Source organism: Sander vitreus, chromosome 7 (genome assembly GCF_031162955.1).
Source record: "Sander vitreus isolate 19-12246 chromosome 7, sanVit1, whole genome shotgun sequence".
NCBI classification, from domain to species: Eukaryota; Metazoa; Chordata; class Actinopteri; order Perciformes; family Percidae; genus Sander; species Sander vitreus.
Window position 1 is genome coordinate 17,625,333 of NC_135861.1, and position 144,179 is coordinate 17,769,511.

Sequence of the window (144,179 nt, forward strand, 5' to 3'; positions counted from 1 at the left end):
CGGCCCACTTCGAGCACTGGTGTTGGCAAAGCTACCGCTAAAATTACCCCCCGGGAAAACCACAACTTTTTGTTTTTACACTTGTGAATAGTGAGCTTTAGAGTGCTGGAGGCAAATTTTGTTACCTTTTCCCCATTTCCTGTCTTTGTGCTAAGCTTACCCTGCTTGCTGTAGCTTCATATTTACTTTTTGACCATTAGAGTGGCATAGAAATCGTCATCTAACTCTGTGCCAGAAAGCGAATAAGCTAATTCCAAAAAATCTTAAACTATACCTTCAATTATACCTTAACCCCACTGCAGTTGCCATGCATGGGTATTGTAAAGATTCAAAATGAAATTGTTTTTTGGCATTGAGTGTCAAAATCCAGGATTATGCCAAATTGTCCAATGTCCTTATCTCTACAAATAGGATTGCAATAAGACTATAGTCTGGGAAAGTTGCTTTGACGTGGCATGGCATTATGGTGAGTGGTAATCATCGGGCAGCATCACCAAACAACCCTCCCACATCCACAGCTCTCCCCAGCCAGGAGAAGGGAGATAAGGGCAGGCTTTGACCTGCCACCCGTACCCATGACACCTGCCACACAGGTCAATCAGCCAGGGGTGCCACGTCTGTTAGGGCCAGGGTGAGCCGGGTAGCTGGTCACAAAGCAGTTTAATCTCCAACAGATTCCCACCACCTGGCTCTACTGGCATCTCACCAAGCCCTGCAGCCCTCCAATCTGGCAACTCCTACTGTCATGTTGCAGAGGGTTCAACAGGAAATGAAGAGGAAATGGATGGATGGATAGAGGGATCACATAAGTGCAGGCAGGGCATGCAGCCTATATTTGAACCTCCATCTCTTAAAGAAAACGGTTTGAACTCATCATCTAATGTGCTCTAATGTGTTCCCTGATCAGTCTTGCTGTGTGTTGGGTACTGTTGGAGCCATGGGTGGCCTGCAGGCTATACTGCTGCATAAGTGTATGTGAATACATGAATGTTTGCCTCAGGGGAAGATTTGCTCTTGGGTCTTTTATTACCAGTTTGCAGTCAGGCTTTTCAAAACGACACAATTCTTAGATTCCCCTTTAGCAATATAGGATGTTGCTTGTACTTAAAACTCCCATCTGTTGGTTGAGGACTTAGCATTTTGGCTTGGCTGTCCACGTCTTTGTTGTACAGTAAATTTGAGCTGCTGTTTTATGCCTCTGAATGTAGTGGGAGGTTAACCATTTAGGGCTTAGCTCCAAAAGGAGGCTGATGAATTTCAAAGAAATGCATGTCTTAATGTTGTCTTAGAATAAGAAAGAGGATCATACAGCATTTAGCATCGAAGGGATAACTGGCTGCACTGGATTGCATAACCGACCAGAAACTGTAGACAAAATTTGGACACAGCAGCTTCACTTCCCAATCCTCCAAATCCTCCGCTGAGCACATTATCATCCTTTGTACATAAAGACATGCACACAGACCCACACTATGCCCCCATTTATTTACCAGGCAAAACTAGGCAAAATTTATTTAAATATATATATATATTAGGGCTGTCAATCGATTAAAACATGTAATCTAATTAATTACATACTCTGTGATTAATTAATCAAAATTAATCGCAAACATAATTAACGGTGCCTGAACCGATTTATAACAAAAACAATAATTTATTTCACTAGTAAATTGCTGTTGAACGACAAAAACAACAACCAGATAGGAAAAGGACATTTACAATAACTTCAAATGCACCACGAGGCTGTAGTTTACCAGTTTCATTGAACGCACCGTCTGTGTTGTTTTTCCGACGGCAGCTGCAGATTGTTACATCCCGGTGTTGAATCCTCTACAGTAAAACACAGTCAAACTTTACACCGTTTAGCGTTAGCTGTCAGCATTTTAACCGTGTTTAATCCAGCTACTAGCTAGCGGTAGGCTAACGTTAGCTGCTGTCGAGTATAGTGTTAACTAGCGTCACATGCAGCGGGGTTTGTGTTTCCTGTAACGTTTCAGAGCATCAGAGAGAAGGGCAGACATATCAGTGGCACCAGATTTTCGTCTGTATGCAAACGTCAATATGGAATGGATTAACATGCGTTAATTTTTTTAACGCGTTATTTTGACAGCCCTAATATATATATATATATATATATATATATATATATATATATATATATATATATATATATATATATATATATATATAGGCTAAATATATATATAGCCAAAAATGGCTATGATTCAGTGTTAAAAATGTAATTTCAATACATATCATCTATAATTACAATCTTATTTTGAAGCATTGGAAACACTCTTCATTCACATTCATGCCAATAAACCCCACTGACCTGAATTAAAGTAAATTGAGTTGATTTAAATTAAGACACATGCTGGCCAGAAACAGGAGAGACAGGCATGTCTTTCAGCACCCAGATCTCAAAGGAATAACACAAAACGCATCATCTGATCTAGTCACACTCTTGTGTTCCCACTGTAATGCTAGTCCACACAGTTCCATGAATCACAGTTATTAAGCACAGTAAGGGAAAATATTTTCCCCTATAGTAAGTCTCCTGGCTTCTTATTTTTCACAGTCTAATTACGCAGAGAGACACTGACACTGAGCACTCGCTCACAATACCAACAAAACAGCATGTCCATGACTCGACATTATAACGCAGTTATGCAAATGAAGAACTTATATTTGTGCTGCACTCAGCCCCTACTTGAAAACAGAAGGGCAGAGTCTGATAAATGGAGAACCCAGATTGAAATAGATGAGTGTAAGGCAAAAAAAAAAGAAGGCAAGAGGCACCGAGTCATGGAGAGAGAAAGACAGACAGAGAAAGAGAGAGGAATGGTTTGTAGGTGGGGACCTTGAAAAGCTTTTGTTCTCTGAACACAGAGGGTTAGTGAGGCAGCACTTGGCAGTTAGTTCAAACAACAAACTCTAAATCAATCTTTTACAGCTTGTCCAAACAGACTCACACAGACATGTACAACACAGGCACAAAAAAGGACATACACACAGTAGCAACCACAAACAAGTGGACACTTAGTAGTAGACCTGTGTCACTTCCTATGCATGGTATGCTTGAAATAGGAGGGACATAGGAGAGTCTGGCTTGATACTGAGACTGTGTGTGTGTGTGTGTGTGTGTGTGTGTGTGTGTGTGTGCGTGTGCGTGCGTGCGTGCGTGCGTGCGTGCGTGCGTGCGTGCGTGCGTGCGTGCGTGTGTGTGGCACCATGCTGTGTTTCTTTAATGAGGTCGGTTTACACACTTCGTTAATTGGCTGGCACAGAGAAGGACTGTCTAAGATCTACACGCCAGTCTGCACACACGCACAGATACACATCTCTATTTCACTGTGCTTATTTATTCATGTATTAGTTAGTTTGTTCCACTAGGTTCACTTGCAGGCTGCTGTAGTAATTGCCACTATATTCTCTGCATTGATTTCCACTCTGTGCCATGCACGTGAGCACACACACATACACACACACACACACACACACACACACACACACATACATGCATACACAGTCGCTTACTCCCTGTGCAAATCTGCCTTAGCAGGAAAAAAGCAACTGTAAATTGTATTCTCACTCAATTTATCCATCCATTTATCCATTTAAGTGTATCTTCCTAACATGTATTCATTTTTCTGGTAACAAAGAAACAGGTGAGACAGCAAGAACTGCAGCCATTCTAATTAAAGTACTGGGAGGAGAAGAGAGCCAAGCTTTCTTTCAGCACATCCCTCATCTCACTGGCTGTAAAAATAGCATCAACCCCACAATCTCGGGCAATGTTCTGTCTGCTTGCAGCTCAGGGCTTGTTTCTGGTGAGCAATAGGAGGTACAGTGGAGAGATTTTGCTGTTGCTGCACAACAAATACAGAGCAGCCAGACTCGGTCCACATACGCATTCAGTTTGAGCTGGATGTGATTGGGCATTTGGGCTGGACTGTGTATGTGTGTGAGAGAGCCATGCTAAACATGATTACAGATGGGAATGATGTATGTTTGTATGTATGTATGTATGTATGTATGTATGTTTGTGTCTGTGTATGTATGTGTGTTTGTGAATATGTGTGCAGGCAGGACAGGAGGCCTGCTGGGAGAGATAACTGCTCACATCTGTCTTCTCCTTCTCACTCACACCCTTCTGCTCAGACCTCTAAAAGCTTACCCTGCGCACACAAACAAGCCCACACCCACACACGTACGCACACACAGGATCCTTATATCAACCCTATCCCAACTCCCATTTCAGTCGTCACAGTTCTCCGAAGTCCATAGCAGCTGTGGTTGATTTGAGAGAGATGGACATGGAAAGACAAGAAAAAGAGGGATGAACAACAAGTGCATTAGCACAGCTCTTTCCAGCCGAGGTTATCATCTATTAATGACGTGCAAGTTGACACGTGCACGCACATATATGCACATATGCACTCACTTACACTAGCAAACACACATTCACAGATAGAGAGACAGAATTGGAGAGGGGTCATTTAATATTTAAACCGGATGCTTTAAAGATGAAATTGAACTAGGTTAGCACAAGGAGATGCTGAGTTCCTACCCCAAAAAACTATTTAAGTTTCATGCATTATACAGGTAAGTATACTGCATGACTGAAAGCACACAAAGCTTCCTTCACAAAACTCCATCTATTGTTTATCTATTATTATTTCCTTTGCAGCGACCCGCTGCCCTCCCCTCTCCTCTTTTTCCCCATGAACAAACAACTCCACATCAGATAGATTTTCTCAACACCATGCCTCATTGCATTAACTCCTCTTTTCCAAACACCTTCGGGGGTGAGAAGGACCAGGCAATGTCAAGGAGATTCTTAAGATCACCATCTCCCCGTGCTGGGAAGTCGTAACTGTGAACAAATCTGTCCAACAGAGCACCCCCACCTCTGCCTCGAACAGCACGGGGCAGCACTGTCATCAGCATGTGGGGGGCCAGAATTTTGAAGAGTTAGAGAAATAATTGTGATCTGATGAATTTATGTCCTGCATACCAAGTGGGTTACAGCGACCACTGTTAACATGTTCGTTTCCTCGTTGTTGTTCCTGCAAGGGGGTCCAAGGGCCTTTATGGGCCTCATTACTGTAGTCAGGGGAATCCAGATTGTGCAGAATATTCCCACCTTTAAGCAGACCATATGAAGAATACTGACAGCTCAGTCTGACTAATTCCTGCAGCATACAACATGGATGGTAAAATCTTACCTGATGTCTCACTGGTAGTCATCACGTGGCATGTTCGTGATGAGATTTAACTGATAAACATTTAATTATCATAATTATCTATCTCCCTAGCTTATCCACTTGTTACACCTTTCCTGTTTCGGGCTCCCAGACCGTAGTCGGGAAGCACGGGAGAATTTCCCTCCAGGGCCAATGCTTTCGGGGGTAACACCCTTCACTTTACCGGCAGAATAAAGATACCAGATACACAGAGACCCAAATGGGCCTCTGTGACGGTTTGAATGAGATACTACCATATCAGCGGAGCAATAACATGCACAGCAGACTATATTACAACTCTCCAAATCTCGGAGAACACAGATGGGAGGAGTTATATTTTGAATGTGCACAAAGTTGTAAATATGAGCAGAAATCTTGCTGAAACACATCTGAGCTATTGAAGTCCAGGGGTTTATAAATTAATTAAAATGAATTAATGTATGATTCACATGAATAAGTGCCACATGCACATTTAAAGATGTTACCCAACAAAAGACGCAAAAGAGTAGGGGAGGGTATATTAGGGCTACATGTGTGTTGCACTGTAGCAGAGATAACGTTAAATTATAAAAGGTTGATCTACAAGAGAACAGTTGAAAGTAATACATAATGCCTGAGGGCCTTATTTGTCTATATCTTCAATTGTTTGCAGCATAAATTGATGTAGAAAAGGGTAGAAATAGGTGCATAAAAATGCAGTGTTTATTGTTTAAAATTATATGTCTCCTCACAAAATCTGGAAACAAAACCTATGCCATTGGGTTGCCAGGCCATGCAGCTGTGACTGGTCCAGATGTTTGTGCCAGCTCACGAGGGGGGCAGATACTGGAAAACTTTGGGCCACTATTGTGCTTCTCTAACCTCTGTGCATCTCTAAATGTAACTGTAAATAATTCATTAAATGTTTCATAAAATGAACAAATAGACTCTCTTTTCCCAAAGAATTACATAAGTGGGGCACAGAGGATGGGCCTTGGCACAAAAAAAGTTTGAGAAAGGCTGTGATATAACACATACACAAAATGAGCCATGCTGTGTCTTTTGTCTTGCTGTTGGTATTTTTCAGTTTAGTTTCTGCTGGACCTTGTGGTGGGGAAAGGCCTTGATTGAAGAATGAATTTCCCTCACTGCCTAACCTAATGAGGTTTGGTCTTTGGCCACCAGTCCCCCTGGTGTCCAAAAATGGTTATTTCTATTTATTTAGTTTTGAAGGATTAGAATTTATGTAAATCAGTGGTTCTCATTCTTTAGAATGTCAGTGGTCCTAGTAGATCCCTTTGGTAGACCAATGTTAATTTACCCTGGTCCCTACACTGAGAACCACTGAGTGTGTGTGTGTGTGTGTGTGTGTGTGTGTGTGTGTGTGTGTGTGTGTGTGTGTGTGTGTATATATATATATATTTTTTTTGCTGTATGGTAACAATGCTAAATGAGCCAAAAACAATTGCTTTGTACGCGACAACATTTTGGTTGGCCCCACCAAATCTCACTCCAAGGTTTTTTGAAAAGTTGGCAGCCCTGGACACCGCTGACGCTCACTTTCGTTTCCTCGCTCAGACACTCACTCATATGACGCACCTGGCATTCTCGGTCTAAGCTACTCTCATAACACACTGCTGTAATCTCTTTTATGTAAAATGAATATCCCAGTCATCCATATTTTTCGTTGCTCCGTTAAAAGCAAAACAAAACATGCAGAGTTGGAATCAAATCATAGAAACGAGACTGGACACGACAGCAATACTTGCGGCTCTGTGAGGATGTACTCAGGCACAGCGGCACACACAGTTAAATCCTAATGCCACCATGCTAACATTAACAATGCTAACATGTTGATGTTTAGCAGGTATAATCCTTATCGTGTTCACCATCTTAGTTTAGCATTTTATCATGTTTTTGCTAATTAGTGCCAAACACGGTATAGCTGAGGCTAATGTCATTAGTTGTATAGGTCATAAATCAAAGTATAAGACAAATTAAATGCTTTACCTCCTGATGGTGCTAGATGAAAAGTAAGGAGATCAAGTTATTACAATTTATCCTGAGGGGGATATTAATGTATTTGCCAAATTTCATGGCAAGCTGTCTCATGGTTGTGAAGACATTTTTCTCAAAACCAACAATGTCAACATCATGGCAGTGCTAGAGTAGTGCTGGGCAATATGGAGAAAATCAGATATCACGATATTGTTGACCAAATACCTCAATGTCAATATTGCGACGATATTGTAGGGTTGACAATCGGTGCTTTTAAAAATATTAGATAAAAGAATTAGATAAATAACCATCAGTAATGTGGATATAACGACTAAGTGGGTTAAGGCCTACAGCTAGAACAGTTTGGTAAGTTAAGAAAATTTCTTACCATATTACGATATTACTTTATCCAAAATCTAAGACAATATCTGGTCTCATATTACGATATTGATATAATATCGATATATCGCCCAGCCCTATAGAAAAATTCAGGGGATCACAAAAGTCATTAGGATCATGAATGTCTTTACAAAATGTTGTGGCAATCAATCTTATAGTTGTGGGGATATTCCAGTCTAGACCAAAGTGGTGGACCAACAGACCGACCAACAGACCAACTCTACAATCTATAGAGCCATACTGCTAGTGTGGCTACGAATTGAACTTGTTGCTGTCTCATTTTTACATAGTGGTACAAACGTGTTTAATAGGTCAAAGCGAAATAATTTCTATGTGAGATAAGAGCAACAAAACATGTAGAAAACATATTGACAGAAAATAATTGACAATGTAATTCCTTGTGACCGAAAATCCTGAAGCCATCAACATCACAAATTAAGCTCCTCTTTGTGCTCTTCCCTGCCACAGCTGCAGCCCGGGCGAGGACACAAGGCCGGCTCAGCCTCATCACAGGCAGGCGGAATGCTAATAAAGTTGGAGTCAATCAAATTGAAAGCAGTCTTTTGGTAATTCATGGCTTAAAAATTAGAATTCTTATTCTGCATTCAGAGCCTACGGTGCCCAACAGGGGCAAACGCCCTGCAACTTAAGAAAACACATGCAAATAGACAAAACACAAGCAACTTAAGAAATCAACTTCATTAATTTGACAACACATGTGCATAAACGCACTGCAAATAAAGAACGATGCAAAAAGAAAAGCACACAAACCACGAAAAAAGAAGCGATGTAAAAAGAAAAACAACTTCATTAATTTGACAACACATGCGCAGCATTCAGCAAACGCGCTGCAAATACACACAACACAACCAAATACATAAACGCACTGCAAATATGAAACGATGCAAAAAGAAAAGCAACCCCAGAAAACAAATGCAACAAAAAAACGCAGCATCCAGGTTACACAAGAGGGAGCAGCTAGTGGAACAGCTTGATTTTCGACCATTAACCAATATTAAATTCATATTATGAGAAAACATATCTCAAACATAAACTTAATATTTACAGTCTATGCAGTTTCTCTCTCTCTCTCTCTCTCTCTCTCTCCCCATGGGGTCGAAAATCAAGCTGTTCCACTTAGCTGCTCCCTCTAGAGGTCTGGAGAACTTGATGCTGCGTTTTTTTGTTGCATTTGTTTTCTGGGTTTGTGTGCTTTTCTTTTTGCATCGTTTCATATTTGCAGCGCGTTTATGTATTTGGTTGTGTGCATTTGCAGTGCGTTTGCTATATGCTGCACTTGTGTTGTCAAATTAATAAAGTTGTTTTCTTAATTTGCTTGTGTTTTGTCTATTTGCGTGTATTTTCTTAAGTTGCAGGGCGTTTGCCCCTGTCGGCCACCGTAAGAGCCTCTCTCTGTCTCTCTAACACAGCCGGATATTTATCCTGACTCAAACTGATGGAATGTTGTGTTACCTACTGACTTTGTTACTTTAATTGTACAAAAACATAAACAGAAGAAAAAATAATACAATTCTAAATCATCTTAAAGTGGTTATGAGTAAAATCCTTTTTTTGTTGTAACATAATCTTTGGTGCTAAACAGACGTTGCTGATGTTCCATTTCCTACAGTAGATTTCATCATTTTGTAGTTGCTATTCTTTTTCATCACGCCATTTGTTGATTAAGTTTTGTTTTTTTGTCGGCACTGACACAAATGGTTTTCTCCAGAAACGACCAAACCAGCACTGGATGTTTAAGATTTCAAATGTAAAAGCTAGATAGATGCTGTCATAAACAGAGCATTAAAACAGATGTTTAATTGTATTAAACATTGCAGATCAATACCTAAGACCGACCCAAACGTTGCTGTTTGTGTGCATGCATATGTGCATGGCTATAGTTTTCTCCCTGTGTGTGCCCGCAGAGTGCTCTGGGTAACGGCAGTATCATAATATTAGTCATATTAGGAGGGGATTAGTAAGAGAAACCGTCTTAAGGATGTGATCCCTGGCAGGGGGTGTCAGATACTGCTTGTATTACTGTCTGCACAGTCTCTCACACACACACTGGGAGCATAGCAGCCTCGCCTGCCTTCCTCAATAGGAGCTGTAAAGAAACATGACACACTGAAGTGCACCACCTACTGTAGCTCATTTCCCTCTTTTTTTATCTCATCTATTGGAGTGCTGGTGTGAAACATGTCTCGTTGAAAAACAGAAACGCTCTAGCTGTTTTGAAAGGTTGAAGCATGTGAAAAAGGAGAACTAGAAGAAGTTTCCGCTTACTGGGCAGACTGTGTCATTTATAGTTGAAGCCAAAGTGATACATTTCTCAGTGACTAAAGTGCATGACTTACGTAATGTTGTGTTTCTGAAAATGCAGTGTTGATACCAGTGACAGCCGGCTAGTGGAGGAGGGCGCACATGCAGCGCCCCACCAGCCATAAAGCTTTATCAGTGTCAACAGCCTCTATTGAACCCACCTATATATAGCTATTACCACAGTATCATCCATTTCCAGCTCCACTAGTCCAGTCAGATGGCGGCAACGCAACAAGAAAAAGCTGCCAATGGCAAGATAGCATGGTAGGCTAAACTGTAGGCTGTTTAAGCATTAGGCTGCGTTCGGACAGCCTACATCGGCCGTCCAACTGACTGGCAAAAACGCAGGTCTTTCCATTCATTTTGAATGGGGGTAGTGCCTTTAGCCTGCAGCGGGGTTGCCGCAGGGGGGACAATCAAAAAGACGCAGCGGGCCTGCGGCGAAAAGTTGAGAACGACTCAACTTTTGGAGAAACGCAACCCCACGTCACGCTGCCATCATGTAACCGGCGATCAGACTTGTCGGTGTGTTTTGAGCTATAGTTTGAGGCAGTGTGAGAATCCCGTACAGTAAACAGGAAACATCACTGCCTTTATCGCTGCCACAAGAACTTTTTTAAAACTATGAGGGTGAAAAACGAAACACAAGCAATGAACTGCCTAGGCGTTTGTGTAATAGCCGAATGTTTCCTGCAACAACAAAGCACTCGCTATGTCTCGCTTGTCTCTTTTCTTTCTCTCATGTGAAATAAAGCTGCCTTCAAGTGCGGTCAGAAACGTTGTTATCTATAAACAATCTAATGGAAAACAGTAATTGAGAAATATAAAGTCTACTTGTGCTTTGTTGGGGGGTTTAAGAACACAACAGGACGTCACACAAATGGGCCATTTCATTGACACAACCCTGTGGCAAATCGCCGGATCGCTTTTTTTGGTCTGAATGCCGCGTTAAGCAGAATATGACAACCAAGTCAAGATAGAAAAACTGGAATTAAATAACATTGCTATTGTGTAAGCAGAAGCACCCAGGTACAGTAAATAAACACCATCCGCCACTGGTTGATAATGGACACAAAGTTTGTGTTCGCCAACACTGTATATTTCTCCATCACCTTCTTGGTCTCTGCCATTAGTGGGATTCAAGCTAGAGACCAGCTACTCACACAACCCACAAAACTGCAGTAATTACTGCTGTGTATGTGCGCCAGCTCAAACATACATGAATTCATAATTGCGTAATTAGATATAATTACATGTGCTGTGGGCTTGCCTGACAACCTAATGAGGCAGCTATAAAATAGCTAGTGGTTCCACTTATAAGAACATAATGAAAGACTACAAGATAAAAGGGCATACACAGACAAACACAGGCAGCCAGTAGCATAGGCCCTGAGCTGCACACAGACACAAAAAAGAGTAGAAATTATTAAAGGAAAGAAGTGAGTGAGTGAGTGAGTGAGTGAGTGAGTGAGTGAGTGAGTGAGTTTATGACTCTCATTATACACTGTCAACAGCGGCTCTGTTCATCAGTGACTGTGAGTGTCTGTGGTTCCCATGTTACAGCCTTTTGGGAGGTTATTTGTTTCCAACCTTTCCTTCACCATCGCTGAAGGAATGACTGAGGCAAGACAAACCCGCAAGGCCTGGCCAGGCCTAACTGTGCTGTCCTAATGACCACAGTGATTGCTGTGTCGTTGTTGTTGATGTAAAAAGCTGCCGGAGGGTTGTGTGTGTGTGGCGTAGCTCTGACTTCTGGCTAACGGCTCCTCTTTGCCGTCAGCCATAATGAGTCAGCCGTGACGCTGCCAAAGCTACAGTGTCTGTGTCGGTCCGTTTATTACCACTGCTGAAAGGGATAGTACATCCCCAACCCACACACTGGTGGAGACTCCTGTCACTGCAGACTCATTAGCAGAAGCTATAGCTGTGCCAAAATCAACAAATCAAATTGCTTTCTTAATAAGCTGCAACGTGTTGCAGCAAAGTTGGCTGCTACAATAGCAACCATAGTTAACCTGCATACCATAATTTTAACTGCCATGATACCGCAGCATCCATCACAATCTAAACTTCTGAACTATTTTCAATTATACCTCAATAAACCTGCAGATTTTACAGTTCTGCAACGCAAAACTGATGTCAAACAAATGCTTACAAGGCAAATTCTTTGCTTTGCAATCTAAAACACGGCTTCAACACAATGTAATTTATTGATATTTAGGAGGGGATTTCAATTATTCTGAGCGTCATCAAGGTAGAAAAGCATGAGGGTGTATTTAGTGTGACAAAGGTGCAGAGAGCATTGCCATAATACATGCATTCATGCTGTTATCCATATCTAAGTGTAGCTGAGTGTGAAAGAGAGACATTACATTCAATTAAGAAACTAAATACTATCTTTTTTGTTTTTTTGTGAATTGCTTTTAATGATTAGCTTTTCTTTTATTATAGTGCACTGTGTAGTAATGTGGAAACCACTTGTCTTCTTTTCAGAAAGATGTACGAATTGTTATACTTACATCATAAACATTGTACAACCTGCTTTAGCAGTACTGTTCTTGATTATAGTCATGACAATGAAGCAAACTTGACAACAGAGGAGTTCAGTACATGTACGAACAACTCAGTATACCTTACTTCCTGATGAAAATTTTAAAAGAAAAGAAGTGATGCATTCACTTACTGATGTACACACTGAAGTGCATTTGATTACGTAGCTTTGGGGGGGGGAAAGTGTACAAACTACATAGTCAGTGACTATGAATCTTTTTAACTAAACTGAACTAATCCACCTCTATCCTAAAATGAAAATTTGAGAGTGAGAGACCGAAAGTGAGACAGCCCAGCAGAGAGTTTGGTCAAGAGGGATGGCCATTAACAGTGTAAATGAAGGGAAACATGTAATGACAGGACCCCAGAGTCACTGATGAGGTTGATGGATGGCTTTCAACTCAAATACATGGCAGATCATCACTCACTGCAGACATAAACACACACACACACACACACACACACACACACACACACACACACACACACACACACACACACACACACACACAGAATCACATACTCACTCATCCTCTCTCTCATTCTCTCCCTTATTAACCTTCTGCACACCCACTTACACTATTCAGCATTGTATTGCTGGCACTGCAATCATATACAGCTTTGGAAAACACTCATGTATAGTATACACACGCACACACACACACACACACACACACACACACACAGCATCACTCACCGTTGCCTTATTTATTACATACCCTCATTAGTTAAAGAAGGAAAGCACTGTCACAGTATTCCCCTGTCTACTCTGTCTCTTTGTCACAAATAATTATCATTATCTATTACCAACTTATCTTTTCTGTAAATGTATAAATTTATTAGCATAGCATTTTGTCCAACCCTCAAAATAAATCCCAAACACATTCAAATAAATTAGGGCTGTCAGCATTAACGCGTTAATCGCGATGCGATTAAAGGCCGAGCATAATGCGTTATTAATTAATCGTATTAATCGCATGCCGCCATTTATTAATTTATTTTCACTTCACTCGGCTTTGCGTCATGCCTAACAGGCTACTATTTCGCCGTTCTTCCTTGTAAAACATCCTGCTGCTGCAGGAATAGCAACGCGGAGGTTGTGCAGGTTGTGGTTAAAGTCATGGGATAAGTGTGTAGACTTTTGAAAACTGTGTTCAAGCAATGAAAAACAAACTAGAGTTTGGTCCACATGAACTGCTGCTGTTGTGTAGACTGTGGTTAAAGTTTTGCACATGTGGCTCAGCTGTGATGTTACAGTAAGTATAGAAAAGCAGCACCTTCTCATATTTGAGAAGCAAGAACCAGACATTTTTAAGCATTTTTTGTTTAACAATGGACTATACATTTTAAATTATTGCAATGAGTCTGTCTGGTCTTTTGCTCTTTTATTGGTTTGGCTTGTTGTCCTTTTCCACCTTATGTTGACTTTATGTTTACGCTCCCTAAATGTTAAATTTAGCACCATTGGCCCCAGAGAAACAGAATGTTCTCCCTACTGTGTACTTGTATATGTATGGGTTGAAAATAAAAATAGTTGCCATTAATTTTTTGACAAACAAATAAAAACAAATTATTAATAATTAATTTTCTCTCATTTCACTACTGAATAAACCAACTACAGCTCTACACTGGCTGCCCTGGCTTTGACAAAAACAGTCCCTGAAAGATAAGCTTCTCTCTTCTCTTTCTTCCTCTCCCTCTGGTCTTCACCCCTTCCTTGCTCTGCAGTCAAGGGAAACAGTGTGTGGGGCACAGAGGGGCTGGGTAAACAGTGGTTCTGCAAAGTGCTTTTTCCTGGGCTGTGTATACCTGGGTAATAGAGGCAGTAATGGAGTTTGTTCAGGCTAAGGTAATCCTGGAGCTGTGAGCGCAGCATCTGCTGCTGTTTCCCTCTGACGCTGTTCTGTTCCACAGCAGGTACTGATGCTGTTGTAGCTGTCACCGTTACTGTCCCACACAAGCCATTTGAGAGCAAAGCAATGTGGATACGCGTTTGTATGAATGTGTATTTTCCCACAAAAAAAAAGTGTGTCACAAAAACATGTGTGTATTGCATACAGATAAAGTTGTGAAAGAGGGAAAATGTGTGTGTGTGTGTGTGTGTGTGTGTGCGTGCGGAGAGAGAAAGAATCTAAAAAATATGTGTTTGGATGTAATAGCTCACCTTTGGGAGGTGGGATAAAAACAGGGCTGGCGGCTAGGAATGAATTTACGGGGCCGATCTCCCAGAAACAATTTCTTTATGTGGTTACACACATTTAGAGTGGCTACTCGTCCCCCCTGGGCCTCGGAATACCTCACACAGCTACTGGAGATGGCCAATGAAATACAGAACACCTTTTATAGGACACATGCTTTTTATTTCTTTTTATTTATCCCCTGTAGCTTTCTTTCCAATTTCCCCTCTCTCTTTCTCTTTCTCTAGGTCTTCGTCACTCATTCTGTTTCTCATTCTTGTTCTTTTTTGTTCTAATCATGCACAGCTACAGGAGGTGGCAAAACAAGATCACCTTTTACACATACTAAACCTTTTATAGCCTTCCTGGTTGCTCTTCTTGTCTTCTCTCTCTCTCTCTCTCTCTCTCTCTCTCTCTCTCTCTCTCTCTCTCTTTCTCTCTCTCTGGACATCAGCTTTGACATTATTCACATGCCCCAGAGGGGGTGTGTGTGTGTGTGTGTGTGTGTGTGTGTGTGTGTGTGTGTGTGTGTGTGTGTGTGTGTGTGTGTGTGTGTGTGTGTGTGCGCTTTTGGTCATGTTGCCATAGGGAGGCAGGGTAAATGGTCCAATTTGAACAGGTCCTGTGCCCTAAATGGTAAGGGTGCACTGTGTGTGTGTGTGTGTGTGTGTGTGTGTGTGTGATAACAACAATCAAATTTAAAAATGTAATAACATTACAATTGGTAAAAAGGTCATTTAAGTACTCTGCTGGCTTGCAAAGTCGTGTATTATCACATGCAGCCATTGATTTTCAAAAAGCAAACACATACTGGGATGTCCCTGTGGTCCAGGGATTAAGATGCCCACCATGACATTTGTTGCATCTCTCTCTTCCTCATTTCCTGTCACCTTTCCACTATTCACTATGTAATAAAGGCATAAAACAAACCCAAAAAAGTTGAAAAAAAGCAAAGATACACATTTATATACACACAGTATGACTTTTTGCATGTTTTTTGCTCGCAGACATCAGTACACACATGATCAATCAAGTATACACACATACCTTTGTATTTTTATTCTTGTGGAGAGTCGAGACCACCTCCTTTGACAAAATGCAGCCCATTACGTAAACCTTAACCAAAACTTAATTTAACCTAAACCAACCCTCAAACTCAATTTCAAAAATGTCCTTAATCTAAAAGTCTAAAATCTCACAAAGGTAGATCTTCTTTACCACATCACCCTCTCCATCTCTCATATTATTACAAATTACTTTTCATTTTCATTAACATGCGAGATACAGTAGGACATGGCCTTGGCGGAGGTCTGCGCTCTCCGAGTGCCTTTCTAGTTTCAGTTCAGTTGTTTGCCTGGTTTTGAAAGAGATATAATGTGATTCAGCCAACACGGTAATACAAATTTAAGAAGTAACACATGAAGGATACGCACTATACTGTTGTGTTTTATTTATTACAGTGGGAGTGCAGCCTGTCACAAAAAAGAGGCTGCAACACTAACTGTTTCCTAAATGACATGGCACAAAAGTAAATTTGATATAAATGCAACATGTTTCAGCTTTATTACTGTAAAAAAGAAGATCTACACAACATTATCTCCTGCTCACTTGAACGCCATTCTTAGTCTTCCTTCCTCTGTCATTCTCTCCATTTCTAACTCTCCATCTCCTCCCTTTGTCACATCTATGTACCTGGGATTAGTAATGTGAGCAGAAAAACGTGTTTATTGAATGAACTGGTGATGTAACATTTCATGATGGTATTCATCATCCTTTACAGTTTTTTACGATCGCTATGACACTTTTTTCAATACTTTTAACAACTTTCCTACACACACAGCACAGCATCCGCCTGTGTAAGCTATACAATTAACACATTTCTTGTTTTTTTGACACAAAATGCATACAGTTAACACAAATTTAAAATGCTTGAACTTCTTTTACACACAAGCTCCACCAAGACCAAAACAATGGATTTTTATTTACAAATTTACAAATGCTTATACTCTGTATGTCAGAACAGATAACATCATGTTCTAAACCTAACTTATAGGCTAAAGCCAAAGTGAACAGCTGATCATATTGTAAATTGAAACACAAATATATCTCCTGCATTTTATATATGCATTTATTGAGAAACAGCTGATTTAAGTTATGCAAATAGATCAATCACAGCTGATTCCCTTCTAGGAAACACACTCAGGTGTTGAGGTTCTTTCAATCGCATGATCATATGGTAGTACAGTAAAAGAAGACCTAATTGAACAACATACTGTAGATGAACACAGAAAATAAGAAAAATGCCTTCACGAGGGAGAGGAAGAGGAGTACCAGGATAATTCTGTCTCTGTCTCCTTTTTTTCATAAACCGTACATTCTATAAAGCTACTCTGAGATGGGTCATTCATTTTTTGTATTGAATCTCTGCAGCAAAAGAAACAGGAGGAGGAGGAGAGAAAAAAGCGACTATAGCAAATGTGACAAGCAGGATGTGAACCCCACTCTCCTGGGTGAAAGTCTTGTGTTTGTTTGACCCATCCACCACACCTCCGTATGGGGAAATTCACCCTTACATACTACTCGCTAAATCCTATCTAACTGCTGCTCTCCCCAGTGCGTTACACAAACACGCTGAAAGACGCCTTTTTCGTCGCATCAGACGCTGACAGCCACTGTCCAAACGTCCTTATTTTACGAGTTCAGAATGAGAACGGGTTGGCCTCGACGCAGAGGGTTCGAATCTGACCTGTGACGATTTCCTGCATGTCTTCCCCCCTCTCTCTCTCCCCTTTCTCAACTAGCTGTCCTGTCAAATAAAGCCCAAAAAATTATCTTTATTTAATTTTAAAAAAACTTTATTTGACAGGACAGCTAGTTGAGAAAGGGGAGAGAGAGAGGGGGAAGACATGCAGGAAATATAAATATATTTATATATATGCATGCATTTACTAAGCCCAACAAAACAAAAATGTAGAGAGGCTTCAAGAGAAACTGCAGTGCAAAACACAATCTATGGTAAATACAATATGTTATTGTCTATTGTATAAGGGCAGACCTGACACATATAAAATAATGCAGTTTCTGTAATTCCATGTGAGGTTAGTGTTTTGTATGACATTGTGCAGTGATTGACTAAATGTTCATGTTGGGAGAGAACATGTGTTAGTGTTTTGGAAGAATTACTTGATTTTGAGACATGTTTGCATTGTTTTGGTAAACACAGTGTATTGTGTTAGTGAATTACTGTATTTTGAAAATCAGTGTTGGAGTTTAGTTTACAATGTGTGATTTTGAGCATGAAATTAACTGTTTTGCCAATTCTGTGTTGTAGGTGTGTTGGTGCGTTAAGAGTTTAGGAAAGTTGTTAAAAGTATTGAAAAAATTGTCATAGCGATCATGAAAAACTGTAATACATTTGAGAACCATTCTAGGAGCAACTAGTCAGTGGCCGCACATTTATTTGTTTCTTTTTACATATTTCCCCATGAACCCCAACACAGAATCTTTGACCCTGCATCTTTACTTTCCTGTCAATCATGCCTCAGTGTCCGATGCTTCCTCTTTATTTTGTAACTCCCTCACTCCACTCCTCTGCCTCGTCTCTTACAGTATGTTCCTCACAGAGTCGCATTAAACAGAGGGAGAGTAAGAGACAGATGGATGAGTAGGATGTCAAAAATATGTTCACAGTTGGGATGACCATATTTGTTTAAATCAAACCAGCTTGAATGCATACATAAGGATCAATAAACAACTCAAGGTCATGAAAAGGCCAGAAACAGCCATAAGATTAGATTATCAGGAGACACAAATGTTCCCTTGTTACCTCTAACAGTGTGTGTTAACATATCCAGAGCTAAAAGTAGCCACTACAACAACTTCAACACCTCACAGACTCTCTAGCCTGCTACCAAATGGATGCACTATAGCTACTGTCACCAATAAAGGTCATCTTATGAATCACCATCTACAGTACATCAGGTGATCCATGGTGCTGAGCTGCGCTGAAGACTGCCCACCACTAATTTCAGGGTGATGAGTTTCCCTACATGCTACACACACATCTTCATGTTTTTAATGTGTAAAAGCAGTATGTTGCTGTTATATAAAGACTGAGTGTAACTATTTCTGAAACAAGTAATAGTCTGAAGCAGCTACAGGAAACGTTGCGCTTCCTTATGTGTTCTTTCTCCATGAAATAAGGTGACAACATATTTATCATATAGCACCTCTGGACAAACCACAGCTTATATAATCAGTCAACACCAGCTCTGCATTAAATAGAGCGCTGGACCCAGCATCATATGCCCCAATACGCACAGCTAAGACCCCTGTGTGTGTGTGTGTGTGTGTGTGTGTGTGTGTGTGTGTGTGTGTGTGTGTGTGTGTGTGTGTGTGTGTCTGTGTGTGTGTGTGTGTGTGTCTGTCTGTGTGTGTGTGTGTGTGTGTGTGTGTGTGTGTGTGTGTGTGTGTGTGTGTGTGGCTGGATGGGTGGGTGTGTGTGTCAGAGAGAGAGAGAGAGAGAGAGAGAGAGAGAGAGAGAGAGAGAGACAACCCTATATGGGCTGTGCAACACCTGAAACAACCGCAATCATTTGTCTTTGCTATAAAATCACTCCCGTGATAATGAAACTGATAGCATACCAGAGCAGGCTGATGGTATAGTACCACGAGAAAATCTTTTTGCATAACTCTTATGCCTTCATGAAATCAAATCATTGTATATTCCCTAAAGGGGAAGAGATGCAGCGTAATCCATTCTGTGCGTAAATGGGTTTCAAAGACGAGATAACCACTGTTATACACACATATGCGTGGCAGGTGTGCCACTATTTACTTTTTATCACGCACACTTTGCATATAGTTAACAGAAAGCACATTATTGCACCAGGCTGTTCTGTGCACGTGTAAAGTCAGTGATCATTACCTGTTAGTGCGGTGTGGTCTTGTTCCGTTAGCCCAGCAGGTGATCCTCTCTCCTCATAGCCGCTCCGCTATCCGAGACGGAGGAGAGGCTCGCATCCCCACTCCGGTAGGCCTACTATAAAACGGCTCCTCTCTCACACTGGCCGCTCAGGTTCGACTGGAGCGTAAAAGTTATACCATACCATCCACCTCCGCAGCCAGGCTAGAGAGAAACGGAGCCGATGGCAGATGTGACCTCCTAGGTTAAAACCAGCGGTTACTCCGGTGCAAGAAAAGGTCCCCTGAAAGTTCCGCTCCTCTCCTCCTCTTTTTCACAGGGTAAGACAGGAAACTTTGTTATTAAGCCATACCAACATGGAGGAAACATCCAACTTAAACCTCCCCAATTGGGCTTTTGCTTTGCACCGAGAATTCCCTTTTTATCCTCTTTAGGTGGAAGCGACGAGAAAGTAGCCGAGTGGGGCGGGACAGAGGTGCGATGCGGTCGGGGAGTCAGGCAGACTGCTGGTGCGCTCCCGTCTGTCCGCCTGGAAGATGGAGCGCTGCTTCACTGTCAGCTGTGAAGTGGAGCAGCGCTCCCTAGCGGCCTGAGGAGGGAACAGCTGACTAGAGAGGCGCATGCAATAAATGTAAATGATACTGTACAGTAATATGAAGAAGACCATATGGGCTACGCCAAGACCTGTTGGATATATGATATTTGCCCTCTCTTGTCAGCATAGACTGGCAGACAAACGTGGCATGTACTAATGTATCAGCACAATAACACACAAGCACACACTCAGTCACACAACTCCAAGTGCGTCAGCCATGGCTCTCAGGGGGTTGGATGCTGGACATGGGGCAAGTTTGAAATGTTCATGTCACTTCCAGAAGGACAAAACATTGTTGGATCTTTCACTCCCTTCTCCCTCATCTCTCTCTCTCTCTCTCTCTCTCTCTCTCTCCCTCATCTCTCTCTCTCTCTCTCTCTCTCTCTCTCTCTCTCCCTCATCTCTCTCTCCCTCATCTCTCTCTCCTCATCTCTCTCTCTCTATCTCTCTCTCTCTCTCTCTCTCTCTCACTCTCTCTCTCTCAGCTGTGTGAAGTTCAAATTAAATTGAACTCACTTTAGCTGAGCTATGGGCATTTCCCCGCAGACTAGACCAACAGGAGCAGAGGGGTGATCGACACCGTGCCCAACCAAACAGACCTGTTTGTGTGTGTGTGTGTGTGTGTGTGTGTGTGTGTGTGTGTGTGTGTGTGTGTGTGTGTGTGTGTGTGTGTGTGTGTGTGTGTGCATGAATGTGTGGTCTCAGTCTTCCACTACCTGAATTGACCCGAGCAGCCCAAAGAAGTTTACTCACAACAAATGACTTTGTCCACATTCTGTCACTCTGCAGTTCATTTTAAGGAAGCAGCCCCACTGGCTCTGGGGTGTAACTGTGTAACTGTGTGTGTATGTGTATGTGTGTGTGTGTGTGTGTGTGTGTGTGTGTGTGTGTGTGTGTGTGTGTGTGTGTGTGTGTGTGTGTGTATATATGTGTGTATTTGTGTGTGTGTGTGTGCATCCACGTGTATGTGTGTCTCCTCTGGCTGCAAGAGAAACAGGTAATAGGAATAGGTATTAAGGCCACAGAAGTCAGGCAATAGAGAAACTTGTCGTAAAACGCTATCCACACACACACACACACACACACACACACACACACACACATACACACACACTTTCACTCAATGCAACAAAGTACAGTTGAAGTTTTGGTGGTGTGTGTGTAGTATATATGTGAGTCAGCATGCAAGTGCCAGAGTTTGTGTGTGGGTGTGAGATGTAATCGAGGTGATGATGTATGGTTGCACACATGGATGACAGGGTAATTGATCCATAGTGGGGGTTGTGATTGGGCGCGTGTGCATGTGAGGAGGCCCAGTGCCAGTCATATATCATTTCACCCAGTGAGCTAATCTGTTACTCTGACAAAGAGTTCAGATTACTGATCTCTCCTCTCCTTTCCGTCCCCCTTCTCGAGCCTTCAACACTCTTCTCTTTTACACTTTTACTCTTTTTTTTCACCCTCTTTGTTTTCATTTGTCATTCTTTAATCTCTCCATATTATCTTCTTACTGTAATATCCTAAAGCATTCTCCTTCTTTCTTTGTTTGTCTCTCCATTGCCTTCTCTTTTTCTTCAAGTAATATGGGTGAATCATGCATAACCTAGCCATAGGATTTGTCTTTTGCACCGTTCTTTGGCAGCACAGTTAAACTCAGCATGTGGACTGCAAGATAACAAATAGGGACACATGCATGTAAGATCCCAGGGCTGCTTGGAAGCCCTCAAAAATCTACCTAATTACTTTGGGATCAGTGGCATTTGCACACATACGTACATCCTCACCCACACACATGCGCGCACTTCAGTTGGTGGCCTCCCAATGACACAGAAAAGGATTTAACATGTGCCAATCAGAGACCTTGGTGTATTTCTGTCACATAATAGATAGTCAATTCCCACAGAGAAGCTTTACAGATCACATAACAGCCTCTATGAGGCATGTTGTGTGTACATGGAGTAGCGCGCACACACACAAACACAGCCACACGGACATATTAATAGAGCAGCTCAAAATAATCTAATCATTAATTTGTCATACATTTCACTGAAGTGAAATCAGTTCAACGAAACAACTGAAATGGAGACAAATGGATGCCAAATGATGAGATAATCCTTACAGGCATGAGGAGTTTGCCACATGGCCCTGCGTGTACTTATAATAATCAATGCTGTTAATGAGTGTCAACATGGTCCAGCTGTCACATGCAAAACCTCATAGAGAAAAAAATACTTTTATAAGTTTCAAAGGATGAGCCACAAAGCCCATGAAAAGATCAAAACCAGCAGTGTGTTTGTTCATCTCTCAATATACTATAACTGTCTGTGGCTCTCAGCCCTGAGCCCATTGGTTTCTACTGAAGAAGTAAATCTTTAACGCAGCTATTATCAATATTTTTATAATAACAGACAGATAACAGTATTTACAGCCCCAGGACGGAATGTGTGGGATTGACTCAAAATAATCTGCAATGGCCATATCCATTGCAATGAAGGAACATGTAACCCAGTGCAATTTTGTGGCTAATTTAAGTTTTTTTTTAATAGTTTTTGGACAGCAATGAAGATCTAAGGTACAAAGAAATAAGCTACAGTATATCAGGCATTAGCTTCACAGGCAATACTTGTTAGTAGGATCAGTTAATTGTTAGTTTTGGTGTTTTCATAGGATTTGTTGCCAGTTTAAAGTGCTCATATTATGCTCATTTTCAGGTTCATAATTGTATTTAGAGGTTGTACCAGAATAGGTTTATATGGTTTAATAAAAAAAAAATTAAAAAAACATATTTTTGTTGTACTGCACATTGCTGCAGCTCCTCTTTTCACCCTGTGTGTTGAGCTCTCTGTTTTAGCTATAGAGTGAGACATCTCACTTCTGTTCAATCTTTGTTGGGAGTCGCACATGCGCAGTAGCTACGCAAGGACAACTAGCCATTAAGAAGCAGAGTATGAGGAGTGCCACGCTAGCAGCTAGGCGAGCATTATAACGTGTGTTACAAAGTGACGCACGTTTGTCACGGAAGTAAAGGCTGGACTACAATTGAGCTGTTTGGAGCAGTTTGTGAACAGAGTTTTCTCTGGAAGATGAAGAAGTCCCTTTGGGGTGGACTTTGGGCTTTTTCACTTTGTAAACCCATAACATGCACAAAAAAGATATATAACATAATAAAGGAAAGGGAAAAAGCCAAAAAGCATAATATGAGCACTTTAAGAAAAATGCCATTTTCCATGGCTGCCATCTGTTACTATATATTCTAACTGGCATCACAAACGTGCCCAGGACAATACTGTGTGACATTTCATTTTCATTTAAAAACATCAAAGTAAAGATGAAAGCTTTTTATACAGTATCATGTGTGCACATGTGCATGCATTTCAAAGCCTTGCCAGATGACTCTTATTACCAATACTAAAATATGTGGCACAGAGAGCTGAGTGCATCGCTTCATTTGGAATAAACACACACAAAAACACACACACACTTTGTGTTCTGTGTTGCATTGGCAGGCAGTAATACCACCATTAGCATATGAAAGACAGCAGCTGGAAGGTGTAGCTGTCACTGTTGCTGTTGCTTGTTGTGTTATCCACTTGGATGGCAGCTCCTCTGTTCTTGCTAACCCTTGCCTCACTAACGTTTCGCCTTTGCACTCCCTCCTGTCTTTCTGTGTGTCTCCTTCTGTCTGTCTGTCAGTCTTCATGCTTTTTTCCTCCTCCATGTATGACTAATCAAATCCCTCAGGGGAAGGGACATACAGTTAATGTATTTATGAAGCGTATACCCTCATTACAGACAGCTTGGACAAAAATGACGTAAACATGCATTGTTTATCATATTTTGTGTAAACTTTCTTGGTCAAAACTCAAACATATGCTGACTTTCTGGAAATCCTAAAACTTATTTCTGAAAAGTTCCCCTTAGAAATCTCTGCGTTTATTTGTAAAAATTTAAACCGCTGAAGAAGCTACATAAGCAGTGCTTCTTAGAAGAATGCGAGTTACGTTGTAGAAGTTACAGTAGATCACTTTTCACAAGCTGTAAATTGAGTTGAAAGAGCCGCCCTTGGCAAAGAACCCTTTATCTCAGATAGCAGCAGGGTGCAACGTACCAACTGAACTCTCTCCTCTTGTCTTTCTCTCTTTCTCTCACTCAAAGATGTAAATGTTCAAACAGACTAATTCCTTCAAAGCTCCGATGAGCATGAAAGACCAATCTCCACCCTCATTGCTAATTGATGGCCTTGCATCGCAGCTTGAAAGCTACATGAGCTTTGCTTGAGACTCTTATTAGCGGTAACTACACTAGAGTTAGCTGTATTAAAATTACATTACAGACATCCTAGACCCACCTTATAAGGATCCCCTTTCAGTTTAATTCTTTCACTTTAAATGTAATTTACAGTACATGGAAATAAGCTGAATTATCTCATTGCACCAAAGAAGAGACAGGATAGCCCCACTGTTATTCAGATGGTCAGACTAAAGGCCCTGACACACCAACCCGATTATCGGCCGTCGGACAGTCTGGCGAGGTCAGTGACTTGAGTCTCTTCGATGTGTTCCGTGCCGTCATCAGTCTGAGGAGCCATCGGCCTTCATTTGGGCCGATTTGACATGTTGAATCGGAAGGCGGGCAGTCGGACTCAATGGCAAATCTGATTGGTGGAGTGCTATCCCGGAAATGACGAGCGGGATGAGCCTGACTAACGCCTCTCAAAATCTGCCGAAAATCTTTTAAACTGACCTTTCTCAATCTGAAATGAAGACAGATTCAGCAACTGCATGGCCTGTTTCTTTTGTAATAGTCTTTTCGGTTGTAAAATCCGGGAGCAGCCAGACCCACGTGACGTGTTCGTCCAAATAGCTGCCGGTTTTCATTTTTTGGACGACAATACAGATTAGTGCCGCCTGCTGTTATGGAGACGTATTACGTCTCACGCACGCGCAGAACGTACACAACTTTTGAACGAGTACATGTTCCACCAAAACAAGTTCCTTCCTGAGGCTATTTTGCAGAGGCACCGTTTTTGCGTCCGGCGCTCAGACGATTGTGATTGGTTTAAAGAAATGCCAATAAACCAGAGCAAGTTTTTCTCCTATCCCGAAATACTGTGTGGACTAGCCAGACCCTCCTTTCACAGCACTGTGGAGGAAGGTCTGGCAATGCGAGACTGGCTTGGTCAGGACCCCTTGGCATCACTTTTTAACGCTCTGGCAGTCCCATTGTGAATTCAAACAAAAGTAATGTTACTTGGTTCAGTTTACGGAACAAAACTACTTGGTTAGGTTTAGGAAAATGTTGTGGTTTGGGTTAAAATACTTACGTTTGTGGCGTTAGTTAAGAACTCTACATATGGTATTAAAGTTGACTTTTGGTTTCACATGGGACACAAACAACGGTCTCTCAGGTGAAAGTCCTGTGTTTGTTTGTTTCCAGCTTACCAATAGATGATAACTGCCTACTGAGCTAACTAGGAGGTAGATTAGGGCAATTCCTCCACATATCTAAACAACTGATAATGCCCATTCAATTGACTGATAACATTCAAAGCCGGAGAATATTTACTCTCCTTTAGCTCTGTTTTGGCCTCTGGTTCTTTTGCTGCATTTGGTGCTGGGCAGGTAGTGTTTTAGTTATAGTCATCTGATCTATTAATAAAATCAAAATATCAATCTTGATAAGTGCAGCTTTAAACACACTTTGGATAACTACTGTGTCATGTTGTGGCTTAGTTAGCTCATTAAAAGTACAATCCTATACAATACAATTCATGTGATGATGTGATGATGTAATTACTTCCCTTATCTCCCCCTAGTATCCACACTAATGATGTCAAAGGACTAAGTAGTAACAACTCCACAAATCTTTTTTAAATATAAACTCAGTACCTCACACACGTAGGCTTGAGGACATGCTGGACAAGCTTCCTCACATCAGTTGACTTTGATAAGCACAGCAAGGAGGAAATGAAGAGCATTGTGTCACTACTTGATGTTCTGTTCTGCCGTGTTCCCAAAATGTCACTCCTTTACGCTTCGTCATTCTTTACACAAACTACTAGCTACAACAGTGCACAAGAGACACTAGCATAAACCTACATAGTTTCTTAGGTCCTTATAGGCTGTTTGACCAATGTTTGCATTCAGTGCCAAACCTGGAACTAGTGTGATGTGATACATACATATACGTAACTAGAATAGAAAATGCTCATACGTGTTGATTAGGAATGCAGTGATGCCGGTTTTGTCACACATGGGCCGCTCTGTAACAAGTAGAGGACCCAGAGTGATGATCTTTTAACTTATCAGATATCCATGTGTGATGGGAGTCAGTTATCCCATACATGGAGGATGATATGCACACCAGCTGGAGAGCTCTCTCAGTGCAACAAGATACTTGTTTCCATGGCTTTTTAAAATATTCAGTGGTGAAGTGGTGAAACAGGGTCACGAGGCAGTGTAAATAAGAGCTCTACTTCTTAATGGTTTTTACAATTACTGGAGAGAAATAGAAAGTAACAGAGAAAATATATGTAAGAGGAAAAAAAACAATCTCCTGTCCTTGCCTTGTGTATTGACCTCTCAGCTCGATTCATCTGAGCAGCAGGGTTTTGGGTCCCGTTTTATAATCTCTTGAGCACAATGAGATACAGGCGTTTTAATGCAACAGCCACTCATAATCCAAAGTCTTTTCAGGAAAAACAACAGCCATAAAAATCTAGGATTATGTTGTTCTGCGCTACCGGTTCAGGGACAGGAATATCTGTCTCTCCTTCTGTCTTTCTTCTTTTAATCCTCTGTCACTCTCAGTTGTTCTCTCTTTTGCTCTTTTAGCCTTTCTCTCTCTCTTTTTCTTTCTCTAAATCTGGTAAACAGCTTTAGTTCTTATCAGAATAGAATCAGACAGGAAAGGCTCTATTTGGAGGCTAAAGAGCAAAGTTTTCTGCAAATGCATTTGTCAGGTTTATACTGTACTATAGTACAGTTAAGAGAGAGAGAGGCAGAGAGCATATCGTTTCTTATGGTTTAGACACTGTTCTTCCACTTGCATTGAAAAGTATTAGTAGATATTGTGCCCTTAACCCATCCCTGCATCCACCACCCTGCTACACTGTGGCTCAGTGTACATAAACTGGATTAGAGGGTCTGACACAAACACAAGCACGTATGCACGCCTTTAGCTTTACATATTTGAACAGCACAGCTGAATATTTGGCCCAAGTGAAATGGGATTAAACTTTTACTGTCTCTTCAATTCCTGGTTTTTATGTGTGTGTGGCTTGCTCATCCCTGTAAAGCCTGACAAGAAGGAGGCAATTGTTTTTAAACTCCTTGTGAACATGGTCTGCTGAACAAAAGTCTGTCCAGCCTAGATTCACATTCATGTAGGTTTAAATCGCCTGATAGTAAGACAACATCCCATCCATACAGATGTGTGTCTATAACCCCATAGAGGCATTACTGTGCAAAGCACGGCCACTGAAAGCAATTCAGTCTGTTTGTAAACGCTGCCAGTGGGACTACACTGCATTCATTCATTCGTCTTTCCCCTCCCTCAACCCTCCTTTCCCACCTGCTTCCCCCTTTCCTCTTCACTTCTCTCCTCCGACCTCCTCATTTCCCCCTGATGACAACACCTACACATGATTAATGATAATCCATGCTGGCCATTGACTGCGATTCTGGAGCATTTTATATGAGAGGCAGCAGGGAGAATTTTCACTTACTCTTTCTGTATTCCCAGTTGTGTCTTTTACTCAACTGACTCCAGCTTACTGAGGAAAAAGACACCAGAGGGAGCCAAGATGAAAGACACTTTGGAGAGGAGAAAACCAGTGAGCCCACATTGACTGCTACTAACAGCACTATTTTGAAGAAAAATCAGCTCCGAGTAGGCATGAGTAGGAATAGGCAGACTAGGTTGGTGGTTATAAATGTCATCTTGTGGAGAAATATGATTCTTTTAATTTGGTTTTGGCCTAGTTTCAAAATCTTCTGAATGGGTGAACAAGCATGAACAGTAAGCAAGGGTGGTACATGGGATGTCAATGCTGGTAAAATTTGTCTTTTAAAACACCATATGTAAAGAAAGAAATTAGTATGCAACAATAAAGAAACAAAAGCATACAGAGGAGTTGCCTTAAGTGACAGTTTCTGACTATTTGTGTGATTTCAGGGCCCTCTAGTGGTCAGGTCTGTTTTCTTGCCAAAAGTTGTATGTTGATTGAAGAGTAATGAAAATGTTGCTCTCCTAAAACCCAGTTAATTTACATTTTCACAGATTATTATTATGATTATTTAAAGATTTTGTTATGATGAGTGTTATTTAAAGCATACCTGGTAGACAGGAAAATAGGAAAATAAAAAATAAAATCAAACTTTTGGTCATGAACCTTCGTCAACACATCTTTAATCTAAAGCCCAGGTTGTAACAATGACATTTCAAACACCTGAGACAGTTAACTCATCAATAATTAACTTTTTTTCTAGTTTGGTACGTTGATCATTTCTTGGCCTCAAATATTTGTTATGCTCTTTATTTTATATTTTCGAGAAACAATTATTTCAACTATTTTTACATCTGTCTTTACATCTGATTGTTTTCAGTATTGATTCATCTTTTGATTGTTTTCTTAAGTAACTGATTAATCGTTTGGTCTGAAATTGTCAGCGAATTCAGAAAATGCCCATGTTCCCAGAGCACACAGTGACACTTTCAAATATCTTGCTTTGTCAGATCAACAGTCCAAAACCCAAATATAATCAGTTTACTTTCATAAAAGACGAAGAAAATATTTACATTTGAGAAGCTGGAACCCGTAAGTCTTTGCCATTTTTAAAATAAAGTGCTGACAGTGTGCGGGACCTTTTGTTTCAAAGCATCTGAAATGCAAAAGAGTCCAGATGCCATCTCCATGTTTTTGTCCAAACGACATTAATTTTCTTCTGCTCCTTGTCATCAGTATTACTCACTATTCCTGCAAGATTATCTTGTCCAAACAGTGATAAGCATGCAGGTTGTACAATGTGTGTTACACCACTAAGTGTCGCTGTGTCCCACATTTTAGCTGTGTTAGTGCCGTAAGGGTGACGTGAGGACATCTTTGGTCCATCCTCTCTCTCATGAGTAAACTTCCTCAGGGACATGATGAGGGAGTCAGTAGTTCACCGCAGCCTCAAACTTGTTCTCTTGTTTTCTGTGTTCACTGATCCATAATGACCAGTGGGGGGAAAAGATGAGAAATGCCAGAAATGGGTTTCACAGAGACATAATTGATTTTTTGGTGTTGTGCCCTGAGCGCAAAGGTACAGTGTGACCCCAATACTGAATTATTTAAGTTTTGATAACTCAATGAAAGGCTTAAGTCATATATGTGCCACTTTTAATGCATAAGCAGTCCTATCAAAGTTAAACTTTTTGTGCAACTTTGTGTTGATCAACAGTTTATCATTTCTAAAGGTTTATATGCCACACTGGACACTGTGATACAATGTCGGCATAGTCTCTGACTGTGATACGGTATCCCCCATAATATATTTATAAAATCACAACAATTAAATATGAACAGATGTCCTGTACTCTATCCTCATACTACCATCTAAACCAGTGGTTCCCAACCTTTTTTCCTTGGCGCCCCCCCTACTTATGTCTAAGAAAAGCTGAGCACCTCCCCCCAAACAACCCAGAGCGTTTTTTTTTTCTCCTATCCCAAGATGTATCTGTGGTACAGCCATACTTTACTCCACAGAGTTGTGGAGATAGGTCTGGCAAAGCGAGACTAGTATGATGGTGATACCGGATACAGCAGATAAAGCTAATTTTGCTTTGTTTAAATGAGTTAGGATATCTGTCTCTTGACAGCTCATTGGTAGTCTTCTCTGTCTTGTATCCAGCAGTTGTAGTTTGACTTCTGAAGGCGCTGCTCAATACTAGTAGGCTACCTGACTTCTGTACTGAAATTTTGTCAGGCTCTGCCATGGTGCTAAATGCATCTCATCTTGGTCCTTGCTGCTAGGAGAATAGCTCAGGTACTGCAACCCAGAGTTTGATGTTAATGTTTACATGTTTTCTATAATGTTGAAAATAATACTTTAATTATCCTATTTCTTTTATTTCTGTGACTCTCGTGATAAAAAAAAACCAGAAGTGTTTCTAGAAAGTAGCACATTAAAATTCAATCACGCCTCCTTGTGAAATAGGTGGTGCTGGAAGCTTGGTGGTGTAGAAACTACTTTGGCTCTTGGTTGCTGACAGTTAATTCCATAGACTGTTTAATATTTACAGTCTATGGTTGATTCAAAGGATTGTATTTCTACCATCCACTCCTACAATTGACTATAAACCATGCCACGTCTCTTTTGTGTAGAAGAGCAAGGTGTTTTAGATTGGATGGTGCTAATATAATAGCTTTCTCTCTATACTGGACCAGGTCTCTCGGTTCCCTCGAAAACGTGCACTGCATCAATCAACAGCATGAATTTACATGTGGAAGTTTGTGAATTGATTTTAGCCTGAAATTTCAAGTTATAAATGTATGGTGCTCTTACACTTGAAACCTGAGAAACTCAAAAGTTTGATTAATTTAGACTCACAGCTGACTCTGTGTGCACTGACCCAAGTAAATATTAAAAGTTCCCAAATAGATCCAGTATCCAGTCCAAACAATCCAATCGAATCAGCTGATGGACCACGTAGCATATAGTATCAAAATAGCAGTTTAGGAAGGGGCAGAGGGAGAATAATGTAGAATAGGGGTATTGTAAATGCATGGCTATGTTCTCTCTGAACTGCAGCTGCATTTCAAACCCTCATCTTTCTCCAGTCTACACACATCAGCTAGCAGCTCCCCCTCACAGACAGCTTACAGAAATAGCATCAGCATTCTATCGGACTGGGAGGTGCCACTGTGCATCGTTTTATCTGAATATACAGTCTGTGGGTATTACCATGGAAACTGCAGAGAGCTGTCCAAATTACTGTCAAAGAGCCAGAATACAGAGAAGTCAGATAAATTCAGTTTATTGTTGAGGCTTGTGTTTTTTCCCCCCTCATGAGTAGGAAACCCGCTAGAAATAGAGTGTTTATAATAGGCTACTGTGGGTTAATAACATGCCTACTGTATGCCATGCATGTTCTTCTTACCCTGAAGCTGCTGGGGTTTTACTTGTTCTCGAGGGCGAATGAACTTACAGCCTCATGAGAGGTTAAAAAGCTCAAATGCCTGTTGTGTGATTTCCTGATGCACTGTGGGAGAAAAAAATCACTTGGGTCAAGGGTCAAAGTCCATCTCCTGTTCTCTTAATACATCCATGATCTCCTTACACAAGGAAGAAGAAGAAGAAGAAGAAGAAGAAGAAGAAGAAGAAGAAGAAGAAGAAGAAGAAGAAGATAATGATGATTTATCTCCGATTTTACAAAACACTGAATAACACTGAAACTTTGCTTGTGAGATAACGGAAAACGCAACTAATGGTGACAATATAAATGACAGACCACCTCTTTATATACATGATGTCATTATTCTCTAACCGTAAATGGGAGGGGACCTTGTAACGGTTAAATCCTTTAAGCCAATAGCGTGAAGGCTCTGGAATCTCAACTATTGAAGACACCGTGTTGCATTCATGTGCATACAGGAATCTTCTAATCACAAATGTAATGCTCTGAATGAGAATGTGGTATGCGTCTGACGCTCTATCCCACATTTATAAATTCTGTGTTTTTCAACAGGTATTTCAATGCTCTTTGTAAAATGACAGTAGAAAGTCATTCAATCTTTGAGTGTGGTGTTGATGGAGTATTTTTGTCATAGGATGCTACAATAAGCCGTTCACAGCTGAAACAGATGTTGATGGTGGTGTGCCAGGTCTGGAAACAGCTCACAAAAATATCATGTGCACAACAATTAGCTTACAGAAGTAGCCTATATTTACAAGAGCCCTATTTTGACATTATAGGCTATATACAAAACACATTCGGCCGATTAATCAACAATTAAAATAATAGTTACTTGCAACCATATTACCACTGAACTTCCGAGCCAAATGATACGCAAATGGGGAGTTTAAGTTTCCGGGGGACCCTGAATGCAGAATTATGGGAGGGTCTTATCGGTTTGGTCGCTTTACTTTGAGTGAGTACAGCTGCTTCAAGGGACGGAAGACGGCAGGAGGGAAGTACGGAGGTCTTTGATATTTGAAAGCACACTCTGGGAAATAGAAAGAGAATATTTGTTTCCTTTTGTTATACTCAGTTAATTTTGCAATTGCCGACTAGCACATTGAGTTAGTAAAGCGATTTTGAGGTTTGAAGGAAAAGTAGCTTCAGAAGACACGTTAGTGAACCGAGATACTAACGTTACCACCACCAGCAGCATCAGCTCGGTGAGTTGAAACCTGTTACTTGTTTCGAAGTTTTCCAGCGAAATGGCTGAAGTGTTTCGACGTTTAGCTAGTTGATAGGAATATAAATAAACATTATCATTATTACTAGGGGACACACCTGTTTGTTCCCTCAAGGCGGAGATATGGATCATATCAGCATTCCCACCACACAAACTGGCCCATATAACGTTACTTCATTACGTAATTTAACTACTTCAGATGTGGAGACAGATAAAGAGGATCATTTAAGTTAGCTACTCGCTGTAAAAACTTGATTGCCTCCTTGCCTTTTGTGAGTAAAGGCGAGTGGGTGGATCGTTTTCCCCCTGAACTGGAATTACTATTGGTAGGCAAAAACATAAATACTTTAAGTTACCGAGTGAGTGAACTTTTTCGTTTGGTTGTGTGGTCAAAAAGTCTCTCCTCCTCGCCTGTTTTAAATAACGTTCATGTTACAACATTGTGTCCGTCTCGAGGAAATTCCTCTCTCCTAGTCACCACACCCTTGTTGTGCTGCTCGGCTATTTTAGCGCAGATACTCATATCTCACACAGGCTTGTTACCTTGTCTCGGCATGTATACCATAACAAAAACGCACCCCCCCATATATCTGAGCCCTGCAAAACTCATGTCACGCATCAACTGGACTACTCCCATTTGTGTTTCTACAATGTCACACACAGTATGTTAAAGGGCAGACATACACAGCAGAAGAATGCTTAAAAATATCTTCATACATCTTACTACCATATGTGTGCATGTTTGTATGTCAAATTTGTGTGTGGCTACTACAGGAGAAATTATGATGTCATTGTAGCTGAACAGCTGACTGCTGACCAAGCTGTTTGCAGGTAGTGGTCAGAAGTGGAAGTGACACACACACACACACACACACACACACACACAACACAAATCAGTGCCAAGGCAGTTGATGGAAATGTTGGGGAAATCCCCAATGTAGACTACAATAATGTAAAAGCAGAAGGCATGATGTTGGCTGTTGTCATCACAGTGTGGTTTTGACTGTCATTCTAGCAAGTGATGTAATCCAGAACCGCTCTGTGTGAAGTGGGAGTTAAAAGTTGTAGTTTTAGTTAGAGATGTTCCGATACCGGTATCGGTATCAGCTCCGATACTGCCTAAAACGCTGGTATCGGGAAGTACTGGAGTTTATACACCGATCCGATACCACGTAATAAAGCCCTAAAGAAAATATACGTTAAAGTAGTTTATTTATGTTTTTCTGTTATAACTGATTGTCAAACTGTAGAATAAAAGAAGGTTCTGGGGCATTCATTGTTCATGTTTCACAAAGAGTTTAACCTGAGTCAGACCGACAACAAAGATAGAAATCATATCACATCCATACAGGGATAGTAGTATACAGTTGTTAAAACATAATAAAATATATGACACACTGGTATCGGATCGGTACTCGGTATCGGCCGATACGCAAGTTCAGGTATCGGGAAGCAAAAAATGGTGTCGGGCCGTCTCTAGTTTTAGTGGTATTATTTGCACCTACACATATATGTAAATTACAAATAGATGGTTGGATATACTAGTATGCTGAAAAGAATATGCCTACACACGGAGGAATCCTTGCAAAAATGTTATTAGAGAAATGATGAAGTTGAATATCTCAACATTGAGAAATTAAATGTTTTGCAAGGTTTTCTAGGCATGTAGGGCATTAACAAGAAAGCCCAAGTTAAATATATTTCATTCATATCATACCAATAATTTAAGCTTATAGTTTTGAATCAGAGCCCCTCAGTGTGTATCAAGTAGCTTGTGAAAAGTCAGATATGTCAGACACATGTTTAGTCAACATCTAGGGAAATATAAGTATTGGATCAAAGTGGTTATCGGCAGATACCCAATATTAAAGGATCGTGATCGGGCCAAAAACACTTGATCGGGACATCCCTACAAATGACCTATATTTCAAATTAAAATAACAAGCCATGGTGTGTCATGTTGACAGAATTGACATCTCCAGCATGTGAGCTCTTATTCTTGCCATACTGAGGTCATTTCAGAAGACAGCTGAATAGCTCAGTACAAAAGTATTCATGGAAAACTTATAGATCAAAAGCTCCATATATGCTAGGATCACAACACAGAGGCTATTTCACCCTGGCGCTGTACCCCATTTTGTTCCCCTTGGCATGCTCTCCACCACTGACCTACTATAAGTGTTTTACTTGTCGCCTATTGTATGTGCCAGCTGGAGCTTCAGAGATTGCGAACGTAGGATGTTCGCTTATACTAGTTCTTCCAAGCAAACCTCTGAAGCAAAGATTTAGAAAGTGGTGCATGGACAGAAGGGGATTGCCCAAATGGGAGTTTTTCCATCCTTCCAGCTCATACTCATATTCTATTGGGAGCTGCTGGTTTGTACATTGTTATCAATTGAGGTGTTTTAAACACAATGTTCCACAGTATCCTGTCTTAGATTAGTCAGGAAAAGAGTTTGACTGCAGTGTCTATGACACAGAACAGAGGGAAATGCTGAGCTCTTCTCTGATTTCTAATCATCTGATGGTGGTCAACAAACATGTCTGCATTGAATAGTGTGTCTGTAGGCTGGTGGGTGTATCACTTCCAGACAGCATGCATATGAGAAAATCTTCTGGGGAAACAAAATGTATCTCTGGGAGAGTTTCCTGTTTAGATCTTGGTGCTTGGAGTTTCAGGAAGTCCCTAAAAGGACAGTTAGGAAAGCTGAGCATTTCTGCTGAGTATCATTACATAACATTGTAGCCCTTAGGGATGGGTTCTGATAGCTGGTTCCATTTTGGACTCGGTTCCCGGTTGGCAAAAAAAACCCGAGATTAGTTCAACTGAGATGCTTATGAATCTCTTATGAAACCTTTTATCTCTCCTCACTCTTTGATTAGCAAAGAGCAGTGGAAAACATAGACAGTTGGCTTCATATTTGTAGCCGACTGTAATCAGCTGTAATATTAATTCTGTAACGGTATAACATAACTCTGGAACGCCGCTGTACGATTACTGTGCTTTTGTAGTTCAGCAGGGACCTTCCCAGTGGTGACTCTTCCCTGGAGAAATAATCAAGCTCATCACCTCAAGCCAATTTAAGACCATCCCTGTTAAACCTTTGTTCATATCAACATCTTAATCTCATCAATTGAATAGTTCAGAATCAGGGCCTTCAGTGTTTGAACTAGGCTACAGCTGTTAATTGAATGTGTCCGATACGTTTAGCATTTTCATTTATTATGCTGCTCCTCTCATTGCCAGGTTGTAGGTACAGGTTGTGAACATTCCAAACTGAAGTCTTTTTTTCCTTCTCAGCCAACAAAAGATGATTAGATATCTTTGAGTCGCAGTTATTTTAGCCTTTTAGTTATGTGCAAATGTTGAAAGGCAAACCTAATGAGATTTGATTTGAAAGGAATCGGATTTGATAAAATGCGATCGAACACTTCAGATAGCTGCAGGCACAGATGTGCTGGACGGATGAGAGAAACTGTTGTGGTGCTGGGGGGTGGCTCCATCCAGGCTGCGTACATGCGTGTCAGCTTTGGCTTTCATCTGTGCTGTATGTGTGTGTCAGAAAGGAACATTAGCTCCGTGATGGTGACATCACACTGCAACACAGGAAGAGAGAGAGAAAAAGAAATGGATGAGACGAGGACAATGTGAGAACAAGAGACTGGAGAAGGGAGCTAAAGGAACAAATAATCGGAGAGTAAGAAACGGGGTGAAATCAAGAAAACAGAAATACATTCAAGATTTCTTACCAAATCCTGATTAGCTCCGTTCCCAATCCACTCTATGACTAAATCATCTATTTATTTATTTTGTACTCATGGAATATTAATCAAGACTTACTTACTACACTTTGGTATGTTTTGAAGTTTCTCCATATCTGTTGCTTGTGCTACAACACGCTCAAGTTCTAGTTTTGACCACCTCTCCTTCCTTCCCTCCATCTGTCTGTCTGTCTGTCTGTCTGTCTGTACTGCAAGCGTAGGTTCAGGGGCGGATGAAAGGATAATTCTGTGTGATATTTCTCTCTTTCGTCCTCTGAGCTGAGCTGTGTGCACTGTGATAAATTGGCCTGGGGGAGTCTCAATGGCTCTGTCCTATTTTGGGCTCCAGCTAGGTTCTCTGACTTTAGCTTTTTCCCTGGCCTGGATTCTGAGCAGCTTCTGATCTCAAGTTTGATTCAACCTTCAAAATTTGAGCTTGGCTTCAACTTCTCTGCAAGAATTTCTCTCATCCAACCTCATGCAAAAGGTTGTGTTTTGTAAGGAGAGAAGAAAAAGAAGATGAAACGCAGCAGTATTTTCTAGGTACATCCTTTTTTTCACTACATTATACAGCTCTACTGTTCATACTTAGCCTTAAGTAGGTCTACATCGTGCGGCTGACACTACTGGAAGTAAACAAACAAGGGTTAAGCGAGACGCTACAAAGACGGCAGCGGAAATGTCTAACGGGAGAGACAACAAGAATACTATTTAGGAACTTCTGTCAGTAAGGGGCGATGCCGAAAACGTCGAAGAAATTCAAGGAACGGCAAGAGAATCAGTTATTTATGACCAAATTACAAACCGGTTACGTGATTGTGGTGTAATGTTCCTCATGTCCTGCCACCTGCACGCTCCAGAGAGAGAGGGAGAGGTCTACAGTGTTTGAATTTGGCCAGATCCGGACTCTATTGAACATGCTTGTGAAAGTCACCTTCTCTCCCAGTAATCTTCCATGTCAGAGGCTCAGTCATGTTTAAAGGTGGATAATTGGCTTCTTGGAACATGAAACAGGAGGTGGTCAGATGTAATGTGATAAAGTAGATGAACAGTCTATATTAGAGTCCGGATCGGGCCGAATTTTTCTGTCTGAGCCCGGCCCGAGCCCGACAGGCATTAAGATATTTGTGTCCGAGCCCGATAGTTAAAATCTCTCTTTTTTTTTTTTTTTTCTCATACTACGACACACTTACGTTTGTTTGTGTGGAAAGCTTTTATTAAGCAACTATAGGAAGGCATTCGGAAATGTCAACAGATGAGCGCATCAGCGCACACGGGGGAACAAGCGCACGTTAATAAGCTGTTTAATTTAAAATGATCAATGTGTTAACCTTTCCTGATTGCTTCGTTTACGACCGTGATCAGAAAACCAGGGGAGACTCGTTACCTCCAGGGCCGACGTTATATAACGTTAGGGTTAAAATCCCATCTCTGGTGAGCAAATGAATGAACTTGGCTTTCAGTCTAGGGTTTATCTCGGACACCGCACACACTGTGTTCAAAACTTAAACTTATTCCACCAACTCTGCTCCGGTCGCATCTACATGTCTGCTTCCTCTTTCTCTCTTCTGCCCACTTTACACACGCACTGAGCTCTCTTAAAAGAGCCGCAGCACCATTTTACAACAAATGCCTTATCGCACTGATGTGACCGAGCACGACCCGAACCCGACCATAATTTCTAAATATCCGTCCGAACCTGGCCCGGGACCCGTCGGGCTCGGTTCGGGTATCCATGCCTTAGTCTATATGTGTTTTGCCTAATTATTTTATGTATGTCTTAAGTTGTGTACAAAATAAAAAATAAAAATCCTTTTGGCCATTTTTGTTTTTCTGCACTCTTGCCTAAACTCTAAGTTGTTGTCCATTATCCCATCATCTATCAGTTACTGTTTTCTGATTTTTACTTGTCTGGACACATAAAACACTTTCGATCGATTATTAACTCATCAGAATCGAGCATCGAATCGTTCTAGAGAGAATCGCGATGCATCTAAGAATCAATAATTTTCCCCACCCCTATAATCCAGTCCTCAACATTTCAACCAGGAGAAAGAGGAAGAGATACTGGTGGGGGGAGGGATGTTGTGTGTTTAGAAAAAAAGGATGAGGTGTGTTGAAAGTGGGTGAGACATTCCTCAAAGCTTACGTCCTCCCACATTTTTACACAGTCGGACAGCATTGTGTGGTTAAGCATTTAGTGACCTGTTACTAATCATGTGGAATGCATTTTGCAGCATTGACCAATCGGTGTGTCAATACCTGAACTGTTAAGGGCGCTGACACACAGAGCCGACTATCGGCCGTCGGACCGTCTGGCGAGGTCAGTGACTCGAGTCTGTTCGGTGTGTTCCGTGCCGTCGTCTGTCCGAGGAGCCGTCGGCCTTCATTTTGGCCGACCCGACATGTTCAGTCAGAGACAGGGCAGTCGGGGCTCACCCGGAAATGGCGAGCGGATGAGCCTCTCAAAATCTGATGAAAATCTTTTAAACTGACCTTTGTCGATCTGAAATGAAGACAGATTCAGCAACTGCATGGCCTATTTCTCGCTTAAAATGTTTTCAGAAACACGTTTCGGTGAACAATTTTAGTACAATATGAGATCGTATTCTGAACAAGCCGCCATGACAGCCTGGCTGTGAATTTCCGGAGGAAAAAAGAACCACGTGACGCGTTCGTCCAATCAGCTGCCGGTTTTCATTTTCTGGGAAACAATCAGATTGTTAATGGAAACAATACAGAGCAGCGCCGCCTGCTGCTATGGAGACGTATTACGTTTCGCGCACGGGCAGAGCATATGCTCAAGTCGGCGTCTCTTCGGTGTGTTCTGAGGCATTTTTTGGACCTCGGGGACCCGACTGATCAATCCGACTGCCTTTTCTGCCAACGGTCGGCCGTCGGGTTAGTGTGTCGCTCAGTTAATGTGTCTGTAACAACGCAAACTCTTTGTTCATACGTCACCGCAAGTGTACTGTTAGTTTACATTTTACAGGGCTGTCCAGTAGGAGCTGCTTGTGTCACTTTCCAATGAAATCAGGGCGGATATATTTATCCCTTTGTGGTGAGATAAATGTCTGCGGAGCAGCTGGAATTCCGTATCTTCTTGTAATCTATATTTATATTTCTCTGTCCTTATTCAGTAACTTCTGGCAACATCTTTAGCTAAGGTCAGAGATGTTATATTTACTGCATTTAAATAGGCCTGTCACGATAACAAATTTAGCTGGACGATAAATTGACCCAGAAGTCGTTCTGAGACAATTTTCATCTAATAATGATAATGGCATAATAATGCAGGTACAGGGCGCCCGGATAGCTCAGTTGGTAGAGTGGGCGCCCATTTATAGAGGTTTACTCCTCGACACAGCTGGCCCCGGTTCGACTCCGCCCTCCGGTCCTTTGCTGCATGTCATTCCCCCCTCTTTCTCCCCTTTCATTTCTTCAGCTGTCCTGTCAATAAAGGCCTAAAAATGGCCAAAAAATTATCTTAAAATAAAAATAATGCAGGTACACCTTTTTCAAAGATCAATAAACTTTTATTTCTAAAGAATATTTAACACTGGAACTGGAAGACATTTTAAATATCCACAATAAATGAACAAAACAACCAAAAACAAGTCTGTCTCTGTTAACAAAAAATGCACTGGAATAAAAACCAAACACAATCAAAAGCAATAACTAAAATGGAAATTCAAAACCACACACAACCAAAACAATAAATAAAATGATATAAACAAAATTCGAAAAATATTAAACATTGGGCTCAGACATAAAGAGTGATACATTCCTTAACAGGCAAAACTGCCAGTTAGGATGCAACATACTGACTCGCTCAGGTTAAGTGGTTCACCACAGTCATTCGGTTGGAATCCGAAGTGCGTTTGGTTTGGTTATTCCTCCAACTCTCAACTAGCGTTTTCTCTGGCTTCTCACGCGGCTCTTTTGCTGCACTCTGTGGTAGGCTACGCCAGGAGTCCCGCCTCCCCACACAGAGACCATGCGGCTGACAAGTGACTGACACGAGGGTTCGCTCCTCGTTACGCTAAGGAAAGGGGTCACCGATGCACCGGAGTGGTCATCCAGTCTCTTTGGTAGAGAGAGAGAGAGAGAGAGACGAGGAAAACAAACAAGCATGCAAATGGAAATTATCGCGGCTGGAAAAATTGAGCAAATTTTTATTTATCATGCGATTAACTGATTTATTGCATATTGTGTCAAGCCTACACTTAAATAGGGGAAAAAAATTGAAGTTTAGAGAATTTAAGGAAACTGAAACTCCTTTACCCATGTATGTATCCAGACTCTTTTATTCAGTATAGTACAGAAGTCACCACAATGCAGTTTCTCCCTATTTTCCTTGCTCTGTCAAACTGAATGGAAAGGTAAAGCGACACCTTTTTAGGTCCGTCTTTTCATTCGAGTTCAAGTCCAGGCTTGACTTGGCCACACAAGGGCCTGTATTTGACTCTGTCCATGGTCTCCTCCTGACCTCCATCAGTTCACGTGGCTAAAGGCAGTGACACACCAAGCCGATAATCCGCCGTCGGACAACCTGGCGAGGTCAGTGACTCGAGGCTGTTCGGTGCGTTCCGTGCCGTCGTCCGTCCGACGACCTGTCGTCCTTCATTTTGGCCGACCTGACATGTTGCGTCGGAGGGCGGGCAGTTGGACTCCATGACCAATCTGATTGGAGTGCTAACCAGGAAATGACGAGCGGGATGAGCGTGACTAAGCCTCTCAAAATCTGACATATCTTTTAAACTGACCTTTGTTGATCTGAAATGAAGACTTCAGTAACTGCATGGCCTACTTATCGCTTAAAATGTTTTCAGAAACACGTTTCGGTGAACTATTTTAGTAAAATGAGACTGTATTCTGAACAAGCCGCCATGACGTGTTTCCACCCCCACGTTACACGTTCATCCAATCAGCTGCCGGTTTTCATTTTTTTGGGCGACAATACAGATTAGCGCTGCCTGCTGTTATGGAGACAAATTACACGCTCAAGTTGGCGTCGCTTCGGTGTGTTCTGAGGCACTTTTTGGACCTCGGGGAGCCGACTGAACAGTCCGACTGCCTTTTCTGCCAACGGTCGGCCGTCGGGTTAGTGTGTCGGGCTTAAGAGGCATCTACGTATCATGACAATGGTTTCAGACATGAAATATGTTCCAGCAAGTTCAGTTTCCAGATCAATGAGTTTGACGGCTTCTCAGACTCCAAAACACAGCACAGCAGTTTATGATGCTCCAAGACAGGATTTTACAACTCGATCACGAGTTAAACTGTAAAAAACTATGCTGTTCATGTTGCATAGTAATCTACCAGGAATGTGCACTTGCATGTGTTTAATTGGTCACACAGCAGTGCCCTGTCAGGTGACATTACTACGTGAAAATTAAAAGTTGACCCAGGTCAAACTTATTTGCTGGTCAACCCCCCTGTGTTGCTGGACTGGCCTCAGTCATTGAAATGAATGAGGGGGCTCTTCCCCTTTTAGATCAGACCTAAACTTTATGGCTGCTCACCTCAAGCTTCTTCATTCGGATCTTAAGTTAAAGGCATTTTATCATCGGAGGTTTTGCCCTCTTCCTGACGTGAAAACGCACTAATACACAGCAATGTACTTTGACGATTCTGTCTGTGTTGGACTGGTAAAAGCCTACATGACATTTGATAATGGGAGTTTTATGGCTTGTACATACTTCAAATCAAACGGGTCACTAACTGCAGTTTTGGTGTAAATACCTTGAGTTTGCTGATCCATGTGATTTAGAATGTTTTTGGTTGTTGCTATTGTTACCCCCTACCACTTCTAATGGACAAGACTGGCTAATGTGTTACTACTGCGGGGTGAATTGAAACCTGCCGGGGTGAAATGAGCATCTGTGCTGCATGTGCGTGGAATGAGAACTTTGTCCTTTGCTACCCCACGCAGGGACAAACATTATGCAAGACGGAATCGTGTGTGTGTGTGTGTGTGTGTTACTAAATGTCTCTGCATGTGTACTATAGCTCACCACTCAGAATATGGCTTTAGTACATTTTCGTTCTTTGTAACACTGAGATTAATGCAGCTGGCTTAGTCTACAGCTCTCTGTCCAATTCACTGCTGCTTCTACGAGCGTTTAACCATATGCCACATGGGATGCCGCATGGGAAAATTCTCTAAATGCATTTAGAGCATACAAATGGATAAAGCATGAGTGAATAATGAATAACCACAACACTTTCTTAAAGAAAACAATTTACCTCTTCACTGCACTTTTTTTTTCTTACATTTAAATGTCACTGAGTGTGAGTTCAAGTCTGACAAGTCCATTGATTAATTGATATAATGAACGAGTTGTTAGTTTGTTTTCTTTTACTCTTCGATTTATTCTAAATTCCATATTACTATACTAACGTTTACATCACCACCTCGTATCGTTTTCGTGCCACATTTTTTAGGAACACACCTTAACATCAGCTCTTATTTAGGGAAGAAGTGCCTGGAGTACCTGTTCCCGTCCTTGTACTGGCACAGTGTGCACACACATTAGTGCAAAGGAAAGGGGCCATTATCCCACTAAGCACTATGTGCTGCCGCTGGCACAGTAAGCAGCATGCTGTGAGAGCTATTGTCATCAATAGGGCTACATTATTTTGTCACAGCACAAAATCTGCAGCACTAGCCCTATTTTCTGAAGCTTTCTGGGCTGCACAGCAGCTACCAGTCACATGTGTTTGTGTCTGCCCTCTGGCAGTGACAGTATGATGTATGGAGTAGAAGCAGCCTGCTATCACGGAGAACAGGTGGCTCTCTCCAGAGACAAAATCACACTGGCCTGGTTTAATGTGTGGGAGAGAAAAGCAAACTGAACAATTGCCTTTTGATTCTTTTGGTGAAAATACAATCTGCGAGAAACAAATAAACAATGGAGATACACATTTCATTTTTGAACATACACAAAACCAGTTTATTTGGCTTCCGTTTCTATGAATATTTGGTATCAACAGGACCTTCCCTGGCCAGCCACTGACCATTTTAGAGGAACAACACTGTTTACAATCCCATAGCATAAAATTACTCTTGGATATATTACAGTTATTAGTATATCTGTTGAAGTATGATCAGCTTGTTGCTTACTGATAATGATGAAAGAAGTAATTTTACAAGTGCTTAGCCTACATTTGCTACGTTTGCTTTTTTGGATCAATTCTTGTTTTCTTAAACTTGCAATAACTGACTTGTTGGGCACTTTGCAGGGAAAACAAGCTGAAAACAATACTGACATATTATGACTTTTATGAGGTAGCAAACTTATTAGCAAACAGTTGCTTATTTACACACCCACTAGATCTATAGAACGTTGTGTTTATGGCCATCTGACAAATGTAAATATTCTCGCTCCTTTTTTAGCTCTGTTTTCTCTTCACTAACTAGCTCTTTAGCTGCTAAATGCTCCACTATGTTCACCAACAAGTCGCTATGTGTGTCTGTCTGCAGTTTGGTGCTGGGCAGGTAGTGCACAGTAAGTTGAGCTTTTCACTGAAAACGGCTGCCTGCTGTGGCCAAAGACAACATTGTGAGAGCGGTGCGGTTGAATCAAAACCTGTAAAGTTGCAAGTCGTAAAAACCAACACAATGAGATGAAAGATGCTATGGCTAAGGCTCTGTAGACACGAGAACTGCAAAGTCGGTTGATCATTTTCTATGGGCTTATGACTACATTCACTTACAAGTAATCATATGATCAATTGTTAATATAAAACTTAAGCTTATAACAATTAGGGTGTATTTCTCTCCACTATTCATCAGCTGTGATTTAGTCCCTGCGTGTGTGTGAGATGGCAGAGGTGTAGATTGTTTTGGTCCAGTCTTAGGTCGGTGAAAACCGATGATGCAGGCAGTCAGTACGTTGTCATCTCTCTCTCTCTCTCTCTCTCTCTCTCTCTCTCTCTCTCTCTCTCTCTCTCTCTCTCTCTCTCTCTGTCTTTCTCTAGCAAGCCACATTTCACTAGCATACACACCTTTTAGTAGGGGTGGTGAAATTAATCATTGCATCACGATGCAGACCTAGACGATTCTGCATCGATGCAGTGACAGAGCATAATCGATTATTGCTCTGCTATATTCAGGAAGTGAGCAGTAAAGATTCACACACCTACCTTTCAGGGATACAAGCAAAGTGAATGGGAAATGATTTGTGTGCAATACTGAGGTGTCAACCAAAACCAGTAAGAACTGTAGATCACAAGGCCACAGGGATGTAGAGGTGTTGCATTAAGGAGAGTTTTTAATGTGGTTGTGGCAGAGGCTGTGCATGTGCAGTAGTGTGTTAGAGCACCGAGGCAGCAGCATTACCAACACTGTGGCTCTCCTCCTGTTCCCTTCCCTCCCACTGCTTTTCCAGACCAGTGCTGAACCCTCAGCCCGACTCTGTTTTTCACCTCACACACAGGACGCAGCCCAGGAAAGGGAAGAGGGTGCGGCTCGGAAACAGACTTCCATCATCTCTTCTTTTTTTTTCTCGCCCTCTCACTCTTAATATTTCTGGTTGCATTGTTTCATGTCCCTCCTCTCTTTGAAGAGACTTGCTTCTCACCAGTTGACTTATTGTTTGGTTGACTCATGCATTTAATTTAACCAAAGTGTATTCTGTTTGTAGATGGCAGCCATCAGGAAGAAGTTGGTGATAGTTGGGGATGGTGCATGTGGGAAGACCTGTCTACTCATCGTCTTCAGTAAAGACCAGTTCCCAGAAGTCTACGTCCCCACTGTGTTTGAGAACTACATCGCTGACATTGAAGTGGATGGCAAACAGGTACTTTTATATTTGAAATGTAACTTTTTTTTATTTGTTTTGATTAGATGATTATGAATAATTAGTTAAGTGCATTTGCTCAAGTACAGTATTTAGGTAACAATTTAAGTATACTTTTCATTTCAGAGAGAAATATTGTACTTTCTACTCTATTACATTCAGGGCTTGGCATTAGCACCCGCCTACCCATTTACCGAAAAGAGGGTAGAGGTAGAGGCAGTGGTGGGGTAACACAATCACTTTTAATGGCCCTTTTGGCGGGTGGCATATAGGCCTATAACTATATTATTGTAACACTGGTTGCTCGAGTACTGTGCCACCGCCAACACAGAAGCACAGCTGTAATCTACTGTGCAGCGCACAGTCAAAGCATGGTGGCCCGGTCCGTCCTGGCCGTCTCCTAATCCCACACACCACCAGCAAGTGCACGCTCTGCTTCTCCCAGGGGCGCGTGCCAGCTGCTGACTCTGCTTGAGTGATACGCGAGCGCGCTCCAAACTTTCAATTAATCTTCTACACCCCTGCATTACTTATGCAAAAGGACTCTTGTTATGTCTGTGTCTTAATTGGTTTCATGTTTTCATACAAAAGGAGCTTTACACACAACCTTATCAGAGCTTAATATTTGAGGACTGTGGTGTTAGGCCTATATATTTTATGTAGTCTTGATTTGGGAGGTCATTTACATTTAAAGAGCTGTAAATCTGGTTCTTCAAGTAAATTGTAACACAATTTCACGATTAGAGAAAAGGTCAGAAAAATCCTTGTGACATTAAATACAGATTTATCTTGTGACCCTTTGGCGGTCCAACCCCTAGGTTGTATCAAATATGTTGGATACTACTGGACATCACTACCTGGTTGTAAAATAAAGTAGCTAAAACTAGTTGCAGCTCGACCAGCTACAATGCTGCTTACCGCACACACTGTTGCATCAGTAATAACAATCTACTGTAACATATGATAATATATCCGTCACATGGGCCATTTTACTGCAGAACGAGTACTTAATACTTTTCATACTGTAAGTACATTTAACTGATAATGGACTTTTACTTGCAGTTAAGGATGGGAGTATATATTTTGATAATAAGAGACCTTCCTCAGAACAGGCAGGTTTGTGTGACACTAAAACTGCTGCTGTAGTGTTAAAATGTGACCCTGTTGGCTCTGCTGGTTGAGACCCACGTGCCCTCAAGACCGATGGGGATAAGTGCAGATTGTAAGCAAATCCTTGGGTCTTTTCATTGTTATAAAGCAGCAGACCTCCAGCCAACAACAGGAAATGGATCAGTGCCCCCTTCCTGCTCAGTGTTGGAACCCCCACCCCTCATGCATCATGACTAATGTCCCATTTCCTGTGCAATATAATACATAGTTGACTGTACCCCTAGCCTCTCAAATGTGGTAGACATAAAAAAAGATAAAAATGCATTTAGTTCAGTGAATTATTACTTAAAAAGTCAGTGTCACAGTTGACCTTACAGCTGCCCTCTATTTACCATTCTTTGATTATATTTAGTTGTGGTTACAACAACCAAGAAAAGACAAGTTCAGACAGACAGCATGGTGGTAAAAGAAATGGGCCTAGATGAGGCCAACTCCTGAGAGACACCTAGTGGTAAAAGAATTCAAAAGCAGCAGATATTGACAGATTTGTCATGGTGTGGTGTTGCCTACTTTCCTACACAGAAGATGTGGTACAGCTCAGCCCACTGTCTCATATATTATGGAAAATACCAGAAGATGGTGTGGCCAGCCAGTCTAGTAGTTCGTCGGCCATCAAGCAAGACTTGGCAAGAAATGAGTGCTAACATACTGCAGTTACACTCTTGTTTTTCTCCAGTTCTCAGCTGTATCAGACACTGTCGTTCCCCTCTCTCTCCCCTTTTAATGTCTAAGCTCTCCATCAAAGGCCTAAAAAAAAAAAAAAAGCCACATGATGCATGTTATGACACTTCTAGGCTACAGTGTAGAAGACATTCCTATCTGATGCTTTGGGGTTGCATTTTAGCACGTCCTACAGACCTTGCTGAGCTAGGCATTTGTTTTATCTAGAGCAGGTCAGGCACTCTGGGACTGCTATCCGTTTGATGAACAGCCTAAGACAGTTCTGTGGGAACCATCTCTACCTCTAAGGAGTTGCTTTTTAGGCCTGAATTGTTTTAAATCTGCTTTAAATTCCTTATTAAGTTATTCTGCCTCTGTTCTTGTTGCCCATATTTTATTTGTCTCTGATCTCCTTTCCCCTCTTCATCCTGCTGTCGATGAAGTGGGAATACCCTACCTTATTTTAATGTATCTTACGTTGCACTTTTTGCTGGCAGCCACTTGCGTCAACACATTCATTTTCTTCCTTTTCCTCAGGTGGAGTTGGCGTTGTGGGATACAGCAGGCCAGGAAGACTATGACAGACTGAGGCCTCTCTCCTACCCTGACACAGACGTTATCCTCATGTGCTTCTCCATAGATAGCCCCGACAGTTTAGGTAAGGCTGCATACAAATTGCTACCCACACAAAACTGCAAGTAACTTTTTTTTTTTTATATTAATTGTTGTATCACGGTAAAGTCATTTATCTGGAATTAAAGGGCAGCATTCTGATGTCACAGCAGGGTTTCAGTGATGCAGAAAGAACCTGAAATCTTTTTGACCTGGAGTGGTACCTGGGAGAGTCAAGGCAGCTGGTTATGTTTCTTCAGTTTATACAGAATTTAAATAGTTTTTAAGCAATCGAGAAGAAGCTCGACTCGTGGATTCAATCCACAAAATACTGCACTGATACTCAATATAGGCAAATAATACCTGGTAATGGGGTTCCCTTTGAATGTAAAGAACTATTTGCATTAAAAATGCTAAGATAAATAATTTTTTGTACAGATACAGGAAAGCATTTTGGCAAATGTTCCATTAAATATCCACATTTTCCACTACAAAGAGGGCTCATCTGATCCTCTCTATAGGTTTTACCCTTCTAATAATTGATGTATTTTCCATTACATTTCCCTGTTTGCTTCCTCTGTGCAGATGTCATGCAATTAATGATCCATTTTATGAAAATGTAATGCGTATTCAGATGGTGTACATGAGTATGATTAAATTATAGGTGTTGTAATAAATCCTGCTGCCATCAAGACAAGCATCACAGTTAGCCCTTAGTCAGCTCTCCTGCTCTGGGTTAGTTAGTAAATTCAGTAATTATATATTTAGACATGACTGTTTCTCAGCTACAGCAATTTGAACACATAAGGGACGTTGGAACTTAAATACAGTACAAAATTACATTTTGAAGTTGATTTAAACAACCTATAGACAGTAGAATATCCAATATTGACTTTTTGTAGATTTATTTCTGGTCAGTTAATAGACACTGGCACTTATTAGATGTGTTTTAATTTAGTTTGCACATTAAAAGGGAACAAGATGAGCAAACAAATTTCAAGACTGTAACCTAGCAGCTGTTGTTTGCGGTTCGAGATTATGACGGCATTTTCTGGAATATGTCGCATGTATTTCAGGCTACATTCTGAGTGTTCTTTGCCCTCGAAACACCAAATCAACCCGATGAAGAAAATGTCTTGTTTAGTAAGACCTCAGCCCTGGGGCTTTCTCCCACAGTGTTTTTGCCAGTTGACTCGACAGATGGCACGCCTACTCTATCACAGTATGGCATCTCCTTCTAGACAGTGCAGATTTTGTCTTGCAGGCTCGACCATGTATCAGGCAGGGGTCAGGGACCTCTCAATGTTTGTCTGTACAGTCACAAGGGAAACGGCAAGGACTCTCACTCTCCCAACTGTCCTTGTAGGGAAAACGTCTGGGAATTGCTGTGTAGTGAATTGACTTGTTTTTTATTCTTGTAGAGAATATTCCCGAGAAATGGACGCCTGAAGTGAAACACTTCTGTCCCAACGTCCCGATCATTCTCGTGGGTAACAAGAAGGACCTGAGGAATGATGAACACACACGAAGGGAGCTGGCCAAGATGAAACAGGTGTGTGTGTGTGTGTGTGTGTGCACGCGCGTGCAATAACTACTCTCCCTGTTGAATGTCTGCACTCTCAGCGTCATTTTAACCCGCTGTCTGCATTAAACCTCCAGGAGCCTGTCAAATCTGAGGAGGGCAGAGACATGGCCAACCGCATCAGTGCCTTTGGCTACTTGGAGTGCTCCGCCAAGACCAAGGACGGTGTGCGGGAGGTGTTTGAGATGGCCACCAGAGCAGCGCTACAGGTCCGCAAGCGCAAGAAGAGGGGAGGATGCCAGCTACTGTGAGGGGACGGAGTTTGTTGGCCAATCAGCACCTGAGGGAGGACTCCCCTCTTACGCTCAGAGCAAACTTAGAGAAACCTTAAATCAATGGCTTCCGTGGACTATACTTCACAGATGCAGATATGCCACAGGAGAATATAAAAGACTGACACACCTGTTTAAAAGCAAAACAAATCAGCTTTTTTTTTTTTTAAACTCTATTTCCTCTACTACTCACTTTGTTTCTGTTTGCTGTTTTCCTCCACTAGCTAGTAACTAGTTTGTGTGAAGGACCTGTCCCTTCCTCCTATATGAATGTATGTTTGTATTTATATTTGCATATACTTTACAAATATATCATGTCTGTGTTATGATTGTTTACAGAGAAGGGTCTTGTAGGTCACATGTCCAGTGAATGGCAAGATAGTTTTTAGATTTGCTTTAATAGTATGGCACACCTGCTTCTCTTCAACCTGCATGCACCACTCAGTGTCCTTTTTATAAATCGGCCTCAGTCAGGAATCCACGTCACACCACTATTACTGGTCATTTTACACCCTCAACGTTCTATTTGAGCACGTGCTGAGTCATCAGAGCTCTTTTTTTCCCCAGCTTTCTATTCTGAAGGACTAAATTAAGAGCCTCTATACTCTGCATTAATCCATTGAAACCTAGATAAATTGAAGCTGCGACAACTATTTTATGGAGAGGTTTTGGACCTGTCTCTTTTCTATGGTGATGGCTTAAGCCGGCACTGGAGACAGCGGTCTATTGTCATGGACACAATACTCTAAGTCACGCTAACACTGACTCCGACAGACTTGTCACTACCACTGTCTATCACCAATGTCTTCACAAAACATCCTCCTGTCTGAACTCTGTACTGTTGATTCAGCTCCAGTATACAGTCATTATGCATTGCTGTGTACTGAATCTACAGGTTTCTGGATGCACACTGTATACAGCCATGTTAATATTCAGATTATAGGCCTATTCCGTCCATAAAAGTTTTAATACATTTCCAACTGCCTACTTTATTGACAGTTCAAAAGTTGTCATTACCAATGTGCCATCTTCTCAGTTTGGCTCAGTAGCTCTCTTTGAAAGCTACTCTATTTGAAATTGGGGCTTTGTTGTTGTGTAAGGCCTTTATTTGACACACAAGGGACATTCCTTGAAATGTGATTGGAATGTTGGATATCTGAGAGCGTAGCAAGTTCCCAGTCAACATTTTTCTCCTGAGTAACCATTAAAGATCATTGAAGTGGGGCCAACTAATAAACTGTGGTGTGATTGGGCTCAGAGCTGAGACTGGTTGTTTTTTTTGTTTTTTTTGGCCGTTGACAGGAGCGTTGAACAAGAAATTGCAACAGAATTGTGATGAAAACTGTAAGATCCAACTTTGTCAGTGACCACAATGATTATAATGAATCTTTCTCCAGATGTGTATTGTCATCACTAAGTGACGGAATCATCAAACCACCTCATCTTCCAGGCAGCCCTCCTAATACAGTTAAGTGTGTGCTTCTGTATCATGGCTGGAGCAAAGAGACGACGTACATATTGCTTAACAGATCCTGTCATGAAAGAGCCCTGAACACTAAATATGTGTAATGGTCCCTGTATTGATCTTACCACCATCATAAGCTACAACTGTGGTAATCCTTTTATCCAGTACATTCAGATCCGTAGAGTCAGAATGTTGCGGGCTTTGGCTATTTTCTGGACAGTGCCTCTGTGTAATGTCAAACACCATAATTCAAGAGAAACTGTTGATTGTGATGACGCTTTACAAACAGGAGTGGAATGTGTTGAAACATGTTATTAAAGTATTTTTGAATTACTATGTAATCTTAACTCGTTTGCTTTAGCCTTTTTTTTTTTTTTTTACAAACTGCCTTTTTTTAACTCAAAACTCTAAATCTTGCGAAATCTTTTTATAAATGCATTTACAATCATATTCACATTATTTGTATACCATAAGCAAAAGGAGTTTTGTTTTGAAATAGCTTTTATTTTTCAGAAAATGCAAAACATAAAAATAGGCAAACATTTTTAAATTGGTTAATCATTTAAAACCCTGCATTGTGTAATGGTGGATACATGAGTATAAGCTGGACAACCAGTACAAACGTAGAGCTGTAACAATTCCACATTTTGCTGTACAATTAATTGTCTCAGAAATAATTGCGATTAACAATATAATTGTCTCAGTCAAATTAAAAAAATATATATATTACTTTTTTAAACACAGTTTTGAATGAATTCCAGGATACATCTTTTGGCATATCTAAACCAGTCATACGCCTTAAGACCTTAGCTAATGTTAGCAATTAATTGCAGTTAAAGACACCGTGATTATGTAGACCATTTGACAATTATGTAATAACTGTTACAGGCCTACGACACATATAACTTCATGAGTCTAAAAGAGCAGCGATTCAATGAAATAACCCTGAGACAGTTTTGGTTGGTGAAATTATTTTGGAAACACCTGGACAAAAGTGGTAGTGTCTCCATGAGCACCACCGCATCATCTTGCTCTGGCTAGCGCGGGCATTCCTTTAGGAAGCGAGTGAAAGAAAGACGCAACATATTTTTATACTATTTTTCTTTTTTCAATGGCTGTTTGCACGAAGCATAGCAATTTGGTAATGTATTTATTTGTGGGATGTAAAATCACGTCTCCCAATGTATATATTTCATAAATAATATAGACATATTACATACAAAAGGAGGAGGGCCAATTCAGGATCGGTTTTGAATCCTTTGAAATACCTTAATACTCTCCATCTGTTAAATGACTGACTGTGGCTGACTTGTGTTTTTGCCCGAGTATCAGCCACAAAATATAACTTCAAAAAAAGTTTTTCCTCCTGCTTCCTTTTAACTGGCTAACGTACTACTCACTGCGAAACTTTGCCTGGGAAAGTGAAAGTGCATGCTGTAAATCGTTTCATCTGATTATGCAGGGAATCGGACAGGCATTAAGAATAACTATATAGAGATGGCCAATCTTATTGCTGATGGTCTTGTGTGCTTAAAATGGAAGAATCAAGTCTCCAAATCATTTGCTGTGATTTTAACTAGGTACAAGGAGCGTTTGCAGCTGTTTGAAGCCAAGTGGCGTAAGTGCAGCCCACTGAGGTAGCCGGAGAGAAACTGCCATGAAACAGCTCGCTGTGCTTTGTGGTCTTTGGTCAAGTTTATATAGCTCACATTAAAAAGACAATAACATCACATTAACAACATATTTTGGAAAGGTGCCATTAAGCCCTTTTTTATGAGAATTTAAATACCAATTTAGAAACCTTGTCTTAAAACCTCGGTGCAAAAATGTATCTGGGTGGAAGATTATGGTCTCCTTTCCCTCACAGGTCGCTCCTCCACTCGGGGTCCAGGTGCTGCTGAACGGCGCTCTCTGCAGTCTCCACTGGCATGAAAAGATTCACAGAAAGAAAACAAGGTGGACAATTTTAACATAAATAAATCATTTTGATGGGGATACTGATGAAAATAAAAATACGCATCTGTCACCTTGAACATTAATGTTGATGTAGAGGAGAGAGAGTCTCTCCACCACATCCTCGTCCTCCTCTACATGCTCATAACCATCGTAGCCTCCTTCATCCCGGCAGTACTGGATGAACCTGTAGATAAGCAGGGAGGGAGAGAATAATGTTATCAGGGACTGATCTCTTGAATTTCAATGTAAATGTTAATATATGTATGCTGACAGCAGTAATCTGAAGCAGCCATATGACACATACCGGGCCCAGGTAGGATCTGTGTTCAGCACCCTGGGGTTTCCCACCACGATCAGCAGGGCTTTAGCTCGAGTCACAGCCACATTGAATCTCTGGACAAGAAAAGAGCGTGTCAGAATCATGTTTAGTGTGTATATACATAGTGTATGTGCATGTGCATGTGTTGTGTACCTTCTCGTTCTTGACAAAGCCAAGGTTGAACTGTTTGTCTATCTCTACGTAATTGGGGCTGCTCCGAACTGTAGACACCATGATCACTCTCCTCTCCTGACCCTGGAACTCCTCCACCGAACCAACCTGACACACACACACACACACACACACACACACACACACACATTCGTATACATACATACACTTTAGAGTTTAGATTCTCTGCCCAAGCTCGGTCGTTATTTTCCACCACTATCCTCGGGCCGGGCCAGGCCGGGCCCTTGATCAAGCATTTGTGTTTTTTTTAATCATTACTTTATTAGCCTAATTGAGTGGGGATAAAGCTATGCCATAATCAGAAATATTATCTATATAGGCTATATTTAGGCCAAAGTAACAAAAGTGTCCAAAAAGTTACACAAGTTGGACTACAGTTACAAAATGCAACACGTGTCATGCGCGGAGTCTCCTCCTCTCACACACATCACACCGGAGCTGCTGGGCTGTATGGTGTAGCTTAAGCTTGCAGCTAACATTGAGCTTGAGGATGTAAAGAACAAAAGAAAAACAGGAGAATTACCTTTGAGCAAGTTTGGAGGAAAGTCGGAGGTATGGAACCATTTTAAACAAGTCGTGGGCAGTGACAACATATGTGTCGGCTTTGTCGAGTGCATTAGGCTAAGTGCGGCACGCTGCTCGCCTATGACAGCAAATAAAACGGGGACTTGGATGATGAACAGACACATGGAGCAGGCTCGCCTTGGCAGAAAAGATGATAGTTAGCCTTCAACGTCCTCTTTTGTTACTTCTCCAAGCATGAGGGCGAAGCAAGCCCTCACAGAGAAATGCGTTGAGTTCAAACAACTCTGAATTGTAGTTGAGAACGTCAGTTATAACGGCCCACGTATTTAAAAAGTGTCTGGTTGAAATCAGGCTCGGGCTCATAATTCCAGTTAATGTGTCGGGTCGGGCCGGGCCGGTCTCGGACGCAACGTGCACGGGCTCGGGTTGGGTCGGGCTTGATTTTTCGGGCCCGATCTAAGCTCTAATACACTTTAGACACTGCTTCTTACTTACTGTAAGTGAATTATTTTGTTACCTTTAGGGTGCTTATGTCCTTAAATTTAAAGTCTTTCCCAACTTTTTCGAGGGCCTTACGGATTTTCTGCACCTATGTGACACAGAGAAAAAAAAACGCTTCAGCTTTTAATCTAATTACGACTTTCCACTTCAACGTTTGTTCATTTGTACTTGGCCTAAAGTAATCTGCGACATAAAGAAGCTTCATTGTTGTATTCTGTGTGTTGAATTCATTTGGACCTGTTTCCTGTAGGGAGCGATGATGCCTATGTCTCTGGGTGAGATGGTAGCCAGGCCTCTCTTGCCATGTGTCTGCAGCAGTTTCTTCACGTAGTCCATCAGCACCTCCACCTCTGCTATGTTAAAGAATGACGGACTGCTGGCCTCGCGCTCGTCTACACCGGTCACACCTTTGAAGATCACCGGGAAGTTCTGAGAGGTATGTGAGATATATTTTATTATATACATTCTTAAGAAAATGTTTTGAAAACTTTTAATACTGAGCTGATTAAAATCATTAAAATCAAGATGTTAAATGCATTGTCCTTCAATGAAAATCCTTCATCAAAGAGGTGAAAACCGCTCCTGAAAGTGAGTATTAGTTCGAAGTTAGAACAAATATTTTCTTTATCTCTTAGTCTGCCAATTATTTTCTCTTTAATTTTGATTGTTTAGTCTACGGCATAGACTAGGAAATAGGAAACTGCCCAACATAATTTCTTAGAACCCAAGTTGTCATCTTCAGATTGCTTTTTCACCCCACAACTAACTGTTCCAAATTCAACTTAAATTGACATAATACAAAGAAAATCCTCAAATTCTTAATGTGGAGATGCAGGAACCAGCAAATATTCTGCATTTTGCTAAAAAAAAATGTTTTACTTAAACAATCAAACGATTATCAAAATAGCTGGAAATTAATTTTCTGTCGATCAACTAATAAATCAAAACAAAACTCATTGTTTCAGATCTAGAATGAGAATGAAATGGCTCCATTATATATTAAATGACAAAGATACAATTAAGTCTTGAGTTGAAGACATATTGTATTGTATTGTTTTGAATGCTTAATCAATTTGCACATGCACTGTACAGTATTAGTGTGTGCTAAAAGAAGAAGCATTACCTCCTTCTTAAGGTATTCCCATCTGCAATAGGAGTTGCGTAACATTTCATCTGCACAACACTGCAGCTCTTCGTCATAGAAGAGCTCGTTGGGAACCTTCAGAATGGCAGGATGGGACCTGAAAAGGATAAACAAAATCAAATCAATCAAAATCAAACACATGATTTCTGTAAAGAGTGACCTATAACCATCTCTAGTACCACACCTGTAGTTGCGCAGCAGTTTGGTGACAAAGCGATTGTTAAACACACCCTCGTCCTTCTGATACAGAGCAAAATCATTCATCATGCGCTCCAAGAGGGACACTCCTGCAGACAGCAGAGCCTTTTAACTCCAGAACTAGGTATCCTCATTTATCTAATATACAGTGTTATAAACAGGACAGTGTATATGTGAGTGTGTCTGTACTTACCCATGCCATATTTCAGCGCAAAAGGGGATCTGAGAATGGGTCCGAGCTGCTTGGGGTCTCCAGCCAGAACAACCTGACCAGACTCTGCATCGAGCAGCCCTTTGTCCCACGGATAACAAAAATCAACCAACACATAAAACAAGTTCAATACAATTACACAAACCACACTGCTGTTTGTTTATCTTTACCCGCCAATGGGACTAAACATTCGGTCTCCACAGCGTGTCCTGCCTCGTCCACAAAAACGTGAGTGAAATGACCATCAGGAATGTTTCCTGAGACGAACCTGCAGAGATCAGAGAGTACATGCATGGTGGAAAACTTTCTCCCACAGAACAGTAGACTAGAACAAGTTGACTGTTAGTATTTTGGATGGCAGAGAATATAAACAGGATGAGAAATACTGAAATATGCAACAGTGAAATGCAACTTTTTTATGGTGTCATGCAGGTGAGCAAAGGTCAGTCATTCACTACCTTCCAGCGGTTAACAGGGTGGTGACCATGATCCTATACTCCATCAGCCTCTCTTTAGCAGGAAATAGGTAGCAGTCCCCTACCAGGTTAGAGCATGCCTGTAAAAATACCACAATGTCCATGTACACAAACCTGGAGGCTAGAAAAAGACTTAGGGCGTTTTCACACATACCTCATTTGGTCCGGACTTTCGGACTTTTCAGTTTGATCCGAACCAAAATTACAGGTGTGAAACCTCCCCCGGACCACGGTCCGGATCAAAAGACCAAATTTTGGTCCGATAAAAAGAGGTGGTCTCGGTCCGGACCAAACTGAACCATGGTTCGGTTCGTTTATAGTGTGAAAGCGTTTTTTGGATGGTTCGGACTTTCGGACCAAATACAAGAAGCTCTGGCAGGCTCTCCTTGTGTTACAAGACCGGGGAAGCTCCTTTATAGCTCGAATAGCTCGGTGCTTAGTGTGTAGGCTACATGAGAGAGTAAGTGACGGTGAATGCGCTCAGAGCAGACAGCTGTCGGCTATCAGAGCAGAGAATACATCAGCAGTTTATTTGTTAAGTGGTAGTAAAGGTACAGTGTAGGTTTCCGTTGGTCTCTGAATAAATGCTCCAGAAAGACAACATCAACATCGCAACAAAACAAAAAGAGCCGCGGCAGTAGGGGAGAGCAGCAGTCAGTTGAAAAAACTCGGACACAGAGAGATATATGAGAGATGCATCATAAAGTCCACTATAGAGGGTAGATGATCTAACTGTGACTAATTGAATGAGAGTGCGAATGAATGTCAGTTACTTTCTGTATAAAAGAAATGCCTCACATCAAAAAACATACATCATGCATCGAATGCACCAGCACTGACCTTTAGTTTTTCAGGGACACATTCTGGGTCTCGGCTGGTGGCGTACATGCGAAACACTTTATGCTCGTCCACGTGTTCCAGAATCTTGTTGCAGAGCAGATCAGCAGCGCTGTTGGAGGGAGCACAGGCCAGGATGTGGCAGGAGGCCTGGGTCTTCTCTATCTGCTTGATCGCCTCCACCAGAGTCACAGTTTTGCCTCAACAGACAAAGAACCATCAAAATGAAGTCAAGTGCATTGAATTTATGGTTTTGTGGGCAGCTTGGAAGATAACAGATCAAACCTAGACGCTTAAACAGTGCAGCTCTATTGAAGACCAAGAAAAAGTAATATGCTGGTACTTGCTGTACCTGTTCCAGGTGGGCCAAACACCAGGTAAGGGGCAGGTTTGGATGAGCCAGCTACAATGTGTTGTACGGCCTGCAACTGCTCTGGGTTGTTCTCCAGCTTTGAATCAAACAGCCTGTTGACAGGAAGATAGCGGAACAGAGGTATGACGTCAGAGCTGAGTAACAGCGAGAGTAAACCGCCATGTTTAAATGCACAGTGGATCACATACTCTCACCAGGTAACACAAGTACCTGATTTTGGGCCAGTACTGTTAGTATAACACTGTCTATCTTTTAAAGCTTCTTCCATGTGCATTAAGGTGAATGTGCACGAGGGTCAGTTGGACACATTTACGTCATTTCTTCTATACTGGCATGGATTTTGAGTAGTTTCTAGTGTGATCATATGTGCAGATCAGTCCTTTTCATTCATACAGTATGTAGAGGGAGGGAAAGTACAGACATTGGTGCTGTAAAATAGCCAGCTAACACATTGTACAAGATAAAAACAGTCCAAATGCTAGCATGCCTAACCTGAGTTGAGGAAGCTCAGGTTGCTGAGAGGAGTGTGCAGGTGCAGCAGGGAACAACACCTCTCCCAGTCTGAATGTAGATGCCAGCTCTGCTGCTCTGTGCTGAACGCGCACAGTCAGGCGGTTGACAGTAAACTCAACATTGAACTTCATGTAATCTACAAAGCGATCCAGCAATCTGTAAACACAGATCCAAAAACTGCGTGAATAACAACTTAAATATGAGTAAAGTAAATCAATATTTTCACTTATTGTATGTATTTTACAGTAATGTCTTGATCTTACTTTGAGCTGAAGCCGAGTTTGACACTGTCCAGCTGCACACTGTGGACGTAGCCGCGGTACTTCTCCCCTTTTTCTCCTGCAGGGTAGGCCAGCAGTGAATCTCCTCGTAGTACGGACGGGCGGTTCTCAGACACACCAGGTACCTGGCAGGTGAATGAGAACAAGAAAAGACATCAATATGCAGATTAATGCAAGATATCATTTGTCTTTTTATTGTATTGTTTTCTAATTATAATGCATATAACAACCTGGTCTCAGGAATGTGTGATTACCATAGAAATAAAATGGATCCATTATTTCTATGGTGATTACACTTTTGCCAGTTAACTGCACAAACACTGAAGGAGACCAGAGCCAGTATATGTATGTATATATATTAGGGGTGTATGATTCAGAAAATGTCACAATTCGATTCGATGCCGCTTTTTAGGCTCACGATTTGATTCAATATCGATTTTCGATTCAAAAACGATTCTATATATATTAGAAATCCCTTAGTACATTCATGTAGATTTTTTATTTTGTTTATTTAGTATCTTTTATTTCCCATATTATTCATGTGGATTTGTTTGTTATTTGTTATTTTAACATCCTGTTATGATGTATGTGTATGTTGTGTGTGATGTCTGTAAGGTACTGGGACCTTATATTTCCCCTTAGGGATCAATAAAGTATCTATCTATCATGTAATTGCAGTAGACATACAATAAAAAATAAAAAAAATCGATTTTTTTGCACACTATATATATATATATATATATAAATAAAGGTGTCTTTTAAAATTAAACCTACACAACCATGTCACATTACTAATGCTTGCTTTATATGGCTAAAACTACTTTGCTGTAATGTATATTTATTATTATTATTATATGTACTTGTCTGTTTTATCTGTTTTAACAAGTGAAGGAATTAGTGATTATGTAAGCACTGTAAGTGAATCAGCGAGCACATATTAACCTCCAGAACGAGAAGTTTCTTGTTGTTCCGATCTCTGACCATGACGGCGTGTTCTTTTTCACTGTTGGGGATGTTGTATCTCTTGATGTCGACCTCCATCTGAAGCTCCTCCAGATACAGCAGCAGCTGAAACCTCTCGGAGTAGTTCTCCCAGCTCAGGGGACTTTCCAGCAAAGCCCTTCTAAACAGACCAAAGGAAAAGAAACTAATTGTATGGCCATGTATATGTATATGTATATATATATATATATATATATATATATATATATATGTATATATATATATATATATATATATATATATATATATAATGGTTGTTGTGTTATATCTATGATCAGGGGGATAGTGGACATACACAGCACAGGACTGTGACACCGAAGACCAGGGTTCACATCCTGAATCTATGGTTGGGTTTCAGCAACAAAACCACTTTAGATAAATAGATAGATCTTTATTGTCATTGCCTTACACAACAAAACTTAGCTGCAATCCAATTTGCAGCATTAAAATACAATATAAAATATATGCTCACACCCACACACCTCATTCATGACCACATACACATTACCTATACCATAAATACTCTAGTATGATGATATAAATAAATACTTAAATATAATAATAGAAATATAGGGAGCAGTGAATGCAAAAGTTATTGTCATTAATGCAGTCCATCATTGCATTAGGCCTGGGGTTTTATCTGCGTAAGTTTGTGTGTGTGTGTGTGTGTGTGTGTGTGTGTGTGTGTGTGTGTGTGTGTGTGCCCGTGCATGTGTGTATGTGGGGGGCGCTGGATGGTGCTGTTGATGGTTGTTGGTTTCTGCAGCCTGTCTACAGCTCTGGGGAAAAAAGCTGTTCCATAGCTGTGCTCCTGAGGTTCTCAGTCTGCCTGAGGGGAGGGTGGTGAAGAAGGGGTTTCTGGGGTGAGGGGTTGCTTGTGAGGAGACTTCCTCATCCTGTTAGTTGTCTTCACAACCCTCTGCAGGTCTTTTTTGTCCGCAGCAGTGCAGCTAGTATACCACACAGTACAGCAGTATGGTAAAATGCTTTCAATTGTGCAGTGGTAGAAACTAATCAGCGGTGTCTGGGGAAGCCTGTTGCATCTCAGGGTCCTCAGGAAGAACCGTCTCTCTGCTGGGCTCTCTTGATGATGCAGGTGGTGTTCAGGCTCCAGGTCAGGTCCGACGTGTTGTAGACTCCCAGGAACTTGAAGCTTGTGACCCTCTCCACCTTCGCTTTATTTATGCAAAGACCATTGTGGGGTGTTTTTTGTTGTTGTTGCTTTTCCTGAAGTCAATAATGATTTATTTTTGTGTTGATGATAAGGTCATTGTCCTTGCAACCAGGTTGTCAATGTCCGGACCTCTCATTTTTGTCAGTTATTAGTCCCACTATGGTTGTGTCATCTACAAATGTAATGAGAATGTTGGAATTAAGGGATGGGTGCAGTCATGTGTGAACAGAGAGTAGAGGACTGGGCCTTGGGGCGCTGAGAGTGATGGTGGAGAAGTAGAGTTGGCCAAACCTGACGTGCTGGGGTCTGTTGGTGAGAAAGTCCTTAGTCCGATGACAGATGAGGGCTGTGAGGCCCAGTGTTTGCAGTGTGATTGGGTTGATGGTGTTGTGTCTTTGGTTAGAGAAAGAGCGTGTTTTTGATTGAATGTTAATAATCAAGTTGTGTCTCGTATTCAAGTCAATGCAAAGACCACGATATTTCCCTAACCAGTGTCTTAACATAATAATATGTTTCATAAAGCGATAATCCCGATGAATGGATATTGAATTGCAAGATTCGCCATTTTGGTGGAAGCCGTTATCCTTTAAATATTTACCTATAGCTGGAAATGAAATTATATAAAAATTATACAGAATTTACCTTCTATCGCAGAAGTAAGTAGACTGCTTCAGTGACTGGATGAGCTGGTTCATGTATGCTGGTACTCGATACTGTTTTAGCTCAATCACATTTTGTAGCTGCATTATTGACAGCCTGGTAAGAGGGGACAATATGGTTAAGGTTGGAGACATACATCATGTCACATCACAATGATACATCATTTCAATTTTACATTTGCTGTATATTTAACAGTGTGTTGAGTAAACACTGATACCCTTCAGGTTGTTGTCCATCCACAATCGTGAAATTAGTGTCAGGGGTCCAGGCAGGGAGGGAGCGGGGTTTGTAGGGCGCTATAGGTGCCAGCTCCAATCCCAAGGCAGTTATACACTGAGCCTCAATGAAGCGCACAATGTGGAACGCAGCGGAGGAGGGCTGCAGGTCTGGTTTGAATTCAAAGGCCAGTGTAGCTGGATAGAAACCAACCAAACTGCAGCGGATGTGAACCTGGATTTCATAGCTGTCACCTGAGCGTAGAACAAAACAGGTAATATTTAGTGTAGTCCTAGTGGTATGTCGTGTGCATACATTTTCTCTCAGTGGTGCAAAATATGGCATCATAAATTAAAATGAAAGTATACTTGTTTGTGATGTCTGCATTACCTGGCTGTAGACACAGAGGGTTTTTCTTGGTCACGTTGTACTCATCCTTCAGAATAATGTCCCTCAGCCAGTGCAGTGGGGTGTAGTAGGTGAAATACACAGGTTCTTTTCCAGTGTTTTCCACATTCAGATTTACTACGCACTGTTTAAAAAACAAACAAAAACAAAACAGATATATATATATAGTAGAGCTTTGAAGTATCACCACGACCAACAATGGCTTTATGTGTTTTCAGCAGATGATTATTATGAGACCATCATGAGAACGTTTCATAACATTAATACCTCACATGTGTCTTCAACGCGCAAGCAAAGTTTCCCGTTCTCAAACTGATGTTTGGAGTCAATGCGGATGCCATGTTTGTCAGCGATGAACTGAGCCCTGTGGGGGCAAAAAGAGCAGCTGATGATACATCGTATTAAAAGGCAGAGGAGTGGTGTGCTGCTTCACAGAGCCTAATTTCAAATGTACTCTTTCTTTCAGGTGTATTTTTGTTTTAAAGCTGCAAGGAGACTTAATAAAGGCAGAAGAGAAGGTGAATGCAGGGCCAGTGACAGAAGTTGATGAAAGAAAAGCGTTTGACAAAAAGCTGTATAATTGACAACTTTGTGGACTGCTGTTATTAGCTTGCTACCATCCTATCTCCTGCGGTTTATGCTTACAACCCTACCCATGCTATTTTCATCTCCCATCGGCTTTTGCTACACGCCACATGAGTACATTAAGCCTGTTGTTGTGGGTCTGGATTTCAAAGAGGACCATTTGTTTGTTGATTGAGACTTTTTAAATATGTTTTGCTTAACTTTTATAAAGCAAAAACACACTTCAGTTTTCTCTTGTATTGAATTGCCTACAAAAATCATTGAACATGTTTGATTTGAGAGGATTGCGCTGTAGAAAGAAATAGTAGAGGATGTCAAAAAATAAATAAAAAACAGTACAGATAAACTGCTCTTTCAGCACTCTAGTGATGAAAAGCAGAAGTAAAAACAAAAACGCTCACAGAAAAGCCTCTTGGGGGTGTGATTATCAAAAGAGGAGTGTCATGACTCATTATTTGGGCCTGTTACTTGTCTGTCTTCAGTCTGTTCATCAGGAGACTGGCCAGTTTCCTCCGGGCGCGGACTCCCGTCTCTGCCTGATCTCCTGAGGTGAAGGTCTGAACTGTCCCGGGACCGGCTGCTGCACTCTGGACTGGTTCTGGCCCACGGCTCCTTGGTGAGTGCCACTGGTCCATAAAAAGAGCTGTTACCTGTGCAGAGGATCACTTCATGTCAATTTTGTCTTCGGATGGAAAACTGAGCGTCCTCCATTTTAGTAGCAGACATAATGGTATCCTCACCTGTACCCTTAGGCACCTAATCACCATATAAATATAATATATATAAATGCAAATAAATGTGACAGCAAACGTTCTTTTCTTTCTGTCTCAAGACATTCAAAAGGGCTTTTTCTTAGACTGGAAGTTCTGTTTCTAAGAAAATGACACCGCCCTGCTGTAACACAAACAGTGATTTTGTCATCGGGGCCTATGAGGCAAAACCCTTGCTTTATTTACACATTGATGATGTCAGTTTCAAACATTAAAGCCCCTGAAAACTTGGCTTCAAATATTTCAATTACATTGAACATACATTAAATAATAATTAAATATTAAATAAATAACGGATCCACTAGAATAATGTTGTTTTAGAACCAAGATTTGAAAAAGATAGATTTGTGTTTATACCAAAGTGACATCACTGTTGCACGTGACCTACTATTTAGAGTGCTCAGATGTGTGATTGACTTTGACCCATCATTTAGACCAATTACACTCTTAGTAATATAATTAAGTGGTTGTAAATTCTATTATAATACTGCATACTGTATTTCACATTGTGCCACCAACTTAAACCAAAACCAAAGCATGAGCCGGATAATACAAAATAAAACCACAGCTAGAAAACTGCTATTGCTAAAGTAAATTGACTTTAAACAAAGTGATAAAAAATATAATTGGGCTATTATTAATAACTGTAGACCTAATTGTTGTGAAAAAGTATGCCATCAAGGGTAAAATACAGTGTGCCATTAAAGTGACACTGATGTCGATTAAACAGCTAATGACAGCTAAAGACTGCACACTGACTCTCCATTATCATTTCAAAAGCTGTAAATAAAAAATATTGTAAATTTGAAATGATAGGCTTATAGGTGCCTAAAATGTAATGCGGAAGTGCATACCGTGGAGTTGAAGCGAATTGTGTCTCTTCTTCTAGTTATTTTGTTGCACACCTTCAAGGAATGAAGGACTGAACCGAAGTTTGGATCTTTGGTTCCTGGATTTCTAAAATAAAAAAAAATACAATAACATTTAATTCCGGAAACATAAAAGCTCTCAAACTTACACACAAATCTCTTATAATATCCCAATAATGTAGAACAACGCACCTGCTCCTGAACTCATTGTTGTAAATGTCTCTTAGTTCCAATCTGTCTGTGATGGATGCTCGATCACTCTCCTTTAGAAACTCAAAGAATTCGACTCCAATTTGGCAGCATTTAGATAACCTCTTTCCAACCATGATCGACGATTGATTTGATCAAACAAATATGTTCAAACAAGGAACCGTCCGGGTTATTCGTCTGACTGAGTATTGATACAATATATCCAAAGAGGTTATAATATATCGCTCAGGTTGTACGGTTCCCTTTCTATCCCCGGACAGTTCACACGGGCGGTGTTTCTCGTTTTATGGAGCTGCAATACGGAGGCGGTCGAGCTCCCGATGACTAAAGCAGGAGCACCCACACAGCCTGCCAGTCCGGAGAAACGAAACCTAAGGTCTTGATGCCGTAAGGCCACATAAGCAAAGCGAAACAGCAAACACATTTGACCACAAGAGAGCTATAAAAACATTTGTTTTAATGAGTCAGCCAGCGAACAGGTCAGCAATAATGACTTTTAAGCTTTTATTTTACGCGACTAACGTTAGTTATTTTAGCCTGTAATGTCCTCCGTTATGTCTGTAAACAAACATCAGATATGTGCATTACTATTACATTATTGCTGCCTACTGATAATAATAATAATAATAATAATAATAATAATAATAATAATAATATATATCCAGCCCACATGGTCTTTGAATTATGGATGAAAGGTCAGAATGTTGTCAACATAACATCACTATATAAAAGAAGGTCGTAAGACATAACTTATATAGCAGTTTATATTGTCAGTTTACACATTTATGCTGTACTTATGTTTCGGCATGGTCCCAAACAACAGTCCCATAGTGATCTGTCGTGGAAAGGGAAAAATCAGTTCTTGTCTAGTGATGAGAGTTGGTAATCAATACCCCAAATCATAACGTATACATCTTCAGAAGTTCTTTATTAATTCTTAGTTGTTTTGTTTTTTTTAAGCTGCCATATTGTCAATGTCAAACAGTGCAAAGTAGTGTAAAGCACAACCTTTAAGCTACAGCTCTATCTTCAACACATCTGGAATACTGGCCAACAAGATCCTGCAAACAGCAACGATCGAGATAAGAAAACCCCTTTTCTCCTACATCGTCACAAAAAGCAGACCACTGACCTAAATAACCTTTGATCCCTTAAGAGCCATCCAGATGGAAAGACCAGATCACACCCCAGTGTGAGCTGTTAGTGCCACTTGGATAAAGATCCATCATCATCATTGAACATCATTACTCACCTCTAAGAGCCAGTTTCACCAGTTAAGAAACTAGGAGAGCCTTCCAATGGGAACTTTAAATTCTGACCGGTCAACATACTCATCAGATCCAGACATGTGCTGGGGTGAGAAGTGAACACATCTAACTCCAGTATCCATGAGAAGCTACCCCAGTAGTCTACAAAACCTTCACTCACTATAGCCTTGTGTACCAGTTTCCCCTTTTCCTCGTGTCTTGTTTGTCAAATGTAATTGTAGTGTTTATTACTTGAAGTTACGGTAAATGTTATGTATGTCCAAAAGTGTGTGATGCAGCTCAGTCACTTAACCCTAAAAAGACCTATGCAAAATCATAATTAAGATGAATAACAATCATAATTCTAATTTAACTCTCTTGTGTGGTCCACAAGGAGGACTATTTCCCTATTATAGTACATACGCTAATATGATTTATGTGGCTGGATAAAACATTTCATCTTGGAGTTGTGCAAAATAAAAATTTAGAAATCCCTCTTATAATCTTTATTTTTGAGTGCACAAATTCCTACAATATTCAAATGTCTCTTATGTTTTAAGATGTTTTCATGTTGTTTTTGTGATCTTTTTTCTGTGAAGCACTGTGCCCAAGACAAATTTCCCCTTGTATGACGAGTGGATTGTGCCACAGATAACCTACTGAAGGAGACTGTTGTATGACTCTAACGTGTGGATAGACTACACCGTCGCCAGTGTACATCGTCGTTGATAATTACGCCGCCACACCTATGTGGAGTTTAAAATTCCAACACAAAGAAAGCAGAAGGAAACGGACATCGGCGAAAAGACACACATCCGGTGGAATTTCCTGCGGCGCCGGAGCAATCCCGGAAGTGGAACGTCGTGGATATAGACTATGAAGACATTAATTCGTAATAAAGGGCGATGACACAAATGAACACACACTGAGTTGTGACTCTGTTCTGAATCATACAGGATGCTCATAATTGCAGAGTTATTGACAAACTTATGATCAGACTTCTCTTTGTGATTATTCCAACGATTATTTGGGTGTGAGACAAATAAAAAGAGGGAAATACTACAGATATACAAATATTTATTGACTCAATTACAGTATGTTGAGTCATATCATTGTTCAACTGAAATTGAAACAATCTTCTACATTCCCCTATCATTTCTTGTTCCACAACATTTATTAGCAAACCATACAGTGAGTCATGAGTAATGTTTTACCAGTTGTCAGCAGGTGTCACTGATTATTACCATGGAAACATAACTTCTCTTTAAAAGTCCATTGGGAAACCTGATAATTGAATTGCCATTATTCTATTTTAATTTGAATTTCTTAGCGAAATCTTAGATGAAGCCTAGAAACAGGGTAGGGTGGCAAACTCTTTGGTCTTAAAATTAGTCAGTCTATATTTTTGTGAAGCAATCTTGTTCATTTTAGGTTAGCCTGAACAAGATGAAAGATATCTATAGCCCAGTTTAACATAACTCTCTAATGATGACGGTAGATTGTTGTTAGATAGGAGATACTAACAAAGTCAATCTAATAGGAAACGTATCACTCTAATTCTATTTTTTGTACCATTAAAAGTGTTTGTAGAATTTAAAAAAAATACAATTGTATTATAATGATATTTAAGATTGTCTTTAAGATAGACAGTTCTGCCCTGTGTCTGTCCTGAGTCAACTGCACACTTAGTTCTCAATTTCTCAACCAGTTCTTTATTTTTATGTTAAATACTAGAGCTGAGAGAGATGAGTATGCAAGGTCTGTCTGTTCCTTCAACAGGGGTCCAGCTGTTGTTGAGTCATTCTTCACTGTGGGGTGTAGATCAAAGGTGGAAAGACAACCCAAACATCCATTAGTCTTCAAGACAATTTTCGGACAAAAGAAAGACGAAGTGTGTGTGAGTATGTGTGAATGTGCATATTACCAGAGGCTCGGTGAGTGTACATTAGTCAATGGACTTTCCTCTTCCTCTGCATCAGAGACTATAATGCCACGGTAAGCCCCTTGTTGGAAGCAGTAATAGATGAATCTAAAAAGAGAAGTCAGTGTATGAGTCAGAGTTAAATGTGTTTTTGTCCAAGCCATCCTTCTCCACTAAAAGAGAATTAGATGGATGCCTTACTTGTTCCAGATTTGGTCAGTTTTCAAGACTCTTGGGTCTCCAACCACAATCAGCAAGGCTCGTGCTCGTGTCATTGCCACGTTGAACCTCTGAGGAGATAGTTTCAGTTAGTGTGCATGTATAAATGTTTGTTCGTGAATTGATCTGCTGGTTCGACCATTGTGGACATTAGTGGTTTCATGGTGGTGTTTGTAGCAAGGTGCTCAAAATTCTAAAAGGAGCATCTAATTTATTATGGCTATCTTGCATGAACATCATATATTGCTTGAGTTATTGTGTGTTTGTGTAATGTTTCTCACCTTCTCATTATCAACAAAGCCTATAGTGAATCTTTGCTTGTGTGCAGTCAGTTTGGGATTGCTGCGCACCGTAGACACCAGAATCACGTTGAACTCTTTACCCTGAAACTGCTCCACTGAACCAACCTATGAAAAATATAAATGCAAAGTCTGTTTATTAATGCAGTTTAAAAATGTCTCTCAAACATGTTTCGCAACAAACCACACATCACTTTCTATCTCCATACCAATACGTTTTCCAAGTTTATCTTCATGAGATCTTTGTCTGTCTTAAGGGCATTCTGGATTTTCTCCACCTGTCAGCACACAAAAATAGGATGATATTAACAGGATTACCCTAACCAGATGAAGTGTTGGTCATTACAGGGTTTGATCAAACTCAAACCTATATGTGTCCAGGCACAATCCACCTATTGGTTGCGAGGCTGAGGTGGGTGTGGCTTACCTGCATCACAGAGCTGTAGGAGGAACAGTCGAGGAAGGACATGTGTTTCTGAATGTTGTGAGGAAGGGATTCCATCCTTCCCCCTCCCTAAGTTGTGTTAATGTTATTTGTCCGCATCTTAAATGTCTACAAATTAACTGTAAACGGAGCATCGAGGCTGATCAGCGCCAGACCTAGAACTGAGCTGGTCGGGTAAAAGCGGAGCCAAAGGACGACAGATAGGCCAATCCACTTTACCTGTGGCTGGCAAGCCGAGTGTTTAGCTCTGTAGACTTAAATGCACGGGCAGCCAAAACTCTGGAAGCCCCTAGACGTAATCATAGTATCAAGTTTTTCCAGGGTTGTGGTTATGCCGTGACATATGCAACTATCACTTTAGCAGTGTTGTATTGCTAAAATGAATAGTTGCATAGATTGCATAGTAAAGTTGCACTGCACGTACAGTAAAAAGCCTTAGTCTCTTTGTCTCATAGACTTTACACTGAGGTGATATCATCACATAAAAACAACTTTTCGAGGCTCTGGAAAAGTGTTGCAAATATGACACGTAAATGTTTTATAATACAAAGAGTAATAATAATTGACCTTGCTTGCCATTTGAGGTGTCCTGTCAGCGGTTTTAAATATATGTTTTCATAATGGCGTCTATAGGGAAAATGTACTTTGGGCCATCTGGGATTATTTTTGTGTTGTATGGCGCTCGGCCTCTGACTTGCAGTGCCATATCCAGGTCTAATAATATATCCATGGATTATTGTATTAACATACTCACTTGTTTTCTGTATGGGGCAATGATGCCAATCTCTCTCGGTTGAATTTTGGTCACACCCTTTCTTTTAAGATGATCAACGAGGGTTTTTAAGTATTCCTTCAACACCTCCACCTCTGCCATGTTGTAAACAGAGGGGCTGCTGGCGTCACGTTCATCAGTACCTGCCACTCCATGGAAGATCAAAGGGAAACCCTGAGACAAGGAGAAACAAATTAGAATAGAGGTGGAGAGAGAGGATTGCCTGTGTGTGTGTGTGTGTGTGTGTGTGTGTGTGTGTGTGTGTGTGTGTGTGTGTGTGTGGACATTACTTTCTTGGGCAGGCGTTCCCATTTGCGGTATGAATTGCATTTCTCTTTATGAGCATAAGGCTGAAGTTCTCCATTATAAAAGAGCTCATTGGGAATTTTCAGAATTGCAGGATGGGACCTTAGAGAGTGAAGAGGAAAGAAGCCCATTAAAAAAATAACATGTTTAGACAGAGCATGGACAAGTGAATGGAGGTATCACAGAGAGGGTGTAAAAGTGGGGTTGTGTACCAAAACCCTTTCCTAAACGACCGGGCCAAATAGCAACGCAGATTTCGGTGCCTCATTTTTGTGCCACTTATATGCCTGCCCTGCTATCCGGTGCTCTGAAACGGAGATCAGATGCAACAGAAGCATCGCTGCATGTGCGCTAGTAACCATTACACTTTGCAGCAGGTAACGATAGCCTACTGTTAGCTAGTAGCTGGCTTGAATATGGTTAAAATGCTGAAAGCTAAACAGTGTAAAGTGTGGCAGTATTTCACTGGAAAGGATTCCAACATCGGAGAGTAGCTGCACCATAGACACTTGTGATGCTCTCAGATTGGTCGGAGAAACAACACAAATGGGCCTTAATGGTACGCTCAATTACAGTTGGGAGGCTGTTGGTGCATTCAATGTTATGTAAAATACCCTTTTGTCATCCAGTGGTTCTTTTTGTCGTAGTAATTGTTGCTACATTTTAAATAAATAATTTCAATTTGACCATATGGCATTAGCAATACACAAGCCGTGCTCTTCTTTATTTTAAAGTATTAATGCAAAGTTTAGGCACCGGCACCATTTGAAAAGTATCGTTTTAGAACCGGTATCGGAACAAACCCAAACGATACCCAACCCTATTTAAAAGTAACATTGCAAGAAGAAAAAGCAACAAATGTAAGCATCACCACTACCACACCTGTAGTTCCTCAGTAATTTGGTTACAAAACGGTTGTTGAAGCTGTGTTTCTCATGTGACCTGTAAAGGCTGATATCGTTCATCAGACGCTCCAACAGGGACACACCTGCACAGAATACATGTCTTTAAACTCCCTTAGGTACAGGCATTAAATGGAAAGTACTTAAGTGAGCAAGTGATCCATTAATTCAGGATCTGTTGAGTTAGTTGCTTCAACTTTCACTATTATTCTCTGATTTTGCATTAAATAAACATTTGATACATCAAACACTTGACCTATATATAAAAAGGTATACACAGTGCTCACCCAAGCCATGTTTCTCTGCCACTCTGGATGTGATGATGGCGCCTAACTGTTTAGGGTCTCCAGCTAGCACTACCTGGCATTTCTGTTTCAGTAAACCTTTGGAGCAAACAGAATCATTAAGGGCACACACCATACAGAATAATAAATACTGTAATGTTAAACAAGCCCAGCTTGCTCGTCACCTGCTATAGGGACGATACACTCTGTTTCTGTAGCCTGGCCTGCCTCATCCACAAATATATAAGTGTAATGATCTACAGGAATCCCTCCTGTCACTAGCCTGGAGAGAGAGAGAGAGAGAGAGAGAGAGAAAGAGAGAGGACAAAATTAATATATAGGTAAAGGAATTGCAGTTTTTGATACAAGGGTTCTCTAACTTTCTTGCATTGAAGGGTTAGGGTTCATTTCTCACCCATGTGCTACTTTTTTCATGGTGTTACTAGGGCTGATTTGTTTAATTAAGGTACAGCAAATGCCCTAAGCCCAGTTCAGACCAAAGATTTGCGACAAGACGAAACTGTTTTGGAACATTGCAGGGATAAGTTTTAGCAGTCTGAACTGGGCTTTAAGGTAAACTGGAACTTGTATGAATGTAATGTGTCTGTGAGCATAACAGACCCAAAACAAAGCACTCTAAGAACAACTGCACAAGTGTTAAATAGGGAATGACATGTTCACACGAAACAGGCTTGCTAGGTAAATATTTACTGCACAGAAAGTTGCATTGAATTGACAATTGTACTTCGAGTGGATCTGGAGTAATTTGAATTGATGTAGTTTGAACAACATTCAATGTATAAAATATTACACTCAACATAATGCTAATTGAACTATAGCTCAGCTTTTGCTTGTGTTAGCCAGGAGAGTGATACAGGCAACACTATAAAATGTCAAAATATGTATCTGTTGTGAAAATTGTCTATTTAAAGAGAATTATAACACATGAGTAAGAATGTACTGTACCTTCCTGCAGTTAGCAGCGTGGTGGCCATGATCTTATACTTCATCAGCTCCTCTTTAGGGGGCATCATAAGTGTGTTTGTTTTGCGGTTCAGGTTGCAGCAAGACTAGAAAACATATACATACATATAGACAAAAACACACAGTACACATAGATATGCAGAGCCCAAATTAAGTTTGACAGGATTTACTTGCTTAAAAGTTAAAAAACTTAGTAACACAAATAATAATATTTGATGATACTTGATGGGGGTAGAGAACTTCATAACTACTATGTACTGATATGTCTTTGTGGATCTTCATAAACCATCCTTGTTTGAGAGTGTGGTAAATGTGACTTCTAGCCAAATATTTGTGTTGTCTTTAGTCCAGGTTTGTTTATATATGATGTATTCTTATGAAAAGAATCCTGACCTTTATATTTTGGGGAATATTTCTCACAGGGCAGCTTAGGGCGAACAAGCGATACACCTCGTGCTCTCCTATCTTTCCTTCCAGAATCTTCTCAAAGAGATGATCAGTTGCACTGTTGGAAGGAGCGCAAACCAGGATGTTGCATGAGGGCTGCGTTTCCACTATCCGCCTGATGGCTTCCACCAAAGTCACTGTTTTGCCTGACCAATACATGTAAAGATACATTATTTATTACTAATGTAGATACAAATCAATACTTAAGCATCAGGATGCACACACACACACACACACACACACACACACACACACACACACACACACACACACACTGTACCTGTGCCAGGTGGACCAAATACCAGGTAGGGGGCAGGTTTTGCGGAAGCAGCTACAATGTGTTGAACCGCCTTTTGCTGCTCTGGGTTGTCCCCAAGTTCTATCAGTCTAAGGACAGGGAGAAATGTGTGCAAAGGAATGATTTCAGAGCTGAAAAACATGCAGGTATGTTTACATGCACAGGGAAAACTGAATTTTAGGGACAGATGGGATAAAAGGCACACACAGTACTTAAGTATGATCTTGTCTGTATCACGTTTCAATGCTTTCCCTGGATTCTTGACCTTAAGGTAGTCTGACCTGTGTAGATGTGAATGGTGAGAAGAAAATCGTCCAGTAGGGAACAGCACCTCCTTCAGTCTGCTCGTGTATGCCAGCTGTACTGCTCTATGCTGGATACGCAGGGGCATACGGCCGAGATAGAAGTTAAATCGGTACCTCGTGCCCTCCTTGAAACAATTCAGGAACCTGCATTCAGATGTACATGTAATTATGTGTGGTAGTTAGGTGCTTAGAGCAGCATGCAGTTATACAGATCTATCTCATTATTTAGTTGATTTTAATCTACAGCAATGCAAAGATGCATTTTGACTTAATTGGACAAATACGCCACCAAACAATGAAAATAATCTTTGTGGCAGTGTCTTCAGGGATTCATCATTGAATCCCATTTGACCCATTCTTGTTTTTAAACAATTGACTGTTCTTACTCTTCACTGAATTGCAGGTAGACATGCTCCGCATCGACATGATGGACCCAGCCATTGTACATTTTATTTTCAAAAACTCCTGGCTGGTTTAAAGGAGTCACCAGCACATTGTTCCCCAACAGCCTCATTGGTGAGTTCTTATAGACACCTGCAAGCTGGTGAGAAAAAAAATGTATGTGTAATTTACGGTTTCATTCTGAGTTGTTGTGGTGAAAGCTTCAGCCAAAACAATAGCAGTTGTCAGTCTTTATGTTTTTTTTGTGTGTGAGGCACATCACCTGCAGAATGAGAAGGAATGCGTTGCTTTTGTGTCTAAACATGGTGGCATTCTGGTTGAATTTCTCAATATCTGTCTTCAACTGGAGCTCCTCCACATGCAGCAGCATTTGGAACCTCCGGCAGTAGGTCCCCCAGTTCAGAGGCATCTTTTCCAGTTCCCTAAAGAGATCCCAGTGACATATACAAAATTGAATAACTTCTACAGGCACAGCAGACATGTTTCCTGCCTTGAAAGCGTATGGCTCATTGTGGCATTTTCTGTTGCCTTTTACTTACTACAGATCAGCCTAGGCAAGTTAGTTTGAGATGTAGTATTTCCACCCACTGTTTATGTAACATTTCCAGCTCTTTGCTTAAGGTGGACTGAGACTACTAGATGAGTCATTATTTAATGATAGACACTTTTTCCTTTACTTGAATAATAAAGACACTGATCATGTAATATATTGCCCTGACACATGTTTAGTTGTTAATGAAGCTCAATATTTACAATTTGCCACAATGCTGGGTGAACCTTAATACACTAAATAAAATCTGGTACAAATTATGTTCACATCCAATTTAGGGTGTATGTGCACGTGAAAATACATACTTGTCAGCTTTCTTGGGGTCTTTCATATTGTCGGGCATCGGATAACCCTTCAAAGGCACCACAAGCTTAAGCCACGTCAATCCAACACTGGAGTGGAAAACCAAAGACAGAACACAGGACAGTAATAACTTAGATGACTAATAATAATATTACTGACCAATATGTATTGCAATCTTCCGGATGTGAATTGGGATGAGTGACTCAGTGTTCCATGTGAATGAACACTGTCAGAGGGGTACCAGAACACAATATAAAACTCTTTTACATTCAACCTTTAATTGTCATTTCTGTACATTTGATCTTTGTCTGAAAAAGGCCATGAGAGAAGGTATTACAATTCTCAAATCTGTAATAAATAAATACATATACTGTACTTGATGATTTCATACACTAATTTCATCAACATACTAACATAAATAACATGAGTATTACATGATAATAACTTGTTATACCCTTTAGCAGGTGTCCAATTCATTGTTTGGAGGTCGCTCACTGAGGTTGTGGCTGTAGGGAGGGGCTCTTCACTAAAAGATGTCCAATGTATGACTTCCAAGATACGCATAATCTCAAAATTATCTGAGGACTGCTGCCGTGATTCAACTTGAAAGACCAGTAACTGTTCATAGAAGCCTGCATGTTCAGAGTCGATATGGACCTTGAGTTTGTATGACTCTCCTAGAAAGAGCATAGGGGGAAAAAAAGGTGATGAAATTAGGTATAAACAGGTACATTATGCAGTAATGAATACAATTATATATTTCAAAGCTGGAGACAATCTAAAAATGTGGCTTTTTCCATTTATTAGATAATATGAAATCACAATAACAGTCATATTTCTATAGTACTTGTTGGAATTAACATTGTCATTGTCTGTACCTGTGCTTAGCCTAACCTAACACATGACTGGAGGAATTTGCAAAGGCACTGAACAGATATTAACAGTGACTTGTCTCAACTGGATAGAAAATGACACATACTTTAATTATGCAAAATTGCAAAACTACTTCACTATGACTACAGTTCAATGTTGTTGTCCCTCGTTCTATAACAGTTTTTTCCATTTTTAATTTTCTATGCACATTTTTTGAGCCTTTGTTTTGTCACATTCACCACCTGTGCTGTTTTTTTTTTTTACTCCTTGTGTATATCCACAATGTGGGGCATATGATTGTGTGTGTCTTCGTCATACCTGGTCCAAGAGGAAGTTGCTTCATAGTCTGGATAAGGTTTCCATGACAGTCTCTGACAGTGAAAATGTTCTTCACGAGGTCAAAAGCCCAAAAAGTTAAATCCACCGTTTTGACACCACAGTTCTTCACAGTGAGTGGCACAACTTTCTGTTGGGCAGGACATGTTGTATGTAAATTGTCAGTCATGAGCAAATGCATATCCACACACACACACACACACACACACACACACACACACACACACACACACACACACACACACACACACACACACACACACACACACACACACAAGACTCTTTGCTACCTACAACATAATAATACCATATTAATAAATAATCTCACAGATTTCTCAGCTTGGTCATTAAAAAACACGGCTTCTTAGTCCTTTTAGTCTCACCTTGTTTTCATACACAGTGAGGTAGATCTTCTCCTCCTTTGACGGAGGGTCTGAGGTTACGGTGACATCATGTTTATTGGAGATCATCTGAGCCCTGTGATGTTGAACAACAAGTAATACAACAAATATTTTACATAATGTGGACGTGCCAAACACGTACAGTACTTCTGTTGCAAAGTTTTGATTACACTTGAGGGTTTAGGGTGTGTGGCCACTATCCCTAAACAAATACTAGAAATACAGGCTGCAGAGGTAGAATCAGTGTAAACACCAGCAAGCACAGTAGAGGAGCAGACGCACAATAAAGGTTGAGAAAGAAACCATTCAGTCTTCACAGCCCTTAACCACATCAGTACTGTATGTCTGTCTAACAGTTGATGGGAGCTGTTAGAACATTTTTATTGAACTGAATTTCTTTTTTTTATTCCTTTTTCATAATTTTCAAATAACTCATATCAGCTTATAACAAACCATAAAGGTGCTTTCAGACAGGGAAGATGTTTATAAAAAACAGATGAAACGTTTTAAATAGACCACATAATTCCTACAATTAGTCTTTTGGACAGAGCAGTGAAGTTGTCAACAAAACTTGTAGAGGACCTTGGATGTCTGTACATTCTTCACAGCAGGATTTTTAGTGTGCTCATCAACGCAGTGCAAAGGCATTCAAAGGAGGCAAAATCACCACATGATAACTGCTTGCATTGAAATGACTCTTTAAATATAGCAGCAACACCAACACATACATTTTTTTTGGAGGGGCTGACTTAACGAGAACTGGGTGTGGAAATGGAGCAGTGCTACTATTATACAGCCAGGTTGAGCAGACTGAACATGGCATGGAATATGTTAACAGATTAGTTGTATTTGATGACTGAGCATGGTGCACCATTCACTTTCTATTGCATATCAAGATAGGAATAGAAAAAGCTAGTGGCACACTGGTTCTTGGCTTGTCCTGGGAACATTCATGAGTGCCATCGTCCTTGTGGACTGGACTCAACAGATCAGTAAAAGTCTGCTGTATTTTGCACACAATCTGTTGTGGTAATGGACGTGCTGTGCTTTTATCAGGCTGGGGAGACAGAGGATAATTCTGAAGCTGTCGAGTAGGGGGGATTAAACTCTCTTCAGGCGGGGGCTAAGGGGGCTCCCCTTCAAGGTTTCTGGCGTGTTATGTCTTGTCGTTGTATTGATTCATCTTGTCTCTTGTCCTTGGTGGAGGGAGCAGATTAGTGACGCAGGAAGTAAAATGCTTTGGAGACAGTTTTACTTCTGATTTCAGGTTACCATCTGCCCTAAAAGATGTCTATAATGCTAGAAACACTTCAATTTGTCAATAAAGTGCACTCACTGTATGGACGGTACATAAAGTTGATAGCCAGGTGTTCAGAGTCAACAACTTGCTGAATCTCTTAACTCCTCTTCTGACTGGTGGTAGAGGGCCACTGATAAACACCTCAGTATTACTGATAAACACCTCAGTATTTAGGGAGCTGAGTCTTGTCATCACTTGATTGATCAGTAAAGAGTTGTTTTAGTACTTCTGATTGCTCTTTCACACTCTCAGTGGTCCCTACAGAATGTGCACTATGATGTTTTTCACAGTTGAATGTGCAGCCAGAATATGTGGGATTCTTTCTGTCATGTCACAGTTCTTAATGCTCATGCCTTTACTGTTTAAAAGCAAACTCACCCACAATCAGAGTTTGCGGCCCAGCCATTAGCTTTCCCTGTAGGCTTTTGCTTTAAGGATTACTGTCACCCTGCTGTCTGAGGATGAGAGGATATACTACGTACAGGTCATCTGATGGAGATCCATGGTCCTGCAACAGTGGTGCAAATCTGTTCTCAAGTTGTACATTGCTTGTTGGGGAGGTTTGTTGCCAATTCTTCTTTTTGCAGCTGTCCACAGCTGTGTCCTACTAAGCACAAGGGTCGGAGCCCTGCTTGGATGGCAGTGCAGGCCAAACAGTAGCATCGCTCTCAGGGCACTGGGCTCTTCCTGTCATTTGTCATCCCATTTCCCAGGAAAATGATTTATTCTTAGACCTTGCACCTATTTCTTAATAGTCTTGTTGGTGTTAGTTAGCCGTGTGTTAGCATTCTCTTGTCAACTGTATAAGTCCATGGTAAAGAGGTATTATTCTCATAAAAATTATGGTTGTAGCCTTCTGTGTCTTTTATAAATTAATGTCCCACAGATTTATAAGTATCCAGGATCTGCTGTCCATAACGTTTAGTAAAAGAAAACACAAGGACATCAGTAGAGGAATGTAAGCAAAGCGGAAAGCAAGCAGCAAAGTGTTGCACTGTGAGAAAGCCAGAAGCTTGGTACTGTAGAGCTAATGATCATATTGTTTCTATTATTGATATTTTTCTTGTAACCAACACTATACTTCATCTGGGCATGTAAATAGTAAAATTTAAAGTTTTAAAAATTCACATCACACCAATCAGGTTTCAGCGCTGTGATATTCTGCCTGTGCACACTTTAAATACATTTAGAAAAAGATCATTTGAACTTAACTTTATTTATTTATTCAAACTTTGGTCATATAATGTCATGAAAGCTGAATATTTAAATATCAGTAATTACAGCTTTGAATCTGTCTGAGCTTAAGAATTCTAATTGAAGGTTTTCTCACCTGTATTGCTGAAATAGCTTTGCCATTTTCAGACGAGCTTGAATCTTTTGGCGGGCCTGCTGAGCCATCTGTGCTTCATCATTGAATTTATTTTGTGGCCCATTCAAGTAACCAGATTTTCCTGGTCCTGCATTCTGGACAGAATGGACAGCTGCAGGCGACATCTGCAGCTGCTTGCTGCATTTGCAGAGGAGTAAGCTAATTTGGTCCTGATGGTACTGGGGGAAAAAAAGAACCAGAAAGGACCGTTAACCTACTATCTGCAGTAACGATAAGTTGTGATTATAGCAAAATCACTCCGTCCTATGTGCTGGCATTACCATTCCTTCAGTAATATGATCCCCTATGTTCTGGCTTTTATAGGCCTGTGTTATATGTGATGTTAAACCTTTCATCAAAACACCTAACTAGAGCCTCTAACCGAGAGCACCCCCAAAAATAATGTTGTCCACTTATGCATAGGTTTCTCTGACCCTGCTGTCAGTGCACCTTACTCCAGCACATAAAACAAAAAATGACTGAACGTAATAGTAATATATATATTTTAAAATTGTATTAGCCTTAACTAGCATTACACATAGGCCTACAGTTATCCATTTAAATGCATCCACTTTTAAAAAGAGTTATGGAATTAATGCAAGTTGTGGTATCAGGTCTGAACATAATGTGATACTTCACTCTCATTGTACGTTACAAATATTTCTCAAGTCAAGTAACTTAAGGGTAGCTAATTAGTTAGTTAGCTAGCTAGCTAGTTTCTACATGTATCCGCATTCCGCTAGGCGGCACAGGAAGAAAGCTGACGTAAGGCATTTGAGCTTGGCACAGATGAGGCAGAAAGAGTGAAGCAAGTGTTAATAAACAACACAAAATAACTGTGTTTATGGTAAGTATAGCGCTAACTGCCCGGTTTAGTCAGTGATTTAGTTTCAACAGTTTAAGTGTAACGTTAAGTTAACATTTAGCTAGCTAGCTTAGTTATAGCTAGTTCATATTTATAAATAGATAGCTAGCATGTTAACTTTGCCTACTAACGTTATCCCTTAAACAACTTCAACTTTAGCTAACCTTGACCTCAACCACAGAAAACGGCGGTAATATAGCGCTACTATGTAGCAACATAACGTTATATCGGTATAATAACTTACTTTATTGGCGGAGAACATAACGTAGCAGCACCACGGGAGACTGGGGAAAAGTAATTTGAAGTTAAAGATGTGATTTAAAGATAAACAGAATTCCGGTTTGAGTGTATCCTAGCAACTGCAGCTTGTATAATTTCAACAGGTGTGCTGAAGTAGCTATGTTTTCCATGTTTACTTACGAGTAGTTTTAGTTTATGGTTAGGAGCATGGATGTAGTCAGAGAACGGTTAGGAGTCGCAAAGGTATGGAATCCCATATACGCGAATTTGATGGGGGAAAAAAAATCCTTTAGCTAAGTCATCATTATAATGAGAAACTTTCTTAAAATAATGACTTAGCTAACGTTTGTATCTTAAAATAATGACTTATTATCTCAAAATAATGAGAAACTTTCTCAAAATAAAGAGATAGTATATTTAGGTAAGGGATATCTTTTTAACAGTGTTTTTTAAATGTATACGTTACATTTCAATTACCCTCACTATTTAAAACAGTTGCTAAGTATGAATTGAAACACTCTACAGAGCTCTTTCTTTCTGTTCCTTCCAATAGAAAGCCATTATGTTTAAAGCTCTCTGATTGGGAGTGATCTACCTTTTGAATTTTCGATCCATCATCTTTCCACTTGTTAAAAAATTCCCTCTCTTCTTATTGTAATATGTATAGGAGATTAGTAATCACTGATTACCTATGTGTCTGTTATTAATAATTACATCAGCCATCTGTAGAGACACCTATTGCCTATATACAGCATGGATGTATTAAAAGAATAAAGGGATACAGTAGTAAATAACGCAAGGAAATGTAATGTAAGTTTATTTTCATGTATGTCTTTGAGTTATTAATAAGATTGACTCAAAGTGGCTAAGAGGCTCAGTCACAGCAGGGACCACAGCAACAATTGGTTGCATCTCCCAATGAGATAGGGCATAAAAAAAATGAAGAAATGAATTTGAATTCTGGTCCTGATGGCACTAAAGGAAGGAACTGTGATGGCGAATGAGTCTGAAGCTGGTTTATGTTTGACTCTGTTTTAGTTTAGTTTAGTTATTTTTGTATTTTAACTTTGGCCACTAGGGGGTAACGCAGACAAAGTTTTGCTCAGTGTATTAAAGCAGACTGTTTTGGCTAAATCTCTGAAATGAAAGTAGGTCTACTGTAGACCTACTTTCATTTCAAAGATGTAGACCGTCTACATCTTTAGCAAGCTCTACATAATGGTAGCCTGCAATATTTTCAGGTAATTTATTTGTCAGGTAATTTGTTTGCAGTCTTGAAAGGTGCTATATAAATTAAGTTAATTGATTAAATTTGGTCTCTTCACTCTTCATACAGTAAATAGAAGACGTTAACCTGTCAAATCAGATTCAATGTGTTTTATGTTGTGACATTAAACAGTAAGCAGAGGGAAGATTTCATGGGGACAGGATTATTACCATGATAGTTATTATGATATATATTTTAAGATTTTTTTTTATTGTCATTGCAAAAGTTCAATCAAACTGTGCTGTGCAGAAATCTGTTAGTAGGTGCATACAAATAAAAATGACATCATATTAAATATATATGTATAAAAAGAGCAACGTACCGGCCGGGACTAAATTAGGTGTTCCTCAGGAGCAACACTAGATGATTTGTTAAGTCTTTATGCTGGTTGGGAGTTTCATGGTTTAAGAAGGGTTAGTTTGTGTGTATGCGTGAGCGTAGGAGGTGTCTACTGATGACTCTGAAGAAAGTTTGCAAGTGGCCAAATGAGGATTAGAGGAACGGGGGTCGCGTTTGTTTGACACAAAATCTGCAGAACAACCAGAGGTGTTTGTTTATCCTGATCAGTTTTAGTGCTGTGTGCATGTGTCTGTTTGTGTGTGTGTCTGTTTGTGTGTGTGTGTGTGTGTGTGTGTGTGTGTGTGTGTGTGTGTGTTCCTGTCAGCCTATCTGTCTGCCTACCCATGTTTGTGTTTGAAGCTGAATGCTATCAGAGTGCATGATGACTCAGCCGTCCAGATTGTCTTACTGTACGATCATCTCTCTCTCAGCCCTGCTGCGCCGACAGTGACTCAGTGTCAGTGTTCATCTCGCTGTCCTGGCGGCTATGAACCCAGTGTGTGCATGTGTAACTGTTTATCTGACGACATGTCGATGCATTGTGTGTTGTGTGTCAATGACCCAGAGAGACAGCGGAGCCAAGAAATGACTTAAACGGCCGCAGCTGCATTTCCATGGCAACATGGTGTTTTAATGGAGGGACATTATGGGCTAGAGAGCAGGGTAATGACTGCTCTGGCCGTCGGAATGCCTTGATCTTATCAATATGGCAAGAGGGGATGCTCCCACTTTCTGATGGTCTAATAGCCCCTGCTCTAATAGACAGGCAGCCTGGGCCACTGAGGTCACTTGGAAACACAGGACCACCCCTCCCACATACACACTGGCACACACACTCAAACCCATAGCACTGCTTTTCCATAGAAGCATCAGCACATAACTGTGTCCAGTTTTCTGTTGATGCACTGTTGATAGCTAGTCAAAAGATCCTATTATAACTTTGCCTTTCTGACAAATGTAGCACGTATATTTGTGATGGAAATGTAATCAAAGGGCATTTCTTCCAGGAGAGGAAGAAACAAGGGAATGGATGAGGAGAGAGCAAAAGAGAGATAAGCGTTTGTTGAAAAGCTGTTTGTAGAAGAATGGCTTGTCACTGTTTTGGCACCCTCACACACTCTAGTACTTGCAATACCCTTGCGAATCTCACACAGCACGGCGGAGTGTATACACGGGCAAATCCTATAAATCCATTTGAATACCACAACAGTCTTCTTCTAATCTGTTTGTTTGAAATTTGTGATGAATCGGCAATTTTCAGCAGACCCAACGCAGGCCTTATCCACACCTATTTGTCCATGTTAAGGGTCGAGTTATTTCTCAACACGATTGGTTGGATGCCAGTGGAGGAGTGTGTGTGTGTGTGTGTGTGTGTGTGTGTGTGTGTGTGTGTGTGTGTGTGTGTGTGTGTGTTTGTGTGTGTGTTTGTGTGTGTGTGTGTGTGTGTGTGTGTGTGTTCCTCTTTATCTCACTCAATGAGTGAGTGGAGGTTGGCTGTAAGGCTATCTGTCCCTCTCAGACACCCAATCTGTCTCTGTCACTGTGCCTGCACGCACACACATACATGCTCAGACATACATACATTGATGAACTGGCCACAGTGACGTTACCTTTGTTAGATGCTGATATCGCATCAGTGCCACATTATTGTGTATTTTGTACTAGCCAGACCAAAAAATGCATCATTTTAGTTGTGAAAGTGAGTAGTTTTTCAATTGGACTTTGTGAATCAATTAAGCATATTAATCTAAGTTGAATTTATCAAAGTCCCTTTCTCTCTCTGTCATTACAGGCAGACAGACAGTGCTCAGGGTGAGAGCTGTGCCTGTACTGAAGTGTCCCATTGAGCTTGCTGAAGTGGACTTATCTCCTACCATCCCTTCTCGCATCTCACTCTTTCCTGGATCCAGATAGGGCTGAGAGTCACACACATCCAGCCCTCCTCACACCAGAGAGGCCTCTCTCTTCTGGGCTCAGTCCCACACTAGACCCCTTCAACTATACATCTTCCTTACAGTTGGCAGAGTGCTGCATGATACTCAAGGTAATGATTGTGTGTGAGGACTGGACAGTTGATAGTGATGGTTATGATGTTGACAGAGATATTGATGCCACCGCCAAAGAAACCGCTAATTCTGAGTGAACAATAAAGACACTATCAGGGAGAGATGGCTCTGAATTATTAAAAACAATCTAAAATGCAAATCAGAGTTCAATGAAAGCATTATATACTTAGAATTTTACACAAGGATGAAAATATATATATTTGTAAGCAGCAATGTGTGAGGTCTGCCAGGGACAAACACAAATACAGTAGATGTTTGAAATACTGCAACTGTCCAGCTCCACTATGGACACACACATAATATAAACAAACACTAAAAGTAGCACATGAGATAAAACAAACAAGATTAAATAGCACATAAAATGCTATTCTATGATAATCTTGTGTGTTTAATCTGTTCAAAAATGTGTGTAAAAAAAAGTGTAGAAACGTTACATGGTTTTACGTGGGGTCTCGTCTCCATAACCAGCAGAGACTCCAGGAGGAGTATCTGCCACGAGACTCCTCCTGGAGAAGTAAACCCATGCAAAAACCACAACGTGTCGTTTTGCACTTCCGTTTTTGTATGTTTTAAACAAACAAGATATAAGGTGTTAATTGTTGAGCTTTAGAGGTGCTGGTAGGTTGATTTTGTTGCCTTTGCACAGCTGGTTAGCTGTTTCCCTCTTCAGTCTTTGTGCTAAGCTAACAGGCTGCCTCCTGGCAGCAGCTTCATATTTATCGCACGGGCATGACAGTGGTATCAACTGTCTCATCTAATTCTCATATCTAACTATTTTCTTTTTTTGTATCTTCTATTTTTATTTATTTTCAGATCATGACTCGGAGAACAAAGGAACGTGGACACAAGGATGCATAAAGTAAGGGTAAAGTTTCTATTCCAGGGAATTTTGATACACGCATATATTTGGCCAAGACACACAAACAATGTTGACACTGAAGATGTGCAAACCTAAATAGTTAATGCTAGAGCCAGCCAATGTAGCATGCAAAGTGCGTCACACCACATTTGGTGATGCTCCTTGTTGTTTCTTTGTGAGGACAAATAGGCAAGTTGCAGTATTTCATCTATTTGTGTTTGTCCCATGGGCAAAGACCTCAGGCGTAGCTGCTTTATATTGTTGTCATCCTCCTGTAAAGTATATAGCATATGTATTATTCCTGTAATTGAGCTCTCATTTGTATTTTACATTGGTTTTAGTAATTCATCCATACACAGTCTTTTTCTTAAACTCTCTTTTTAAGGGCAACATTACCAACATTAATCATTTGTAAAGGGACTGTAGGACTAGATCACAATATCTAATGAACTGATAATCAGTTCATCACTGAGATTTCAAGGGTAGAGGCTGCTACTGTGATGGATAGTCCTGGTGATGACATCTGCTTGTTTCTATAGGTTTTCCTACATGTATATTTGCATGTTGTTTAGTCTGGCGTGGTGTATTGTTGTGAAGTGGAATCATGTTTATTGATTTGTTTACTATGAGTAGGAGGCTTTTCAAGCATACACAACTTTCCTTCTCTCTCCCTCACTCTCCCGCTTTGCCTCTAAACTATAGGGTGAGAGAGTGCATTGCAGGCAGCTGGTTACTCCTGTTCTGGGTGGCCATATTGTCAGATTCCCCCAACCAATCCAAGAAACCCTTAAACATTACCTTTCCTTACAGCATGTAACTCTGTCAGATTACATATTCCTTGTGTTGTTGTATGCGGCTTGGCTCTCTGTGTGGTAAACAGCTGTTGGTGTGTGCTTTAGTGTTTGATAAACATATTAGACTGTTGTTTACTCTCCCCTAAACTATCCCGGTTCAAACACTTGATAGAGACAGCGCTCCAAGCCAATAATGAAGATTTGTGCATCGTTGTAGTACTGTGACTAGTGAGATTAAAATCATGCTGCCCCGGCGTACTTGACACACACACACACACACACACACACACACACACACACACACACGACACACTAGTTTTAGTGTGCTTTTCCCTGCAAAGGGGTTTCGTTGAGTGATTTATGTTTTCACAACCTCTGTATGTATGTGTGTGCACCTGGTGTAAATGGGTGTTTGCATATAGTGTACATGTGTGTGTATTGTATGTCCTGTCACATATGTTCATGTGTTGGATGTATGATCTATAATGTACACCTAGTACAGTGAAGTTGGTGCTGCTGCCAGTCTCTGCTTGAGAGGAGCAGTTTTCCAGTCTGAGGTGAATCAGAACATTATCCGTAGTTGGCTGGAGTTACTGGAGTTACTGATATTGCCAAAACGATGTGTGGTTTGTCCCTTGTTACTTCAAATTTCTCTAATTTGAAGTAGCCAGTTGAAATACAAATCTGTGTTAACGAAGTCCAGATATTAACAGTAACAGTAAAACATGTCATCTATTGACATGTAATAGAATAAAATTCTAGATATATGAGATCAGACTCCGGATTTGGGTGTTGTTGCATTAGTATCAAAGCTGGGTTACGCCTGTGTGAAAGCTCTATTAGACTTGATTGAATTATCTCCTTACAGAGAGTGGGAGGCTGAAGCATAAGCAAGTCACCCTGAACAGAGAGAGGGACAGATGAGTTTCCTTCTGTTGTTTTTGTTACACGAGCACTTTATTGTAAAACTGAAATGATATTGTTCCCGTGGCAGCTCTGTGTAAATGTTTTGTGCACAGTATTCCTCCATTTCATGCCGAGCGCTTGCTTTGTTTACCACTGTTTACTGAGCGACTGAGGCTACTGTACTGTGTCCTTGCTCTCGATCAGCTGTCTCAGTGCTGGTAGAAGGTGAAGCCCAGTCAGGGGTAGTGTAGAGGCTTGTTACTGTTGCACTGGGCTGTGAGCATCAACAGACTGACTGTGAAAAAGACATATGAAGTTAAAGATAATCCCAAATTTCTATAATTCTATGCCTGGGCTAATCTAAGTGCCAACGAGAATATACAGTATATTCTGGGAAGAGAAGGAGCAGGAGAATGAACATTGGAGAAAACTGCACCTCAAAACACAAACAAGACAGTCTCCCACATTCCACATGGAGAGTGTTTGTTTGTGTGAAGTGAGTTTGGGATTCGTTATACCAGTACATTTGTGTGTATCTTTAGTGGTTTGTGTTTTTCAAGGTGAGGAGTCTAGGAGACTGGGAGTGGGACGTTGGCTCCAGTGATGTGATAAACACATCTTCTCCACTCTAAGCAACAATAAACACACAGTTGTGAACATGTTTGAGTTCAGGTAGACACTCCAATAGATGCTTTCACCTTTTACCCACTTTCCACTTAAGAAGCTATGTCTTATGTTATTTTTCATTCAATTTTTAGACCCTTTAAAGTTGCGTCTGGTACACTGATTCTCTGATTTGAGGAGACAGAGCGTACAACCCAATTGGTGCAGCATATGCTGATTAAAAGTCACAGGGATGAGCTGAGTTTTGGTTTAATTGTGTGTGCACGCTGGGATGGCTCAGCGCTATATCTATCAATGTCACTCAGGTAGCCATGGTATCACTGTTAGTGTCAGCATCAGTGTGTGTCAGCTGGTATCACTCACTGGTATCTATGTCTGTGAGGCCTACACAATTTGACCCTGACCCTGTATCTCTCCTGTTTCCCACACCTCTGTCTCCCATTGTGTGTGTGTGTGTGTGTGTGTGTGTGTGTGTGTGTGTGTGTGTGTGTGTGTGTGTGTGTGTGTGTGTGTGTGTGTGTGTCAGTGTGTCAGTGTGTATTGTCAGCCCAAACCCCCTGGTATGTTGGTGGAATTTCGACTATTTCTCCAGGTCACCGTTGTTTGTGCCTTGCGAGGTGTGTCTGTAAATTCCCACACAAGGAGGGAGATAAACACACTCACACTGTTACATGCATATACAAACCTCGTCACATCGCAGCCCACACCTTGTACGGTGAAGAATTCACCGCGACTAACTTAAATGTCCGACTTAGACTCAACACCGCCACTCTTTGTCCTTTGGTTTGTTAGCTGAAACCTGCAGAATATTCTGCTATCCAACGCTAAGCTTGACTTGTGGCCTACCATCGAGGGAGTTATATCACAGATGAATTAGGGATGACAAATTAGTGCTGTGTCAAGTCACACAAGCATTCTACTCACAGAAAATTAATTGAGGTCAACCTGCATGTGGTTGTATGTGTCAGTTGTTGGAGCAATTATGGAAGCGCTGGAAATGTTTTACATGCAACAATGAGTAAGTAATACTCCTCTGCCAATAAAGGGGAATTGTTAGGAACATTCCAGTTGTATTATTTTACTCAGCAACTTGCCAGATCAAATAATTGATTTGGCAACCAGTTGCCTGTTGACCAATATTTTCAAATTACTTGGAAAATAGAACTGTAGTTGTTGCTGTGGTATTATAGGGGGGGGTTGCTATCAAAATGAGTTGCTATGAACCATTATAGGAAATGACAGGGCAAAGGGGGCAGTTTTTGCTGTAGGTCTCAGGAGATAACTGTTTTGTGTCGTAATCCCCTTTTCCCCTTAATGCAGATGCTGCAATTCATACTCATACTTTCTCTCCCTCTCTGTCTCTACACCCCTCGGGTCCTGGCAGGTCACGTAAATATTAGTCTGTGCTCCCTAATAAATCTGCACCTCCTACTGCTCACACAGCCTCCCAACTCAAACCTGTTACCAACAAAGCTGCACCACCTAATACCTAATGGCTGACACCCTCTCAATGATAGAGGCAGAGCGAAAGATCAATAGAAGAGTTGACACTGAAGGCAGTTACACTAGTGTTTCCGCTAGAAAAAAAATTGCGCCGGTCATGTGACCTGCAAGGTTTTGTTTTATCGGTCAAATGGGAAAAGTTCCGGTCAAATATTTTCCGTGTTTATTGCGCTTAAAATTAATAATAATAATAATAATAATAAATTTAATTTATATAGCGCTTTTCACGAACTCAAAGTCGCTTTACAGGGTATAGAAATACAGACAAACAAACAAAACAAGATTCAGGCACAGATGAAAAGGGGAGGGGTGTGGGGCTAGGGATAGGCAGTGGTGAAGAGATGGGTCTTGAGGCGAGACTGGAAGATGGTGAGGGACTCAGAGGTGCGGATCTCTTGGGGGAGGGAGTTCCAGAGCCTGGGAGCTGCCCTGGAGAATGCTCTGTCCCCAAAACTGCGGAGGTTGGACTTTTGGATGCAGAGGAGCCCAGCTGAGGTGGATCTGAGGGACCGTGAGGGTTGGTACGGGGAGAGGAGGTCAGTGAGGTATGAGGGGGCCAGATGGTGGAGGGCTTTGTAGGTGAAATTATTGATAGGCAGGCTATATCAGGAATAATATGATCAAGGGATGTAGATTTATACTATTTTTATTGAAATATAGGCCACTTGCTACAGGCAGAGAGGCCAAAAGAATGAAATCAATGTACATAACATTGTGCCGATCTGAATTAAAATAGGCCTATTTTAGGGAGGAAATAAAACAGTAAAAACTACAGTACAAACAAATTGGCTCATAAAATTATTATGTGCCGACTTGAATCAAAATAATTTATAATAAACCGCGGAGGGCTGTCATCTTAGGGATGGTATCTCGATGTGCGTTTGTGACATTAATGAGAAGGGATGTAGCTGGTGCCGACTTGTCCTCGCTGGCAATTCCTTTTCTTGATTTATGTTAGACCGGCCGCTGCTTGGTTTTATAATGTAATTCACAATATTTCCCTGTTTCGCCATGGCTTGGGCTTTCAGTTTCAGTTTATTTATAAAAGGGACAATGTGCAATTAAAACATAAATGTGACCATTTGATGCATTGCACCAGATTTAGCCTTTGGCTAATTTACATCTGCAGTCCCTCGAAAAACACAAATACAAATACAACATTTTAAAAATTGAAACATCGCTTAATGACTAAAAAGAAAACATCCAACAAATAACAATATTTTACATTTCATATCACTCACACACTCTCACACACACACACACACACACACACACACACACACACACAGCCCCGCTCGAGAGACAAGTAAGACCAACATTTGTGAGTAATGATTAACTAACAGTGTGCGTGCATTGCTGAGTCATTTTTAGCTGATTTTTTTTGATTAGCTTTGAAGCTACTAAACAAACCACAACTTTTTACATTGTCCGGGATAGTATTCCATTGGTTAAGGGCTTTAAAAGAGAAAGCTGCCTGCCCAAAGGCTGAAGAGCGAAAGGGTACAGTGCAGTTATGTATGGAAGCTATTCTAGTAGACCTTACAGAACTAGCCGCACGGTAAGTGACAAATTTGCACAAACAGGTAGGAGCCAAGCCATTTAGGATTTTGTAGACTGTACACAAATTTGAAAACACTCTAAAGTTTTTAAAAGTAAGTAAATTGTGTTTGTATAGTATCCCACAATGGTGATAACTTAATGGCTTTTTGTCGAGGACTTTCAAAGCCTGTTTGTACAAGGATTCTAAGGGCTTTATTGTTGTTGGACTTGCCTGCCCCCAACAGGTAATACAGTATGAAAAAAAAAATGAGAGCATGGAGAAATGTTTTTGCAGCCTCTGTAGAAAGAGAAGATCTAATCTGTCTAAAATTTGCCATGTTGTATTTAATAATATTAGTCATTTTCTTAATATGTTTTTTGAAATTGAGATTTGAGTCCAGTACAACACCTAGATATTTAAATTCAGTGAGAGTCTCAATTTGTTCACCCTTAATACAGATGTTTACATCTGGGGTGTGAAGCTTGGTTTTGGAAAAGAACATGCCTTTTGTTTTGCTTACATTTAAAGTGAGGTATGATTGATCTAGCCATTCGACCACTCCATCCAGAGCACTAGCTAATTTCTCAGCTGCCAGCTGAGCTGATTTAGCATGTGTATATAGAACAGTGTCGTTGGCTTATAGTTGTACCTCTACTCCATGACAATACTGTGGAAGGTCATTGATGTAAAGACTAAAAAGTAGTGGGCCTAATACAGATCCTTGAGGTACACCCATTGTGCACTTACTAGACACTAGATTACTTAAAAATTACTAGAGCACACATCTTTGATTTTCACACACTGTGTTCTGTTGGATAGGTATGACGATATCCAAGCAAGTGTATTAGATGAAAAGTTGAAAGTGGCGAGTTTAGATATAAGAGCGTTGTGATTAACGGTGTCAAAAGCTTTACGCAAATCTAAGAATACAGCTCCAACAACTCCGCCTTTGTCAAGATGTAATCTAATTTGCTCTGTTAGGTGTAAGATAGCTGTTTCTGTAGAGTAGTGTTTTCTAAAGCCAAACTGGGCAGGGTTTAACCCAGGATTACAGCTGTTGATGTGGTCAGTTAGTTGTTTTATGACCACTTTCTCTGCAACCTTAGAGACTACTGGCAATATGCTTATGGGTCTATAGTTAGTGACTACATGGCGCTCTCCAGATTTAAAAATGGGAGTCACAATAGCATGTTTCCAGTCGTTCCAGAAAAGAACAATGTGTGCAATGTTAGACTAGCTGAATTTCTTTTAATAAACACTGTGTTTTGATGGAGAGCATCTCTGCTTTTCGAGTTCCTCAAGGAGCAGATCACTTTCCTTACTTCTTCTTCACTGACTATATCTAAGTTGAAGCCCTGCCCCACAACATTCAAATTACTATTTTGTACCTTAAATCTGAAATTATTTCCCAACTCCTGAACAGATTCAATAAAAAAAGAATTAAATGTAGAGGCAATTGTAGCACTATCATCTATTGTCATGCCCTGAACGGTGAGCTGGATGTCATGTGAGTGATGTTGAGCTCTCCCTGTCAAGCTGTTAATACTTTTCCAAATGTCTTTGCTATTACCTTTAGCCTCATTCATAAGCTGAAGAAAGAAACATGACTTGGCTAATCTCAGTTCCTTAATCACTTTGTTCCTTAAACCTTTATAAGATAAAATATCTGTGTCTCTTTTGGTCTTAATGGCCCTCTTTAAGGCAGTATCTCTATTTTTCATCAGTTGCCATAGGTTTTCACTAAACCAAGGCAGATTGACTTTTTTTCTATTTTTTCTCTGGATTTTCACAGTGAATTTATCTCTAACATCATTGGTCTTTGATGTAAATACCTGACAACTAAGCTCTAAATTTTCAGAGGATAATAAGTCACTCCAGTCCATATTGTTTATCTCATTGTCAAATATGTCTTGATTACTTTTAGGTATACAGAGAACCTTTGTGTGGTGTGGTGTTGGTACAATGTTCTGAAATCTTTTTTTGGTTAATTTCCTTGCCACCAGAGTTAAATAATGATCTGACAGACCAGTGATCAGATTATAACTTCTTCTTCCTGCTTGCTTGTCGCCGTTTTTAAATCTACGGTAGTCTACCCATGCATTCAATCAGAGCGAGAACGCGACATGTAGTTTTTTTCTTTATCACATACGCTACAGTCATTTAAAAAAAATGGCTATTTTAGCACAATTCCAATTGTGCAGAGGGAATTATTCCCACTGGTCATTCTGACTGGAGACAATTTGAATTTTCGGTCCTCATAATTTTTTTTCCGGTCAATGACCGGTAATTACCGGGCAACAAAAACTCAGAGCTACACTGTAGGCCAGATTTTTAATCCAGCAGAGATGGTGTTCTTTTAAATAAATTCACCTCTTTGCTAGCCAGCCAGAGAAGAACTTAGCTACATGAGCAAGCCGTTACTGTTTAGGAGGTGTCAACAGGCGACGGATCAGTGGTGGTCGTTCATGGTGCTGAAGGTTCTTTGTTGATACACCTAAACTTTATGACCCCTGACCTCGACCAGACTTCCCGTCCAACCTCCAGGGAAAAAATGACCCAGGTTTTACTGGCCCTGGGGGGGTAAACTGATCCCACTACACACACACACACACTTGTATGTTTGCATGCACTTTCTGGTCACTAACAGTGAGTGACAGCGTAGAAAGGCTCGCTAACATACTGCAGGGTTTACCAGACAGGTGATAGGTAAGCCCAGGGGGCACTGAGGGGGTCCGATCCTAGCCTGCAGGTATGTACATGTGAATATGTGTGCAAAACAGATCGTATGACTGACACCCGGACCACCCTAAGGTGAATGTTGTAGGGCAATTGTTGGTGGGGTCTCTAGCTAGATCCCCACAGACAGAAGCATGTATCAGAGGCAAGAAGCAGGAGGGAGGCAGTCAGAAGGATGTGGCAGGTGGGGCGAGTAATGATGATAAATTATGAGGAACGCGGTTCTTTCTGCTCAGATTAAGATCTGCTTATAAACATGCCTGCCAGGTTTCTAGGTAATCCTATACATTTCTCTCTCCCCTTCATCCATCCATGTGACTCCTTCTTCTCACCATCTCACAGCTCTTCTTTTTTTTCTATCTCTCAATCCAAGATGGTTGTTCAAGATGTTAAAGTCAACTCACACAGTCTTGGTCCTCTCAATGTACCTCCATGCTCTTTGTGTGTGTGTGTGTGTGTGTGTGTGTGTGTGTGTGTGTGTGTGTGTGTGTGTGTGTGTGTGTGTGTGTGTGTGTGTGTGTGTGCACTTGCATGCATGTTTGTATATGTAATCAGAGTGTGGTTTATCCTTTATTCTCAGGGTTGTTGCCATTTGGCAACCAGAGCTCAGGCTGACATGCATTACAGCCTTGACATAAGGTTGATAAATCTACACACCTGTCAGTACCGAGGCACAGGGGGAGTCAAGAGTAAGAGAGAATATAGAAGTGTTAAAAACAGGTGACACAGTTGAGAATAACTGTGATGATGTTAAATATATGATTGGGCTGCCTGCATGGCTAACAGTCTAAAGATAATGTCACAATGTGTGTGTCAGTGTAAAGGTACGGTCACATAATGTTTCCATTCAACAAAATATGGAAACATTATGTGATGCTGTGCTGTGGTGCAGGTACAGGCTTCAATATAAGTGAATGGGACAGAAGTGTAATGTCACTATGACCCTACCAGACATTTAGCACTACAGGGCCAGTATCATACAACTGGGCAACCTTTTCATTTCAATGACAAATATTTAAATTCAGCCCAACCAGAGTTTGATCTGAACTTCTTGTGCCTGTGATTTGATCCCAGACAGATTACTTAGCCTGGAATTAAAAGGATAATTCTGCTTTATTCTGTCTTGGGTTTTACACACCAAGTTGATATCTGAGATCTGAAAAAGGGTTGCCATTGCTACAATGGAGCAATGAATCCAAGCTGTCAAGACATTCATTGTAAATATATTATTTAACCCAATTTATTTGGAGGTAAAACCGAAGGTGAGTACACCCAATAAAAGTGCTGCAGGTCAAAGTTCAGCCAAGAAGGATGCGATGGATGTTTTCAAAAGTTAGGTGATAATGTACGCCTATATTTTCTCTTCCAAATAACTTTGGCTCACCACTCACTCACTTTGGCGGTTTAAAACCCGTATGATCGTGTGACTTCTTTTTAGTAATATCGCCACTCCCATTCCAAAATCCCAGTAATTACCTTGGTGAGTGCAATGTTATCATAGGCAATAAAATGTAAAGCTAAACCTACTGCTGCATGCCAGCTGTTAAGACTAATGGTTTGCCTGTGAAACTCTGCAATGCTCTCAGTCTGGCATCCAGGACACAGATAGACTCTACCACAGAAAGCTGGCACTGGAATAGTCTCAATGACTGGAATTGCTTGATAATATTACCCTGAGGAAAAATAAAGCTTATCTTATTTAACGATATGGGCCTCCCGTGGCTATTCAAAGACCTCTTCTAGGATGTTGATGGCTCTTTTGGGGCAGTTGGTTGACTGAAAGGGGAATCATGATATTAGTCAATTAAACACTTTCATTATAATGTTAAGCAGAATCACATGAAAGAGATTGTATTGATTGAAGGGACTCAGAAGAGCAGTTTAGTATTTTCTATTATAGTATCTCAGCTGCTGTATCTGCGTTTGTGTCTGCTTCCTGTGTCAATGTATCTCCAGGGCAGATGCCTTGCATTTCCTGTGTCATGCCATCGTTGTTTCCAGTCATGAACATGGCTGCATCCTGTCCCAAGCCTGGGCAAGGAGTGGTGATCTTATCACTGGGACACATTGACCAACACAGAAAAATGTAGAAGTGTCATAAGACAGTCCAGGCTTGCTGAGTAAAAAGGCAATGAATACATGCTTATGGCATCCATGCAGTTGTGACAACACACTACTTTTGTCTTAAGTTTGCACTTGTGTGCAATATCCCTTTGAATTCACATTATCAGGAGTCTCTGGGCTTGAATGTAACAGAGACTGAACTGGACTGAAAGTCTGGGGAGCAGAGGGGGCTGAGGCAGAGAAGATTGCTGGAAAGTATTCGCTTTGATAAGCTGGCCAAGAAGCCTTTGATTAAATGTGGTCCCAGCAGGAGCCCACACTAGGTCCTCTGTGGCACGACCATGTCCAATCACCAGCTATCAACAGCCCCGGGTAATTACAGCCATCTAGTCATTAGCCTGGGACCCACCTGGAATTCCACATAGCGAGGGGTGGGATGAGGCCAGCAGGGGTTGGGGGTTTAGGTTGGGCCTTTAATCAAACACTTCCCTCCCCTTGACTGATATAACACACCCCACCCTAACTCAAAAGAATCAGCCTTTTGTTACCAACGTAGATTGTATTAGTACTGCCCCAGTGTCTCTTAACTCATGCTGGTGAGGAGAAGCGATGGTGTGTGTGTGTCATGGGAATAACATGGCAGGTTATGACAGCAGTACAACAGGAACTTAATCACTGTCCTGCTCGGTCACACTGATCAGTTTTGCTCTGTCTGCATCTAGTCTCTTTCTTGCCTTCAACCTCTATGTTGTTCTGTCTAAACAAAAAACAAAGATTCCTCCATACTGATTTACCATATATTTCATATGAACATCTGTTTAGATAAGGCAATATACACAATGTTATACAAGCAAGCTGGAGAGCAGAGAATTGAAATCTGTCTGATGTTTTGGTTATGTGTGACTGAATGACCATTGAGGCCATCTTCTTTTTCTTCTTCTTTTTTTCTCAGCAGCAGTTTGTCGTCTTACACAAAGAAAACTAGAGTACACTGTATAATCATAATAATAGGAGTGTTCTTGTCTCTCCTTTTGTCAGCCAATGTAGTGCAGTCTCATCCGCAGATGAGAAATGAAACAACACTTTACAATTTAAATAAATCACTTTAAACAGCTCTCTCTCTCGCTCTCTCTCTCTCTCTCTCTCTCTCTCTTTTATACAGTTGCATTCAAAGTCCAAATGACGCATCTGTCCATTTATTCATCTAGTGTCCATCTCCCTGTCCTCTGGTAGTCCTCTGTTTGGACTGTTTGGCCACACAGAGCCAAACTTGCGCCCAGATGTCCACTTCTCATAGTGCACTTGTCAAGCTACTTCCCAAAGTCCAACCAAGTTTTTGGTAGATAAAAGTGTATTTCCTCAAAAAAAGAAAGAAAGTTATGTGTGTGTATGATGTTGTTGTTATAATACTGGATATGTTTGTAGGCTCACTTAATGTAAAAATGTGTCTTTAAAGCATCAGGAAAGCAGCAAACCATTTTAACCCAGAACCACACGCTAGAAAAAAGGCTGCCTGAACTGAATCTTAAATGGAAGCCCAATCCACCCAAACCCCAAAGTGTTCACTGGTTTCACCGTTCATTATCTGATCCTAGCAGTTCAGTCACAGGGCCCTTCACAAACAGGGGCTAATGGTTATTAATTCATATTGATGGGTACTGAATTCTAGTGCTTTCAGAGAGACAGGTAGAAAAGCCATGCAATGATGAACCGAGGTGGGGGCAGGGGAGGGCGGAGACACAGAGCACTTTCAGACAAACTTTCCCAGAATGCCATGTTCCACAGGATGTCCTGTAAAGGGGAAAGGGGTGGGGTTGCATAACAGGGGGCAGAGGGGGCGTGTCCTCAGGTCTGGTCCAACCATTCAGCTCGTTTGGGAGCTTTGCATGTGTGTATGTCCACCGCTTCCTCACAGTCCTTACACTCCACAGCGCAGCACCATTTGAACTTGCACTCACACTTCGTGATTTGCTTCACTCTCGTGGTGTCGTAGCCCCGCCCACAGCACATTACCTCACAGCCATCTGTGCCGCGTGATGTCTTATTGCAGACCCGCCCAGCCGTGCCCAGGGAGCCTGCACAGAGCACAAAAGATAGAGGTTAACTAAAACTAGTTTCTGGTCTTATGTTATATCTCTGCCCATTCTTCTACTGAAAACAACCACTGGTGGGACTATAGAGAGCCAAAGTCCTTAAATTATTACTTGATTAATTGATTAGTCGATCAAACAAACCTTAGTTAGCAACTCTTTTGATAATTGATTCATAGTTTAGGTAATTTTTTCAAACCAAAAAGCCAGACATTACCTAGTTTTAGCTTCTCAGTTATGGGGATTTGCTGAATTTATTTGGTTTTGTACTATTGGCTGGACACAGCAAGTCATTTGATGATGTTACCTTGGGCTTTAGAAAAATTGTGATGGACACCTTTTGCCATTTTCTGACATTTTATATGTCGATAAATCAAGAAAAGAATTGGCAGGTTAACAATCCTTATTTGCAGCCCTTGTATTAACAACACACCATGGCTAGCTGCCGTCCCATGAGTCTGTAACTCAATGCAATCTCTAAGTGAGGGTTACTTTCACTTTTTTTCCCTGAAAAAATGTGTTCATGAGTTGCCATCCTATTCTAACATTAATGGGTATCTATTACAGCATTTGAACCCTTCATAATTTTAAGTTTAACAAAAATGTATTTTACTGCAGCTCCCATGAAATGTATTCAGTGTGGACACTGTGTGTGTTCTTACATGTCATTGTAACTTTATCCCTCCTGATATGGATGCACTCTCTTCTAATGTTATATTTAAACAACTTTAGCTGTAACCTTTGCTGTATGAAAAACACCCATAGCCCACCATTCGACTGGTGACGTTTATACTGCATTCAGACTTGGGAATGTGTGTGAATCTGGTTCAATGTTTAATCCGTCGTTAAGTGTATCGTAGTATTTACCAATCTGGCTATTACTTAATGCAGTGGCATATTGGTTGTGTCTTATGTGAATGTCATCCCCACAGAGATTAGTGCTGGTGTTTCGTGTGAGAAGCTCCCTGTTTGAACTGCTACCTATCACAACAAGCTGCCCATAGAACAACAGACCCACACACACAACTATGCAGTGTTGGTAGAGTGGCCTATAGTTACACTGCTTTTCCCAAGCCATTGCTCCCTTTGAAGCCACCGTGTGTGTGTGTGTGTGTGTGTGTGTGTGTGTGTGTGTGTGTGTGTGTGTGTGTGTGTGTGTGTGTGTTAAATGGACAGTGGAGCGTGACAGACAGACAGGCTCTCACACTCTGAGGCCCACTCTGCCCTCCAGCTACGCTTAGTTCAGACAGCCAGAGAGGGAGAGACTGTGACAGACAGAAAGAAGTGATTTTTTTAAATATTTTTTTTTAAATTAGATGCTTGTGTCCCTAGGCTGTGGATTCCACTGGGAAGGTGAGAAAGAGGGGGAGGATGGATGAAGGGACAAAGAGAGAGGTAGACAAAGGGAGCAAGGACGAGGAGGAACTGGACAGAGCTTCTGACTGATGGAGTTGTGCCAAATATCGTAAAAGTTTTTTCCGACAATGTTGTATTCATTGAGCGGCCAATCAGAAACAGTCATAACTAATTAGATGTACTGTGTAAAGGTTGATCAACACATCCTTTGACCATGGGGTTGTGTGTGTGTGTGTGTGTGTGTGTGTGTGTGTGTGTTGACAGAGACTGATAGAGTTCAGGTGGTCACAAAACGACCATGTCCCCAAGGTACAAGGATATTAGCTTCCCACACGGGAGGCCTGCTGTGTTGTCTGACTACCATTAGACACACACACTCACACACACTGACATTCACACACACAAACACACTAGTCATGCATGGACATACGCACAACATACACATAACACCACTAAAACATAACACAGTCAGGGCAATCCATCAACACCCATGAGAAACTGCCTCTCTCCGTCTTTCAGTTCAATCCACGTTATTCTTCTTCTTCTCTCCTTTTTGCCGTCTTACCTGCTGTTTTGTCTTGTAGGCAGTAATCCGGAGAGTTCTCAAAGTAGACCAGGTCATTCTTGGTGGCCTTCCTGAAGGCTTTGTTTGCTACAGCGAAGCCTGTCCCATCCTGATTCATCGTCACCTCGATGGCCCCGTTGTATTTCCTCCTCAGGAAGTCACCGGTCTTCCTGAAATCTGACATGGCCATCCAACATGTCCGCAGCGTACAAGAGCCGCTCACACCGTGACATTTACACTCCAGCTTCATGAACCGCTTCACTGCCTAAATACATAGAGAGAAGTGTGGGTTGTGTGTATGTTGTTATAGCTATCGTAACATTTGGTTTTACATGTACCAAAAACGTGGAGCTAAGGCATAATGTTGGTTTAAGGGGTAAAGGGTTCATTTAAATTTCATGAAAACATATTTCTCACTGGCCCACACTAAAAGATATTTTTCCAATCTTAACAAATGTTAAAAAAGAAAGTCCTCACACACGACATGTAATGCCAGATTCAACCGTTTGGTTACTATAGTGTGTGGAGAGCAACAATTTGGCCTGACCAGCACACCACACACTAACAGATTCCATTAACTAACAACCAGATTCCCTAATCTCAAAATCGGAAGTCTCCCTCGATCAAACGTGACTCTAGATTAGCACGCTGCCCAGGCTGGGCTTCTGCAGGAGATCGGCGCTCATATGGTGGTTACCCGCTGATAACGCTGCCTCCCTGGTCGGGACAGTTAATGATGAGCTCTTCCCTGGAAGCCAGGTCGCCTAGGTGAGTGTAAGCAAACCATGTAGCCGTTAGCGCTGTTAGTACTCCCCATTCTCGCCACCCTCTTTCTCCTTTTGTGATCCGCTGTATAAACTCCGTATGAGCACCGCTCTCCCGCAGAAGCCCGGGTAAAGACTAGACTGCGTACTAGGCTGTCCTCGCCGTTCCCCACATACAACACAATATCATATCGTAAATATTGAACATGTTTAAAATTTTGGATTTGAAATTGGTGTGGCCAGGATGGACTGTAAGGATGTAAAAAAACACTGGTAACATACCTCACACCACAAGAAAATCTGGCAAGATAATCTTTAGAACCATCAAAAAGTCAGGGCTTTGCTTACGATTGTCGGGAGGGGGAATCAGGCCCAAAATAAGCTTGATTCTCGTGTGGTGTGTACCCCGCATTAATGCACCTCTTGTGGTATCTATTTGTAGTCTCCTAGATAATCTTTGGCTTCATCTACTGAGGTTTTAATATAGGTATTCACCTCTGACTACTACTCCGATACAATGAAGGTGAAAGGATTTTTGTTGTAGGCGCTCAAAGCATTGAAAAATTTAAAATGCACCCTGGATAATCCACAGATCTCTGCGAACTGTTTTCATCTAAACTACTGATAGTCTGATTAAAACTTTTGACAGTGAAGTCTCTGGATTACCCAGTGATATGGAGATACTTTCTGGAAAGAGATGTTGCTGTTGAATTCTCTTAATGTGTTTTCCCACACTGATAGCACCACATACAAAATGAATAACATAAAAAAGAATTAACATAAATCTCAGACACCATACCAGACCATTTACACTTTGTATTAAAGGGATAGTTTTGATCTTTTGATGGGGTTGCATGAGATACAACAGTCAATAGTGTATTACCTACAGTAGATGGCTGTCGACTTGCCCCAGTTTGGAGAAGCAGGCAGGAGTAACGGCACGAAAGCTAAGCAATGTCTTGCTGTGGACGGGGGCATTAGCAAAATGTATTTTAGCCACCTAAAAAAGGACCACCTAAAAATATCAAAATCGGTTTAAGTGTACGCTCTGTTTAGAATATTTTTACTGCTTTACCTTGCTGTCAGACAGCTCTTTCTGACGGGAAACTGAAGCCGTTGCATATATCAATGCTCTCTTCAAAGCCACCAGACTCCTTTGACAAAAACAGTCATTTTACCCCACAGAACCCAGAAGTTGCTGGTGTAATGCAAAGGTAAAGTGGTGAAAATATTCTAAATATAGTGTACACTTACACTGATTGGACTGATTTTGATATTGATTGATTTAGGTGGCAAAAAATAAATAAATGGTATCTGTATAAGGAAAAACATGTTAACGCAAGGTGTAAATGCACTAGGGCTATCACTTTTACAAAAAAAAAATCAAGTTCAAACTAATTTCAATGTAACCCACCTAGCTTATCCTAGCTTCTAACTAGCTCCTTCAAATAAAAAGTAGCAGCCCTAAAATGCACTAAGAATGCATTGCAATTGGGAGTGGCACTGTATTGTGACTGGATCCCAGCAAGGCGTGAATGCAGTCTGTAAAAAATCCCTAAAGGCAGCTACAGACCGGGCCGATAATCGGCCGTTGGACAGTCTGGTGAGGTCAGCGACTCGAGTCTGTTCGGTGTGTTCCGTGCCGTCGTCCGTTGGAGGAGCTGTCGGCCTTCATTTTGGTCGACCTGACATGCTCAGTTGGAGACAGGGCAGTCGGGACTCACCCAGAAATGGCAAGCGGGATGAGCGTGACTAAGCCTCTCAAAAGCTGCTGAAAATCTTTTCAACTGACCTTTGTCGATCTGAAATGAAGACAGATTCAGCAACTGCATGGCCTATTTCTCACTTAAAATGTTTTCAGAAACATGTTTCGGTGAACTATTTTAGTACAATATGAGATCGTATTCTGAATGAGTCACCATTAATGGCAAAAAATGGAAAAATCCAAAATCCGGAAGCAGCAGCCATACCCACGTGATGTGTTTGTTCAATCAGCTGCCGGTTTTCATTTTTTGGGCGACAATACAGATTAGCGCCGTCTGCTGTTATGGAGACGTATTACGTCTCGTCGCTTTGGTGTGTTCTGAGGCATTTTTTTGACCAACGTGGGGAGACTGATCAGTCCAACTGCCTTTTCTGCGAACGGTCGGCCGTCTGGTTGGTCTGTAACGGCCTTAACTCAACTAACTCTGCAACCACTAGTTTGTCTGCTCCACCTACATGATTTGCATATAGAGATTCGATCACAGTGCAGGTGGAACCGAGATAACGAGAACGCTATGTATGTATGTATGTATATATATATATATACAGTGGTGTGAAAAAGTGTTTGCCCCCTTCCTCATTTCCTGTTCCTTTGCATGTTTGTCACACTTAAGTGTTTCGAACATCAAACCAATTTAAACAAAAGTCAAGGACAACACAAGTAAACACAAAATGCAATTTGTAAATGAAGGTGTTTATTATTAAAGGAGAAAAAAAATCCAAACCATCATGGCCCTGTGTGAAAAAGTGATTGCCCCCTTGTTAAAACATACTATAACTGTGGTTGTCCACACCTGAGTTCAATTTCTCTAGCCACACCCAGGCCTGATTATTGCCACACCTGTTCACAATCAAGGCATCACTTAAATAGGAGCTGCTTGACACAGTAAGGTCCACCAGAAGATCCTTAAAAGCTACACATCATGCCGAGACCCAAAGAAATTCAGGAACAATTGAGAAAGAAAGTAATTGAGATCTATCAGTCTGGAAAGGGTTATAAAGCCATTTCCAAAGCTTTGGGAATCCAGCGAACCACAGTGAGAGCCATTATCCACAAATGGCGAAGACATGGAACAGTGGTGAACCTTCCCAGGAGTGGCCGGCCGCCCAAAATTACCCCAAGAGCGCAGCGACGACTCATCAAGAGGTCACAAAAGACCCCACAACAACGTCCAAAGAACTGCAGGCCTCACTTGCCTCAGTTAAGGTCAGCGTTCATGCCTCCACCATCAGGAAAAGACTGGGCAAAAAATGGCCTGCATGGCAGAGTTCCAAGGAGAAAACCACTGCTGAGCAAAAAGAACATCAAAGCTTGTCTCAGTTTCTCCAGAACACATCTTGATGATCCCCAAGACTTTTGGGACAACATTCTGTGGACCGATGAGACAAAAGTGGAACTCTTTGGAAGGTGTGTGTCCAAGTATATCTGGCGTAGAAGGAACACTGCATTTCATAAAAGAACATTATACCAACTGTAAAATATGGTGGTGGTAGTGTGATGGTCTGGGGCTGTTTTGCTGCTTCAGGACCTGGAAGACTTGCCGTGATAAAAGGAACTATGAATTCTGCTGTCTACCAAGAGATCCTGAAGGAGAATGTCCGACCATCTGTTCGTGTACTCAAGCTGAAGCGAACTTGGGTTCTGCAGCAGGACAATGATCCTAAACACACCAGCAAGTCCACCACCGAATGGCTGAAGAAAAAACTAAATGAAGACTTTGGAGTGGCCTAGCCAAAGTCCTGACCTGAATCCTATTGAGATGTTGTGGTATGACCTTAAAAAGGCCGTTCATGCTCGAAAACCCTCTAATGTAACTGAATTAGGACAATTCTGCAAAGATGAGTGGGCCAAAAATTCCTCCAGGGACGCTGTAAAAGCCTCATTGCACGTTATCGCAAAGCGGCTTGGTTGCAGTTGTTGCTGCTAAGGGTGGCCCAACCAGTTATTAGGTTTAGGGGGCAATCACTTTTTCACACAGGGCCATGATGGTTTTGGATTTTTTTCACCTTTAATAATTAACACCTTCATTTACAAATTGCATTTTGTGTTTACTTGTGTTGTCCTTGACTATTGTTTAAATTGGTTTGATGTTCGAAACACTTAAGTGTGACAAACATGCAAAGGAACAGGAAATGAGGAAGGGGGCAAACACTTTTTTCACACCACTGTGATATATATATATATATATATATATATATATATATATATATATATATATAATGTAATTGCACACTTACTGTTCTGCCACAGCGGTTGTTGTGTAGGTTCATGAGCGCCCGTGCATCTCGGACAGTCCTCTCTTTGGCATCTATGAAGTCTCTGGCAAACTTTATCCCATAGTTGATATTATCACTACAGCCACCCCAGTCAAACTCTCCTCTCTCATCGCTAGCCCGTCCACGCTTGTGCGGGTCACAGTTACACGTCTTCAGCTCCCCCTGGCTGCAGGCGCGAGTGAGCGCATACACCACTCCTGCTGAGGATATAGCATAGACGAATGCTGCTTCACGACTGCCTGAGAAGGAGAGACAGAGAGAGAAAGCACATAAGCAAAAAAGAAACTTAGAGTTTAGACTGAGTTACTTGTATCATGCAATAAAACAGATTATCTACAATCTAAAGACTTAAAACTGTGTAGCCCACATGTTAACATGCTTGCACAGATACACATAATGCCCTGACCAGGCCTGGGCGTGAGCCATCAGGACATGAAGGTGCAGCTGACGGGGGCATATCAGGCCTGATGTGGAGTATAGGACAGCTCTGTTTAAATATTATCATGGAAATAATCCCAGCTGTGGGGCTCTCCTCTGCTCACATAAATTGTTTAAATACAACCACAGTGATACCCCATTAATCAGCACCAGGGAGATGTCATGACAGCAGCATTGCTGTGCTTTTCTGTTCTCTTTAGTTCCTTAGAATATGACTCATCTATTGTGTGGCCAAAGACACATAGGGAATTAGATATAGTGTTTAGTCACAGTTGCTTTTTGCAGCACCCGTGGGAGTGAAGCCTCAAAAGTCAACAGCTAGAGGCAGAAGAACTTGTCTGTCTTTAGTCACAGCCTGTGGTGTTCACTTAAAGTAAAAAAAAAAAACTTGCTTGCTGTTTCAGATAGAAGAAAATTATGCACCTGAAATTAGATTCTTATTTCTGTATGGAATCAGCTCCATGTAAAGTAGAGATTTTTCAATACCATTTTTTTCTTCCCAATTCCAATACTTTAACTTGCGTATTGGCTGGTATTGGTGTTGGACGATACCAGTACGTTGAAATATATTTATAATTATTATTATTATTATTATTATTTAACCTCTTTACTAACCCTATATGGTAGTGACATTATTGCTATCATTAGTCATGTTTCCATCTAATTTTCAAGCAAATTTTAAGCAAACTTTAAAATGTCGTAAAAAAGAAGAAAAAAAAGAAAATGCGAAATAGAAGCGTTTCCATCAACTGGTTTAGAGCGAATAAACTAGACTACGCAAAACGTAGTTTCATCACAAGTTGATGTTACACATGGTTGTAGATTGCAAACCCGCTTGCTAAATCAAAGAGCTAAGTTCTTTGGCTAAATGGAGAGAGGTAGCATTGTACAAGTTGGCCACCTGTGCAGTATACAGGGTTGTGGCAGAGACATTTGGTGTCAGCGAGACAACCGTTCACCGCTGTGTACCGGTGTGCAGGGCCATACAATTCAAGCTGTTGAACCAATTCGTCAATTTACCCGACGTGGCTGAGACACAGGCTATATATATCGTAACTCCACTACGAACCTTGTGCCCCAAGCAGACATGTATAAAGTACTAGAGACCCAGACTTGAGTAAAAGTACAAGTGCTCTATCAAAAAAGTGACGTGAGTAGAAGTTGAAGTGTTCTAAGCACCACACTTAAGTGGAAGTACTAAAATATTCAACATTTTTTGTACTTAAGTTTTGCAAGTAGTTTATTTTAAAATGTACTGCTCAAGTACTGAAAGTAAAAAGTACAAGTATTGTGTTTTGTAGTTATTACAGAAAGCAGTCAAAAGTTTTAATATCATATTGTTTATTTTATTTCAAATATTTAGCCTAAAGTAGGCCTGCACGATATTGGAAAAAAACTTACATTGCGATATTTTTATGTATATATATTATATATGAAAAAGATGACTAATACGAAATAATAAATCATTCTCGACTACTGGGGTGATTTTGTAGGGGAGTGCATCTACATAGAAAATAAAAATGAAAAAGGAACTTTTCTAATGCGAACCATTCTTTGATAAACTTTAATAAGCAAGTACACAAACACCAGAGCAAGTACGCGCTGTGACTACTCTGAAGTGATTTTGGAGAAGGACATTAGGTAGTTAAATACACTGGTTGACTGACATGACACCATTGTATTCATATAATATTATCAATCCAGGCTAAAGTGAATGATAGTAATAATGTATGTTGCTTCCTCTAAATTTCAGGTTGTGGTCGACTAGCGGGGCTGCTTTGGTTGTTTGATAAATTGATCAATATAGATTGTGATTGGTGGTTTGCTGTGCATGCAGACCTGCATGTCACACACTAGCAACAAACTGTGTATCCAAGAGCACTTTAGTCAGTGTAAATGACGTTATATCAGACACAGACTGCTGTTGTAGGTTGGTGTTACGTTTCCAGCGTCGCGGCTCCCCAATCTGTGGTGAAAAATGGCCGGGAGATGTGGTGATAACGTTGCATTAATCAGGTGATTTAGTTTGTCTTTGCAGCGAACTTCCCATAACAAACCCTGTCGGACTAACGTTCCGTGACACACACACATGACCACCTGTCTTAAGGGGCTCGGCCGGTAACAATCGTGTAAAAGGAGAACGGTGAAAGTTTACATTTCTATCAAGCAGCAAATCGTTTAAGCGTCAACATCGCAACGTCCTGCGATGTGACTATCGCACATGCGCACATGACAATGTAACAAAATATCGTTCAGCCCTAGTAACGAGTAACGATGCAGCACATAAAAAATGTATCGGAGTAAAAGTATTAAACTCATCGAAAATATGTACTGAAGTAAAAGTGGAAGTAGGATAAAAAAAATAATACTCCAGTAGAGTACAGATACAGCCTTTTAGTACTTAAGTACAGTAGTGAAGTAGTTCTACTTTGTGTACTATACATCTCTAGCCACAAGTGTACAGCGCACTGGATGGGACCCATATCCCGATCCTTACCGCATCCGATGGATACCAGGACTATAGTCACGTGAGTAACATGTTCGCTACGTCACAACTTATTTGGCAAACCTGTTTCCATCTCCCATTTTGCGCATAAACTGTTTTTTTTTTTTTTATTTTGCCGTTTCCATCGACATTTTCTAATGCGATACTTCAAATGCGCATAAAAATACGTTGATGGAAACATGACTATTGTTGTATGGCCTGGCTCAGGTTAAACCCTTCGTGAAACGTAAACAAATGCATACAGAGAATCAATGCCATATAACTTTCTTTTATTTTCTAGTAGTGCTGAACGATTTTTGAAAATAATCTAATTGCGATTTTTTTCAAAAATATTGCGATTGCGATTCAATATGCGATTGTTTTTTAAGCTCTTTGTCTTCTGTATTATTCAACAAAGACAAGCAATAAATCATTGTATAGTATGAACAACACAAGATTAGTTAGATTAAACAAACTGTTCTTTCCTGGAGGCCAGGCCTGTATGTGATGATGAAATTAGGTGATGCATGAATTTATATGAATGGCATCTTTTGTTTAACTACTTCAGTCCCAGTAGTATATTGAGCACTGACCGTCTGGTGTAAACATTCATATGAAAGTCAGAAACAAATCACACAAACTAAAGTGCTGATTGCAGAAATATAAAAACAAATATGTGGCTTTACCACACTTAGTAGTATTTAGATTATTTAGTTGATTGCACATTTTAAATACTGTCTTTGAACTAGACAGTTAAATAAGCAAAAAATATATATGAAACGGTGTATTTTTTACAGCGCACACAGAGGAGCTGCCTCTGGCCCCTCCCTCCCCTCATGAAGTTGCGTACCGTGTACATGACAGCATCACAACATTGCACTTTCTCAGAGAGGCTATCGTTACGTTAGTAGTAGCATGTTGCTGGTGTTCTTGCCGCGGGATTAACTGTACTAATAAAACCGTTGAAACAACGCAGCCACGCTGCTGTGAAAGCTACCCGAACGTCATTTATCAGAGTCTGGTTGTTACCCCTCTCCTCCACTCCATAGATTTATAACGGAGCTAGCTAACTGGAGCTAACCGCTAATCAGAGCTAATCGTTGCTAACCGAGCCTTCAGTTCTGCGTGCCTGTATCCATTAACTGCATGTATGGACTCGAGCCCGAATAAAACCCTTCGTTTTATTAAAATGGCTGTAAAAGTAAACTAAAAGTTGTTTGAATGACAGAAATCTGCTCAAGGTACGGCGTAGCGTTAGCGTGCAAAGTTGATGCTTTATCTGCGGAGTACAGACTGATTTGCTCTAGCGAGTCACGTGACCAAATCGCAGCCTTTGCGATTAGGAAATCATGTTTTAACATATCGCATATCGTCAGTCATAACAGATTTTTTTTTCCGGGGCTAAGCTATGGTATCGGATCGGTGCATAGACTCGGGTGCTTACCAATACCAGCATTTTAGGCAATATCTAAGGAATTTCCGTAACTGGTATCGGAAAAAACTATTGTAAAGTAAAAGCAAGCATGTCCCAAGGGGGTGGGAATCCTACACGTAGCTGAGAGCTCCACTGTGTTGTTATTAATATCGAGTGGAGAACAGCCTCTAGCTCAGAGTAAAGTCATTGTTATCCAATAGGCTGCACAGCCGCAGAAACAGACTGTGAATTGTGTTATTTTCTTCACCCGACCATAGTTGGCTGAGAGTTTTGGAAAGCACTGCAGTGTGAGTTGGTCAGCTGGTCTCGTTTTTTATGGTGCACTCCACTAACATTTACTGGTCTCTGGGTGATGGGCTACAAAGTATCCACAAAATACTTAATTTTCATCTTGCAAAGGTAGATGCTGTCCATCGCCGGCTGCTGCACTGTGCTCTTGCGGTTGCGTTAGTTTTTTTGGTTTCATCAACTTTATTATCGTACAAAATCAATTTTCTGCTTTTGTGAGTTGATTCAGAATTATAGAAAGTAAGAATCACAATTCATATGTGGATACATTTTCAACCCCACCCATAATGTCCATGTCTCTACGACCCTGGTCAGATATTTAAGCGGCTATCAGTCATGGACTTTGGTAAAGATTTTAATGGCTCCTCATGATCACCCCTCTAGCTCATTGATGACCATCTGATACCAATGCTTTGAAACATGACATATCATCTCAAACATGGTTTCTGTTTTTTGCTGCTATTTCTAGTTCCCAGAGCATGAATCCTATTTTCATCTTGTACCACCAGCAAGCCAATTTATTTTTAACTTGAACACAAGAAACATCAACATCTAATAAAGATCACATTCATGCTCCCCAGAATTTTTTTTTTCTTCGTCTATTAAACTTTCTCTGTTTCTAACCATGCCCAAACACATAATTGTTGTAGTTTGATCACAAGCTCAGGTTGTAAGTATTGTAAGTATTTAAATGCTTTAGCAAAGTATTACATCATCTGCAGGCTAGGATAAATAATGCATTACATTAATGAATTTTGTTTTGAATTTACAACACTGTCATGCAAAGTAACGTAAATACATGAATGATGCAGTATTTCCTATTTTTAAGAAATGGGAAATATTCAAGTACCAGCACTTTAAAATTACATCACAAAACTAACTGATATAGTACTGCTTATACTAAGGGTGGAGCACTTTTGTATCTGAAAACAAGGTTCACTCTGCAGATCTATCTGAACTGGCTTGGGCCAGAGGAGTTTTTCGTGATCGAACCTGCTTTCTCTGTATTCACTGGAATGTCCTATTCCATCGCTGAGGTGAGGAGAAGGAGGCAGTGGGTACTGTTGAGGGGGGTGTATGTTGGGGAGGATAGAGAAGGGCATTGCTGGTCATCATTCAAACCTGCGCTGTTTGTCTGACAGGGAGAATATCTCACTAAATATTTACATCTGCAATACTGTTTATTCCTGTCCTACACATACACACACACACACACACACACACACACACACACACACACACACACACACACACACGCAGCCTGTTTCTCATATCTGCTATTTTTTTACAAAAATAACATATCAGATACTAAGTCGGTGGAGACGAGCACCTTATTTTGTCCAACCTTAATCCAGATTCACTAAAATGAACTGCTGTAAAGCATTTACCATTATTCCTTGCTCCTAAAGCAACAAAGTCAAAAGAAATTATACTCCACAACCATAACCCCTAAAATGTAGCATTGCAACAGTGACTTACAGGTGCATCACTGCATCTATGCTCTGCATTCAGAATGCCGTTGTAATGATCTACAATGGCTACTGCAGTATTACTGCAAAATAATGTTTTTTATGTAATTTATAGAACAGTCATTTAATCTTTCATGCAAAATAACCAGCTGGCTCAAGACACCTGAAGAGCCGCTGTTCCTCTGTTATTCAATAAATATTCATGATTCAGACTGTGCTGTTATGTGCATATGTGTATGGGCATTAACATGTTACAAAGCAGAGAGGTTTGGCAGGAGTGTAAAAACAAAACGACGACAAGACCGCGTCTCAAAGCCCATGTGTTTATTGACGAGGCGTAAGGCATTACAATAGTCCATTAGCGACTATAAACACGGAGCACGAGCATACATGAGTATGAGAAGGAAAGATCGGAGAAAGAACAGAGCAAGGGGAGAAGGACAGAGAGGAGAAGGGAGAGATAAGGCAGTAAAAGTGAAGAAGACGGATGAGAATTAGGAGTGAGATAGTAGCAAATGGGACTCAGATTCAGGCTCAGTATCTCTACTCTTTGGCCACATAGTCAGTAATAATCAGACAGGCAGACATGTGGACACCCACATGGACTTACTCCGTAGCAAGACACGTCCAAACACGGTATGGTCCCGGTCCAGTGTGCTGCAGTTCCAGCGGTGGTGTCTGAACTGGTGCTGGCACTCTCTGATCCACTCTTTGGTGCCCTCGCCGATGGCCTGCATGATGTCTGGGTGGCGCTGGCAGAGTTGCCGCTGCTTGTTCACCAAGCCTGGGATGTTGTCGCAGATCACACGGGCTCCCAGCGCACCGATGTACCTAAAGATGCAAGAAACATCTAGGAGGTTTTGAACTGAATCCACACCAACTTCATTTAGAATGATTCATATGTGGAATACAATGTACAGAAGTGACCGATGGGATATTGCAATTAATTAGCACATATAGGCGCCCTCATATGGTATCTGTATACACGTAGATACCCATACACTCAAAGGTGACGAGTTAAGAGAGTTGCAGTAACCATCCTCTGTGAGTCAGAGTTCACTACACTTAACAGTTTAAGGTTTGCAAGCAGGAGGGGAGTGGAAACCATTTACTCTGCTCTCCAAATAAATAAGCACTTAACCTCTCCCCACAAGACCTGCTTGTGTATGTGTGTTTAAATGGTTCCCGATGGGATAGTTGAAATCATGTCGTCACAAATCAGAGCACGAAGTCTGGGGCCTCCAATAACTCTGTCAAACTAAGACCCCATTTACGCACTTTACTCCTTTCTTTCTTTTACACATTCGCTCTCATGCTCATCTTACAGTTATCTTGCATGCCTCTTCCAATCTTTCTCTGTGCCCTAATAAAACAGACTCCTACAGTATCCTATCACGATAAATGCTGCGTTTACCCAAAATATACTCCAAATCTAATTGTGTGTATGAGACCTTTTGCAGCGCAGTGGCTGCAGGTTTTTGGCGGGTCAGCGAATGGAGGTCAGGGAGCGTGTAGTTTTTGTGGTCGTGTTTTATGAGGCCGGGCGAGAGGATGGAGACTGGATTCTCTTTGCTCCCCAGAGTGGGATTAGAGAGGAGGAAGAAGAACAGAGTGCTCATCAAAGGAAAGATCCAGAGCAGCAATTCACACTTAATTTTCTCTCTGAGAGTCAGGAGGATTTGTGGATTTTTATAGGATAGTAAATCATTATCAACAGGTCTAAAACAAAGTGCTGTAAAGCCCTGCGACTATACTGTGAACCAAGAAAGACAAGTAAGACACAAATAGTGAAGGCTTCTTTTGACTTATGATGACACAGCTGATATTACATTGGCCTCATGCTGCCCTGTCATCTTCTCAAGCCCTATTGGATCACACAAGAAGCATATAAAAAGACTAATAATCTGATCATTTTCTCATATCAGTTAAAATCATTTCACTTAAGTCTTGGTATTTCCTGCAATGTTTGCTAAAGATGCAGCAAATAAGCAAAGTTTCACTTTTCTGTTACGCCAGTAGTCAAACTTGCAGCTGCCTGGCAAAGACATGCACATGAATTGTTCCTGTTCAGACTATCACCTTTGACAAATACTTGAAAATGGTGGGTGCTCTTAATATTTTACAAAAGAAAATCTAATTTCATGATTGTATAATGCATTTATTACGATGTATTTGTAGTCCACTATACATGCTTTTTTTTCTAATCATATTTGCGACCCCCGTTAAAGCCCCAGATCTGTCCATATCACTTACTGTACACCCACAGAAATGTGATAAACAATTAGATACTGTATCTCCTGCACTAAATTCCCCTCAAAGCCAATAATGCCCACAGCCAAAGCCTCTACACACTCTTCCCACTACTCCCCATAACTGCTTTTAATCTACACAAACTATTAGGCATTCCATCACCCCCATACCCGCCCACACACAGACACTTCTCCTATAAACACACTCACACCCATGGACATTTTCACGTATTTGCGCAGGCAATGAGATATTTTGTGTGTGTGTGTGTGTGTGTGTGTGTGTGTGTGTGTGTGTGTGTGTGTGTGTGTGTGTGTGTGGTACCTGGTGAATTAATGACTGCTCTGCCTTGTTGAATGCAGGCCCCAGCTGAGCTGAACACGCGCTCAGCCAACAGCGTCGACATAAATTACATTTATCGCTCTATTATTATTGCTCAATATGGCAGGCCAACAAACTGACACGAAGAGAAAATGCATTTCAGAAGCAGAAGCTTGAATCTAGCTCACAAATTTAGGTTATTTTCACTATTAATGCTCCTTTTTTCCTAATCTTTTTTTCAGGAGCAAATAATTTTGAGATAAATTAAGCGATGACAGAAAAAACAGATTAATTGTTTCGCTTTGCAGTCATTTCCCCATAAAAATGACAATGCACTCATTTGTGACAAATATTAGCCTATGAAAACTCAAATGCGTTTAGATTTTTTCTGCAGCAAAAATGCACTAGGCATTGCCTATTAAGAACTATATCAAATAAAGTTATTCAATGTTGCAGCAACATTGATGAGAAACTGTTGGCTACACAGTGAGTCCACGATAATAAATCAACAAACTCTCATAGTGGCCTTGTCTGTCTGCTGTCGCTGCTCTGAATTAATTGGAACGGTTTTGCTTTTTATTTATTAAAATGGTTAAATTCGTTGGCAGTTTGAATCCCTGAAGTTTCTAACGAAAGACTTGAAGCTATAGGCAGAAGTCCCAGCTCCGTTTCAAATGATTTTGATCAATGATTCATTTTCGGATCGTGTGCCATTTCCTTAGTCACCTCCCTTTTAAAGTTAAACCCTTGATTTAATTTAGTTTCTAGCCTAATAATAATAATTTACTTAATTGTTTCGTCCAAAAATATGTTCAATATCGGCACCCCATTAATCTCGTTGGCAGGCAGGTATCCTGTAGGTGTAATGTACTCACCACCACGAAGAGTCTACCCGAGGCGTCACCAGCAGTAGCAGCAACAGACACGCACAGTAAATCCTCGAACTGGCACCGGGGTTTTGGCATGAAGAAGACCGGGGTGAGAGTTTGGCTCCCGGAGGACCACAGCTCCGAATCCGGGCAGCCCTGAGGCTCAGAATCCTGTTTAAACCCAGCATGGCTCTGCACCTTTTACCATGCACCAAAAGTTCCTAAAAAATATAAAATGTCAGGGGGAAAACTCCGGCTTTAACAGACAAGGTTTGATATGAAGTAGGTTAAGCACCCATTCAGTAGGTAGGCCTCATTATCGAGTGTGTGGCTCCATATTAATAGCGCGACTGTCAAGAGTGTGAGGAGCGCGTTTTCGGTGCCATGTGCGCACCAGACTCTTCACTGAGCACTTCTGACTGCCGACAGGAGGTTTACCTAACGAGATGAGCAACAAGTGTCCGTTACTAAACCTCTCCGGTCAGCTCCACAAACACGTATCCTGGTTTTGGCTTAGTTCAGATGCAGAGATATGATCCGAATCACAGGTGGAGCCAAAGGTTGGCAGATGCGAGACTCGTTGCAGTTCTGTCAGCTGTGTGAGTCTGTATCTGGGTCGGATGCTCGCACCAGACCTCTCCTTTATCAGTGCGCTGTGGACAGAGTCAGAGCTGAGAGAGAGAGAGAGAGAGAGATGAGGGAGGGCTTGCTGCTAACGGCTCCTCTCGCCCATTGGGCAGATGCAGGGGTTACAGAGTTTGACTAGAAGGAGATATTAAAGAGGGATGGATGGAGAGAGGTGCGTTCCTGTGTGTGTGTGTGTGTGTGTGTGTGTGTGTGTGTGTGTGTGTGTGTGTGTGAGTGCGCGCGCGTGTGCGTGTGTGTGTGTGTGTGTGTGTGTGTGGAGTGATGATGCTATTAAGGGCTAGACGGTCCTTATGTGATGAGTTCATCTGTAACTACAGACAGAAATTGTTATAATTAAAAAAAAAAATCCATTTTACAATCCAGTAAAACTAAGTAATTAAATCATTTTATCATTTTATTTTATATATATATATATATATATATATATATATATATATATATATATATTATTATATATATATATATATTATATATTATTATTTATTTTTTAAGGATTTTTTTTTAACATTTCCAAAAGGGTATTTTTTTATTCTTAATGTAAAATGTTGCAAAATGCAATCATTTAGAACTAGAGACCAAATGCCCTTCATGCACCAGTATGTTGGAAATGCAATTGTTAATTGCAGCCATGGTATGTGGATATGGTAATCACACAGATATTTTATCTAACATACAATATGATGTAGATCTACACCTTATTACCTGGATATGTATATGATTGTACTTACTTCTTATACTGGACCCCAGGAAGACTAGGTGTGCTTAAGGGCACAGCTAATGGGGATGCTGTAATAAACTAAACTTCTACTCATGCTGCATGCTTCTCCTAACATACACCTTTTACAGAATTACGGCAAAACATACTGTAGATCGTAATGTTAATATCAACCTGGGCGAATAAAAATAAGTATTTTGGCAAAACCTAGCACACTTACATCATATTAATATTAAATAATGAGTGCTGTCCCTGATAGATATATAAAGTAAGTACATTTATGACATTGTTTAAATAATAATAATAATAATAACAAATTCTTATTTAAATATTTGTGCACCACCTAAAGCACAGCAGAAATGAAAGTCAGAGAAAAAAGGAATGGAAAGGGAATGTGGGACTGGGAGAACAGAGCCAAATCGTCCAGTGGAACAGCACTATGGCTTAAATATGAACCACATGTGTAAGAGAGAGAGAGTGCTGAGACAGCACTTGAATATAGCACACACACACACACACACACACACACACACACACACACACACAATATTGTCCCTGGAGAGCGACCATCCTTACCTTTTTTTTTCCTCCGTGTGTGCATCTTTAGGTTATCTTCATGCTTGGCAGTGAGCTGTCATCCATCATCAAATCTCTGATATTTCTCTTTGTCCTTGAATGACTCCTGATGGATTAAAACCTACTTTTAAGTATCCAAAGATCTTTCACAAACTCAAAAAACGACTGCTCGACTTGTCCACAGACACCAATTCACACATATTAGCGTAGACTTGAACTTCTTCATGGAGTTTGTGATATTGGATTAAGAATACCACAGTTGATTCAGCTGACCCAGTAATGCTAACAAACAAGTAAACAAATCAGGAAAATCCCTGTCGGAATTGAAACTATTAGAATTAGCTATAGATGTCGCAAACTGCTATTTCATCGAAAGCTTGAGAAAACAGCTCTAGTGTTAATGCCAAAGCTGCTGTTAAAGCTAAGCTCCTTTTAGAGACATTTGTATTTCTGTTCAGAGCTCGGCAGGCAGGCTGCTGTCAAAATGGGACACACACACACACATACACACACACACTTCTAAACTTTTTTCAGGGACAGACACATTCACAAACACCACAGACTAGAGTGGGTACAGGTTTGTAGGAGGCCGCGAGGTGAGGCAAAGTAGCTCAGCTCTGGTGAATATGTGTGCGCTGCAGCTTAGCTTACAGTTTTCTGCTAAATCAAAAGGAATTAGGAAAGCACAAACACGGCTGAACTATACTCTCTCTCACATGGGGCTGGAGCTGGGACAGACTTTCGGTCTCTCTCTCTCTCTCTCTCTCTCTCTCTCTCTCTCTCTCTCTCTCGGCCTGTGAACTTGACCCCAGCTTTCTTCTCATAAACAATAACAGAATCAAACGCCTTAATGTCAGTTGGAGGAAAAGTTTGCCCTGATGTACGAGGTCCAATCTGGCAATCATCTTCTCATAGGAAAAGTACTGACAGGGGTTGCTATGTTTAAACGCTGCACTGGGGTGAAGTAGGGATAAAGGTGAGATTTACAGAGGCAGCGGTTTTGGACTAATCCAATTGATTTCTGTGTTGATATTATAATCACTTAGGATTATTTCTGAAAGGAAAGTTGCAGGAAGAAAATGGAATGGGCTGAATGAACCAAGAGCAAGCCAGAGGCATGCGCTGTAAGTGGAAGAGTTGGACTAATGGCCCAGTAATGTGTCCCCTGTGGGGATTATGCTGTGGGCTGTCACCAGTCATGCAGTCCAGGGATGAGCTCAGCATGTATTCCCATATATATCCCATATTCCCTGGCAGGCTGGAGCAGAGTGGACTGCCTGTCGTCAGACCTGGCAGAGTCCCCATACTGATGGGACTCACAGTAGCAAACTCAACACTGGGTGGGTCCCAGGGAACATGAACAAGGGAGGAGACAAAAAGGAGATCAACTGAAGAAAGTTAGGGAAAGATTGGGTGTGTAAAGCCCCTTGAAGCAAGTGTGTGATAGCTGATATTTGGCCATATAAATAAAGTTGACTTGATTAACATCACATAGTAATAACAAGTGCTCCAGCCTAAATGACAAAATACCAAATTTGTCATTGGCCTTTAAACACAATCTGTTACTCAAACTGGACTTCCTGGGTCCCATTTCCCGTCTCACTGGTAGCTTAAACAACATGCCCCTATGTGAAACCAGGATTGACTGCTGGTGGGAGACAGGGCTAGAACAGTGTAAAAGTTGGACGCTTTGTACGCACAGCCACCCACCTCAACCTCCTTACGAGGTTTTGCAGTACTATAAAAACCAACAGACAACTGTCATTACTCCAATGGCCAAGGACAGTTCTAAATATTTTATTAAAATTATTGCAGGATGACTTATTGTAGATGGATTCAATACGATCATAATTTCTGCGTGTTAAGTAGCTAGGCTGTTTGGATAATAATCAGCTGAGAATCCAGTAGCATTATCTATAAAGCTAATGAAAGGTCAGAATACAACACAGACCCTAAAAATACATTGTCCTCCAGGGACAGAAAAGCCACAATGTTCATGTGCAAGCCAGAGAACCAGGTCTGTGATAATTTATTGTCCTGTAAATTTAGATCTGCCGACAGAGATGAACTGCCTTGAACAAACACAGCGGCACTGGAACGCCAAAATCTTCTAAAGCGTTTGGCTAACTCTCAGAGGTGGTGTCGGGGCCTGCTGTCAACCATTTCCCCCTGATGCAAAGGGTGCAGCGAAAGGCATGTAGAGAGAAAAGTTTGTGCTTGAGCAGATGCAAAAAAATGATCACAGACACGTCCTTAACTGCTGCTACAGTATGTACCCATCATGGTTGGCCTCTATGGGCTAAGAGCTGCATAATTGTGAGCCTTTCTTTATCCCCAGGGTAGCCTGTCATTAATAGATTTTATAGCTCCTGTGAACACACTAAGTGTCCGTAGATGTGATGGTGATAACTCTATAATAGAATGTTTAGTAGGTCGCTGGAGGATGCGGTCATGCTGGACAAATTTGGAGCATGCATACACATGAACGCACACACATAGACACACACACAGACTGGCTTAAGAGCAGGTGATACAGATGACATCAAAGGGATATCTGGGGTAGCATGGCCTCTTTGACGTTTAACACATCTCAGACACTTCTTAGGAGAAAACTGGCACGCTCCACTGGCAATACATAGACTTGGACAATGATACACAGAGAATCCGTCAACAGACAGAAATAATCATATTTATACATCATTCATATACATACATGATTCCCTTTTCCACTTAGAATATTTACATTTTATATAGAAATGAAATTTACCTTTATAGATGCTGGTCATTTTTTACACAACAGTGTCTCCTTGCTCCCTCTTAGTGGAACTGAGTTTGTGCTGAGTGGTTTCCTGTTTGAGTAGGGAACTGTCTGTGTGACGTACACTGCAGGTCATGGGCAGCTGGTCACATGGTGGCTAACTGAGGTAACACAGTGAACAGTGAATCAGTAAATTGAACTCTGAAACAGGGATTTTTTTCCCGCCTTTCTACTTTTTACACAGTATAAGAAGTGATTTGCCGTCTAAACCAAGATCAGCTACCCACGTTTTTTTATTGGTGGGAGCTTATGTTTTTCATTTATTTATGCAGGAGTTGAGAGAAAAGTGTAATGAAAGCATTATAATTAGTCCATGCAAGGTATGTTTCTCATGTTGGAGGTGGATCCCCACAAGGTTAACCATTTATTTTAGGATTAAGACATGAGGTGAGGATCTTGTGTGTGCGCAATAGTGTTTTTAAGTTTGTGCTAATGCAAGCAAATATTTGAGTTGTTTTTGTCAGGGTGGCTGCTTGTAATCATTTCAGTCTGTCAGCACAATACTCTCATAATGCCATACAGTCAAAAACTGTAGACTAACAACAGCTCAACTGGCGTAATTCTTTACAAGAAAATAAGACAGTTTTAATGTTTGTCTTGCCTTTCCCAGTCTTCCCATTCAAACTCAAAGTAGTTGAATGGCAAAGCATGGTGGTGAAAATACATTGCTAAAGCTGCTTTTCAATATTTTTATATCAACAATGAATCAAATTATTACATGTGTTGTGAAAGGGAACGCTTGTAGTGACAAACCCATAACGAATTATCATCCGACTCTGCAGTTCCTCCCATCTCTAGTGTCTTTTTCCTCATTGTTTTAGTTTTACGGCCTTCAACTTCACTGTTTTGGTTTAGTCTTACAGCTCAGGCAGCTGTTCTCAGCAGAAAAGCTATGATAAACCCACTGAACACCTGCCCAGCACCAAATGCAGACAGACAAAGTTAGCGATTAGCTGGTGAACATAGTGTAGTATTTACAGTAGCAGCTAAAGAGCTAGATATTTCCCTAAGGAATTGGCAGAGATCAAAAACGGAGCTAAAAGGAGAGTGATTGTTGAACTTCAATTCATCAGGTGGCCAGAAACATGACTCAGAATAAATGTTAATGTTGCTCCATGTCTGCTCTACACAGTATGTAAATGGACAACTGTTTCTTAACATGTTCGCCATAACAACCTTATGAGGTATATGTCACTGTTGTGTTAACTGCTTGTTGCGCTGTAATCAAGTGGTCAAAAATCTGTGAATGCAGGTTTAACCAAAGGTAGTCTGGATCGATGACGCCGGAACATCCGGCAAAACCCATTCGGGAAACAACAACAACCTTCGAGCTAGCAAGCTACACGCTACAAAATTGGCATGTTCTGAGGAAAATTTGGATTGTGCAACAAGGCAGGCCTGCTTGGTTCTTTCAGGGAATGGTTGTAAAGATTTACAAAGAATATGTTTACGTCATTTAATATCTAACTGGGATGTTTTGGGACCGATTGGCGGGGATTTGTTATGGACAAAATACACAGGGTGTTACACTGGTAAGAGCAAATTACGTTTAACCATGTATCCAGCTAATTTAAACAACTCACGTTACTGTATTGTGTGAACATTACTGTATTGTGTGTGGCGTTTTCTTTTGCGATCTGCAAATGTTTCACCAAAACAAGTTCCTTCCTGAGACTATTTTGCAGAGCTACCGTCTTTGCGACCAGAGTCTAGGCCGCCCAAGACGGCTGTTAATTGCTTTAAAGAAATTCAAACAACCCAGAGTGTTTTTTTTCTCCTGTCCAGGAGTGTATGAGTGGAGGGGCCAGACCTTACTCTGCATCGCTGTGGAGTAAGGTCTGGCAATATGAGACTAAATCAAAGGTAACAAGATTCATTTTACAGTATTTAAAAAAATAAAAATAAAAAAAAGGGTTTGGATTGTGTCCAGAAAGTGAAAAGTTTTTTGCAGGTGAAAACTAAATCAGTCTGCAGTGGATACAAGTTTTCCCCTCAACAGTTTGTCCACATACAGTTTTTGTTGTTCTACAAATTTGTTATTAAACATAACAAGACCAGAGCAAAAGTACTTCCTTAATGGCTCTCTTTGTGACTAATTTGTATATATTTGGAGGTTCATGAAACCCCCGGTTCAGACTGTATTGTGGTGGTTATATGAGCCCTGTGTGACCTGTGACGGAGATGGCATAGAACTTGTGGTTGAGGCTGCAGGAACCCAGCTGTGAATGTTCTGTGAGCACTTGCTCTCTCACTCGCAACTCTGTAGTGAAAGTTGTATGGGCTACCTGGTGTTTTAGGTTGAATTCTTGAGTGCCGGCCATTATGGCCTTTTGGCAGAAGGCTTTGTGGTGAGGGCTCGAAGTTGTAAGAGAGGTCCCTCCACGCCCTGAGTGATGAGAGCAGGGTTTAACCGGCTGCAGGTGCACTTGAGACAGGCCGGTAGGGCCTTTGAAGTGGAAGCCAACTGGGACCCCGGCCCATCTCTGACCAGCAGCCAGCAAAGACACATTCGCTTTCAATTAACACTCTCCCCTGTTTCTCGATCAATGTTTTTTTTGCTTTCTGCTCTCTTTTTCAATACTCATCTATGTAAATGTTCAGAAGAGAAAAGTCTGAAAACTGTGTTGCAGTAATTTTTATCTGTCTGTTATTTGTCTGTTTTTGTGTAAGTGTGTGTGCTCAGTTCTTACTTCACCTCTCACTTTAGGCTTCATGAATCTTCTTGTGTCTCAGGGCCAGGTTGAGCATCCAAAGAACTGTGAGTCCTCATAGCTCTGACACCATGATCTATTGTTTCTGATTTATCTTTATGTGATGAAATCAGGGATATTCTCACTCTCATGCTCTGTCATCTGAACAGGAGACATTCTGTCTTTGACACTGCTAAACAAGCAAGCTAAGTCATACCAGCAAATTTTGTTGTGGCTTATTGGCTGCTTTTATTTGAACACACACACACACACACTGTATGTAGGCATGCCCACATCTCATTAAAGAGAGTGAAAAAGAGAAATAAATGGCTTTTTTGATGGTAAGCTCCCTGGAGGCAGCTACATCTGGCTTCTGTTAGCCACAAGCGTATAAAAGTCAAATGCGGTTTAGTCCCAGGCATTCTGTTCTACAGACACACACACACACACACACACACACACACACACACACACACACACACACACACACACACACACACACACACACACACACACACTGGGCATGGTGGTCACCCCCACCAGTCCCAGTCTCTCCAGTTCCAACACTAGTGAACTCAGCAGACATCAAGGGACTCAGACAGGGACTAGTACTACTGGCACAAATAGTAACAACAACCCATATACAGCCTCTACACAAAATATGAAATCCATAAAATCCTGTGGACAAACAAACTCAAAATTGTATTTTTTCAATTAAAATGCATATATGAATTAAGAAAATTGACTGGGATTAATCCATCCTTAACAATAACACTAGTTATTCGAATTACTGTATCATTTAGTTGACTGACAGAAAATTAACCAGGAACTATTTTGATGATTAACTAATCATTTTTCATGCATTTCAAAGTATTTTCTACAGCCATGCTAGTGGCACTGTGAGGCTGTGCTTGGGGTTAAAATGCTGACGTGAGCATGCTAACATGCTGATTTTAAGATGATACAATGTTGTTAGTTTGTCTCATAAACAAAAGTTTTGGACACAATGAAATTTGATGGGATGGTAGATGAAAAGTCAAGGGATTACCAAAGGATTCCTCATCTGGGGACCATGAATAGCTATACTTTTTATGGCACTCTGTCTAAATGTTGAGATATTTCAGTCTAGGCCAAAGTGATGGATGGACCGATATCCCAAGAGCCACGCTGCTAGCTGCTAGCGTGGCTCTTGGCAAATATTCTCTAGTTCCAGGCAGCTTCTACAATGTGAGAATTGTAAGCTTTTCTTTGCCATATATGATAGCAAAATTAATATGTTTGTGTTTTGGTCAAATAAAACAAGCACTGAAATAATGTGAATGCATGCTACTGTTCAAAACAAGGATGCTACGATGAGTTCATCAACAGGATGTAAGATAGAGTTTACGAGATATAAACAGATACCGTATTTTCCGGACTATAAGTCACACTTTTTTTCATACTTTGGCTGGTCCTGCGACTTATATATCAAAATATATATAATTTAACATGTTTTTAAATGTTATTTCATGCTGAAAACATTACCATCTACAGCCGCAAGAGGCGCTCTAGGCTTGTGACAACTATATGCTGCTCCTAAAGACAACTGAGAAAGAAAAGAAACTGCAGGCGACTGCAGGTAGTAAAATATGCAGCCGAAAACGGTAATCGAGCAGCAGAACGAAAGTTTGGAGTGAGTGAGAAACTTGTGAGGGACTGGCGAAAAGGTTAGTCTTACTGCAATGAAGAAAGCAAAGAAAGCTAGTCGCGCGCTGAAATCAAGATGGCCAGAGCTGGAGGAACGAGTCCACAGATGGGTGCTTGAACAACGTCACACCCCAGATGTCCAAACAAATATGCCTACACTCCGTGACACATGGCTGTAAAATGAAATTGTGACTCATTTATCAAACAGTCATCATCATCGTCATCGTTGCTGGTAAGAGATCTCTAAGATCGCTGACACACACTTGAAGCGTGTGCTGTGGGGTCTGTAAAGGCCCTGACACACCAACCCGATAATCGGCCGTCGGACAGTCTGGCGAGGTCAGTGACTTGAGTCTGTTCGGTGTGTTCATTGCCGTCGTCCGTCCGAGGAGCTGTCGGCCTTCATTTTGGCTGACCTCACATGTTGCGTCGGAGGGCGGGCAGTCGGAATCCATGGCCAATCTGATTGGTGGAGTGCTAACCCGGAAATGACGAGGGATTAGCGTGACTAACGCCTCTCAAAATCTGACGAAAATCTTATAAACTTTGTCGATCTGAAATGAAGACAGATTCAGCAACTGCATGGCCTATTTCTTGCTTAAAATGTTTTCAGAAACACGTATCGGTGAACTAATTTACTAAAATATGAGATTGTATTCTGAACAAGTCGCCATGACAGTCTGTCTTTGAATTTCTGGAGAAACCAAACCCACGTGACGTGTTCATCCAATCAGCTGCCGCTGATGGCAGTCGGCATCGCTTCGGTGTGTTCCAAGGCACTTTTTTTGGCCAACTCGGGGAGGCAGTCAGTCCGACTGCCTTTTCTGCTGAAGGTCGGCCGTCCGGTTGGTGTGTCACCAGCTTAATTGGTGTGTAATTAGTGTAGTGGTTGACAACATCATTAGGAAGAAACTATTTGTGGTGTTCAGGCAAGCAAATGAAGAAGTAAGTTCTTGTCTAAGACTATCACACTTTTCTCCTCATTAGAGTTTGAAGTGTAACGTCATTTCTACAATTTTCTGGTGTTCTGGTTGTGTCTACGTGTCGTAGAGGTCAAAGACAGCTCATCCTGTGTGATCGTCCAAGCCCAGCAGGCATGTCTGAAAAACTCTGCAGCCCTGTGAGTCTGTCTCTGGCTTTTAATTTCCTGCCATGATAAATCCTGGACTGAAGAGCTCTTAATTTCAGCTTGGGTGGAATGGACAGCACTAAAATAACTTTTGTGGTGATATTAGCATGAAATGTCAGCGTAATACCACCAGTACGCAAACATACTCAAAGCTTTTGTCTTGAATGTTTGAGCAATGGCATTATTTGAAGCCTTTTTTGCACACATGCATGAAATAGTGACACCAGTTTACCAGCTCCATACAAGTCTTTGTGATTGCCAAGCCCATGTCAAAAAGCTTCAAGAGACTATCCGCATCCAAATGAAAACATGTTCTTGGTGAAGAACACCAGATTTCACACTATATTTTAACAATAGTTGTGTTGTTGCCGACTGAAGCAGTCCAGTAAAAGCTGGCATATCCTTGGCATCAGGCTGGTACTTGTCCTGGACTGTCAGAGTGAAATGTTGCCCTTATGTCAGCTCTCAGTAAACTCTACTGTCTCTGACTGTGATGGACGGGCCTCTCGTGGTCTTTGGAGATCAAACTTATGCTGAGATACACTGAGGCTGAGATCAGCCTTTGGACTGCTTTAAGGGCCTGGAAGCATCTCCTGGCTTGTTGCTGCCAGGTTTCAGTAGATGGTGAAGATCAGAGAGTTTTCCTTCTTTCGCCTTGTTGCAGTGGTGGAAGAAGTACTCAAATCCTTTACGTAAGAAAACGTGGCAATAAAACAATGTAAAAAATACTCCATTACAAGTAAATGTGTTGCATTTCAATTCCAACTACAGTAAAAGTATTATCAGCCTAATGTTTTAAATATTTAAAGTAAAAGTAGTCATTCAGCAGAAAATGTATATAGTAGTATATATTATATTAATATTGTTAATACTGATGCATCAATGCATATTATGCATCTGTTGTAGCTGGTGGAGGTGGAGCTGTTTTAACTATTTTATATACTGTAAGTCCATTGGTTCACAACTCAGGGGTCAGCCCCTCCAAAGGGTTCCAAGATAAATATGAAGGGTTGCATGATGATTGATGGGGTAGAATAGAAGAAAAAACTAAGTTCTGCTACACAAATTTCTTTCAAATATTTTTTATTATTTGCTTTTGGGGGAAATGTTGGATAATTCAACCTCTTTGAGCCACAAAAGGTATTTTAGATCTAACCATCGTAGAAGTTTAGAGGGGAAATATCTCTGCTAACAACTTATAGACATCTGAAGGTGATAAGGGGCCCTAAGAAGACACTGCTTTTTAGTTTTATTAAAATACATATCAGCGTGGCCATTTTAACTCTTCAGTGCATTGTATTTTATAATCGTATGTGCACAAGTACAATATTTCCCTCTGAAATGTTGTGGAGTTGAAGTATAAAATAGCATGAATTGGAAATGTACACGTATAGTACATAGTATATATATATATATATATATATATAGTAAAGTATAAGTACCTCAAAATTGTACTTGAGTAAACTTAAAGTTTGAAATTATCCCTATATGAATTGCCACCCCTGTCATTTCTGCAGTAGATATCTACAGTAAGCCCACCCTCCCTGGGAGTGTCCTGGTGCACGTCTGACCTTCCCCACCAACCCTGATCCTCACACACAAATGTTGCAATGCCTGGGCGTCTTACCATGTGCTTCTAATCCAACTCTGAGGTCCTCTTTGGTGGTCTTCTGTCTCTCCGTTCTCCTACAGCTCTCTCACTCAGTCTCCCTTAGCATCCTGCCGCCTTCACTTAACCCCCACCATCGTCCCAAAACTCACTCGATCATCCAGCTCTGCCACCAGCACCATCATTACACCTGACAACAATTCACCTCTTTCTTCTTCCCAGATATAACATTGCTCATAGATGATCTCTGTCATTGTGTATCAGTTTAAACAAAAGCAGCTTTTATGATAATAGTTCATGCAGTGTCATTGTCTAAAGCAACACCTTTGAGAAATATGTTTATTTGCTTTCTTGTTGAGAATTAGATTAATCAATACCACCCTTGTGTCTGTATTTTGAACACAAACCTGGGGCCAGCAGCTGGTTAGCTTTTTTTGGCACCAATTCATTGTTTTGTCAGGAAAATGTCAAGTGAAGCAATATAGCCAAAAATGTCATTTGCATCCAAAAGGAAAATATATTGAATTTACTTTCATACAAGACAAAATGGCATTTTTGTTTATTTTGCCCTGTCTGGATGTGATATGATGTGTTTTAATGTTTATAAAACATGTTTATAATAGCAGTTTTTTCACATGCAAGCCAAAGACATAGTTCTGCCATTTTGCAAGTAAAAGAAGTAGACATTAAATAATTTTCAATTAATATTTCCAAGAAATAACTTTATCAAAATAGTTGCAGATTCATTTTTTTGTCGATTGACTAATCAATGAATCAACTAATCATTACAGCTCTACAGCTAGCCTGGCTCTGTCCAGAGGTAAAACAAATCTGCCTACCAGCATCTCTAAAGTCCACTAATTCAAATATATCTTGTTTGTTTAATCTGAACAAAATCTGAAGTATAAACACAACAAGTTGTAGTCTTACGCTGGGTTATGTGTTGAACTATTTCTTGGCCAGGCCAGGGACTTTGTGAGTTTTCCATTTCATATTATGGCATCTTCATGTAGTCAGATTGAGCAACAAGAGGAGTTTTTGCTGTGACAGAATTTACATGGTGTTACATAAGTGACAAATTAAAGGTCTTGTAAATCTTGCAGACTGCCTTATCGACCTGCTCTCTGTGGAATTTGAAACAGACGCTCGCTTGCTCGTTCAGTGTGTATGTGTGCATCTGTGCCCTGTAGCAGACTGTTAGCAGGGGAAACACATGTCCACATTAAGCGGTTTCACTGATCAAGCTGATATGACTGGAGACGAAAGAACGAAGCGGGAACTTGTCCCCCTTTCCCGGTGCTGCTGCTGCGAGCTGTCAGCAACAATACTCGCTTAGTCTGCTCATGTTATCATTAAAACTGTATGTCAGTTTAACACTGCTGCTTACAAGGCAGAATAAATTACAAAGGAGATATGATCAGAGTAGATATCATTGATTTGGACACAGTGTTTGTGAAGCACATGATATGAATTGATTTTTCAAGATGAGGAATTTCACAAGGTTTTTATAAACGTCTCCAGAATGAGAACAATGAACAGCAAAGAAAGGGAAGGAGGAGAGCAGAGGAGTGACTGATTGCAGGGCATCAGACCAAATGGGAACCAGAGACTGTGAGATGTCAGAACTACTATAGATTTATACTTTACCTGCTCCCCTGAGATCTGCCACACATACACCCACTCCGAGCAGAACAAAAGAGGGGGGAGAGAAAAAGTATGGGCACAGAGTCATAGGTCAAACGGTGCGAGAGGATTAGTAAAAGAGGCCTACAAAGATGAGTAAGAGATGGAGGACCAAAGAGTGAGAGGGCTGGGTCTGAGGAGAAAACAGCAACATCAGCTGGGTCTTATTTAGAGCAAGCTTTTGTACTCTGAAAGGAGCCCTGTGCACCCGCATGTACATCTGCCCTCCGCATGTTGGACTGCAATGGGTGGGCTGCCCTTTTCTGCATTAGCCCTCTCCTCACACTGCCCTATATCTTTGGTCAGACAAGTCTTTGTATACTAAAACTGAAATGGCACTTTCAGGTAAGGTATTGATTCTGATACTTCCCCAATGAAAGTCATACTAAGGAAATTAAGTTGCTTTTGGGTAGCATAACAGATTTTGCCCATTCAGAAGATGAGCTGCTGCATATGCTCAAGCATATAGGCTTCTTGGACTGGCCCTGAACATCAGGAACACACAAGTTCTCCATTAGCTGCCACCGCATGCCACTGATTCCCCTCCAGTAATACACATTGACAGTACTGGCCTTGAAACGTGGATCCCTACTAGGGTTGGGCGGTATCCAAATTTTGATACCGTCAAACCTCCTCCCTATTTTACCGTAGGTATTACCGTGACTAATTAAAAATTATGACGTAAGGCTCAGACGGCGTCACCAAACTGTTGGCTTGTGCACCGTTCAGAAACTGAATACCAAACACTAATACTGAAACAATAATAACATAACAACAACTTACAAAAAACTACTTTCTCCTCCACACTGTCACGTGATGACAACCACACGTAATTACATAAATTATATTTTGTGGAGTGCAAGCGGGGGCAGACGTGTGCTGGGGCAGCTTAGCGCGTGGACAAACTGCTGCCGGTTGGCGAGAAATCCTGTCTGCCTCACAGCAGCGCCCGATAGTCTCTGGAGGAAGAGAGGGAAGCAGGCCAGTGCGAAAATGAGGATCATGGCGCCCAGCACAGCCAGCATCCTCTCCATTAACTCGGACGGCTTGCTGTCGCCAAGGCCGTTCAGGGTATGTTTTGAGTGCGTCGTACTTGCCGTTAGCCGGAGGAGCCTCTAACAGCGCCATAGCCCTGGCTGTTGTTGATGCACCTAAGGTCGATACCACGTGGAAATACTTTGTAACGTCCTGTGTTATTCCTCTCAGCTGGAACTGGGCCTTGATGTGCTAAAACCACGGCCGATGGGTTGTGCTGCCAAAGATCAGTAACTTGATGGTGGCAGTAGATAACCGACATTGCTTGCGACCGGCGCCGCCACAGCAACAGCAACAGCATTTTCACCACCGTCGTTTGAGATAATTCAGCCAGTTAACCCGGAACTCGTATATCATAACACCTCTCCCTTAAAGGTACAGTACCTTGGTGAATGTCTCTTTCAGTCTTACTTGTGGGTCACCACAATTTAATATTTAATCCTTGTCTCCTATATAAGTGTATTGCATTTTTTTTAATGACGGTATTGAAACTGATACCGTTGTTATTTTTAGACCCCGTGGTATACCGTATTAGCGCCCAACCCTAATCCCTACCTTGGCAGCTTCCTCTCGTCCAGAGCTGACTTTCTTTTTTAAAGATTATGTTTTTGGGCTTTTATAGCCTTTGCTCGAAGAAGGGGGGGGGGGGCGACATGCAGCAAAGGGTGGTGGGTCGGACTCAAACCCACAGCCGCCGTGAAGGACTCAGCCTACATGGGGCGCACACTCTACTGGGTGAGCTAGAGGTCGCCTCCCAGAGCTGAGATTTAGAAATGCATCATCATATCAGCTGTGCCGGTGAGGCCTTTGCAAAACTCAGGAGGAAAGTGTTTGAGACCTGGGACTTACACGTGAGAAAGGTTGTTCTTGCAACTCTACTGTATGGAACAGAGATCTAGGCCACAGGTAGTAGACACATCAGAGTACTACCAGAAGAGAAGTCTCTGGGATACATACATCAGGCTTCACCAAAAATATTTAACAAATGTCTAAATGAATATGAATATGCACATAAAATTCAATGCATTTCATTTTCTAGGCTTTGCTCAATAGCTCCTTCCTCATCCTTGTGGTGGACAACATTAGTAGCCAATATCCACATTAAATAAGAAAAGTCAGTATCCTGGCTTACTATATCCAAGACATTCCAGTGCTAGTATGCTATTTCTTCGAGCCACTGGCCAGTGGGCAACTTACCTCCACCCAAATATGGCCCTTGTCTGATGGACGCGGCTGTCCCACCACATGCAGCTTGTTGAGATTGCTGCATGAAAGTGTAATTGACAGACACACATGCAAGCTAACAGACCACGGAGCTGCTAACTGCTACTTTGACTGGAAGCTGGTCTGAGTTAAAGCCCCTCGCCGCGTCCACGTACCTCAGACCCTGATCCAAACCTAACTCCTATATGTATAAATAGATATATGTATAGTCACAGCCGGCCAGGAGATTTCTGAATCCTGACATTTGTTTCTTTTCACTGGCCAACTTAGCCTATCTCTCGCTCTTTCTCCCGATCGCTGCCTCTCCTGCTCTCTCTCAACCCGCGGTGAGTTAACTCACATTTTAAGAAGAGATGCGAGTGTGGGTGTGCCTCACCTGTGCAGAGTTAACTCTGAGCAGCTGATACATCTCTTAGGTTAAGCCTCCAAGCCTCACAGACAAGGTCTCTCCTAAACACAGCTGTAAAATCTTTATGGCTATGTCAACCAAACGTTAACATCAAACCTGCATCAAGGCTGCATCAGCTGACTGTAGATCAGCTGTACAGAGATTACTTGCTTGATATTCTCGGATAATCTTCTGCAGATATCTGACAAGAGTGAGCACATAGATTTATCATCTATGGGAAATCGTGGATATAATAGCGTGCAAGCAGTTTGACATGACATGAGCAGGTGTGTGTGTGTGTGTGTGTGTGTGTGTGTGTGTGTGTGTGTGTGTGTGTGTGTGTGTGTGTGTGTGTGTACATATGGCAGTTACTCAATGGTGGTGGTATATACCAGCTAACTGGCTTTATCTAAAAGTGCTTAGAGGTATTAAAAGGTCACATGGACTGCCAGACTGTATGTACTGTAGGTATGACAGTTCAAGGAGAAGCATATCCAGATGTGTGCTAGTATGCATGCGTGCGGAGGCCTAATGGCCCACAGTGACTTTCTCTGATCACATACACAACACAGCAAAAGAACACATGAAAGCTCTGTCAAAAGAAACTCCTCAGGCTCCCTCACAGGAAGACCTTATTACAGCGTGTGCATCGATAAAAATGGGCCCCCCATCTGCCCTGTGGCTTCCGATAGCCATCTCCTCCCCTCAGTTGGTTCCTACTCAAGCTGCTCAGGTCCGACTGTACAACTGGCCCCTAGAGAAACAACATAATGGAGTTAAGGACTCTGTTTATGCTCCAGATAATACACATTTAAACATACTTAATGCCATATTCCCTTTATTGCTGGTGGGAACACACATATTAGCATGCTGTGTTTTAAATGTGTTCAGTAATGGCAAAATAGCAGCGCACTTTGTGTGTGTTTGTGTGTCTGTGGGAGGGAGCAGATTGAATAATTTCATATGGTCACACTAAAGTAAGAGAGGCCAGGGGATTCTGTTTGGTTTGTTGCAAAAATAACTATTATTTCTAATGTACGGTGTGAGAACACAGACCATTTTTTGTTTTTAACCATATTTTTTGTGATTAAAAGCTACAGGTAAGACAGACAAGATATGATAGATCTTTTTCCTTCATTCCTTCCCGAGGCTATTTTGTCACATGGCAGCGCCACCCAAGACAATTGTTATTGGTTTAAAGAAATGCCAATAAACGTAAAGAATGTTGTGTGGACTAGCCAGACCTTCCTCCGCAAATTACAAGCAAAAAAACACTGAACAGAAAGGTACATCTATGTACTGTATGTTACAATTTTACTATTTTCGAAAGCAAAAAGTATAAATAAAGAAGAAATAGGACAAAATTAAACAGTATGAGCGTTAAAAGGTGCATCATCCTGCAAGTAGTACATGTGATTAAAACAGCAGGAATAGCAGTTAACAATGTGGGATTGAGTTTGCGATATTTGACAACTATGCATGATAATAATCTTTGTCAGTGTCCAGCAATAAGACAGGAGTTGTACAGATTTGTAGCCACAAGGAGAAAGGATCTCCTGTGGCATTCAGTGGTGCACCTTAGTGGTAACGGTCTGTTGCTGAAGGTGCTCCTCTGTTCATCCAGAAAGCTATAAAGGAAGTTAGAGTTATTGCCCATGGTAGCTTGAGCATTGAGCAGAAACATCATTAATGCTCCCTCTCTGTCCTAAAAAATCATCAATCATATAGTTTTTAATAGCAGCCCCATTTCACAGTTAATCATGGGCTTAACAGTTTTAGGAGAGCATGACTTAGATGTGCACGATGCAGTGTAACATGCCTTTGTGCATGTAACACTGCATCTACCACATAATGATGCAATGCTATGATGTCTTGTTACCCTGGGAGTTGAACTGAGAGCCTGTTTTTTCCCCTTGCAGTTGGAGCAATCTCATCATGACATTATAATATAGATGAATGGCCCTGACCTGGCAGACTCTGTTCCATCACTGCTAATGGAAGAGAAAATTCATACTTCACTGCTTATGCAACTTTGCTGGCAAACCAGTCTAAATTACAAGGCCATGCACAAAGAAAGGCTTTCTTCTTTTTTATTGATCGGCCTAAATGCGGTACTCATATGACGGTGATTGATACAATATGCCACATGTGTTGGTGCCACAAGTGGTAGAGTGATAACTTTCCCCATCCCTAGATCTGTCTCTCTTGACCCTATCGTTTCAGTGGCTCTAATTAGCCTCAGGATCAGCCTTGATCCCCACTTGACCTGAAAACCTCAATAAATCAAACTCCTGGACTGGCAGCTCATTGGTACAGTACAGCATTTGGCCAAATACCTCACAATACAACAGGAAATGGTGGAGTAATTCAGATGTCAGATGCTGTCGTTTGAGGTTTTGGTTTGAGTTCCTTTGGCTCAAATTGGACATTTATTTTTTGAGCACAGTCCGGCGGAGGAGTCTTAATGAGGTACGATGATCCAATACTTTATCTAGTCTACAAATACTGAGTGAGGGAACCACTTAGAAATAAAGCCTCTGCCTTTATACTGAGTTTACATAGTGAAGTCTGACCCTGTTGTCAGTGTATCTCACTATAAACAACAAACAGCCCAGAGGGAGAAAAACTAGCTACAGTTAAAGTGCATGACATGCTCACACCTACATGCATGGCCAACATTATGTGGAGCGATCCCTCTTGCTGTGAGGGATAAACACCCCGTCGTATGGCCCGAACTGTTTACGAGTTAGCCTCTGTGTGTGTGTGTGTGTGTGTGTGTGTGTGTGTGTGTGTGTGTGTGTGTGCTTGTTTTACTATATTCGTGGGGTCCAAAAACCGGGGAATACAGTATACTTGTGGGGTCTGCAGAGCCTTGTGGGGCCCAAAATGCTGGACCCCACAAGGTTAAAGGGCTGTTTGAGGGTTAAAACTTGGTTTTAGGATTAGGGTTAGAATTAGGTTATGGTTAGGGTGAGGGTAAGGGTTAAAGTTAGGCATTTAGTAGTGTTATGTCAATGACGGGACCCCACAAAGATAGTGAAACAAACGTGTGTGTGTGTGTGTGTGTGTGTGTGTGTGTGTTAGGGAATGTGTGATGGAGGGATTACAGGCGAGCTTCTTTCATTAGGAAAAAACAAACACAAACACAGGCAGAATGGTAGAAAAGCTTCAATGTTTAGCGTTTGGATGGGTGGAATGGGTTTGTAGTCTGCTGTCTATTCCTGTTAAGAAGATAGCTACCATATCATTAATTAAAAGGAAAGTATATCAATGTATCACCTTCTCTCTCGTTCTCCCTCTCAGCCAGTAAATTGTGTTGATAGTTTCTGTGGTGGGATTTACATTCTCAGTTAGTTCCGCTGTGTGATCATTCCGGTGGTCGGTCCATCTTTATCCTCATGGGAAAAGTCTCCACCCAAATCCACTTCCATCCATCCATCCATCCATCCATCCATCCATCCCTTTTATCTCCTCTTCTTTTATCTGGAACATTGCTCTATTTTGTTCACCTGTCATACTCCATCTTTTCCCTGAATGACGCATGTTGGGCCCAACTGCTGGCAGGGTGCAACACCATTCCTTCTGGCGAACATCAAGCGGTCCACGGGCCGTGGGATACATGCTTCTGAACTTACCCACTGGGATGTTTCACAAGAGGCCAGCTGGGAACTCGGAGGGAGCCAAGAGGAAGGTGAAGGGGATGGAAGGAGAGGGTAGATAGGAGAAGCAGAGGAGAAAGAGTTGATCTGGGTAACACATTGAGGAGAATTAAAGAAGTGAAGGTTCTAGTTTGTGTGTGAGAGAGGGAAAAAGACAAAGAGTTATTGAGAGTAATGTTGGGAAGACTCTAAGAAGGATGATTGTGAGGTGCATACACTTTGCTTCCTTTTGTTCTCATAAATGTATAATGGCAGTCAAAAGTATTTTAAAGCTCTAAACACTTAATTGAAAATTCATTTCAAATGCAGTACAATTAGAAAAAATAAACACTTTGAAAGAGTGAATTTAAAAAAAATTGACAATTACTGTATAACTAGTATTACTGTACTAAGCACCTGTAGCAGACAACATATCTTGCATTTGATACTATTTATCATATAGCATGTCCTTTATTGTCTTACCTTGTCTGTGCGCCTGCATTTAATTCAGCACTAATTAGGAGTGCCATTAGAATGTGAAAGCTTGCCATTCCCTTAATACAAAGATTTGGGTCTTTGTTGTAACACTACATTAATACACTCACCAGTCATTAATAGGTGGAGAAAGTGCTCAACTGAAAAATGGCAATATATACTCTCACTGGGAAAAAAAACTGAAAAACTACTGTAAGTTATATTACTAATAGATGACTAGAAAACAACAAAGGTTTGCCCAATCTCAATGTTAAAAACATAGACAGTCAATTTTAATACAAAAATTTGAATATCTACAATCCAAAACAAAAGATCTGGAATTACAGTAATACTGTCATTGTCAAACTGTGAGAGAAAGGTGTTGATTGGACTCTAGTTTGTGCAGTCAATTGCATTGCATTAAAGTGTGTTACAAATGCTTATCCTTGCTCTTATTTAAATACACAAAAAGCCAAAAGATTTTTTTTTTTTTTTAACATTAAGTCTAACCCTAACCCTAAGTTTCATAAAACATTATATATATTTCAAGACTTTTTTTTTTGTTTGCATTATGTTTACTTTCATTTCAATTAAAAAGCAAACAACTAAAAAGTCATACTTTTCAGTATATCTACTTTATGCCTATCCCTCACATAAATAATGTTAAAATATCAGGTGTTCAAAAAATGTTTCTTCATCAGCGTTATCTCTATAAATTAATTTATTCCAGAGCAATTAGTTGAGGACCAGCCTTATATCCTCTCTTATTCCTTCCAGATAAAACACATTTTCTCCTTTTCTTTTTGTCCATATGTGGCTGGAGATGAGTGCATGTGTGCACAGTACGTTTGGGAGTAACTATTTGCTACAAGCGTTATGATACACATGGTGCAAATCTGCTAAAGTTTATTAACATTTGGGTTACACTCTGCACACTCTATGTAACGATACCTTTCCAAGTTATGTCATGTGTGTATATTACTGGTAAGAGAGACCCCTACTGAAAAGTTATTTTCTTACAGTAAATAATGAAACAACTAAGCTGGCTAGGTATATACAGTCTGTGGCAGTGTATTATAATCCAGAAGAAGAAGTACAGCAACATATTTTTCTGATTTTATATATATATATATATTATATATCTTTGTGCACCTGTTTAGTCATGTGAGTGAGCTCATTTTGCTCTGTATGGAGAACTGCATGTCATATCACATGTAATGTTGTTTGTAGCTACAACGTTCCTTCTCTTTCCCTAATTGTTCTTTGGTTGAGTCTCTACAAAGAGCATCTCTTTAATATGTAAGATGACCGCGATGACAATGATGGTGATGCCTGCAAATCAGATTAAGATGTTTCACTGCAGCACTTCTAGTCTGTCATATCATATGCTCTACTTTATGTTTTATTTTAGTATCACAATGTTTTCTGCCCATTCTGAACTATAGCCCGACCAATACCGGATTTCTTTAGGCCAATAGGAGTTTAAAAATTCAGATAACTATAGGGGCTGAAAGCAATTGTTTTAAACAAATACATAACATCTCACACAGCAACAACATCCCTTAGATTTTTGTTTTCAATTGTGACCAAGATAAATACTGAACGGATTATGCTGCAACACAGTGCGAAGAAAAAACCCATCACATGAGGCTACATAATTCGTTTTAGTATAATTTAGCAAGCTGTGACCATACAACATCATCATACTCTGGGCATGTAATTTCTATTCAGTTTGCTTTATGAGTCAGATTTAGAGCAAATTTAGATCATGGCTAAATACTGCCATCTACTGACATATAATAGCACAGCAGGACATGAAAATGGACAACCTGAACAAACGTAGTGGTCACACAAAAAAACAGAAAGGTCTTATGTAGATCAAATAATTACCTGACAAATTGTATATGAATATGAATTTTTAATTTATAAAAACCCTTTTTTGTGAGCATAACATAGACATTTTATGAATGATCTCAATTTCATTTGTCTTTCCTGTGCTGCAATGTCTTGTAACTTATCAAGCGACATATACACCAACACTGATATATCTGCAATACACACTGACAACAACCCAACAGTCATACAAAGCCAATAACTTTCTGTCCAGCATTTTACAAGCATATATATTTTCCTGATGAGATTTCTGTCATGGTGGCTTTCAGTAAGGAAATGTATTTAATTCATTGTTTCACAATGTAAGGATAAACTTGGAACTTTTTAAAGGATTTTGTGGAGCCTTCCATGAGATTCACCTCTTTATACCTAATACTAAAACATGCATGGCTATCCAGTGGTGCAATCTCATTAGTGTAGCAAGTTTATTACCTCGTCTCATGCCCATCAAGGGTCAAACAAGCCTCATATAAGAGGACAGATTGCATCTCAGATGACCTTCCTTTCTGTCTGTCTGTCTGCACACACACACACACACACACACACACACACACACACACACACACACACACACACACATGTTGGTTGCCCAGTGGGGTATTCCTCTGATAGATCTAATGGTCTCTAGAGATAGAGATAGAGGCCTAACTCATACTGACAGGACAGATTAACACACAGGCCTCAAACACGAGTGGACCAAGTCAAAGGTCAATACACACAGAGAGATGTAAATTGTGTGTGTGTGTGTGTGTGTGCGTGTGTGCGTGTGTTTGAGAGTCAAAGCTTGAGCTACAAAACCCATTTTCTCGAGGATTTATGAAGTCAGTCTCGAGCTTTCATGAAATAGTACGAAGTTTCTGACTACTTTTATATGTAATAGGCAGTGATGGAGGACCCAAGTCCTGGACTCGCTATTCTCTGGACTTGTAACTCGAACTCAGGTAATGGTGACTCGACTCTGACTCTTCTTTGGTGACTCAGACTTGGACTTGAACACTGGGGGCTAACGTCAGAAGCGTGGAACAGATCGTGATTCGTGCAGTGTCGTAAATCCTCGTGACAGATCGTGCAGCAGCACAAATCGGGTACTGACACCCCCCCCTCCTCACCAGCATGAGTTCCACCAAAGAATTTCTAATAAGGGAAGAAGTTCCACTCTCTCATTACTTCCGGCTTCTGAAATGGTTGCAGTTCTACCAGCGTTCCATATAGGGGGCGCGCTATACCCCTCAAAATCCACTTTTCTCAGGAAATAATTTTTTGTCTAGTAATTTGAATGTTGCATTCGAAAGGGGAGGCTAAGAAAATACACACTGCTGGGTGTTAGATTTAGATTTAGAGACAAATTTAGCCGTCTAGCTCCATAGAGTCCCATTCATTTAGCACTGGACCGTGATCACCCCCAGTGGAACTCTGGTGGAACTGCAACCAAATTCGGTACAATGGGGCTGAATAGGGAGTGGAACGGCTTTCCGTAGACGGGCTTTGGCTAAACTAACGTTAGCTTCCTTTGTTCAGTGGTGCGCGGTGGTTTATGGGAGGAGTAGTTCCTTTGCTCTGACACCACGATATGTACACAGTCTTGTACCTTTGACTTTATTGGGATTTTCTGTTCGTTTTTTTACTCGAAATGATACGCTGGTTAGCCTAAGGCATGGTCTAAAACTCTTTATATACGGATTTTTCCAGACGTCAATGGGAGAAATGAATGGGAAATTGTGCCTCAAAATGTGCCAACATTTCTGACATGTTTGGGGCTGTAGCTGCTTCAACATCAGCATTACCTGAAGCCGAGGAGGAGGAGAGGTAGGCAAATTAACAGGGACTCTCAGGAATGGAGGGAGACTGTGTGTGTGTGTGTGTGTGTGTGTGTGTGTGTGTGTGTGTGTGTGTGTGTGTGTGTGTGTGTGTGTGTGATCTATAAAATCAGTGTTGATACAAGCATCGGTGTTCCTTGAATTGCTTAATTAGCTCTTTTCCAGGGCATATAGCTACTACTCTCAGCTTTATTGTAGCTTTTGGGAAGGGTTATGGTTATGGTTATTGTATTTAGCAGACACTTTTGTCCAAAGCGACAAAATATTAATCTTACAATAGTTAAAATTAACAGTAAACAGTTTTTAAAGTTGCTAAGCCAATATTAAGCAAAATAGTAATAATAACAATAACAGCAATACAATATCAATAATACAAAATAATAAAAATACCATAAATATACAAATCATAACTCTAAGAATGAATGAATTATTTAAGTGTTAGATCAACAGATAAGTCTTGAGACCCCTCTTGAAGGATCCAAAACGATCACATCAACACAGAACACTAGGCAACTCATATCATAGAATGCACGCATATTTGCCTGCAGGGAATGTGTCTGATGAATCACGGTGGGTGTGAAAATGGGCCAAAAATGCCAGGGCCAATTTTTTTGTCCCAGTCCAGCCCTGTGTTTATATATGTTATTACTGTAGGCAGAAATCAGGTAACAAAATGCATGTGTGCCCAAAACAAACAAACGTTATTTGCGGCAGAAATCAACTTCACTAAGAGTTAAGACCAATAACAGTCTGTGTTTCAGGATGTTTTTACTGTATGTATAGGCAACTTTCTCTTTTTTTTGCTACCATTTCAAAATCATTTTTGTCTCCTGAGCAGTAAGTTAGCTTAAGGACAGACGATACATAAGATGGGTGAAAGGAAATGTGTAGAGATTTACTATTTATGTGAGAGAAATTAGATGACACACGATGGTAATGCTATTTTAACGTATGCATAAAACGTTGATAGGAAAATACACGAGGTTTACACTCCGGTTCAGTGGGTGGCGGTAATGCTACGAGCTGGCCTCGCAACCGTCATTACACAGACGAAGAAGTAGAGGAAGGAGAAGGCAAAAAAGACGAAAGCGTTTGTTTATATGTGTATTTGTTTCTGATTGAGGGGATAGCTAATACTTCATGTCAGACTTGTGTATGAGGTAAGATATGCCTTTAATTACGTAGAGTACTTCACTAGCTAGCTACGTTACTACAGCTCAGGTTATGTAGAATAATGAAATTCAGTGGCTTTGGATTGCCACCACCATAACGCTAGCTAACGTTATCTGATGCTATCTAAAGCTGCTTCTTTATTGCGTTTATTACGTTAATGTAACGTTACTTGGTGAAATAGTGTACGTTGTAGCTACGGTTCACGCTGAAACTACAGACCCCCACAACCCATTGTTTTACTGTAAGTTACTTAACTTTCTCTATTGAATAATTAATATGAAATAATAACTAACATTAGCTTGGTAATGTAACAATAGCTAACTACATGGTTGTAACTCAACTCTGAGTGCTAACAGACTAGCCTGGATTATACTTTTCTTGTTTTTTTATCGAACATTGTGAACAGACAGACGTTCCGCAGGTCACGGGCATTCTTATACAATTAAAAATTCCAGTGTGTAAAAAAAGTAGATACCAATCAAATGAAATATGAAGAAGCAAATAAATTAAATATAACAAATAGGGTATCCAGACATAATAAATTAACGTCAATATACCTTAATCATGGCCTACAGAATTTTTATTTTTTTTAATAAACGTTCGCTTTTTTTCATTTGTCATACGAGTTAATGTATCCATGTACAAATTGAATTCAACCCAAAAAAAAACTAAAGTTTGGGAAGGAATAAGAGAATCTTGCCTTGTGTATGTGAAATGTAGCAACTATAAGTTAAATAGTTGTACATTCTCTCAGGATAATGCATTCAAATAGATGTCTGAACAGAAAATATGATAATCTTTTATTTATGTCTTAATATTTTTATGTTTGCAGGGATGGATGCTGTTCACCCTTTTGAAACACTGCATGGCAACGGTGATCATGATGGCGTTGATGTCACCTCCTGGGTGTCGGTGTGTCCAAGAGGTCTCTGGAAAGTCCAGCAAAAGCTGACACGCAAAGGGAGTCGACAGACTGTTTATAATTCTGGAGATGATGCATGTACGATGCTTTTCTATTACTTTCTTCCTTATTATAAATGTTCAGTCCATATTTGTACAATTGAAATGTATTAAGTATCTAGAAATCCAGCTCACATAATGTCTCTTTGTCTCTTATAGCATGTTCATCCAGTTACTGTCCAAGGTTGGGTTCCCTGTGTCGAGTCCGAGTGCGGCTCAAAGCTAACATGGATAAAGCAGAGAGTTTAGTATCTGAAAAGAGAAATGAAAAGCTGCCAGTCCAACCTGACCAATCAGTGACTGAGGTTACAGAGGCCACAGCCTTCCCAAGGTGTCAGGACTCTGTGCTGCAGGTCCCACTGGGGGACTGGACAACACTGAGGCTAGGCGAGGGTCAGTGCGATATCACAGAAGCATGTGTGGAGGGGATGAGAGCGAGAGAGAAATGTGAGGTATGAGTGAAGAGATGCTTTGAGTAATAATTCAATTCATTGTATGTCAACTTTTGGTTACAGTAAAAACTGACAAAATCCATCACTATAATCATTATGGTTTTCGCTTTACATATGTGAAGAGTATATGATATTTGCAATATCCTGACAGTATATCGACAGCTTAGATGCACTGGTGAATGAGGGTTTTCCCCCTGAATAGTGCTTGGGGTAAATGATCTAAGTTGGGTGAACTTCAAGTAGGCCTTTTTATGACATGGTCATGCCAGATGATGCTATCAGGTCACCTCAATGCCTGAAAATGAAAACATTGGAACTATTATTACTAATATTTTGATGAGGTCAAATCTCAATTGGGTCCCAATTTGCTAGTGCTCCCTGACATTAAAACCATAAATATGAATATGGATTCCAGGCTTTATAAAAAATATTTTCCAGCACGTGAATGTATACAGCCAGTCTAATCATCCTGTTTTGCTTCTAAGATACTGATTTCTCCTGTGGGAACTGCACCAGATGTCTCAGTTCCCCATCCCGATGAGGAAAACCTGCCTTTATCTGCCACAATTGAACTCAAATCTTTCACACCAGGCAAGGAATCCTGGGAGATGTCTCCTGGTGACAAGTGGCAGTGGGTGAAGTCACACAAAGAGAGGGGAGGAGTACGATTCAGGAGTGGGGATGTGTGGGGAGCAGCAGACAGCTACAGCCGGGCCCTCAAACTTCTCATCACTCTCCATATCCATTTTAGAGAGCTGGAGAAAAAAGGACAAGAGCAAGAAGCAAAGGAGCTGAGAGACACAAACAGTGGTGATAAAACAAAACAACTTCCTTCAGCTAATGAGTTTAAAACCATTAAATCAGAGCTCTACTCAAACATGTCCTTGTGCCAGCTCAAACTGAAACAACCAGAGCGGGCTAAGGCCAGTGCGGCTAAAGCTACTCAGCTGGAACTGGGTGGGGCTAAAGCCTGGTACCGGATGGGCCAAGCCTGCCAGATGTTGAATGAGCTGGAGGAAGCTGGGCAGGCGTTTAGGAAACTGCTGGAGCTACAGCCAGAATCACCTGCTGCTTTGAAGGCACTTAAGGACATAGCAAGTAAAGAGAAAGAGATAAATGCACAGTTGGGACTTAGACTCAGCAAAATGTTCAGCTGAAGATTAAATATTATCAGTTTATTATAGAATGTTATCTGTAGAATGGTATGTTTCTTCTCATGACATGAGTCACCGTTAAATGGAAGTGCATCTACAGCCACTGCCTGAGCTCAAAAGTAAAGCCATTAATCAGTGAATGCATGTTTTTCTCCCAACTCTATGCTGCTTGTGTGTGAGATGCCTGAATGTAACTTCAAAGTAAAAACCACATGTCAAAAACTTATTTTGGAGCAATTATTTTTTTGTACTAATACAAAAAAGAATATTTTGTGTACTTTTCTGTCATGAAAGAAGCTCTAAAAATATAAATGTTGTAGTACTTCTAATCGACCAGTAGCTGTCAGGTTTTGTCAGTCAAACCCACACAGTTGGTGGTCTTTCCACACCGGTACACAGGTACCAAGTGTGTTCAGTCAAAATGCCGAAACCCGGGATCGAACCAGGGACCTTTAGATCTTCAGTCTAACGCTCTCCCAACTGAGCTATTTCGGCGTGCTGTAGAGTGAATATATTGACATTTAAAAGAATAACGTATATAACGTATCACAGTCTACGATTTCTGCCCCCTAAATACAATGAAATCAGTGTTTTATCAAATCAAAAGAACTTTATTTTTCCCGTGAGGGAACTTCGTTTGTGGTCACATTCAAACACAACATACAACAATACAAAGTCCGTATTAATCATACCACAGAATAAATAAATGCTAACTACTAAAATACTAAAAGAAACTAAAAACCCTGAGGGTAGGAGTAGTGGGTAGGGAGAATAGGTCGAAGTCTGGATCGATTTCTATAAATGTATGTTGTGTTAAACAATATTACACCTATTGTTTGCTTAGTTGTGCATCTACTTCATTATCATTTAGGCTACGGCAGATTTGTAGTAAACCATATTTATTATTGAAGTTACAATGCTGTTCTTATTTGAAAAGTCTGTATTGCATTTAAAGATTTGCGTTACCGTCAAAAATCCCAACTGCAGATCTGCAACTGTTGGGTGTCATCGCTACCATAATAGGATAAATAAGAAGGCTGCGTGAAAGGTAGGCTAGTAAATATATTCACAAATGAACAAATACTGTGGAGTAGTGTAACGGTGAGTGTCCATCTGTGGATTTATGGTAGTGCGCGAAGGATGGAACGACCACACATAACTAACATCACTTTGGTTCTCTCCTTTTCTGGAGCTGGTATCAAATTAAACTGCAAGCATTTAGAGCTACAGTTGTGAATTAGTTTTCTTTTTGAGTTTCACGAAAGACAAATATAAAATACATTTTCACATTACAATGCTAGTATAGTCTTTTTCTATACATTATAGTATGAAATAAACGTGATTGTATGTATGATTTTTTTTTAAATATTTTTTATTATGCCTGAAGTGGATTAAGATTAAGTGATAGGCCTACTTTATTGATCCTGCAAGGGGAAATGACATGCTTTCACTCTGTTGTTAGTTATTACACACATGCCCAGTTGATTGGATTACATAAAGGTGGCTACGCACGAAAGAGAATCTTGACAGTCTTTGTCTTTGTTTTTGTCATGTAAGCAACAAACAAACAAATCTTTAAAGAGGTCCTTTATATCACCTAAGTCAGTGTTCAGGTTATTCATGTAGTTATGTAATATGTAAAAAAGAAAATGAAGATGGTTTTGAGAAAAGATCATTTATTTGGCTATTCTCACCAGGCCCCCCCACAAAGCCAGATGCACAAAGAACAAGCTGCACTTGAAAATGAAGTTCTTAGTTTACAGGTACCACATGACAAACCATTGATGAGACATGTAATTAATCATTTCTATTGCCTCATCTTTTAACATCAGTGCCTGAAATGGGCCAGTACTCACCAGTACTGAGCACCGGCACTTCTGATTTTTGTCCACATGAGTACCCCTACTTCTAATTTGTATTATATAATATAAATATATCCAAAGACACATGCCATGATCATGTCATGCAACTTCTGAATTAGGGTACTGGCACCTTTTTTGGCCCAATTCAGGCACTGTTTAACGTAGTGTTTTTTAACAACAATTCTTCCTGTTGTCAGTTCCTCTTAGACTTGTGTGACTTTGTGTTGTCAGTGTGTGTCTGGGCTGCTGACAGCTGTCTCCATGCATCCACAATGAGCACCAGCGGTATGATGATCCACAGCACGTTCATGAACACAAAGTAGAACCAGAAGTAGATTGGGTGTCCCAACTCACTGTGAGCATAACCATCTCTGTGCTCCGTGTAGAAGTAAAGCACTGCTCCATACAACTGGCCTGGAATCAGATTATGTAATAAGAACCATCATGTAAATATGACAAAACAACAACGTATTAGATTCTGAAAACCTGCTGTTGATTTTTGTAGTAATTACACCATTTTACTGTACCTAATGAAATGATGAGCTGCAGAACAAATCTGTAGGGCTTGTTAGTTAAGAAGGCAAACACAGCCCAAAAGCTGAAAGGTCCCCATAACCATGCAGTCACAGTCTCCATACAGACAGTGAAGTTATCCGCTCTAGAAATATGCAGGGTAAAATTAGTAACATCTTTATTTTTTATGCAAAAGTTCAACATAGTTCTGTGCAAAGATGAACTCACATTACATATCGACTGTCTCCTTTTGAGTACTCTTTCCCTGTAAGAGAAAAATATAAAACATAATGACTCTTATAGACTACACCATAACAGTTTATACACTTATCTAAACATGTTTTTCTTGTTTGTACTCACACAGCTGTGACAGAAAGCTCTGGTCTCCTGGAATAATATCATAGTACAGTGAGAACCATCCCTCAATGACGCCATGGATGAAACCACAAACGGCAAACCAGCACACAGCCAGACGCCTCCATGTCCCCAGCCTGCCAGTGGTCCCTTTCTGGCCGGTGATCAGCCAGGTCACAAGCAGAAACACCCCAGACACAGAAAACAGGAACGCCAGAATCTCTGACATAGATCGGTCATTGGCCACATAGGTGGGAATCAAAAGGTCCCGTGGCCAGTAGGGATGAAGAACTCCAGTTGCTGAATCCATCATCTGTTTCAAGAAAGGATGGTCAACACTCTTCATCCACAGTAGTTCTAAAATTGGTTGATTTCAACAATGTGATATTAAAGATAATGCACATAAGTCAGTTTAATTAATACAAAAGCACTCTATGCATTGTACTACGCTGCACTGCACTTGCACAGACAGAGTCTATATAATAGTCATTTATCCCAAATTTACAAACTGTTATCAGAGTTAAAGTTTTATTCAAGGAGCTTATAGCAGACAAAAGCAATAAGGTTTTTTTTGTTCTTACCGGTGATGCTACTAAAATGGGTGTCCCGCCACACAGAGTTTAACCTCTGTATTAAATAAAAAGTATTAGATAAATTAAAAAATATGAATATCTTAAAGATCCAACAGTCCAAAGCTCTCTAACTGCATGCCATAAGCCTATCAGTGCCGATAAACTGAAAACCGGAACTCAACTCACTACAGCAAGGGGCGGTTACTTGTGATTACGAAGACCAATCATGCGTCCGTATGCATAGAGCTAGCAGCACATGCGATCTGCTGGCCCGTTGATTGGCTTTTCATCTCGGAACATGAACTTTGTCGTTGGCAACCACCAATGTAAATGTGTCTCTTACTCCAAAATACCGTCCCCTCTTTTCATGTAATATTTCAACAGTTGGTGAGGGGTGAATTACAGCACTTTAAGTTATTTCATTTCAACATAAATGCTTACAATAAACAAGCTTTTTCACTTTGACGTGGCTGTACGAGAATAGGCCTAGCGCTAAGCAGAAATAAGTGAAAGCAAGATTTCTGAAGCCATGACACAATATGTTTTGATATGCTGTGATTATTTCATATGTAGCTTATGTTATTGATATGACAACATCATATCAATTAAGGACAAGAATATTGAAATCGCCCAAACAGCCTG

At 40.8% G+C, this 144,179-nt stretch overlaps 7 protein-coding genes and 1 non-coding gene across 10 annotated transcripts in view; 2 read left to right on the forward strand and 6 right to left on the reverse strand.

The window, feature by feature from the left end:
* LOC144520301 (chemokine-like protein TAFA-2) overlaps nt 1–20,089 on the reverse strand; it is a 91,756-nt gene extending 71,667 nt beyond the window's left edge. For both annotated transcript variants that reach the window (XM_078253968.1, XM_078253967.1), the window contains exon 1: nt 19,599–20,089. The gene's annotated coding sequence lies outside the window, so the exon portion shown is untranslated. The remainder of the gene's footprint in view (nt 1–19,598) is intronic.
* Nucleotides 20,090–32,319: 12,230 nt separating this feature from the next.
* Nucleotides 32,320–50,714, forward strand: LOC144520931 (rho-related GTP-binding protein RhoA-D). The gene is made up of 5 exons (XM_078255058.1): nt 32,320–32,573; nt 45,004–45,159; nt 47,527–47,647; nt 49,023–49,153; nt 49,261–50,714. The coding sequence occupies exons 2-5, from the start codon at nt 45,004–45,006 to the stop codon at nt 49,432–49,434; spliced, it is 582 nt and encodes a 193-aa protein (XP_078111184.1). The 5' UTR covers nt 32,320–32,573; the 3' UTR covers nt 49,435–50,714.
* Nucleotides 50,715–51,884: 1,170 nt separating this feature from the next.
* Nucleotides 51,885–64,629, reverse strand: LOC144520929 (putative helicase mov-10-B.2). Its single transcript, XM_078255056.1, has 23 exons — nt 64,323–64,629; nt 64,116–64,218; nt 62,960–63,141; nt 62,174–62,270; nt 61,889–62,030; nt 61,500–61,752; nt 61,265–61,378; nt 59,389–59,569; nt 58,429–58,571; nt 58,145–58,321; nt 57,632–57,744; nt 57,283–57,479; nt 56,425–56,522; nt 56,137–56,234; nt 55,949–56,047; nt 55,742–55,844; nt 55,537–55,654; nt 54,651–54,842; nt 54,430–54,501; nt 53,349–53,474; nt 53,181–53,269; nt 52,948–53,060; nt 51,885–52,843 (listed from the first exon to the last, which is right to left on the reverse strand). Exons 1-23 carry the CDS (start codon nt 64,454–64,456, stop codon nt 52,782–52,784), a joined length of 3,006 nt encoding a protein of 1,001 aa, XP_078111182.1. The 5' UTR covers nt 64,457–64,629; the 3' UTR covers nt 51,885–52,781.
* Nucleotides 64,630–66,647: 2,018 nt separating this feature from the next.
* LOC144520930 (putative helicase mov-10-B.1) lies at nt 66,648–75,806 on the reverse strand. The gene is made up of 20 exons (XM_078255057.1): nt 75,617–75,806; nt 75,216–75,363; nt 74,479–74,701; nt 74,027–74,113; nt 73,434–73,593; nt 73,156–73,310; nt 72,746–72,913; nt 72,447–72,553; nt 72,113–72,312; nt 71,702–71,805; nt 70,921–71,018; nt 70,739–70,834; nt 70,432–70,537; nt 69,534–69,651; nt 69,226–69,417; nt 68,236–68,304; nt 68,009–68,134; nt 67,710–67,798; nt 67,512–67,616; nt 66,648–67,395 (listed from the first exon to the last, which is right to left on the reverse strand). Exons 1-20 carry the CDS (start codon nt 75,701–75,703, stop codon nt 67,386–67,388), a joined length of 2,448 nt encoding a protein of 815 aa, XP_078111183.1. The 5' UTR covers nt 75,704–75,806; the 3' UTR covers nt 66,648–67,385.
* A 19,698-nt stretch (nt 75,807–95,504) lies between these two features.
* LOC144520932 (protein Wnt-2b-A) lies at nt 95,505–117,234 on the reverse strand. Its single transcript, XM_078255059.1, has 7 exons — nt 117,181–117,234; nt 114,414–114,519; nt 112,481–113,145; nt 109,648–109,868; nt 102,884–103,161; nt 98,118–98,382; nt 95,505–96,181 (listed from the first exon to the last, which is right to left on the reverse strand). Exons 3-7 carry the CDS (start codon nt 112,660–112,662, stop codon nt 95,952–95,954), a joined length of 1,176 nt encoding a protein of 391 aa, XP_078111185.1. The 5' UTR covers nt 112,663–113,145; nt 114,414–114,519; nt 117,181–117,234; the 3' UTR covers nt 95,505–95,951.
* Nucleotides 117,235–136,232: 18,998 nt separating this feature from the next.
* On the forward strand, nt 136,233–140,462 carry fkbpl (FKBP prolyl isomerase like). 2 transcript variants are annotated; one of them, XM_078255061.1, is made up of 4 exons: nt 136,233–136,486; nt 138,503–138,670; nt 138,790–139,082; nt 139,568–140,462. In XM_078255061.1, exons 2-4 carry the CDS (start codon nt 138,505–138,507, stop codon nt 140,237–140,239), a joined length of 1,131 nt encoding a protein of 376 aa, XP_078111187.1. In that variant the 5' UTR covers nt 136,233–136,486; nt 138,503–138,504; the 3' UTR covers nt 140,240–140,462. The 2 variants fall into 2 exon arrangements, with proteins under 2 accessions (XP_078111187.1, XP_078111186.1); XM_078255060.1 differs by lacking the exon at nt 136,233–136,486 and adding an exon at nt 137,528–137,657.
* A 196-nt stretch (nt 140,463–140,658) lies between these two features.
* trnaf-gaa (transfer RNA phenylalanine (anticodon GAA)) lies at nt 140,659–140,731 on the reverse strand. Its single transcript has one exon. It is a non-coding gene; the product is annotated as a tRNA-Phe (tRNA).
* Nucleotides 140,732–141,895: 1,164 nt separating this feature from the next.
* On the reverse strand, nt 141,896–143,716 carry ebp (EBP cholestenol delta-isomerase). The gene is made up of 5 exons (XM_078255062.1): nt 143,547–143,716; nt 142,972–143,278; nt 142,840–142,876; nt 142,626–142,756; nt 141,896–142,512 (listed from the first exon to the last, which is right to left on the reverse strand). Exons 2-5 carry the CDS (start codon nt 143,276–143,278, stop codon nt 142,292–142,294), a joined length of 696 nt encoding a protein of 231 aa, XP_078111188.1. The 5' UTR covers nt 143,547–143,716; the 3' UTR covers nt 141,896–142,291.
* Between the last annotated feature and the right edge of the window lie 463 nt (nt 143,717–144,179).

Coding starts and splice junctions, on each gene's coding strand:
- LOC144520931 (XM_078255058.1), top strand. CDS start 45,004: ATGGCAGCCATCAGGAAGAAGTTGGTGATAGTTGGGGATGGTGCATGT. Junction 45,160..47,526: donor TTGAAGTGGATGGCAAACAG/GTACTTTTATAT, acceptor CCTTTTCCTCAG/GTGGAGTTGGCGTTGTGGGA. Junction 49,154..49,260: donor AGCTGGCCAAGATGAAACAG/GTGTGTGTGTGT, acceptor TTAAACCTCCAG/GAGCCTGTCAAATCTGAGGA.
- LOC144520929 (XM_078255056.1), bottom strand. CDS start 64,456: ATGGTTGGAAAGAGGTTATCTAAATGCTGCCAAATTGGAGTCGAATTC. Junction 57,745..58,144: donor CCTGAGCTTCCTCAACTCAG/GTTAGGCATGCT, acceptor TCCTGTCAACAG/GCTGTTTGATTCAAAGCTGG. Junction 56,523..57,282: donor GTGTCCCTGAAAAACTAAAG/GTCAGTGCTGGT, acceptor GTATTTTTACAG/GCATGCTCTAACCTGGTAGG.
- LOC144520930 (XM_078255057.1), bottom strand. CDS start 75,703: ATGATCTCCAATAAACATGATGTCACCGTAACCTCAGACCCTCCGTCA. Junction 74,702..75,215: donor GCAACTTCCTCTTGGACCAG/GTATGACGAAGA, acceptor TGCTCTTTCTAG/GAGAGTCATACAAACTCAAG. Junction 68,305..69,225: donor TTGCCCCATACAGAAAACAA/GTGAGTATGTTA, acceptor GTGTGCTGACAG/GTGGAGAAAATCCAGAATGC.
- LOC144520932 (XM_078255059.1), bottom strand. CDS start 112,662: ATGCTGGGTTTAAACAGGATTCTGAGCCTCAGGGCTGCCCGGATTCGG. Junction 103,162..109,647: donor TGGACGTGTCTTGCTACGGA/GTAAGTCCATGT, acceptor TCTCCTTCTCAG/GCAGTCGTGAAGCAGCATTC. Junction 98,383..102,883: donor ACAACCGCTGTGGCAGAACA/GTAAGTGTGCAA, acceptor CTATGTATTTAG/GCAGTGAAGCGGTTCATGAA.
- fkbpl (XM_078255061.1), top strand. CDS start 138,505: ATGGATGCTGTTCACCCTTTTGAAACACTGCATGGCAACGGTGATCAT. Junction 138,671..138,789: donor TAATTCTGGAGATGATGCAT/GTACGATGCTTT, acceptor TGTCTCTTATAG/CATGTTCATCCAGTTACTGT. Junction 139,083..139,567: donor GAGCGAGAGAGAAATGTGAG/GTATGAGTGAAG, acceptor TTTGCTTCTAAG/ATACTGATTTCTCCTGTGGG.
- ebp (XM_078255062.1), bottom strand. CDS start 143,278: ATGATGGATTCAGCAACTGGAGTTCTTCATCCCTACTGGCCACGGGAC. Junction 142,877..142,971: donor GAGCTTTCTGTCACAGCTGT/GTGAGTACAAAC, acceptor TTTCTCTTACAG/GGAAAGAGTACTCAAAAGGA. Junction 142,513..142,625: donor GCAGCTCATCATTTCATTAG/GTACAGTAAAAT, acceptor ATCTGATTCCAG/GCCAGTTGTATGGAGCAGTG.